At 47.0% G+C, this 104345-nt stretch overlaps 3 protein-coding genes across 10 annotated transcripts; 1 reads left to right on the top strand and 2 right to left on the bottom strand.

Annotated features, from left to right (window-relative positions):
- Positions 1-354: 354 nt before the first annotated feature.
- VPS37B (VPS37B subunit of ESCRT-I) lies at positions 355-26975 on the top strand. The gene is made up of 4 exons (XM_055323376.1): positions 355-509; positions 22485-22656; positions 24090-24172; positions 25003-26975. Exons 1-4 carry the CDS (start codon positions 399-401, stop codon positions 25498-25500), a joined length of 864 nt encoding a protein of 287 aa, XP_055179351.1. The 5' UTR covers positions 355-398; the 3' UTR covers positions 25501-26975.
- Positions 26976-28642: 1667 nt separating this feature from the next.
- On the bottom strand, positions 28643-56845 carry HIP1R (huntingtin interacting protein 1 related). Its single transcript, XM_055323375.1, has 32 exons — positions 56648-56845; positions 42449-42512; positions 41858-42000; positions 41548-41604; positions 40093-40173; positions 39656-39732; positions 39302-39363; positions 37497-37637; positions 36633-36690; positions 36462-36537; positions 36157-36297; positions 35989-36050; positions 35843-35915; positions 35572-35755; positions 35392-35480; positions 35169-35285; positions 34974-35075; positions 34483-34677; positions 33551-33698; positions 33313-33399; positions 32827-32934; positions 32560-32696; positions 32198-32308; positions 31865-31923; positions 31609-31639; positions 31463-31525; positions 31001-31101; positions 30786-30891; positions 30553-30676; positions 30412-30473; positions 30114-30320; positions 28643-29861 (listed from the first exon to the last, which is right to left on the bottom strand). Exons 1-32 carry the CDS (start codon positions 56738-56740, stop codon positions 29814-29816), a joined length of 3207 nt encoding a protein of 1068 aa, XP_055179350.1. The 5' UTR covers positions 56741-56845; the 3' UTR covers positions 28643-29813.
- A 1648-nt stretch (positions 56846-58493) lies between these two features.
- Positions 58494-99905, bottom strand: CCDC62 (coiled-coil domain containing 62). Of its 8 annotated transcripts, none has more exons than XM_055323048.1 (14): positions 99734-99905; positions 97168-97360; positions 94434-94600; positions 92032-92133; positions 91354-91525; positions 88045-88146; positions 82139-82227; positions 81690-81805; positions 79173-79901; positions 77032-77188; positions 73350-73475; positions 61353-61440; positions 60292-60326; positions 58494-58874 (listed from the first exon to the last, which is right to left on the bottom strand). In XM_055323048.1, the coding sequence occupies exons 1-14, from the start codon at positions 99767-99769 to the stop codon at positions 58824-58826; spliced, it is 2163 nt and encodes a 720-aa protein (XP_055179023.1). In that variant the 5' UTR covers positions 99770-99905; the 3' UTR covers positions 58494-58823. The 8 variants fall into 8 exon arrangements, with proteins under 8 accessions (XP_055179023.1, XP_055179022.1, XP_055179026.1 ...); XM_055323047.1 differs by lacking the exon at positions 58494-58874 and adding an exon at positions 60105-60188; XM_055323051.1 differs by lacking the exons at positions 58494-58874; positions 99734-99905 and adding exons at positions 60105-60188; positions 98936-99720.
- Between the last annotated feature and the right edge of the window lie 4440 nt (positions 99906-104345).

The following is a 104345-nucleotide window of genomic DNA, read 5'->3' as shown; positions in this document are numbered from 1 at the left end:
CTGCGGTAACTTCTTTCCCATTGCCTGCTTTCTTAGGATCTAGACCTATCTTTTCCTTGACGATAAACGCTTTCGTGTCATCACAACGTCTTCTGTGCCGCAGTGACGTCACTACTGCCTCTCGCGGCGTCACAAATCCATCCGCAGCAACTTTGCTTCCCCAAGAAGCCCCCGACCTTCCCGCGGCCAACCCCACTTCGCGACTCGCCCCACGCCCAGCCTGCTGCGTTACGCCCGCCCGCCCGCCCGCCCGCGCGGTGATGACGTCATGCCCCAGAGCTGGCGTCACGTCCCCCCCCGCCGGGGGCGGGCCGTGAGGGCGGTGCTTCCGGTTGGCGGAGCCTGGCGGCCGGGGCGGCGGCGGCGGCGGCGGCTGCGGCTGCGGCGGGGACGCGGGGATGGCGGGCGCCGGGAGCGAAGCCCGGTTTGCCGGGCTGTCGCTGATGCAGCTGAACGAGCTGCTGGAGGACGAGGGGCAGCTGACGGAGATGGTGCAGAAGATGGAGGAGGTGAGCCGGGCGGCGGCGGCGGCGGCGGCGGCGGGGGGGCCTCGCGGAGCGGCGTGCGGGCCGGGGCCGGGGCCGGCGGCGGCGGGCTGGAGGTGGCCCGAGGTGGGGCGGCCGCCGTGCCTCGAGTTGGGCTGAGGGCTCGAGCCGAGGGGACGGGGCTCGGGGGCTGAGCGCGTTCGAAGCGAGGCTTTGAGGCTCCGGGGCCGGGGATGAAGCCGGGCACGGGTACTTGGGGACCCAGGGGGCTGTGGCTGAGTCTGGTGGGACGAGGAGGGAATTAGGGGGACGGGACTGGCTTGGAGGAGGACAGGGAGTGACCAGAAGGAGGGGGCCGAGGGCTGGGTCTGGACAGAGGATGGGGGCTTGAGAAGAGGGTTGAGAGGCACAGGCGTACCGAGGCGGTCATGGGGTCTGCGAGTAGCTTTTCAGGGGCCAAGGGGACTAGCTGGATAGGAGTCTTAGGATTGCCCTTTCCAGGACGGGCTTGTGGGCCCGAGGCTCTGAAGCCGCGTGGGGCCGATAGTTCTGAGCTGGATTTAGGATTGGGCAGGGTCTCGGGTTGGGAGGCACGAGGCCGCAGATTCGAGGGGTCTGTGTATCTGAACGTTCCAGGGAGACTTGGAGGGGCCCCATGGAGCCATTTGGACGTGGCTCTGGAAGAGCCATCCTAGGGGGGTTTTCTCCTTGGTTTCGTGGGTGGGAGCAGGAATCCTTTTCTCCATAAAGTTGCCCCCTTCTGTGAAAGAAGGGAATGTGGGAATCTAGTGTGGTGGCTTTGCCCCACAATGTCCTACCCCGTTGGGGCCAGAGGAAGTTCCTGGAGCTGGGTTTTTTTTTTTTTTTTTTTTTTTTTTTTGAGAAGATAAAAGGGGTTAGGGACCTGACAGCACACCCCCCCACCCCCCACCCCACCCCCGGTAGTCAAGGTCCTGCCCAGCCTCTGGAAGGCATATGGCCACCCTGTTTCTGGTTATCTAACTGCATCTCTTGTGGCATGATTTGCTCTCCTGGGTAACCGACTTCACGCTTGGATTTGCACTGTTTACGTCTCTCCTTTTCCCAGGCTTTTTGGACTCTTTCCCTGAATGTCCCATCCTACAGGTCTGCGTCTCCTCCAGGCAGGTGGACCCAAGCTGATCCCAGCTCTCCCTAGCCCATTTACCACTCCTACTTCTTTGTCTCCAAGTCTGAGCCTTCCCACGCCTACAGGGCTGAGCCTCTCACCCTGAAGCCAGAGTGGGGGCTTTTGGCTTTCTTTCCGAAGAGGGATTGTTCAGCACTGAGCCAGCTTCCTTAAAAGGGGGCTTGTATGGAGGTTGCACATTCAAAATCACTGGAAAACCCTCAACAGATTATTGTCCTGAGCTACAGAGAGGCCACTGTAGTAAGATGGTATCAGTCTCTCCATTAATACACCCCTTGTATTCACGAGCTTTGTAACTTGGCACATAGAAAGAACGTTGCTCCGAGATGCAGTTTCCCTCATTTATGGTCTCCGTGTGGCACTTGCCATTTTAGAGAATAATAAGTGACAAAATCTGTCTTTCTTGACTGAAGGAGTTTCACGTCTCTAAAGAAATAAAATCTTTGCTTCGTTTCTCTGCTTTTCAGTTGCAGGGAGACCTTTTGTTGTATGTCAGCAGGCATCTTTCTAGTTTAATAATAAAATGACAGGTATATTTTTCTAGTGTGTAATACCAGGTTATTTTGCTCTGTGACTATTCTGTTTCACTAAGAACAGAATACTATATTGGTGTAGTTATATTGATTGTGTTCTACCTTAATAGAGATAAGCCGCCTTTTAGTGGAGTGGAAAGAGTCAAGTAATTCTCCCGATTCCAAGGCTGTTGGGGACAGCATCACTTGTTTCCTCTGCCCAAGAAAGGGAAGATTATTACATAAAGGGAAATGCAGTTAACCTAGCAGAACTTTTTTGATTGCCTTTTTTAGTAAAGGTGACCTTCCTGGGGATCCCTGGGTGGCTCAGTGGTTTAGCGCCTGCCTTTGGCCCAGGGCGCGATCCTGGAGTCCCGGGATCAAGTCCCTCATCGGGCTCCCGGTATGGAGCCTGCTTCTCCCTCTGCCTGTGTCTCTGCCTCTCTCTCTCTCTCTCTCTCTCTCTCTCTCTGTCCATCATGAATAAATAAATACAATATTAAAAAAAAAATGACCTTCCTACCAGAATATCCTATATATAGACTGAGGACTGACCCACTGCATTTGATTTGACCACGTAATTCAAGTTAACTTAGTCAACAGCAGTTTGTTCTTCAGGGTGTAGCACTTTTAAAACAAGGAAACGATCAAGAAAACCAAAATACTTTAGCCAAGTAGCTCATCTAGCTACAGTCACTTAGCAAATCCTGTTCCCCTTTTCACATGTGGCATGTTTCTGTAGGAACAAGAATAACATGAATAACTAAAATTTTGGCCATGGTACTTTGAGCTCTTAACATTATGCATTGGTTTATTTCCTGGTGGTTATGAGACACAGGAAAAAAAAATACTCTGTGAACTTTCCTCTCTTGAAAAAAGGGAACTTAGAGACTTTGGAATCATCTATTCCAGGTTGGACTTGGCTATTTCCCATGCCAGTTAATCCACTTCTCTGAGCATCTGTTGGAGAAGGCTAATATAATATTTCATGGATTATGTGAGATAGTGCATCTTAGCACTGCATGTAGTTAGTGCTCAATAAAGAGTAAATGCAGGGTTTTTTTTTAAGATTTTATTTATTTATTCATGAGATACACAGATAAAGGGGGGAAGGGGCAGAGACACAGGCAGAGGGAGAAGCAGGCTCCACACAGGGAGCCCAATGTGGGACTCGATCCCGGGACCCCAGGACCATGCCCTGGGCCAAAGGCAGGCGCCAAACCGCTGAGCCACCCAGGGATCGTCAGTAATTGCAGTTATTAATAATCATCTGGTTCGTTCTTTTTTAGAAGGGTTATTGACAGCCACTAATAGCACATCGTCCCAACAAGTTAATGGGGTCTTATTTCAAGAATGTTAGGTAAATTTTTATTTGCCATTAGCTTAAGAAACATTTTACTTTTCTATGGTCAAAATGATTATGTATCTCGGAAGGTCTAAGATGATACCATAAATGAAACAGGCCTTTTCGGGCATTGAATCTCTTAAACTGAACCAAAGGCTTTTTTTTTTTTTTCCCCTTTAATTGGCAGAAGGAAGTGTTTTAAATTGTAGAGTAAGACTTCTTTAAGCCTGAGGGGATATTTTGTGGCGACTGGAAAGCGTGGCTAGGTTTTGAAGGATTCACTGTTAGGTTTGAATATAGCTGTGCACTATACTTCACTTACATTGTTTTAATTGCGGTGTGTGAGCCTTAGTGCAGCTCAAGATTTTCGTGTAGGGGCTATAGATGGTCCCATTTTCAGTGCCTATGTGTTTATTTTTTCCTGTTCCTCCTGTCCATTATGCAGTTCCCTAAATGTACCATCCCTAGTGATCTTTGCTCTTTCCTTTCCTGTGGGCTGATGTTTGATATGCACACATTGTATTTTTATTTAAAGTTATTTTTACATGGCAATGGAATGTGCCCTTCTCTCTGTCCACATTAACCCCATTGGATTTATGGGACACTCCCTTAAAAGGAACTGTCGCTTAGGGGATAAGGCAGCTAAACCCCACCTCTTGGGTCATGTCTCCCAATGTGCTTTCTGAGGGGATGTGGTTTGGTTAGTGTTAACTAATAATTCCACCTAACTGAGGATTCAGATTCAGGGTCTGTGTTTCTTTGGCAAATGAAATCGCCCACATGCAAAAACGCTGAGGGTCTGAAAAAAGATTGTTTTGTGCAGAGTCTGGTCTGGAAGAAGCTGTTTCCCTAAGGCGTGTTCTGGTGTGATTTGTGTGGGGCTGCAAAGCTACTGCATGAATCATAATGGCTCATTGAAATGTACTGACCTTGCTTTAAACCCAGGGACTGTTTCCTCAACACGGCGCTGAGCACTGGTGGGACTGGTTTTTGGAAGTTAAGATTTAAACTCTTGGAGTGTCTGCTACTGGAGTTTGTTTCTGTTCACGTTGTGCAGTCATTGTGTATACAAAGGCTTCAACTTTTATGTTTGAATCTTCTCTTCTATGGACTTATTATAATAACTCAAGTAAAAAATTACTGTGACAGAATATTTTCTGAAATTAATTTTTTTTAAAGGAGGCGTTAAGGTTTGTGGAGGGGCGCCTGCGTGGCTCAGTTGGTTAATTATCTGCCTTCTGCTCAGATCAATGATCCCGGGGTCCTGGGATCAAGCCAGAGTCAGGCTCCCTGCTCCGAGGGAAGTCTGCTTCCCCTCTGAACCGCCCTCCCCCCAGCCTTGTGTGTGCGCGTACGCTCTCTCTCAAATAAAATCTTAAGAAAAAAGAAAAAGATTTTGTGGAAAGGGGTGCCTGGCTGGCTCAGTTGGCAGAGCATGCAACTCTTGATCTCCGGGTCGTGAGTTCAAACCACATGTTGGGTGTAAAGCTTAAAAAAAAAACAAAGATTTTGTGGAAAGAGCATAGCTAAGAGTTGTGGGACCTTATTTCAGCTAAACTCTCTGTGTTTCGGTTCCTCCACTGTAAAGTGAGGGTAGTAACCATGCAGGTTTTATGAGGCCCAATGTAATAGCAGGTGAAGGCAGTACTTGGCACAGAGGGGGCTTCCCCCTTGCGAGATTTTCAGAATTGTTTGGCTGGCTCTGGTGAAATCTGGTCACTTATGTAATTGCTCTCTACTTTTGCATAGATTAGAAGTGCAGTGGGTGTGGTATAGCATAGAACTGACTTTTGATACTGCCATGCGACCTTTGGCAAGTATTGTCTTTCCAAGTGGAGCTTCCTCATTGAAAATGAAGGGGATGACAACAGTAACCTACTTCATTGGGTTGGTTGGGTAGATTAAATGTGTCTGTCATGAATACATAAATAAAATCTTTTTTTAAAAAAAAGGATGGAAACATGAATAGGGCATAATCCCCATGTTATAATTTGGGGAAGAAGCCAAATATGCAGGCACTTAACAGTGCAAGGGAGAATAAGAGGTAGGGAGCTTTAGTTTGGGAAGATGAACGTTGAGGATGGAGGATGGTGGCTACCCAACAGTGGGGATATACTTAAAAGTGGCCTTTGAAAGTGGTTAAAATGATATATTTTATGGTATATTTTACCACAGTTTTTTAAAAAGAGAGACTAAGAAGAAGGGCCACAAGTGAATTGTAAATGACCTTGAAGGTCAAATGAAGAGGGGCACTCTGTCTAGAGTAGTTAGATTCCTAGTGCAAGAGATGGACTTGACAGGTGGGTAAGGTTTAAGAAAATGATCAAATATGATAATACTCCTGAGAGGGTATGGGATAATGTAAGGAACATCTGTGCACCTGCCACCCAGCTTAGGAAGTAAACACGGTCAATCCAGTGAAAAGCCCTCTTTGTGCTCCATCCTGAGACTGACACCCCACTCCACCCCCAGCCACTGTCCTGAATCAGATATTGATTTCTCTAAGTAGGGTTTTGGGAGAGAAACATGGGGAATCAGGAAGAAGTGACAGCAAGAGCAGAGGCCCAGAGCAGGAAAGCAAGCACAGGACAGACTTTGGTGAGTTACCATCTATCTACTTTAATCAGATCAGATCTGCCTGGGAGTAGGGAAATGATGGGGACGGAGGCCAGTGAGGGTGGAGTACCAGTGTGTGAGTGGAAGGCAGTTCATTTGGTTGCAGTGAGTTTCCACGACTGTTTGGAGCAGAAGGAGCGATATGATCAGAAGTACACTTTAGGAAGGTTAACGTGGCAGCAGAGTTCTGAACCTGCAGGAAGGTTCAGGAAAGGCCAAGGTGGAAGTGGAAGTTCAGGTAAGAAGAAACCAGTGTTGGAGGAAACCAGTGTTGAGGGGATTCCAACCTCACCAGCTTTGCCTGCCATGTGCTCCCTACCTCCTCAGTCACAGACACACAGTCCCTTAGCTTCTTTGTGTATGCCTTGTGTGGCACTTGGCACACATTTTGTAAGTCACATTTATTTCCATGTATCCCCTGGCTAGTCTGGGGGCTCCATTTTGTCATGTTCATCTTTGTGTCCCTGGCATGTGGGCGTTGCTGAGTGAGTGGAGCCAACTGGATGCAAGTGGAAATGAGTGAGAGTGGCAGGAGGGGAGAGTGGGCTCCCTGAGACTCTGCCAGCCTGAGAGTGAGGGGACAGGGAGGATAGATAGTTACATGGCACCTCCGGCAGCAGTTGGAAATACGGTTCTGAAGCTCAGAGGAACAGTCAGCTGAGATACAGATTTGGGGGTCAGCTTCCTTCAGGAAGAATATAAAAGTTTGAAAGGCTACCAGAAGTAATTAGTGGGCTGGGAGAAACACAGCGAGAAACGAGCCTGGTGTTTTACAGACCAGCTGACATCCTGTCATAGTGCTTGTACTGCCTCAGACCAGTCGAAAGAGGAACCTAGAAGTAGACTGAACTGTTTGGGCCTCATCTGTCAAGCAGAATTGATGTGCTCTTGAGCTAAGCCAATTTTGTTGTTTGTAGATGACCCTGACTCATGATGGTTCAATTTCACAACTGTTTGACTTGACAATGATGTGAAAGTGATATACCTTCAGTAGGAAGCATAGTTGGAATTTCTTTTTTTCGTACTTGGAATTTTTTTTAAATTTTTATTTATTATAGTCAGAGAGAGAGAGAGAGAGAGAGGCAGAGACACAGGCAGAGGGAGAAGCAGGCTCCATGCACCGGGAGCCCGATGTGGGATTCGATCCTGGGTCTCCAGGATCGCGCCCTGGGCCAAAGGCAGGCACCAAACCGCTGCGCCACCCAGGGATCCCCGTACTTGGAATTTTTAATTTGTTTTGTCCCGGGCTTGTGATCTGTGATCCCATTCTCTCCCATGATGCTGGGCAGCGGCCACAGTGCCCCGTCAGCCATGTGATCACCAGGGTCACAGATTGTACCTGCACCCACACGGCTGTTCTGTTTGTCACTGGCCGTGCATCCTCAGTAAATTACATGAGATAGTCAACACTTCATTATAAAATAGGCTTTGTGTTGGGGCAGCTCTTGTTCTCAGGGTCGTGAGTTCAAGCCCCATGTTGGGCATAGAGCATATTCACAATTAAATAAAATCTGTGGTAGATGATTTTGCCTAACTGGAGGCTCGTGCCTGTGCTCTGAGCCTGACTAAGGTGGGCCAGGCTAAGCTGTGGTGTTCACTAGATTAGGTGTATTAAATGCATTTTTGACTTAACGGTATTTTTTATGATGAATTTATCGGGATGAAACCCCATTGTAAGTTAAGGAAGATCTATGTTTGGCTTTTATCACACTATTTGTAGCAGAATGTTGCTGTGGCGAATATGCCAAGTACGCATTGCAGGGTTTTCTACAGTGACCTGTGTGTCAGCCACTGTTCACGGATGTAATCACTGACTCTCAGAACATGCTGAGGCAAGAGTTGGTTTATTTCCTCCCTCTGTTCTGTGAGTTTTTCAGATTCTATCATTATTAGGGAAAACTGTCTTACCTAGTGGGAAAAAGGCAGAGGAAAGTTCTTTGTAAAATTTTTCATAGAGAAGAATGAAAGTAGAGGTAGATGTAGCTTTGTTGTCATAGGTTATGTTGCAGTATGTCAAGAGAAAACTTTTAAGCATTTCTCTTGGAATTATGAGGAATATTATTCATTATTCTGCCAAAGAGTTGATGTGAAAAGCAGTTATTTGCATAGCTTGTTACATTACAACAGTGTCATAGTTGATGTTTCTTTCGAGTCATCTTTCATTCTCACCAAAGGTGGTGCCACCATGAGTGGCACCTCGAGGTTCTATTCCTATCCATTGCCCAGTGCCTGGGTTGGCAGAAGGACAGAGTAAGTGCTAATTAATGCTTGACATCAGACAGCAGCTTTCCTTAGTGTGAACACAGCTGAAGCCGAACAAGTTTATTCATTACTCAACCTTTATGAAGCACCCTGGAGATGAGAAGCCACTAAGCCACTTCATTTTCCTCTTTTAGGATTGAGCAGGTGTACAAAAGTCAGTTTTCACAAACATCGGATGTATGAAACAGTAGTGATGGGGACACTAGCGGGGGGTGGGGGGACGGGGAGGGGGACACCCAGCAGGCTTTTACAGGGGTGGGGGAGATCTGCAGAGAATGTTTCCTGAAGGAGATGACTCATGAGCTGTGCTTCAAAGGAAAAGTTGACCAGGTAATGAGGGAGAAGGGCTTCTAGGCATGGGGGTGGATAGCAGGAACAGACACAGAGGAAGAGCCTAAAGGGGTGTTCACAACAGTAATATTCCAGCCTTGCTGGAGGGACTGGGACAGGGCGAGGCAGAGGAAGAGGCCAGAGAAGCAGGAGAGACCAGATGGCTTGATCCTCTAGGGCAGAGGGAGCCACAGGAGTACTGCGGTCACATTTGGGACTTAAATGTTCAGATAACCCAGGGGGGTGGGAGGGTTGATTTGAGGGGATAAGACCAGAAAGCACGGAGATGAGCTAGAAGGCTGAAAGATGGTTGATAACAAAGGCCTTTGGAGGCAGCCAAAGTCACTGAGTTACACGCCAGGTCCTTGGAGTCTTGTTTTGTACCCAATTCAAATAGGAACACCCTTGATCATATGGTTTGTCTGTCAGTGGCAGATGTTTGAAGGGTATCGGGAAAAACTAACAGAGCCTGTAACACCATCAGGAAATAAAAGAGGAGGCAAAAGTTATAAAAAGCCTCAGAAAAAATGTAAGGTCAGTTCTTAAGCATGGTGGTTAAAGATGGGATTTGGGTCGCTAGGAAACCCTGGGCACCGTTACCCTTCCTGTCAGTTCCCTCATCTTTACAATGAGAGCGTTGGGCAGCCCGGGTGGCTCAGCGGTTTAGCGCCGCCTTCAGCCCAGGGTGTGATCCTGGAGACCCAGAATCGAGTCCCACGTCGGGCTCCCTGCATGGAGCCTGCTTCTCCCTTGGCCTGTGTCTCTGCCTCTCTCTCCCTCTCTGTCTCATGAATAAAATAAATACAATCTTAAAAAAAAAAAAAGTAAATGAGCGCATTATAACAGCAGCCTTACTAGTCGAGTTGTTATAGGAACGTGATGATGTTTGTAAGGTGATGAGCATGGTGCCGTGCCAGTATGAAGTGCCCAGTAGACGTGGCAGTTTTAATAAGGTACTGGGGCTGTTTGGTTCAGGGTAGTGTTTCCGTTAGCTGTGCTTGGGGTCCTAATTCTGTGGATGTCAGTGGTGGTTATATTAAAAGGAGTTCCATGGTAAAGAAATTCGGGAAATCAGTGCTAAAAAGGTTTTTGTTTTGCTTTGCTTTGTTTGGTTCTTAACTGTTAGGGTGTGTGATGCAGCTTCAGAGGGACAGACATTGCAGCATTTCCCAAACTTACTTGATCATGGAGCTCTTGGGACTGCTTCCCTGGAGCATGCTTTGGCAACTGCTTATTTAGGGGATAAATGTGCCATCTGCTTCCACTCCCCGTGGGTACTTCTGTTTCACACATGGTACCGTAGTTACTTGATGTTCAGTGGTGCCAGCTCTGTGTCCTCAATGGCTGGCCTGCTTTCACATACTCTGTTAAAGAACACAGGGAGTATATGGTATTTTATTTTATTTGTTTTGAGTAGTATTTCAAATTTCTGATTCTAACTGATCAAATCTTTAAAAATATTTGTTTTTATTATAGAAATAAAAAAATTTAAAAATACAGAACATTTTGAAGAAGAAACACATAGTCACATGTAATACTACCACCCAGAGAGAAATACTGTTGTTGTGGATTTTTTTTCCTGTTCCCCCCCCCCCACTCAGGATCATTTTGTATAGTTTTTTGCTGTGTGTATGTGTGTGCTCATGCACTCATGTGTTTTAACTTAAACCCTGGGCATTTTCTCTCTTTTTTTTTTTTCTTTTTTCTCTGTTAAGTACCCAGTGTGGGGCTTAAGATTTTTAAAAATGTATTTATTCATGAGACAGAGAGTCAGAGACGGGGGGGGGGGGGGGGGGGGGGGGGAGGGCGGGGGGGGGGGGTAGGTAACGGGGACAGGGTGGAGAGAGAGTCAGTCAGAGACACAGGCAGAGGAAGAAGCAGGCTCCAGGCAGTCAGGCAGTGAACCTGACATAGGATAGGATCACGCTCTGGGCTGAAGGCGGTGCCAAACCACTGAGCCACTGGGGCTGCCCTACTTGTTTGTTTTTTTAAGATTTTTATTAAAAAAACAACACAAAAAAGGATTTTTATTTATTTGAGAGAGAGAGTGATCCCAGGACCCTGGCATCATGACCTGAGCTGAAGTCAAGATGCTTAACCTACCGAGCCACCAAGGTGCCCCTATGACAGTGTTTTTAATAGCTGCCTGATCCTTTATCATGTGAATATGTCCTAATTTATGTGACCATTTCCTTATTATTGGATATTTAGATGCTTTTTTTCTGCTATCTTATATTGTTTGGTTTTTTTTTTTTTTGCTATCTTATATTGTGATTAATATCTTTGACCATAAATCTGTTAAAATATCAATTTTTAAAAAATGAGTCTTAAGTAGGTAGGTGTTTTTAGTTAGAACATCAAATTCCCTACATCAGGTAAAATTGCAGGTATTTTTTAATGAAATTTAAGTATAATAATTTTGAGGTAACTGATTCTTCTTTGACTAATCTCTTTATCTTGTACTAAAAAAAATCCCACTATTAGAATAGCATTTTCTCATACTGAATAAAAGATGATAATTTTAGTCATGTGAGAGTAAGTTTTATCCACTAAACTTAATTCTTGAGTCAGGTGTTTGGAAAGTTTGTGTCATGATATATTTTAAACGTAAAAGCAAAATTGTCAAAAGCTGTAATCTTAATACAGGTAACCCAAGATTCATCTGGTTAGGCATTTTCTTATTTGCACCTGTGTAAAGACTAGCCCAGAAGATTCTCATACATGCATTTCTTGTAAATTGAGGTTAAAAGGAAATAGAGAAGAGGAAAAAAACCCTTCAGGTCTTACTAAACAAATTATTACTTTGGTGGTCTGTCCTGGCTAGAAACTGCTAATAAGAAAAGCAGAATTTAGAGATTCTGTCTTCCATAGGCTCTTTCTTTTGGGGAAGGAAGGAGTATTCTGGATTTAAATTTATGGTAGAAGTTATTAATTGACCTCCTTCCACTTAACTAGAGTGTTAAAGTAATTGGTGTTTCCCACCATCATATATAGTGATTGATCGATGCCCCCCATGATCATGATCAGGTATCTGGATGTTTCTGCTCCCACTCTGCAGTTGGATACTTATTGAGAGTTGAGGACCTGTTTGTTCTGGTTTTCTTACACTAATTAACTTATTTCATTAAATACTGTGGCAACTGATGAGCCATGAATGAAATGACAAGGTGAGAAAAGGAGCTGAGTGCTTTGGAAAGAGTTAATAAATAGAGGGCTGTGCACTAGAAACAAACTTGCTAGCAAATTAGGTGTGGACCAGGCTGCAAGAAAATGGAAGAATTTCAGGATTCTGCACTCATCTTGCTTGTCCAGTCTTTAAACCCTCCACATCCACAGATGTGGTCTGAATGATGAACTTCTGGAACTCAAGCTAATGTACCCTTTCTCTAGGGAAAGACCTTTGCCTTACATGAAGAAATGGACAGATGTATGTTTTTAAAATTTTGTGTGTTTATTGATTTATGGCTTTAACCAAACTGCTCAGCTAACCAGCAGCTAATTGGTTCTGATAACATGGAGTGAAGGCCTCTCAATGGCTTCCCTGGCTCACCTGCCAAGATTGATTCGGTAGGACCAAGGGTGACAAGCCCCTTGCCCTTAGGAGACTAGGGGCAAAGGCAGTTAATATTTTCATCAGTTTGGATGTTCTTGTCCTGCCTTCTGTTCTTCCCTCCCTCTGCCCAGAATACTCAGGAATTAAAAGGTTGTGATACTAGGAAAGGAACATTTTGTAGCATGTGACAAGTTATCAGAACTGGTCACACCTATTATTATATTTCTTTATTATTGACATCATTATCTACATAAGTCCAGGAAGTAGGGAGATCATCCCCCCACCCCTGTGAATGTTAGGAAGTAAATCTTTGAGGGAAACAAAAGCACCCTGGTATGTTGAACCTGCCAGAACTAGAAAGTTATCTTTTTTTTTTTTTTTTTTTCTAGAAAGCTATCTAATTGTGTTTCCCTGAGACCATTTAATTCTTCTCTGGGACTAGTCCATTTATTTTCAAACCTAGCTTTTTGCATTTCTATGGTTAGTTGCATGGAGTAACATTAATTTTAAGATGGAAGTCAGTTTCGTTTGGAAGGGATCATTCTAGTCTGCGTCCCATTGCCTATTAGTTTTTCTTCCTTTCCTTTTCCTTTTCCTTCTTCTTAAAGATTTTATTCATTTATTCATGAAAGACACTCAGAGAGAGGCAGAGGGAGAAGCAGGCTCCTCGCAGGGAGCCCAATGCTGGACTGGATCCCCATACCCAGAATCATGCCCTGAACTGAAGGCAGACACTCAACCACTGAGCCACCCAGATGTCCCTGCCTATTAGTTTCTGAAGATAGTAAGTTTAATCTCAACAAGGATTTTGACATCTTCAATCAAAAATAACAGTCTTTATTAATCTGATATGCTGTCTCTGTTGAGTGGATTGTTTTGGTGGAATGTTAGATAAGCAGCTGGTAAATTTTCTCTCCTGAGTAGGCTGTAGCCTTGGAGATGGTTTCACACAACCCACGAGGTGGTTGTATTTTAGGACAGTTTCATAATGTTCTACAGTTCTTTCACTGTAGTTTTGAGTTTTCAGATCTTTAATTTTGTTAACATGTTAACCAGTCCAACTCTGCAACCGTTAATTTTTTTTTTAAGATTTTATTTATTCATGAGAGACACACACAGAGAGGCAGAGATAAAGGCAGAGTGGGAAGCAGGCTCCAAGCAGGGAGCCCAATGTGGGATTTGATCCCGGGACTCCAGAATCACACCCTGGGCCGAAGGCAGGCGCTTAACCGCTGAGCCACCCAGGGATCTCCTGCAACCGTTAAGTTATTTCATTTTTGTATTGAATGAAGCCACGTTTGCAGCACACCTCGGGGATATTGTGGCCTTGGATTACAGGCTCCACTGAAAGCCTGAGTTTACTTGGAAGACTGGAGAGAGAGGAGCTTGTCACTGGCAAGGTCTTCACTGAATGGAAGATGAATAGGCTTTTTAATAACCTAACCTTTAACAGTAAAGCCTACACTCAAATTGCATATGACCTTGGTGATATTTACCCTGAGATTAATCTGTGAGCTAGATCAAGTGTAGTACAATAAAAGGAGAGATTAACCTGACTGCATGTATGCCAACCTTTTGGTCACCTGATCCATAAGCTTGCTGTATTTAGAGTCTTAATGCAACCTAATGTTTTCTAGTGGTAGGAAAGTACAAAAGCTAAGATTTATTTTATTCCTCATCTTTGTATTATGGATAGTTCTCAATTTAATTTTATTTGGAGAGGAAAAATATAAAAATTAAAACGAATTTTCCACCAAAAGGAGCGAGTATTTTTCTTTTTTTTTTTTTTTAAGATTTTATTTATTTATTCATAGAGACAGAGAGAGAGAGAGAGGCAGAGAGAGAAGCAAGTTCCATGCAGAGAGCCCGATGCGGGACTCGATCCAGGGTCTCCAGGATCATGCCCTGGGCTGCAGGCGGCGCTAAACCGCTGTGCCACCAGGGCTGCCCAGGAGCGAGTATTTCTTCAAGAAGGGCTGGTCCAGATCGGGGCAGCAAATGTACTACACGTGGGTCTGGGACACCTTGCCCTCCTAGAGAACAGGGAAGCTGTCCAGCCCTGGGGATGTCAGCTTGAAGTGTCTCCAACTGGCCATGGGTAGTTTGAGCATCAGGAAGATGACTAACTGCAATTGATTGAAAAAAAAAAAAAAGCCAGATCCATTACTTAATAATGATGCCACCCCCGCCAAAGCTTATTATTCATTATCAGAGGTTACTTGATCTTAACTCGGTCTTCTAAAAGTTGGTCTGAGGTGCCAGCACTGGGTGGGTAGTGTTGTAGGAACAGTTATCCTGTTTTTCCTATGTAAAGGATTTCAGATGGTCAACCAAATGAGGCAGAAGCTCATTACAGGAGGAACTGAAGCCAACACATGCAGAAGTTGAAATTAGAGAGGTATTGTTAATTTTAATAAGTGTGACCATGGCATTATAGTTGTAAAGCTCTTCCCCATTAAAGATACATACTAAAGTTGAAGGCGAAATGATAGGATGCCTGAAATTTGCTTTAAAATACTTGAAGAGGGACTCCTGGGTGGCTCAGCAGTTGAACCTTTGGCTCAGGTCGTGATCCCAAAGTCCCAAGATCGAGTCCTGCATCGGGCTCCCCACATAGAGCCTGCTTCTCCCACTGCCTGTGTCTGTGCTCCTCCCTCTGTGTCTCTCATGAATAAATAAATAAAATCTTAAAAAAAACACTTGAAAAAGTATCCGGGAGTATCTCAATGAAGCAGAATGGGCAAATGTCACTAATTGTCAAACCCTGGACAAGGTCCATAAACTCGTTATACGTCTCTCCCAACTTTTCTCTTTGTGTTTGAAAATATCCTCAATAGGGATCCCTGGGTGGCGCAGTGGTTTGACACCTGCCTTTGGCCCAGGGCGCGATCCTGGAGACCCGGGATCGAATCCCACATCGGGCTCCCGGTGCGTGGAGCCTGCTTCTCCCTCTGCCTGTGTCTCTGCCTCTCTCTCTCTCTCTCTCTCTCTCTCTCTCTCTCTCTGTGACTATCATAAATTAAAAAAATATATATATATATCCTCAATAAAAATGTAAGTAAAAGATATAAATGGAAATTTAGATGAGTCCTGGAACCTGAAAATAGAGAAATGAGAGTAGATCGGTTCTACGCAGTGGATGGCAGATGCTGTGGCGTCATGCAGGGCATAATCCGCATGGCAGATGTATGGTTTGGAAATGCACTTTGGAGACAGAATATCCTGACACTTAACCTCACGGCTCTGCAGTTACTTACTGGCATTTGAGACTCTGCTGATCTCTTAAACCTCCCTGAGATTGTATTTCTTTCTGGGTAAAATGGGGGTGAAATCTGTCTCCCCTTCACCGAGAGGATGAAGTGCATGAAGAGAAAGTGACACAATGCCAGGCATGCAGTAAGTGCTCAATAAATTTTAGCAAATACTGTTGAAACATGTAGGGTGCTGACAGAAGTGAAATTTTCACATCACCAGTAACTTAAGTCTTTAAGTTCATATCTATTTGGATTTCTGTCGTTGTTGATCTTTTTCTCTCTTGAGCCATTTATTTGAAGAGCAAATGCAGTCTGTGTTCAGGACTGCAATGTGAAGGGCCTGAGGCCCCCTGGAGTTGGGCAGCATGATGCTCACAGGGCCTGCCTACATTCAGGGTTGTGAGGACACTCTTTTGGTTATTGTCTCCCCAGAATTTAGCAACAAAAGTGCTTTATTAGTATTTCTTGAATGAATGAATGAATGAATGAATGAATGAACGAATGAACCAACCAACCAAACGCTGTGTTGGAGCATCTCGTGGCTGTTAGGCACTATACTCGAGGTACTGAAGTTTGTGAGTGTTTTTTTTTTTTAAAGATTTTATTTATTTATTCACGAGAAACAGCGAGAGAGAGAGAGAGAGAGAGAGAGAGAGAGAGAGACAGAGACAGAGACAGAGACACAGGCCAAGGGAGAAGCAGGCTCCATGTAGGGAGCCTGACGTGGGACTCCATCCCAGGTCTCCAGGATCAGGCCCCAGGCTGAAGGCGGTGCTAAACCGCTGAGCCACCTGGGCTGCCCTTGTGAGTGTTTTTTAAAACAGATGTGTAGATTGTAGTGGCTTCAAGGCTGTCTGATCGTACCATTCTGACCTGCCTTCCCAGTGGAGAAGGCTGAATGTCAGCCGCGGGGGAAGGTGTTATGTGAAGCCCGCCTCATGTATAATGTGTCTCCGTGTGTGTTCTGTGTCATCTGTCTCTCTGCGGTGACAGAGCGTCTTACTTCAGAGCAATTACTGTCGTAATCTTAAGATTCTCTTCTCACATTCACTTCCAGACCACTGTACACTGTAGAAGTGTCTGGTTTGGAAAATCTCCACTACAAGCTCAAACCTCTGACCCTGCACTGGCTGGCAGAGTACAGGCAGTCTCCCATCCCTGTGCCTCTCGTTTGTGACCATTGCATGTGTCAACCAGAGGGGAGTTTATTTTTTTAATTTTTAAAAATTTTATTTATTTATTCATGAGAGACCCAGAGCAGAGAGAGAGAGGCAGAGACATAGACAGAGGGAGAAATAGGCTCCTTGCAAGGAGCCCAATGTGAGACTCCATCCCCGGACTGAGATCACGCCCTGGGCCAGAGGCAGACGCTTATCAGCTGAGCCACCCAGGCATCCCCAGAGGGGAGTTTATATCTACCATACTTCCTGGCCCAAATTAAGAAATCCTGGCATGCATTTGAGGTAGCATGTGCATGCTATGAGAACTTCGTGTATTAATGTAAGCATCGTAAGAGATAAGGGGTCTTCACATTTCTGCCTGGACAAGCATGTAAAAAATACTTTTTCTTCTCCGTGTGTGTTTGTGGTCAATGGTCCTTTATATTTTTTATTAAAACATAGTTGACCAGTAGTGTCATATTAGTTTCAGGTGAACTGCGTAGTGATTTGACAATTGTGTAGATGATTTAGTGGCTACCATGATAAGTGTAGTCCATCTGTCACCTTCCCACGTTGTTACAATATTATTGACATATATGACATATATGTTCGCTATGCTGTGCTCTTCATCTCCATGACTTACTTTATAACTGGAAGTTTGTACCTCCTAATCCCCTTCACCCATGTCACCCTTTTTTGAAACGGCTTGTTTTTCTAGAGCCTCTGCTTTTCTGGTTCTAATACTAACAGGTTGTATTAAATTAAAAAATAATACTCTTTCTGTAAACTTATACATGCTTGTAGTGGATCAAGCACTACAGGTGTACAAGAAGAAAGAAGATATATTATTCAGAGGTAAGCAGAACTGTAGAAATGGGGTCCTGCTCTATGTGCTACAGTCCTGCGTCTCATTTTTTTTTTTTTTATGAGCAGAAAAAGAAACTGAAGTGGAGTGCATATTTAAAAATGTTTCCTTACCACAGCAAGGCTATTTCCTAAAAGGATTTCTTTCTTTTTTTTCTTTCTAAAGATTTATTTATTTATTTATTCCTGAGAGACACACAGAGAGAGGGCAGAGACATAGGCAGGGTGAGAAGCAGGCTCCCTGCAGGGAGCCCAGTGCAGGACTTGATCCTAGGACCCTGGGATCACGACCTCAGGCAAAGGCAGATGCTCAGCTACTGAACCACCCAGGTGTCCCTTGAGAGGATTTCTCTGTGGCTGAGCAAAAGGATAATGAGAACCATTAAGAAGTTGGCAACAGGGTTTTCAATTTCATGTATCTGTTGGCCCTTGACTGGCTTCTAAACCATGGTGGCCCCTGCAGGCATTTTCAGAGTCATGGCATGGATTCAGTCATAGACACCAAGGCGGGAGTTGGTCTTAAGGGAGGTGGAGAGCCGGGCACATGTCACCCAGAGTGGCTTCCACTTGGACCTTGCCCAGTGCGCCATCCCCACGCAGAGGGCCCCAAGGCCTGTTCTGGCCAGCTCTCCTTTGCTTTGCAAATCATAGAACAAGACTGACTCTTTCCTCCCCATTTCTAATTGGAGCAATGGAAAGGAATATTATGGAGGAAAGAGTCTTTTTCTGCACTTAATGCAGCATCCCAGGTAAGTTCTGAGGCTCATGGGAGTGTTGGGATCGCTTTATCAGAAGCCTGAGGAGCTGCTCCCTACCTCTGTACACTGTCCTGGCTGTGGTCCCCCAGAGAGTGCTGCGGGTGTGCTCTGGGTGACTACTTAGAACTTACCAGTATTCACTTACGGAAAAACATCTGAATACCCAAAGGATATAAAAAATTGCAGACTGCTTTTGATGGCGGTCTGTTGTAGTTGTATTTGGCTCTTTTGCTGGCTGGCGGCTTAAGCCAGCCTTTATGCATCCTGTGCAAACAGACCACCCTTCTAGCCTGTGATGCTTTGTGCTGCTCTCTTCTAGGAGTTTCTGTGACCTGATTTAGACCCTACAAGAATAAGATTTCTTTTGTAGATGTGTTTTATGCTGCGACTGGAGTGGTGGTGCCTGGGTCCCCTCCTGGAGAATCTGGCTGTCCCAGGGTTGGTCCGAGTAGTGGGTTCAAACCAGCACCCCTTCCCCTTCAGGTGATTCTCAGATCTGGCCGCAGTGGAGCCGCACAGCTGAAGGACAGGCCGTCCTCTAGCAGCACACTGCAGTTATGCACTTCAGGATGCCAGCACCTTTCGAGGGGTCCCTATGGAGATCTTGCTTTTGGAATTAGTCTTAGATCCAATGTGAGACCCGCTTCCCCCTCTCTGCCACCAGGAGTCTTGGTCTCAAAGGACTTTTTTCAAGGGAGCCTGTTTACGTAAGAGATTCGGGGCATTTATTGCTTGACGTACACAGCTATCCCCCTCCCCCTACACACATTATGTGATCCATCTTATTTGCTGGACTTGGCCTCAAGTGACTGGCTTTTGGCGGGTGGGGAAGGATCTCTGGTTCAGTCAGCAGATCCTTACCAAGTGGCTGACAGGCGCTAGGTACTTGCACACCAAGATCCTGCCTGTGTTTGTATTCCGGTTGGGGGGGACCATGAGCAGGGAAGACACAGATGCTGGGGCTCCACCGCAGGAAGGAACCTGTGGGAAGAACAGACCTGAGCTCCAGAGGCAGTGGAGGGAAGGACTAGGGGTGCTTTCAGACATTCCCTGGTGGGCAGGTGGGGACCAGGTCACCTGATGCCCCAGCGATCAGGATATGCTAAGGTCTGTTCCATTTATGACAACTGAGCTTATGTGCCCATAGGAGTGCTCCTCTTCCTCTTAGTGCTCTGGGCCTAACTCAGGGCCTGGCAAATAATAGTTGCCCAGTAAATGTTTATTGAACAAAGACTTAAGCTTGAACCAGAAGGCTGGGGTGCAGGGAGGTGGGGCCTGACTGGCCTTGAGCACCTTCCCCTTCTCAGCCTGCAGATGAGACTGGTGGGGGGTGGAGGGTATAAAGAAACTCATCAGCAGTTTGTTGACTTATAATTAAACTTTAAATCTTGAAGTTGTAGATTCGCAGTGGCTGTAAGAAATAACAGAGATCCTGTGTGTCCCTCACCCACTCCCCACCCCATGGGAACCCCTTGGGAACCCTCCCAGCCAGGACAGTGACCCAGGTCAGAATAGGGGAGAGCGGAGCACCCCGTCCCAGTGTCCCTTCCCCAACCGCTCACCTGTCTCCGTTTCCGGGGCTCTGTCATTTCAGTAGTGTTGTATACCCTGAATCCTCGAGTGTGACCCTTTGGCCTGGCTTTTTTCACTGCATAATTCCCTGGAGTCTCACTCAAGTTGCCATGAATGTCAGACTTTGTTCTTTTTTTAAGACTGAGAGGTGTTCCCTGGCGTGGATGCGGTGCACTTGGTTCAGCTCTCCACCACTGAGCTGCGTGGCTTCAGGTTTTTGGCTGTTACAAATAAAGCCACATTGAACGTTCATGGACAGGGTTTTGCGTTTCCCCAGGGTGAATGCCCAGTGTTGTGCCCAAGATTGTGAATCCGAGAAACCACCAAGGAGCCGACACCGATGCAAGCGCACGAGGGTTTATTTGCAAGCTCGAGCTTGGGTCCAAGTGTACCCGACACAGCGGAGCAGGGACTTGGACCCCGAAGTGGGTTACAGCTGGGTTTTTATGGGCTGGTCTAGGGGATTTTCAGAAGGGGCGGAGGAATTTCTCAAGTTCTGTTTACGTTTTGATATGGGGCTTTCAAGGGCATTGAGCTCTGTTCTTATTCTAATAGGGGCTTCCTGCCCTTGGCTTGGGCTCTGTTCTTATTCTAATATGGGACTTTGTACCGTGGGCATGGGCTCTGTTGTCTTTCTGATATGGGATTACCTGCCAGGGACATTGAGGACATTCTGCAGTTTTTCCCATAAAGTTCAGCTCTTATTCACAGGGGCCTAAGATAGCTGTACTTGCGCTAACGCTAAACTTGAGGAGGAATGGCCTTGATTTTTCTCGGCCTCTACACCCAGGAGGACATTTCTGGATCGCATGGTAGTTGCATGTTTATTTTTATATTTTTTAAAGATTTTATTTATTTCTTCATGATAGACCCAGAGAAGCAGAGACACAGGGAGAGGGAGAAGCAGGCTCCCTGCATGGTGCCTGATGTGGGACTCGATCCGGATCCTGGGATCACACCCTGAGCCAAAGGCAGATGCTCAACCACTGAGCCACCCAGGCGTCCCTGCATGTTTAGTTTTAAAAGAAATTGCTGAGCTGTGTTCCCAAGTGGCCAAAGTTTTATGTTTGTTTGTTAAGCCATTTGAAAGAACAAACAATGGAAGGAAAGACTCTTGTGCAGGAGCTCAGGATACAATGCACAGGGCGGGGGAGCTGCTGTGGTGGGGGAAAAGAGGGGTGAGGGAGGCCCTTCTGGAACTCTGCACTGCCAGGAACCCTGCTTGAATGAGGGCCCTAGATTCTCCCTGCCAGCTAAAAGCAGCAAGAGAGAGTATTTCTGCTGCACTAATTTTGTAGTGTTGAGCTAGAGGCTCATTTTTCTATCTTCATTTAAATCCTTAATTTAAATTCCATTTTAAGGAATTGAATCTTTGGGGTCCTGTGCTGAGCTCCTAGATGCCAAAGACACAGACCATGTGTCTGCTGTAGGGAGCCCCCAGCCTGGGGGCCAGGGCTGCTGCTTTGTTCTCTGACTTCACGAAGGCGTGCATGTGAGTGGTGCACGTATGCAGTGGGTGCACAGGTACATGGGTGCAGTGGGTGTGTGCATGGAGTGGATGCAAGCTGTGCTGGGAGTTGGGCTGGCGTCCTGGGTGGGTGTGGCCAGAGCAGAGGCAGTGCAGTGGGAAATCTGCACCCAGACTCTCGAGAGGAGGAAGGAAGTCGTGGCAAAAATAGCCTAGGTGGGGTGGCAGCAAATATCAAGGGAAAGACTAACAGGACAGGACTGTGCGCTGTGGAAACTTCAGGTCCAGACAGTGAGGTTGCTGTGGGCAGGCTGTGATAGTGGGGGACTGTCACTAGCCAGTAGGGATGGTGTCTCATCTATTTGGGTTTTGGGATTTTGTTTAAACATAGCTTTGCTGAGTTTCATTAGGAATTCCTTACCTTGTCTTCAGACCTTCCATTTCCCCCCTCATCCTTGTGGTCTGGGCCCCAGGGCTTCTCTCCCAAACAACCCCTGGGGGGCAGATAAGCCCCTGGGCCCCAGTTTGGGTCTGGAGCTTGGAGTCCCGCCTTCCCCCTCAGCCACAGAGGAGCCGGAGGTGGGCGTGAGAGAGCGAGCAAGGTCACTGTAAACGGAATTCATTCCCAGGGGGTGTCAGGCTTTTGTGTTTGATCTCTAAGCCTTATGATTGAGCCAGAATTGACACCCTGCCAACTGGTCCTCTGCTGTTAAAAGTGATTCTTTAACTTCCTGTGGAGCAGCAGAAACTGGTTTTGAACAAATCTAGCCCTAAATCTTTACAGCTGTTGATTCCTGCCAGCACAATGGCAGCAGTAAGGGATACCAGCCACAGCGCAGCTATCGAAGCAGAGACTTGACAGGTCACAAGACAAAGCCTGTCTGCAGATTGTTAGAAAGGAAGTGGCTTTGCTTTTTAAGAACAGGGAGCTGTGTCCAACCTAGAAACCCAGAGGGGCTGGAGACTGGCTGAGAGTGGCCCGCAGGTGGTCCTAGCTTGGGACCAGCCCAAACAGAAGCAGATGTGGCCAGCACATGTGGCGATGGGGCAGCTCCCAGGGCAGGGCACAGGGACCTGGGGGGGGGGGGGGTCTGCAATCTAACACTTGTTGGTTCTCATCATCCTTGCTCCTTGCAGACGCAGAACGTTCAGCTTAACAAGGAAATGACACTCGCCAGCAACCGGAGCCTGGCAGAAGGAAACCTTCTGTACCAGCCCCAACTGGATGCCCTGAAAGCACGTTTGACCCAAAAATACCAGGAACTCCAGGTTCTCTTTGAAGCCTATCAGATAAAGAAGACCAAGTTAGGTAACTTTTTCTGGGTGATCCTTCAATAATAGAGTTGAGGGAAGGCACATTTTCAAGCTGTTAGGCTATCAGGAAAGAAGCATTGTGATGGAAAAATTGCAGATTGAGACACGGAGTAATGCCACAAAGAAAAATTTTATATACAGGATCATTTTAGCTATTTAGCAAAGAAACTTGGCCACTTTTTAAACAAAATTTCCTCTTCTCTAAACAGCCTAGGAAAAGGTAATTTTCTGAATCATGATATTTAAATCTTCTCCTATGTAGTTAAGGCCTTGGGGTTAGTCCTGAGAAATATTCCTCACGGGGACATTTCATCTTAACATCACACTTAGTCATTACGAAGAGCTGGAGGAAATGAGCATGGAGTCCTGAGTGCTCTGGGTGGCTTTCAAGGGAGCTGTGGTGAAGAAAAGGTTAAAAGCTCTGTCCCTCAGTGAGGCTGGGGAGAGTCCCTGTTGGGGAGGTCTGATACCCGGTGGGGGTGGGGGGGTCTCCCTCTCTGCCTCTGCATCACTGCAGTAAGAGCTCTCAGCCAGGCAGCCCAGCCAGAGTTATTCCCTTGGAGGGAGGGTGGAAATTGTAATGTAAAGTGGTAAAAATCACCTTGGGAAAGGTTGTTGAGCAAAACCTACCTGAACGACACTTGTGCTCACTCTGTGATTCAGCTGGTCCACTCTGGGCGTGCTTGCGTCTGCCCACGGACAGGCCCCAGAATGTTCACAGTAGCTTTGTTTGTAACAGCTGGATTTGGAAACCATCGAAATGTCTGTGTACATAAAGATGGGTTAGTAAGTTCTGGTCTCTATACAATGGACATTGAAAAGAAACGAGGGCATCTCAGAGACACAGTGTGGAGTGAAAGGAGCCAGCAAAGAGCACACCCTCTGTGATGTGCTCATGTGACGTCCTGAACCAGGCAGGACTGGGTATCGGGGGAGTCTCTGGGAGCCGGCCTAGGGAGCCTCTGCACATGTTCTGTATCCTGATATGGGGAGGGGGTTGGGGTTTATACATTTGTAAAGATTTAGGTCATTGGCTTAAGTTACATCTATTTATGTAAATTATCACTCAGAAATATGAAGAAAAAAAAAGAAATATGAAGGAAATCTACGTGGGCTGGTTTGTGTTGGGTGACAGCCCTCTGTAGAGCCCATGGCAACATGGGGTGTGGGACACATAGTGCCACCCTGAGTTTGTCCTGTGTATGCCTTCCTCTCTTGGATTTTAAGGCCTTGACTTTCAGCTTCCTGGAAAGCCAGCTCTCAGGTGTGACTCTCCCATTACCTTTCCAGTTAAAGCGCCTTTTCTTTGAAAGGAGGGTGACTAGGAGTCTGGGGGAGCGTGTCGCTCTGAGGGGCTGGAGCTCTCAGTGGTTTCTGAGTGTGTGTCCAGATGCCCCCTTCTCTTATCACGCCTATGGCTTCTTGCAGATAAGCAGTCTAGCAGCGCTTCCTTGGAGACCCTGCTGGCACTTCTTCAGGCAGAAGGGGCCAAGATTGAGGAAGACACTGAGGTAAAGACAGCGACATGGGCGCAGTGCCCCAGAGCACAGTTATCAGGGTAGGGGCCACTTTGGGCAGCCAGAAGGCCAGTTTTCCAGAGCCCGAGGGCCACACCTCCCAGGCCAGGTGGCTCTGGTGGGTCTGGTCCTCAAGCAAGGGGTGTGCACTGGACTGAGAGTCTGCACGGCCCCAAGGCAGCCAACTTAGGGTCTGCTCTGAAGCCACGGGCTGGGCAGAGCCTGTAAGAGGTGGCCTGCTGAGCACTCAAGGTTTGAGCCTCACAAAGCAGGTAAGGCCATGAGTCAAGGTCTGAAGTTGTGCAGACGTAGCAAATTGAGGTGGGTGGCGTGTTGCCACTCTATACCAGTGGTTGAATTCATCCCGGGCTTGGGTAGGGGCATGAGCACGGCTCTCCTGCTGACCCGGTCTCAGGGCCTGTCAGGGTGCAGCCAGTGGAAGGAAGGAAACGGACTCCAGCTGGCTTGGTGAGAGGGTGGCAAGTGGCTACAGTGGTTTCCTCTGGGCCTCAAAGCCCGGCCGCTCAGGGCTACCGAGAGACTCCCTTCCGCTCAGGCAGGCCCCCTTAAGGCCTGCTGCCTTGTCAAGCTTATGGGGTGCAGCGAGTGGTCATGACCATCTGTCCCTTTCTCTGCCAGGGGTTGGTGGGGGTGGGGAGCTCCTCCGAGGTCAGCCAGGGTCTACAGTGTTGCACGTGGGATAAGTGGGGCATGGGTGGGTGATAGAAGGAAACTGGGTGTGGCCGCTCTCTGGGTGGTGAAGGGAGCTTCCTTCCCTAAGAGCTGACCTGTCCCTGTCATCAGCTTTGTCCTGCTTCTTTCAGAACATGGCTGAGAAGTTTCTCGATGGAGAGCTTCCTCTGGATTCCTTCATCGATGTCTATCAAAGCCAGCGGAAACTGGCCCACACACGAAGAGTGAAAATCGAGAAGCTCCAGGAGCTGGTGCTGAAGGGGCAGAGACTCCCGCAGGCCTCGGCGCCAGCCCCGCTGCTGCCCAGGGTGCCCGAGCCAGCCCCTGCAGCCCCCCTGCCCTACCCTACCTCAGAGGCCAGTGGGCCCCCCTCCGTGCTACCTCGGCGCATCCCCCCGCCACCGCCCCCGGTGCCTGCAGGACGTTTGGCCACGCCATTTACCACCGCCATGGCCTCAGGACCCACCCTTCCCTACCCAGGATCACAGTGCCCTCCTCTGCCCCCCCGCACGGGCCTGCCCCCCCAGCAAGGATTCTCTGCACAGTTCATGTCTCCATACCCACCTGCTCTTCCCCAGAGACCCCCGCCCCGGCTGCCTCCACACCAGCCAGGCTTCATCCTCCAGTGAGCCGCCTCCATCCTCCTGGGAGGCTGTGCTGCACCTGCTGGCCAGGGCTCTGCACGCACAGGCTGCGAGGACCAGGGCGCCGGTGCCTTGGGGCAGCACATCCATTTGATTTTAGAACTGTAGGTCAGCGGTAAGTAGACCTAGAACCCAGGTTTGGCCCCAGGGGCTTGTGTGTGCGAGGCTTCAGCCTGGCATCTCCACGGTCGCACTGGTGTATGTGTTCAGTATGATCCCTAAGTCTTGTAGTGTTGATGGACTCCTAAGTTTGGGGGAAGAGTGTGTCCTTCCCCCCCACCCCCAGTCTCATTTAGAAGTGTGGTCCTTCCTTTGCAGCTTTGTTTAACGAGCATGCTCCATCGTTTCCACTTTGTTAGCAAAAGACAGTGCTGTGTGGCCTAGCCCACCACTATCTCTGGTCAAGGTTGGTCAGGGGACCAGCCTGGAAGGTGCTTCCTGAATCTGTGGACAGGGGGTGCCCATCACCCCTCCCCCCACATCTGGATGCTTCGAAGCCCCTGTGGAGTTTGCACTGGGCCCACCGCCAGGTCCAGAGGCTGGGCAAGTTGCAGCCAGGGGGGCAGAGATGGGTCTGAGCTGGACTTTGCACAGCAGAGGGTGTCCCAGCTCCTTCCCCCACTCTCTCTTGCCTGGACCAGCCCCCGAGCCTTTCTACAAAGAACTACTCCAATATTTTTACTACGTCTGTAATGTTCCTATTTTATATTGGCAAAGAACTTTTTGGACACAGGATCATTCAGGGAAACTTTATAAAAATGCACATAGTATTTGGAGCAGATTGAAGTACAGAAGTGAATGCAATTTCCTTTTTTACAAGCAGTGTGTGGTCACACCTGTGGGGGCCTGTGCTGTGCCTTAGTTTCCCCTGGTGCCAGTGAGGGTGCAGCCCCGGCTCTCCTGCAGGCCCCCAGGCTGGGAGGGGTAGCTCTCGTGAGCAGCTTTACGTTCCCAGGGCGGGGCTTGTCTGTGTTCATGAAGTTGCCAAGCGGAAGCAGCCTGGCGTCCCCGCGTCTTCGTAGCCAATTCTCTCTTCCCCTGACGGGGCCTCGGGGCAGAAGTGGGACAGCAGGACTCCAGCAGCATCTCAGCTTGGAGGCGGCCAGCAGCAGGATCAGCAGAGGGTGCCAACACCGCTCTTCCTGGCCCTCTGGGGTCTCACCTGCCCAGGTGCCAGAATTCAGGCAGAGCTCCACCAGGGTCGGCCCCAGCAGGCCGGGAGCGAGGCCGCCTCCCGGCCCGGGCTCCTTTGCAGGGGGCCAGCTGCTGCTCTGCCCAGCAGGTGCGCCCGCTCCTCCCTGATCCCTCTGCTGCCTGCCCTCCTGGTGGGTGCTGCCCCGGGGCGCAGCCAGACCATGTGGGGAAGGGGCTGCCGGGCTGGCTGCGTGGCTCTGCAGGGCCAGGCCTGAGCCGGGGTTGTAAAGCTGTAGGACCCTTTTTAATAAATAGAGAAACAACAATGGTCCTGTCATTTATTTACCTGGGGATGGTCATGGTGTGTCTGGTTTTAGATTCTCAGTGGTCAGAGGTTCCTGAGGGAAGCTGTGTGTCCGTTAAAAAGCCACCCAAGTTGGCCGAAGTGTCTGCCTTCACCTGGCACTAGTAGCTTAAAAGGCTGTTTACCAGGTTCTCCTGGACATGACTGAAGGGCAGAAGGGCATACGCTACCGCCCTGTGTGAGGCGGCGGCCACAGGGCGGCCGGTGCCCTCTGGGCTCAGCGTCTCCCTAGCCCAGCCCACGGCCTAGTCCATGGACTGCGCCGCTCCTGGAAAGTCAGAAGTGAATGGGTGACATTTTGTTCCGGAGCGGGGACCCCCCAGAGGCAGTAGTCCCAGGGGGAGTTTGTGCTGCTTCCCTCTCGAAGCTGGGGAAGGACCTGCCACCCCCCGACCCCCCCACCCCCGGCTGAGGGCAGGGGCCTTGCTCACTGCGCAGTGGGAACAGCCCTGTGGACGCTCTGGTGCACGCTGGCCCGGGAGGAAGGCAAACGCTTTTCTTAGAATCTGAGATAGTTTCTCTTTCTCCAGCAGCTGCTGAGGAAGTTTCCAAATTTGTAGCCTGCCGTGGGGACACGCGCTAGACTGGGCTGCGCTAGCCTTGTCTGGTCCTCGCCTCTGGGAGGGTCCGGAGGCACTGGGGGGCGGGGGTGTGGAGATCAGACCAGGGGCTTCTCGGTTGGGGCTTCCAGTTAAAGGTTTGCTCACTGAGGACTTATGTCAAACAGGCTAACGTTTCTTTGGATCAAGTGAGTGTAGTCAACTCCTGCCAATTTTCACTGGTTTGTATTGGGTGGAGCCAATGATCTGCTTTAACGGCTTCTCTGAAGCTGTTTGCCCTTACAAAGGAGAACCAGACACCAGCTCCTCCATTCCCCCCTTTACGGAGTTGACAAAGCACCGACAACCCCGCACTCTGACAACCCCACGCACGCCCCCCAACCAGCCTGGAGGGCGGCGGGGCCCCATCCCCTCCTTCGGGAAAGCCAGGCCCAGGGAGTGGGACTCCGGCTACCCACCCTCTCCTGCCCTGACCAGCACCGTCTTTGTTCCACAGATGGTGGTGGCCCGCGGGGGCAGGGGCGTGCTGAGAGCGGTGCGCAAGGCCTAGCCGCCTGGTGCACGCCCGGGAAGTGCGCGCCTGCACAGCTGGCTGTGCTCCCGGGAACCCAGAGGCCTGCTAGGCGCCCCCGTGGGAGGCTGGGTGTAGCCATGCCGGCCAAGTCCGGACCAGCTAGGAGTCCGGGTCGGCAGCACCCAGCCTGGACTTGGGCCCTTCTTAACTGCAAGGACTCCATGGTCCCTCCTCCCTTCCCAAAGCAGTGTGGTTTCTGAGCAGCCTGGGGGAGCAGGGACAAGAACCCCCGGGGGAGGGGGGCTCAGCTGTGAGTGGAGGCCAGGGCGGAAAGCCCCAAGCCACGGCTCCCCACACGGGCATCCGGGCATCCGTCCCAAACCCCCCAGGAGCCGGGCCAGGGCGCTTCCTGGCAGAACCAGCAGCAGCTCTAGCAAGCTCTTCCGTGGCTCCAAGGGCTCTGACACCTGCAGAAACTAAGTGATCCCCCACCCCGTGGGGCAGGTCCTGGCCCCTGAGAAAGGAACAGCCCGGCGGGGCCCCTCACCGGAGGGCAGCAGTCCAAGTGAGTTTTATTGCCAATCGGACTCCTCCAACAAGGAAATACTAAAGGCAAAGCAAAAGAGCCGGCTCCCTGCTGCTCTCCAGACCTTGGCAGGGACCAGACTGCCTCACCTCGGGGCAGGGGCAGAGTTCCCAGAGCCTATGCTGCTGGTCCCTCCCTTCCTCCCCACAACCACTCCCTGGAGTTGGGGTGGGGGCTCAAGGAACACCCAGTCTCACAAATCCTCCAAGTGGGGTCCAGGAGGCCAAGGGTGGGGTGAGGTTAGGGCTCAACTGCCAGGTGGCCCCCTTCCTGTGGGGCGCAAGATGCCCTCAGCCTGGAGGGTGGCAGGCAGACATCCTAGTTCCCCGGGAGGCCTTCAGGAGGGAGGAGAGGGTGGAGGTGGGGGTGCGGGGAGGGTGACCAGAACACGCAGAACGGGGGCGTCCAGGGCAGGAGCAGTGAGCAGGGGCACGAACACCAGGAAACAGGAGGGTCAGCACAGATGTCAGCAGGAGTGGTGGCGGCACAGCACCAGTGCCCATGGGGTGGGGGTCTCGGCCACCACATCTGCCCTGCCTGGCAGCAGTGCTGGGCCTGCCTCTCTCCACACTAAGGTCACACCCTCTGCTCCCATCACTCAGGCCTTAGAGGGAGGCCCAAGGAGAACGGGCAGTAGCCCTAGGCTGCTCTGGAGCAGTCGTCTTTGCCTGAGTCCACCCGAGGCCCGTCTCCGTGGAATTGGTGCCCCTGAGGAGGCTACAAATAGGTGACATCTTGCCTACATCCCTGGCAGCCAGCGTGGACCCGCTCTCCATTATTAACCTCAGACCTTGAGTTCAAAAGGCAGGGGAGGCCCTGCTTCCCAGGGTGACTACAATACAGACTCATGAAGGAAAGCTCTAACTCAGATTATGACAAATGTTCCATAGATTTCCTGAAGATCTGTGGCTCAGGCCTGCTCGGTCCTGGCTGCTCTGGGTGCCTGTTGCAGATAGACTCACGTCCGGGAGAACCATCCCTATCTCTGATCCTTTGGGTTCAGCAAGGGCTGGGGCCGGGGACGCTGGGCCTGGCTGTGGGGCAGGGGACCACAGCCCTTGGAGGCTTCTCAGCCAAGTTGGGGCAGCCACACGAGGCCCAGGCCTGCCCACTAGCCTCCCCACTGGACCCCTCGGGAGCCTAGTAGTTCACGAGTTGAGCTGGGTAGACGCCATCCTTCTTGTCGAGCTGCAAGAGTCAAAGGAAGGGGCTCAGCGGACATGGCCAGGCCCCAGACACCCTAGCCACCCTCGGTCCCCTGCATCTCTCCCTTGGGCAAGCCTCCCACCCCACCCCATGCTCCTGGGGCAGCATTTCTGCTCCTGTCAGAGTTTTCTAACTTTCCCCACTTTCCCAAGGCCCTGTGCCCTGCAGACCAGGGAGCAGCGACAGAGACGTTACCCCCAGGGCCCCTCCCTGCCCAGTGCTGACGCCTGGCACCTGGTGGTCCTGCCGGGGAGCCACACTGGGCTTCTGGGCCAGGGGTGGCTTCTTGGAGGCCCCGCTGCGGGCGGCAGCACTGGGTCGGCCCGGATCCTCCTCACTGGGTGTCCCCACGGCACCAGCCAGCACATAGTGCTGCTTCCGAAGCTCTCCCAGCCGCACACGCTCTGCCTCCAGCGTCTTCTCCAGTTCCAGGACACGGACCTGCAGCCCCGCATGCCCACTCAGGGTAGCCTCACGGCCTGTCCTCCCCACCCGCCCGGAGCTCAGTCCCCGAAGAGGAATAGGCACGCACCTGGGTCTCCATCTCCTGCTTCTTTAGCTTGATGAGGGACAGGCCAGAGAAGTCCATGGTGTCTGCGGCCAGAGCAGGCAGGGGGTGAGTGTCTGTGCCCACGCCCACCCCCACCCAGCTGTTACCAGGACCCACACTCACCTCTTTCTTCAATCTGCTCCTGGCCTGACTTGGTAGAGGCCACCACATTGGCAGCCATCTCGTTGACGGTGCGGGAACACTCCTGGAGGCGGCTCAGGTGGGGGCTGCGCTTGTCCGCCTTCACCTGGGGGCATGTGGGGGCAGGTCAGGCTCACCCCCCCTCATCACGCGCACTTCCTGGCACAGCCCAGAGTCGAGGCCGAGGCTAGAGGCCACCACGCACAGAGCTTCACCTTGGAGGCGGCCACAAGCTGGGCTGTGCTGGCTGCGATCTCGTGGGAGCAGACGATGAGCTCTTCGTACTTGCCCATGTGGAGCACCACCCTGTCCGCTGACTCCCTGCAGACAGAGCCGGGCAGGGCCTGGGTCTCCAAGCCACCGCCACACTCCCTCCCCGAGACCCCGAGCACCACACACCCTGCTGCCCCCCCCACCTGGGGCGACATACACCAGCTGTGAGGCTCCCCAGCCAACAGCCTTGGAGGCAGAGATGAGGCCTTCAGTCCACCGAGAGTTCTTGGCATAAAACTCCTGCTGCGTGGCTGCCCCCTAGTGGCGACAGGAAGGCAGGGAAAGGTGGGCCAGTCAGTGACGTCACGGGGCAATGGATCCCCACAGGGGCCCCTCTGTCACCTCAGCCACGAGGGGACATCCGTGGGCCATGGGGGAGATGCAGGTGTGACTCCTGGGCACATTGTGTGCATTCTGGGGAGGGGGGTCCTCATCACTTCACACTCCAGGAAGCCCATACCCAAAGGAGCCAGGAGGTCAGCTGAAGCCACTGGGGATGGGGGATCCTGGATCGTGGTCTGGGATGAGGAGGGCTCTGAGGTCACGCCCATTTCAGGAATCTGGCCCTCGCTGGCCCAGCCTCATGGCCTGACAGGAAGGCCCCCCCCCCCCCACTCACCCTGCCACTCTCCACAATTTCCTTCTGCAGGCTGGTGGATGTTGTCACCAAGAGCCGGATGGCCTGCCAAGACCAAGGCACAGGTCATTCTCGGGGCGGCTTTCCCAGGCACATCATCTATCCTGGGATCCCAGCCAACCACTCACCTTCATCAGGTCTGTGCAGGAATTGAGGATCCTGACGGGGAGAAGCAGCAGGTGAAGAGAGAGAAAAGATTCTACAGGGTGACCCCAGGGAGTGTGACCTCTGAACAACTACCAGGCCTGACACAGGTGCTCAGCAGGGTGGGCCCATGGGGCAGGGTGTGCTCTGATTGTTTCCAGTCCCCTCTGGAGAGCTGAGCAAGCAGGACAGAACACCCTGGATTCTGGGGGGACGGGGGTGGAGGGGCATGAGGCTCACCTTTCATTCACCTCCAGCTTCACCCCGGAGCTGGCATGGCGAGCCTGGTTCATCATGTCCTACACCCAGTGACAGAGCTGTGAGCAGGCTGGGAGGGGGGCAGTGTGGGAGGAAGGGGGATGCGGTGCCGGACCAGCCCCACACCCCCCAAACAACCACCCAGCTGGGGAGGGAGAGGAGGAAGAGGCTGGAGGGAGACAGGGCAGGGGGTGCAGGGGGCGGCCCTAGGCAGAAAAGCCAGCTGCAACCTGCAGAGGCCACCTGCCCAAGCACAGAGGGGGTGCAGAGGTGGCCACAGCCTACACTTGGCCCAGCCCAGCCCCCAGTCGTCACCTCAATCCTCCTCACAGCATCTTCAATGGCAGCGGATGTGGCCGCCATCTCCTTGTCCACCATGGCCCCAAGCTCCTCCTGACGCACATCCAGGCTCTTGGGCTTCAGCTCCTGGGGAAGAGGGCATGTAGGAGTCAGACGGGTGGACTCCTGAAGGAGTCTGGGAGAGGCTAGAGCAGCAGCATGCTGGGGGGCGGTGCTCTGTCCCTGCCCAGTGTCCTCCAGCTGCCAGCTCTGCACAAGAGCACCTGTTCAGCCCAAACTAAAAGGAGGTGCAGAGAAATTGGGGACCCAAGCCTCACCCCAGGATCATCACCCCTCCAGACACCAGCCCATGGCTGTGCCATGGCTGCACACCTCACCTGGGCCAGCTGAAGGATGCTTTGTAGGGGGTTCCCCACCAGGCTGGGCTGGGCCAGGGGCAGAGTCTGCTGCTCCTTCAGGAGACCCAGGAGCTCCAGAGCCCGGGCCCCACACTCCCGGCACGTGTCCATCAGGCCTGGGGAAAGAGCACTGTCAGGGGGCCAGGCACCTGGGAGCCCTGGAAGAAGGCCCCGCACTAGGTCTGACACAAGGACCCTGGGTCCCCTGTGGGCACCGTGTGTGAGTAAAGCCTGGCGTGCACTTACGGTCAGCATGGTCGGTGGGGGCCAGGTGGGAGGTGGCGCTGCCATTAATAATGGTGTCTGCAGCCAGGTAGGAGAACTGGGTCAGGGCTGCCACCAGCACAGAGGTATCTGTGTGGAAAGGAGAGACAAACCCTATGCCACTGCCATGGAGCAAGGCCCAGACTGGGGCCTACAGCAGGCTGCTTGTGTCCTCTGCCCAGCAAGCCCAATGGGTGCCACAGCTCCAGTTTATGGAGAAGAGGCAGGCTTGGAGGGGCCACAGTCAAGTGGCTAGACTGCAGCCAAGTAGGGAACAAAGCTATGTCTGAGTGACCCCAGGTTCACAGAGCGGGCAGGACTGGGCTCCCAGTGGGTGTGGATGGGGGCACGGCTCTGAGAAACTCCACAGTGGCAGGAGGCAGCCATGGCCAGCAGACTGGGCACCCCCAGCCGGGGCCTCTGCCCTGCCTGCCTGGGTCCCTCCAGTCTCCCCACCGCCCCACTTACCTGACCTGGAGTTCAGGTACTGAGCATGGCCCTTCTCCAGGGCACTCACAGCATCCAGGGCTGCCTGTGCCCTGCTCACCAGGTAGTCTGCAAGCACGGGGAGAAGTGGTGAGGGGTGGAGCCTGCCAGGGGCCCCAGAGCCCTAATGCCACTTCTCTTAGGGTGGGCTGCGCACCCATCCAGGCAACGAAGGAAAGGCAAGGCCCCAATGGCCTGAGTGCCCGCCCTGCAGCCTCACCTGGGGAGCTGGTGCAGCGCAGGTGCAGGGGGTCGTCGAGCTTGGCCACAGCGTCCTGCAGGATGCGCTCGGCCTCAGTGGCAGTGCCCTGCAGCACTGCAAACTGCTCGTCCAGGAGCCTCTGCTGCAGCTCCTCCTCCTGACACTCCTGGTGGGAGAGGAGAGGCAGCTTAGAGACCCGCAGTGGCCGGCTGGGACCCTCATTGTGTGTGTGTGGGGGGGGGGTTGAGGGGAGCCGCCACTTGACCCCAGAGCTTGGGCTGCTCCTTGGGAGCAGAGGAGACAGCTCAGCAATAAAAAGACACACCCTAGTTAAAAAGTAGGCAAAGGATCTGAACAAACCTTTCTCCCCAAGATACACAAAAGACAACAAACACACAAAAGATATTCAACATCCTTAACCCTTAGGGAAATGCAAGGCAAAATCACAATAAGCTACCACCTCACACCCGCGACGGTGGCTAAAAGGAAAACCACTGACAACATGTGCTGTCAAGGATGTAGGGAGGTAGGAAACCGCATCCACTCCTGGCGGGAATGAAAACGGCACAGCACTTGGTCCTGGCGGCATCAACAGCCAAAAGGTGGAAAGAAGCCAAACGCTCCTTAACAATGAACAGATAAACAGAATTCGGCCTGTCCACGTGATGGAATATTACTGGGCCGTGGCACACGGAGGAACCTTGTAAACACTGCTCAGTGGGAGACGCCAGTCCTATCGTGCAGGCCTATCTATGAGCAATGTCTGGCATAGGTCAATCCAGAGAGAGCAGGTGAGAGCATGCCAGGGGCCGGGACTGTTGGCAGCAGGTGGGGATTAGCTGCTTAGCAGGTAGTTTCCTCTCAGAGTGGTAAAATGTTCCAGAAATACAGTGTGGACACGCTGGGACCCGCGCCCTCACCCGCTGAGTGGGCTCAGGGGATGCTGTTACCTTGTCTGCCAGCTGCCCCTGTAGCTCAGCCCTCTCCTGGGAGCTGCGCTGCTGCTCGCGGCTCAGCGCCTCCTCCTTCTCCTGCACCAGGCCCTGGGCCACCAGGAGGTCCGCCTCCCGCTGCTGCACAGCACTGCTCAGCGCAGCCTTCTCTGCACTCAGCGCATCCAGCCTCGAGCTCAGCTCCAATCCGCTCTGTGAACGCCAGGGACGTGAGTAGGGCTTTCGGAGACCTCACCCGCCCCTCGCCCCCACCCGAATGTACAGACAATTCCTGAGAGCCATGTTGTCATCATTCTCCCCTTAGACTGAGAACTTGCTGATAGTCTGGGCCCGTTTCCTGTGTCCCCCTTGTGCTGAGTCAGAGCTGCACCCCAGGACTGCTCTGATTCAACCTAGGGACATCTGGGCATGGCCATGTTCACAGGAAGGAGGACCCTAACTCCTGTCCTGCTGGCTCCTGGGAGGCCACCCCACCATGGCAGCCATACCTGCTCAGTGCGAGTCAGGGCCTCCTGTGTGCGCACCAGCTCTCCCGCCTTGGCCTCCAGCTCCTTCTTGAGCTTCTCTAGCAGGTCACTCTGCTCCTCCAGCTGGGACAGGACAGGGTGTCACGGCGGGGAGGGGCGGGGAGCAGTGGGGCAGGGTGAGGGTCAGGGGAAGGGACGCCACAGCTGTGGCCACACCTTCATCTCCGACTCCCGTTTCACTTGCTCCATCTGGAAGGCCAGCTGCTGCTTCACCCGTGCCACCTCCTCCTGGCTCTGCTGTGTCACTGTCAGCTGCTTGGCTGTGTCTGCGTTCTGCACAGGTAGGGTACAGAGTCTTGCTCCACCACCGCCACTGGGGCCTGCGGTCCTCTAGCCAACCGTGCTCAGCACTGGCTGCCACGGCTGTGCCCCCACCTACCTTCCTGAGCAGCTCGGCGTGTGTGCTGATGAGCTCACTGTGTTTCTCCTTGAGCTTCTGGTAGCGCGCCTCTGTGGCACTGGCCTTCTCTGCAGAGGACATGTGAGGCGGTGGACCCAGGCACCCACCCACTGGCTGCCCCGCATCCCTGCACCCCTGCACTCTGTGTTGCTCACGCACTCTCGGCCTCCTCGCGCAGGCCCTGGTTCCGCTCGCCCTCCTGCTGGGCGGCCTGCAGCTGGGCCAGCTCATGCCGAAGCTGCTCATTGTCCACCAGTGCCTTCTGCTTCTGCTTCCGCTGCTCCTCCAGCTCAGCCTCTAGCGTGTTCACCTGGCCCTTTAGCTGGGAGACGTAGCGCTGGGCCTGCTCAGCAGAGGGACAGCATCATGGAGGTCCTGCCCACCAGTGGGGGAGCGGGGGGTACCACACAGCCTGGCCCCACGTCTTCACCTCCAATCTGATCTTCTCCAGCTCTGCCCGGAGTGCCTCCACCTCTCTCTTCAGGGTCTCGATCTGCACATCCCTGGAGACAAATGGCCTTCAAGCTGGGTCCTGACAACAGAGCACCCACCGCAGGCAGCACCCGGGGCCCTCACCTATCATCCTTCAAGGAGCCATTGGGGGGTCCAAATGTCTGCTCGAAGAGGTCAGCCACCACCTGCCACACAAGCATGGTGACCCACTGCCATTACCCCCAGGCCAAGGGAGGGGGCACAGAGGGAGGCCCAGGTTCCCAACACCTAATGGGAAGAGGGGGGCCTCACCACTGGCTCCCCAGCCGGGGGCCCCGTGCTGATCTCAATGAGATTTTCCGGCTCCTCATCCTCGGGGGCCTCCTCGGGGATCACCACCACAGGCTTGATGTGCTCAGCTAGAGCTGAGGCTCGCAGGAAGTTGGGAGGTCCCTGGGGGGTGGGGGGTGCAATGTGTGGGAACTGCCTGTGGCACCTGGAAGAAGCCCCCCTCAGCCATCCCCAGAGCCCATGTGGGGACCCCCCAGGGTTTTCTGAATGCCCAGAGAGGGAACAAGGATGCAGCCCAGGGCCAGTCTCAGGAGGATGGCAGGTACCTCGGGCAGCCGGGGAATCTGGATGAGCCGCTTGAAGTACAGCATGTCAGAGGCTCTGCGGAAGAAGTTTCTGAGGCTGTGGGGGAAGATGCGAGGTCACGGACGAGCCAGGCCCAGCCAGGCAGCCCCAGCTCACCAGGCCCCAGCGCCTCCTCTCTGCCCGGGCTGTACCTGTGGAACTGCTCGTGGAACCGGTCCCTGTGGCCTTGCAGGGTGTCTGCTGGGAGACCTGAGGGCAGTGACGTGCGACAGGACTTCCTCTCTGCCCCCTGCTCTGCAGTTTGCAAAGACTCAACATCCTTCCTTCCCCCTCCCACCCTGCTCCATCACGTTCTAGAAACCATCAGAGAGGAGAGAGCACCTACTGCCTGTCCAGGCCCACAAACCAACTGGGAGAGTGATGTAAGGCCTCTGTGGGGGTTCAGCTCTCAACTTTGAGTGAGAAGGGGAACAGGTTCATGCAAGTCAGCATCCTGACCACAGCAAACCGAAGCCGAGCTTGCCCGTGGGCGCACTGCAAAGCTGCGTCTGGACTCCAGCCTGGGCCGACAGCATTCAAACAGCTTACACACCCCAGACCAGTGGTTCTCAGAGCGGGATGTGGTGACTGAGACCTCCTCAGGGGGGCCGCCAGGGCCAAACCCCTCATGAACACGAAGGAGGGGACATGGGCCATGTTGGACTTGTTGTGCCAGTCCGCAGGACGTGAGATGCCGTGGCAGCTGAACGCAGACACCCGCTGCCTCCCCGGAGGCCAGGCCTTTCAGAGAAGTGCCAACATGGAAAGCTCTGCCCCTCTTCTTGATAAATCTTTGTGTTGGAAAACAGTGATTTTCTGTAACAACTATGCTGTTACATTAATGGGTAATGAATTTATTTTTGCTACATTTAATTAATAAGTATTTAAGAAAGGTCTCTATTTTCATCTCTGCTGCAGTAAATGTCTATCAACGTAAGCTGCTTAAACACAGCCCTTTGTGCTCCAGCTGAACCTCTGGGGGCCTGCGGCAGGGTGCTGGGGGCTGGGGGACTTACAGGCGTGCAGCTTGAACATGAGCTTGACTGTGTAGTGGTAGAGGTGGCTGCAGTCCTGGATGACCTGGATGAGGGGAGCCAGGCGGCACTGGCCCGAGGACATCTGGGACACGGCAATGGCCGTGTTGAGCTGCCGGAAAACTGCAAACAGAGGTGGAGGGAGGAGCGTGAGCACAGGGGAGCCATGCAGCCTCAGTGACAGCCACCGTGAGAACAGCGGTGGCTTGCGGGCCCCACACCATCTCAGGGCATTGTCCGAACAACCCCTGGAGGTGATGGCCCGGGTACCTGCCTTGCCAGTCCCAGCCAGGCAGGATAACTCTGCCCCATGCCCTTAGACACAAACATGCTCTGAACAGCTAGGAGAGGAGAGCCCCCTGTGCTGTGGCTGCCCCAGACTGAGCCCCAGGGTCCCCACAAACGAGGGCAACGGCAAGTCCGGGCAATTAGAATACAGCTCTGTGAGGCCAGGGCTTCCTGACAGCCTCTACGCAGTGCGCCCAAGCCAAGGGGGTGGAGAGACAGGAGCCTCGGATGGTCCTGTACCCATGGGCCTCAAGCTCCCCCTATGTGTCAGGGAAACAAGGAGGTTCAAGGCTGTGTAGCCAAGTGCCTCATCTTATAACTATGGGGAGAGAAGTCAACTATACGGCAGCCAGCTCAGGACTCAGTTCTGCAAACCCCAAGTGACCCCAAAACCTCACTTGCACCCGAGGTCAGTCTCCTCTGTCCCTGACAATCAAACCTTTCATCAGATCAGCCAACTAGGAGGGAAAGAGACAAACATGAGGGTGCCCCCACTGTGATCAGCCTCTTCTCCAGGGCAGAGAGAGAAATGACAATGGGCAGACCACATGCCAGCATGGCCGACACACACCACAGATGCCAGGACACTGTTCCAGATGTCGGGCCGCAGGCCCTGGGGTTCTATGCTCACATGGCCCAGGGTGGGACCATTTAAACCTCCACAGTGACACAAGAATGCCCAGGAGGAAAGGGATGAGGAGGACGCAGCAGCTAAGGATGGTCCTTCACCTTTCTAAACCTTAACATGTCACATCAAGTGCATTTTCCTGTAAAAACTGAAACACACGTAAAATACCATTTTGGGTTTTATACAAGGCAAAACCATTTCTCCACTGAGGGATTTTCTCTACCTTCCCTCTTGGGGGAGGCATGGCTCATCTCTGCCAGTCATAGGCTGACAGCCTCACTCCCTGGTGGGACCTGGGCTCCTCTGGGCACAGCTCTAAGTCCAGATGCAGGAATGCCAGGAGGCTGCCCAGACCCACCTCTAAGTCTAGATCTTCCATTAAAAAGGCATTTGCCACTCGTTCTCCTCTAAAGAGCACTGAGTTACCCAACAAGATGTCCTGAAGTTGCCGCCCAGAACAATCCCCTCTGCAGCCCTAGGAAGGTAAACCCTCTGAGATTTCCTGTCCAGCAGCAGCCAGGTTCCTGGGCTGGGAAGTCCGACATGACTCACAGGCCTTTTATAGCAGGACACAGGCAAGATGACCAAAACGAACTCTCTCTGGGGTGGGCTCTGTAGATACTCAAGGCTGGGCAGGGGTAGCCGGGGTCAGGAACCTGACAGCACCATGCCCGGGACACACCCCTGGGGACTGCCACTCTGCAGGGGCAGTGAACAGGTCTCCCCATGTCCTGGGGGCACCTGGAGTCCCCTGTTACTCACTCCTGCCAGGAGCACAGTAAGTTGGTTAGGCTAACTTTGCATCTGGCAGTGAGCACCGAGAATCACTGGATTCTAGCAGGCCAGGCCTCCTCCTCCTCGGTTGGCTTACCTGATTCAGAAAGCCTCAGCTCACAGTCCATGTAATCAAACATCTCCACGGTGAGCTGGAAGCTATGGAGGGGAAGGCGGGGGGCTGAGTGGAGGGGCAGGGGACTCATCCCAGAGACCACCCGGATGGGAAGAGGGAGCAGAGTTTATCCACATGCCTCTGCAGAGGGCAGCCAAACATTCCCGATTCCAAATAAACCCCAGCTCCCTGAGAAGCAGAACCCCTAGCCTCAGCCAGCCACGACGAGCACCCACCCACGTGGGACCCGGAGTGTGAAATGCTGCAGGAACCATCGGGGAAACTGAGCGAGAAAGGAAGTAGCACCAGGTGGCTGCACTGTCCGGAGGAACTCACATGTTGTTGACATCGGTCCCAGCAGTCTTCTCTAGCACCTCGTCTGTCACCTCCAGGCCCGCAGGAAACTGGGGGTGCTACAGAGACAATACCCCGACTCAGGTGAGGCCCTTGCTGGCCCCAGCCCAGAACTGGTTCTGGCTTCTGAGGACAGGAGACGAGGCCGGGGATGCCCTCAGTTGCCCTGGGCACTGGCTGAGGGGGGCTGTGGGTAACAGGAGAGCCCAGGGACCAGGGCCAGGGGCTGCCCAGAGCCAAGGGCAAGGTTGAGACCACCTCGAGCATCAGCGGGAAATGCCTCAAGGTACTCAGACTCTTAAGGTCCCCTCAGGTCAATATCAGGACACAGGAGATCCCACCTGGAGGCTTTCCAGGACGTCTCAGAGATGAAAGCCCAAGGTCCCTCCCTCCATCCCCGCGTGTCCCAAGGAAACTACCTTGAGGTGGAAGGAGATTTTGGTCAGCAAGAGTTTGGTGTAAACATTCACCAGCTGTCCGTAGCGGTCATGCAAATGTCCCTGTGGAGACAAGAACCCAGGGTGAGGGTCTGCTACCCCAGGAACGTGCCCACAAATTCTACAGGACTAGGACACACCTTGGGGCAAGCAAGAAAGTGGAGGTGGGAAGGGGCAGCATGCCAGTGGGATGTCCTTCCTTCACCTGCCACACGGACAGAGAGGTTCGTGTGCAAATTCTGCTCAGCCCGCCAGAGGTGGCCAACGCATCCGTCCTAAGGACCTCCGCCAACCCTACTCTTTGTTCACAGCTCTTTAACTTTTTTTTTTTTTAATTTAATCTTACTCCTAGTCCTTCTTGCCAAAGAAACTCTTGTTGAGAAGAGGGCTCTTTGTCCGGGGCAGCAGGCCAACTCTGAGCTGGGACACTTCATTAAAATGCTGGTGGCAGCCAGGGAGGCACATTCTGCCCGGGGCATGTACATATCCTCCCAGCTGCCTCCCCTGTCACCTCCAAACACCGTGTCCCCTGTGGTCACACCAGCTGGGCACCATGGACACTGTTTTTTTCACTTCAAGGGACATCCATGAAACAGGAGTCCATGCCCTGTCCTGCCTTCCCTCTGCTCAGTTCCCAACAGTCCTCCCAGAAGACAAATGAGGCCAGAAGCCCTCCTCACAGCCCCCACATTCCCTGAGGGTCTTGAAGAGGACCTAGAATACAAGCTCTTGGGGTTCTCAAACTTTACTGTAGAGAAAAATCTTCTGCCTCTGAGGCTAATAATATACTATATGTTCATTGAGTTTAAATTAAAAAATCAATTATAAAAATCTTCTGGGGAGTTTTTTTGACCCCAGTTTCTAATCTGGAAATCCTAAAGCAGCCAGTCTTCAGGTCGGAGGCGCAGCAAGGAGTCTGTACCCCTCACACTGGCTGTACCTGTCAGTCAGACACCCAGACTTGGGTGTTGCCACAATTTCCCAACTCACAGCGATTGAAAGGCTGCTCCAGGTCTGGAGCTGGGGGGGGGGGGGGGGCATTGGTTAATGAAATTTCCTATAGGAGGCCTTAAAAGCAAGGCCAACATCTCCAGATAACATCCTAACTTCTGCTCTGGGGGAAGTGAAATGGGTTAGGATTTGGTATCAAGCACATTTGACTCACATGCTAATGGAACTTCTGAAGTACCTTTACAAAACTCTAAGCTACAGTTTGCAAACCCTCGAGCCACTGTGGCAGGGAACCCTGGGGTGGGTCAAGAAGCCAGGATTCGGGAAGTAGAATGTGGTAGAGGGAAGAGACGCCCACCATCAGGGAGCGCCCATTCGCTTGGCCCCACAGGGGGATGGAATGCCGAGCAGGACCGTGGCTGGACTTTCCAGACCCGGTGGACTGTGCAAGGCACTAAGGCCACTGTGCTTGTTCCCCGCACCTACCCACAGGTCTCCGATCTCCCGAATGTTGCTCCGATGGCGCTGGCAGTCATGCAGGACCTGTAGCACGAGACAGGACAGGGGACAAGGATGAAGCAGCAGACCTGCATGGGCAGGGTCCCAACGGAGGCCCTCCCTGTGCTCGCCAGCGTGCTGAGCGTGGGGAGGGACGGGCAGCAGGCAGATGTGGGGACAACCTCTCATTTCTGAGGCATGCTGCTCTGCCTCCCTGGGGGGGCAGCCTGCTCGGGCAGCAGCAGACGGAGGCCCGGGAGACCTGCCCGCTCGGGACCAGCGGACAGCGGCTACTCACATTCGGGTGCCCGTCTCGGAGGACCTTGTGGAGAACGTGGCAGAACTTCCAGCTGAGGATGGAGCTACTGGGAAGTGGCAGACCGATGGCGTAGGACCAGAAGGTGAAGGCGCCCTTCTCGTGGTGAGTGCCCAGAATGATGCCTAGCAGGGTCAAGGCCAAGTGCAGGAAGCAGGCTCAAGTGGGAAGAAGGCTGGGGTACCCAGCGAATACAGCTACGTGATGCAGGGGGAGGCTCATGGCGCCCAGCACCTTCTCCCAACATCCCTCTCCCTCCACATCTGCCACAGTTCACGGGATCCTGTGGTTTTCAGCCAAAGTCAAGCAAACAAGCAAGGTCAAGCCTCGCAAATTTAACCAGGCTCAACAGCCTAAGGTGATAAATGGTGGTCCCCAGCTGGGCCGCAGAATCTGAAAGGAAAGGGGCAAGGCAGGAGGCCGGCGGGCCCAAGGCCACAGGAGCCAGGAGCCAGGAGCCAGCACCCGCCTCCTCAGGCCTCAGTCCCAGCGAGGGCAGATGCGGCCACCTGCAGCGCCCCCTGCCCTCCTCACACTGCCCCCTCCTCCCCGCGGCACCCAGAGGGAGGATACGCCGGGCATGCTTCTCCTTCACAGGGGCCTCCTGGGTGTTGATGGCTTTGCTGATGCTGATGGCCTGGAAGGGAACAGAAGAGGCACAGTTCAGAGACCCACCAGGCCGACTTCCCCAGAAGGCACACAGGACAGATTCTTCCCGCCAGCAGGAGGCAGGTGTAAAGATGCAGAGGAAAAGGCTATTCTCTCAATCTAAGCGAACCAGAGCTCTGAAGACGCTTTCCTTTGCGGGATATGTGCAGCTCAAACGGAGCCAATGCTCAATGCCAAAAAGCCACTAGGAGTCTTCAGGCGGCTGCGAAGTAAGGACAGAGGCTGGATGGTGGCTGCTGGTGGCTGCAGGAGACACGTCTAGGACACCTGCACATGGTTAGCTCACTCTAGAAGGTGAGGCCGGCCCTGGGCCCCAGGGTAGCAGCCAGTGGCAACAACATGGCATCTTCTATCCTGTCCCTCCTGAGCCCTCAGGACACCCCATGAAGATACGTGTCACCCCCTACACATACACATTACTATAGGGCAAGGCCACACAGCCACTCCACTGAGAACCAGGACAAACCCAGGTCCTGTGGCCCATCTGTCACACAGGCCACCTCCCTCCTGGGAGGGGATGAGTCCTGACTCAGTGTCCACCCTCACTGAAGCAGATGGTGACCATGGCCCTACTAGAGCCACGGGAAGTGGGGGGATCCACCTAGGATACCTACTGCTGCCACCTGGGCCCTGAGCAAGCAGCCAATGCATTCTGGGCAGAGGTCCTCTCCCATCTCTACCTGTTGGGGTCCTGTCTCCTCCCCCTAGCTCAGTGCCTGCACAGCCCAAGGCTTCTCGAATGGAGCTACTCCCTCACCAAAGGTCCCTGGCACTTACTGTTGCTACTGGCTCTACTCACCCAGTAACTATAGTCGACCCCGGGTTTACTTGTGGATGGGTTTTACTTCTCCACCTGCGGGCAGACTGTACAAGCCTATGTCTACCTGCTCAGCACTGAGCTGAGGACATCCGTGTTTGTGGATGGAGAAGACCTGCCATGCCACTGCAGGGAAGGATGGTCCTTTACTGGGGCCCACACTGGCTGGCCACCCCCCCAGGCCATGCTAGAGCCTGCAATGGGCTGAGCATGGGGTGGGGGTGCCATATGTGCTTACCCTGCAGCCCAGGACCTGAGCCTGCAGGTCAATGCCTTGTCAACAGGACACACTGGTATGGTGGTCTGACTCGGGCAGGAGTGGGAAGGGGACAGGGCAAAGGGAGCCCCAAGGGGCAGCCATGATGCTTGCTTTCTTCTTAGCTTGGAGGCCACTGCGCTAGCCATCTCTGGCTTCTATACAATGTAACTGCCCAGCCGTGTTCATACACGTCTGCTATGAATGGACTTTTGGGCTACTTGGCAAGACTGGGAGACTTCCTCTGTCAGTAAGAAAGCAACCCCATGGGAGCAAAGGCAGTCCTCTCTGATCAGAGATGCAGCTTCTGAACCCAGCCCAGCCCCCTGCTCCCGCAGAGCCCAGGGTGGCCCCATCTGCCAGGTTGTAGGAGTGCTGGGGCTGCTGCATACCCCACAGTGGGCTGCTCAGGGGGCCACTCTCCTGGCATCCCATCCCAGGGTCCTGGGAGAAATCCAGAGAGGCTCTGGCTTCTCTTACTCCCAAAGCCTCAGGGAGCCAGACCTGGGAGGTTCCCTTGGCCATCTGTTTGCCGACCCTCTGCCAGCGCAGCCTCCCTAAGGCTCCAGTGCCAGCCTTTGTTCAAGAAGCATCACTGAGCAGCCACTGGGAGAGCAGCCGAGCCCAGGACTCACTTCTCTCTGCCCCATGTGACAACCACACCCCACCCAGACCAAACTCCATCCACAACAGTGGTGGTGACAATGATGATCGCCAGTTGTCACTTCCTCGGTGGTTACCACGTGCCAGGCACAGGCCACACGCTTCCAGCAACAGCCCTAGGAAATGGCTACTAGCCCACTTTCCTGATGAGAAAAATTGAGGTATAGAGAGGTTAGGTGTCCTGTCTGTGCAGCTCCTAAGGGCCAAACCAGGTCTAGCTGACTGTTGTGTCCTTAGTGAGTTTGCTATACGGCACCCCAGGCACCTCTCTCCCATACAGGCACAGAGCTGGGAGGGCCAGGCAGAGGTGGCAGTGCACAGGATAAGGAGGTGGGGGCCATGCCTCCCCCAGCAGCAAGCAGCTGCCAGCTCATAAGCCAGGAGTGTCCGGTCTCCGGGGTGTGTAACTCCATCCCCCAGCTGCTCTGACACCTGAGCTGGCTCTTCTGATGACTGCCATCTGGTCCAGCCTGATCGGGAAGATTCCGGGCAAGAGCAGAGCCCAAGCTGCACAGCTACACATGCAGAAGAGGCGCAGGAGGCAGCTGTGGATGCAGAGATGGGGCCCGAAGTCCGAGTGGGCCTTCTCTCCTGCCCAAGTCCTGGGGCAGACGCCAGGAAGGGGCTTCCATAGTAACTGGTCTCCCTCCTGGAGTCTACAGCTGGAGAGCAGAAGCAGAGACACTTCCTAAATGGGCTGACCAGGGCCCAGCAAGGGAGGGGTGTGGCTGAGAAGGCGCCTTTTCCTGAACAGAGAGGGGTAGGGAGGAGGCCCCATACAGCCAGAGCAGCAGGAGCCAGGAGTGCATTGCTGAGCTGAAGGTGGGGTGCCTGAGTGGGGCAGTGTCCTCTCCCAGCCTTCCCTACAGGCCACTAAGACAGCCTTTACTTCATCCTGGGTCCAAACGTAGACTGAGCACCCGCTCACTGCTGGGAACTGGACCCCTCACCACCACCCCTTATGGGTCTCTGCTCACCAGTCCCCTTCCTGCTGCCACCCTATTCCAGTCTCCCCTGATTAACACCTCTCGTGTACTCAGCTACTTGGTGGCCCCTGACCATGATGTTTTCCTTGTCTGTTATCCATCCTATCCTGAATGTCAACACCAAGAGGGAAGTGGTTCTGCCTCTCTGGCTGCTGCTGTACCCCCAGCCCCTAAATGGTTCCTGGTACATGGAAGACTTCCAAAAGCAGTGTGGGGGCTCCGGGCCCCGGAAGATGTGGGGACTTAGGCACGCGGCAGAGTCTGGGCACTAGGCTCCTCCTCTCCCTCCCTCCCCCCACTCCACCCTCCCAGTGCTGTCTGCTCCCTGTGGCTGGCTGTAGAAACAGGGTCCCTCCCGGGGAGGGAACACGGCCCCGTTGTGTGCAGGGCAGCAGATGTGTGGGTCAGGAAGCCTCACAAGGAGGCACAGTGCTCACACAGAGGGAGTCTGTGCACACTTCACAGGGCCTTGCTTCTCCTACCAGGCACAGCAGCCAAGCCTCGTCCCATGAGGGGATGTCAGGCCCCAGGGACACACTAGCCTGTCCTAAGTGGGCTGCAGGGGTGGGGAGAGCTTCAGGGCTCTTCTTCTTACTGCTAGAATCTATGCTGAGCAACAGTGACATAGCTCAGCACCTAGTGTTTACAGTCTCAAGACAGCTCCGATGGTCAGCAATACCTATTCTGTCCACACAGCAGGTTACCCTCACAACAGGCCAACAGGTGGCTGGGGGAAAACTGAAGGAGGAGGGGGAGTCACAGGGGAGCCCAGCACCATCATGTGGGTGCTCTACAGCCTGCCAGACTGCAAAAAGGTTTCTTTCTGCCCTGGGACAGCCACCTAGGGAAGAACTATCCCAGCAGCTCTGACAACAGCAAATGTAATCCCTCATGGCTGGCAAGATCAATTGCCATGGAGAGAAACACCTTTAAGTCGAATGGATTGATTAGGGGCCTCGGTGTCTGGCTGGAAAACCCAGAGCAGGAGAGAAGGCCTGGGTGGGAGGAAGCAGAGGAGGCAACCAGTTTGGGACTTGTCTGCTTATTGGACTCCTGGGGAAGAGGGGGAAGTGATTCCTATGGACCTTCCAGTGGTCGGGATGGGGGGCCAGGAAGCAGCTCTCCCCACTGAAGGGAAGCAGGACAAGAATGATAATGGTGCATTCCAGGGCAGCTGTGAGACCCCAGGAATGCCCAGGGGTCTCCGGTAGGAGCTGAAAGGTCTGCAGAGACAGGTTTCTTAGACCAGCAAGCATGAGACAGTAAATGGTTTCATGGGCATTCAGGCCACTGCTGCCCCTTCTGTGGTGGAAAAAGCCAACAAGTCCACACCCCAGGCCTTGGGCAGCCACCCTGCCTGCCTCCAAGAGTCTGCAGTTTGTTCCACCTGGTGCCTGGATGGTGAGCAACCTGACCTTCTGAAGGGCAGAGGTGCGTACTATGCTGGGGGTGGCCAGAGGCCAAGGGATGGGAAGGCTTCAGCAGACTCTGGAGACACCATCAGAATCACCAGCACCGGGAAACTTGTAAAAGTGACATTTCATGCCACAATAGCAGCCAACTAGGCTCAATAATCTTATAGTAGAAAGATTTTTTTATCACGTTCAGCATGTGTGCTGAGCACTTCACTAGTATTAGCTCATTTAATCTCCAAAGTCACCCTAGGAGGAAGTAGATGAGGAAACCAAGCTCATGGAAGGTAATCACTTGCTCAAGGTCCTAATGATGAAATGTTGACCAAGAGCTTGTGCCCTGCCAGGCACTGTTCTAAGTGTTTTGCATATTGACCTGCACCCTCCCCGGCCTACAAGGACAGGGAGGCTGCTGGATGGGGCCGGAGCCCAGGCTGCCTGGCTCTGGACGCTGTCCTCTTAGCCACCACTGGGTCCCGGAGGTGGGAGGCTGGGCCAAGGGAGCAGTGAGTCAACAGACAGCCTTCTCTGTCCCGCCACAGGAACCCAGCGTCCTCAGGACCACTACCGCTCAGGGAGCAACTGGCCCGATTCCAAGTCAGGAAGCACATTCTGGATCAGGGATTTGTTCAAAACCTCGGGTAATTACAGCATCGGGATGGCACGGAGAAGCTCATGGGCCTCCAGGGTTCCCCATTCCTGTGAGCAAGGGCATCTGACGCAGGGCTCTGACCTTCATCTCAACTTACTCTGGCTCCTCCCCAGGGCAGCTTTCGTCCTGCAGCCAGGACAAGTGAAGCCAGAGGAGACCGTCCAAGGACCAGGCTGGAAAAAGCCACCAATGGCACCCATCCCCAGAGGAGCAACTGGCAGGGACACACCCCAGGAGGCATTCCAGCAGGTGCTGATTCAGGAAAGAGGAGCCCTATGAGGCAGCCAGGGCAGGGCAGGAGCTACAGCAGGTGGTACAGAGAGGCTAGGTGCCCGGTGCAGACTCCAGACAGAAGCCGGGCCTCAGAGCACAGACATGGTCAGCGAAGCCTGATGATCAAGCCTGGAAGTTCTAATCAGCAGCTGCTCACAGCAACTCAGCCCCCGCGCCAATCAGCTGTGGGCCTTCCCAAAGGAGCCCTAGGAAGAGCCATAGTCAGGGAGGGCAGTGGGGGAGGAGACAGTCACTGAGGATACAGCAAGACTGTGAGCATCTCACAGAGCCATTGCTTTTTGGCCCAATGCTCATCAGTACCAATTACACTGTTCTGGAAACCCACAACCCTTGGCAAGGAGCTAAGTGGCTGTAGAGGATGCAACCCTGGCTGTCTTCATTTTGAGGACTCCTCTGCCAGGAGCCCCTGCATCTGAGGATAAAGACAGGTCTTCTCAGCCATCCCACTGGAGATGCTACAGCACCTCGGCCTTCAGGATCTGCCACAGATCATCCCAAATCACTAGGGAGCCTTTGCTTCAGAAACTTCCCCTTTTCCTGATGGAGGCTTCCCTATCTGGGAAGCAGGAATGAAAAAGCCCTGGGTCCTCTAGAATGCAAACATGTACGAAGCATGTCCAAAACACCTCTCTTGGTTCTTTTTTTTTTAAATATTTACTTATTTATTTATTATTTATGATAGACAGAGAGAGAGAGAGAGGCAGAGACACAGAAGGAGGGAGAAGCAGGCTCTATGCCAGGAACCCGACACGGGACTCGATCCCAGGACTCCAGGATCGCGCCCTGGGCCAAAGGCAGGCGCCAAACCACTAAGCCACCCAGGGATCCCACCTCTCTTGGTTCTAACCACACATTCCTCCCTTTACTTCCTTAGAGGGGAAGTCAGGTCCCACCTCTAGGCCTGGCACATCCCCCATCACCCAGCTCTGGACCCAGATGCTCCTTCCTGGAGGGTCTTCTCCAACCACCCTCTTCAGAAAGCATCTTCTGTTTACTTCCCCCAGTATGTTTATGATCTGAAACCATCTTGTTTACCACTTCTTCTCGGCTTCTACCTCTGACCCCCAAACAGATGTCCATGGTACAAGGGACCCTGTGAGTCTTTTGCTCTTCCTGCTATATCTCCAGTCCCCAGACCCGTGCCTGGTGGTCAATAAATCTTTATTGGATGCATGAGAGTGAACACTTGAATGAACAAAAGCTCTTTCACATATGCGTTCTGGTTAAATTCAAGGCAGTGAGTGTCTTTTTCCAGCTAATAATTTAACTACTGGTTAAATAGTAAAAGCAACTATAAAACATTTACTATCCTGAAAAATCAATCCCAAAATGAATCAGACTTAAGCTTCCTCCTTGTGCCGTTATCACAACACTTAACAGAGACCAAAAACATCCTTCAAAGAGCCAAGGCACAGGGACTGGCACAGAGGCGGGTTACTCTGCTTTAGTGTTTCCAAAGAGATGTTTGAAGGACAGAGAGACCTCATTCAAAAGCATTTGCCATCTCAAAAGCCGCTGCTGAAAGCAAACACAGGATTTCTGTAGCTAAGGAGGCACTGGGATATGGTCACATGCAAAGTGGGGAGGCACCCAGCAGTTTGGTAATTCAGCAGATGGGAAGCCAGGGGAGCAACACTGGTCCTACCCTGATTCCTTCAAATGCCATCTCTCTCCATTCATACGCCCCAGTCCCCACTCAGTCTGGGTCCCATGATCATCCTGTTTATGAAACTGGAGGGCCTTGTCGATGATGCCTACCCGTCCAGAGGACAGGCGGAAGCCAGAGAAGGATCCTCCCTCTCACCAGTGGCAGCCTGACCCAATGCCACTTCTTCCCAGGGCTCTGCAGGTGACACAAAGGGAGGATGACACAGCCCCTAGGCCCACCTCCACAGGCTGCTTCTGAATGGATGGGGAGCCAGCCTGGGTGGTTTCGTTCCTCGTGGTCCTGGTGACATCACTCCACAGACCTGTCTGACCCACAAGCCAGGGGGCTGAGTCACCCCTGGCAGGCAAGCCTATTGCAGTTTGATGATTGTGTTTATTTCAACAAGAGAAAAAAAAAGAAACAATCCTGCCTGGATTAAACTTTTCTCCATTGCCTCAGTCTTCTGCAGTGGGTGCTGGGGGTCACTTAGGCCCTACCAAGTAGCAATGTCAAAGAAGGGAGACCCACTGGTCCCATGGCATCTATTCATTCAGCATACACAATGAGTGTGTCCCCCAAATCATGTGCTCCTAGGTGCTAGGACATAAGAGAAGCCAAGGAGATCCTGCCTGAGGCTCCTGGGGTTCAGTGGGTAGGACTTAGGGGCTCAGAGGGGGAAGCAACACAATCCCTACTCCTATGGATCTAAACACAATGCATAAGCTTAGCTGCCCACTTCTGCTGGCTGAACTGCCACGTACTGTACGGGGAGACAGGGAAATGGTGTGAATGTCATGAGAACTAGGGAAGCAGAGCAAGGCTTGGGCAGGGGGTAAGTGGTTGATGGTTTCACAAATGAGCTGATACCTGAGTCCACCTTGAAATTAAGTGAAGGGGAAGGGCATCGCCAACAGTGCAGCCCGGCTGGCAAAGGCATCTCTACCCTTTGGGCCAAGTGTCTCAGGTTAGCAGACTGGGTTTCCCTGAGCCTCAGCCAAACGGGCCTAGACTCCAGAGTTTCCACTGAGAGCTGTGGGAATGAGCAAATAAGCGCCCAGTTGGGTTTCATTCACATACGGGCCCAGCCTGGGGCTGGCCGGGATGCTGGGCTGAGGGCAAGGAAGTTAAGATGCTGGCTGGCTTCCCCAACGTCCCTGAGGCTTCCCTGGAAGCAGGGGCCTGCAGTCCTGGAGGAGGAGGAGTGTTTCTAGAGCATGAGCACCTGCAGGCTCCTTCTCCCAGGAAGGTGCTGTTCCCTACCTTCCTGCCTCCCCCCACCCCTGCTGCAGATCTGCCTGCTCTTCCAAACAGCCTTGGCTCCCCCTTTACAGATAGCTAAACTAGGGGCACAGGGAAATAATCCAGTAGGGGCATGGTTCTATTTCTTTCAGCCTAACCTGCTTTTCCATACTCAACAAAACAGCTAACACACAGCACTGACTCTGCACCAGGCAGCCCCACACTATGAAGTCTTCCAAATCCTCACAGCTCCTCCGTGATGGCTGCACGATTATGTCCATTCTGCAGATGAGTCTTGCCCTGACCTGCTCTGCCATAGCACTCCTGTCCACCTCACCCCTCTGCCATCTCCTTCATGGAGACCAAAACTCCTGGAGAAGACGAGAGTGGTCTTTACCTTCCTGTGGCACACCCCAAAGCACCAGACAAGCCATGTAATAAATGGTCCTCACGAACGTGTCATGGAGGCAAGTGTACACCAATGATGGCAACGGGGAAGGATGGACTAGCAGCCTCATCCCGCCTCAGTCTGGACCAACACATCCTCTGACACCCAGAGAGCAGAGGATTCTGGGATTCTGGCAGCCTGGGGAGTCAGGAAGTCAGCTGCCTGCCTGGGCGTCACCAAGTAGAGGGCATCTGGCATCTTGGTGTGAAACAGCAGTGCACACAGTGGAAAGGGTACGGCTCACCACCCAAGACCCACCCCAGCTGACTTGGACTCTGCAAGGCAGCAGCTCACAGGCAGCTTGGTGGGGTGGGGGTGGGGACGCAGCACAGTAGTGTGGTTGTGAGCCTGGTTCTTTCCCTCCTTTGCTGAAAGCCTTGGCTCACCTCTGTTCTCCAGCCATTCAACCAGTCTGCACTGGGTGCTGGGAACCATGCCTACCCATGGTGACCTCATGCCCACGCTCCCCCACCCCCCACCACCCCGACATTGCTGGGACCCAGCTTGGGGAGTTCTGGCTCTCTACCACATGATTTAGGTATCTTCCCAAACTTGAGGCCAGAGGAAAATTTTTTTTTGGTAAACATTTTTTTTTTTAAGATTTTATTTATTCATGAGAGACACACAGAGAGGCAGAGACACAGAAGGAGAAGCAGGCCCCATGCAGGGAGCCCGATGCAGGACTCGATCCTGGGACTCCAGGATCATGCCCTGGGCCCAAGGCAGATCCTCAACCGCTGAGCCACCCAAGCGTCCCTTGGTAAACATTTAATGAGGCCCAGAAAGGGGTTAGTGACTTAGAGTGTTAGAATACCACAGCATTTAAAAGGAATAATGAAGACACAAAGGTGAGCGTGTGTTAAATTTGGCCAGAGGAGACTCCATGGAGGGGGTGATGGGCACATGGGCAGGAAGTCAGGGCAGAAGGACCAACATGTCAAATATGCAAGTGGGAAAGAATACTGCATTATCTGGGACTGAATCTCAGACCCAAATTCAAGTTCCCAAACACATGTTTGTGTCCTGTGGGCTGTCTTCAAGGAGACTCTCAAGAATTCCTGGCTAGGGAACTTAAAAAAACAAAAACAAACAAAACCAATGCCTGGGGCTTATCCAGACCAAATGACTCCTACTAATCTCTAGCACCTTTACACAGATATTTTAAAGACATTCCCCAGGGGATTCTAACACCCTGCTTCTAGAACAGGTAGTAGCTGCCCAAGTGTGGCACCTGAAGTGTGCGAGCCCAAACAGATGTGCTCTCAAACACACAGACAGGTTTTGAAGACTTAGTAGGAAAAGAATGTAAAATACCCCATTCATAATTTTTAGTGATTACATATTGAAATGGCTGTATTTTGGATACATTGGGTTAAATACAATAGACGATTAAGATGAATTACCTTGTAGTGTGGCTACAAGGAAACCTAAAATTACGCTGAGATGTGTATTCTGTTTCTACTGGACAGTGCTGGCAAGTCCTGAATGTCAAAAAACATTACTCTTTACAAGATTTCAATTCCCCGGAGGGTGCTGTGGGGATGGGTCATTGACCTGGAAAACTGGACCTATGAACAGCTTTCTACCTGATGTGTCCTCCCTACTGGAAAAGCCCCAATGCCTTGGTGGTCTTGCCTATCCATTTTTTTTTAAAGATTTTATTTATTTATTCATGAGACACACACACATGGAGAGAGACAGGCAGAGGGAGAAGCAGGCTCCATGCAGGGAGCCCGATGTGGCGCTCGATCCCAGGACTCCAGGATCACGCCCTGAGCCGAAGGCAGACACAACCACTGAGCCACTCAGGTGTGCTGTGCCTATCCATTTAACGCCCACCCACTGGGCTTGGCTTGGGGAGCACGCCAAGTGGCCCCTCTCTGTCCCAACCTGAAAGGAAGCTTTTGCGTTCTATTTCTATTTTGCAAAGGAAACAGAACCAGAGAAGCACAAGCACCCATAGATAAACAAAAAGCTTAGCATTTCCATGACTCCTATCTGCTGAGTCCTCATCCATTATATGCCTCAAAGATGGGTCTCTACTCTAGTGGAAGTTCTGAAATAGTTCTCAAGTGTTAAAGCTTTTCTGGGAGGTGGGGAAGGAAGGGAGAAGGGGGAAGGAAGGGGGAAGGAAAGCTCTCTATTTGCAGAGCGCTGAACCATGTGTTTTGCATTCTGTGTTTATTAGCAGCCTATTACTGCTATAACAAATTGCCACAAACTTAGTGCCTAAAAACAATACAAGTTTTTATCATCTTACAGTTTCAGAGGTCAGACAGGTCTTCTTGAACTAAAATCGAGGTGCCAGCAATGCTGCATTTCTTTCCAGAGGCTCTACAGACAACTCCACTCCTTGCCTTCTCCAGGACGCCCATATTCCTTGGCGAGGGGCCCCTGCTTCCACCTCAAAGCCAGTCACAGCCAGCAGTCCCCCAGCAGACCATCCCTCTGATCTCCTCCCTTGCCCCCCTCCTCCTACATTGCAAAGGCCCTGGGAATACACTGGGCCCACCTGGCAAAGCCAGGATAATCAGCCTATTTTAAGGTCAGCTGGTTAGTATTTTCTTACCAAGTGTGATAAAGTACTCACAGGTTCCAGGAATTAGGATGTGGACATCTTTGAGGGGTAGCCTACCACAGCGTTTCTATATACCTTAAAACAGCTATAGGGGGCGGGTGGAATGAATCTCTATTTTTACAGATGAGGAAATAGATTCAGGAGTTAAGCAACTTGCCCAGGGGCAAAGGCTAATAGCACTCAGGTCCACCTGCCTATAAGTGCGTCACATGATATTCCATCATTTTTCTCTCTCTTTAAGATTTTATTTATAGGACACTTGGGTGGCTCAGTGGTTGAGGCTCAGGGCATGATCCTGGAGTCCATAGATCGAGTCCCGCATCAGTCTCCCCACAGGGAGCCTGCTTCTCTCTCTGCCTCTGTGTGTCTCTCATGAATAAATAAAATCTAAAAAAAAAAAAAAAAGATTTTATTTACTTATTTGACAAAGAGAGTAAGCTCGAGAGCACATGCTCACAAGCAGTGGGAGTGGCAGAGGTAGGGGGAGTGGCAGAGGGAGGAGAAGCAGACTCCCCATCACGGAACTGGAAGTGGGGTTCGAGCCCAGGACCCTGAGATCGTGACCTGAGTTGAAGGTAGATGCTTAACTGACTGAGCCACCTAGGTGCCCTTATATCTTTTTTTTTTTACAGGCTAGTTTCAGGTTCAAAATGCAGATATACTGGATTCTCTAACATTCTGTATTCAGAATGTTACAACAACGAAAAGCCAATACTATTGTGTCATCTCCATTTTGAAAAGGGGTTTTATCACCAAAAGGGCTAAAGTTGTGGTAAAGAATAGACTGACTTTCTGGACACTCTCTCTGGAATTATACACACACACCATGTAACAATCACAAGTACCAGCTACACAAAGGAAGCATGCCTGCTCTTCCTTAACACTCCTGACTGGGGTGGGGAAAGCACCTTTGCAAAATGGGGTATGGTCTGTCAAGAAAACTAATATGGAAGCATTTTTCCTGCTTCTGATCCAGGGGCCCAAGAAGAAAGGCAAGACTGATGACAAATTCTAAGCAAGTCAAAATGCTTCCCTGCAACACAGGGCACTGTGGGCAACATGAAGACAGAAGCAGTATATTCCAAAGGGAAGGTGAATCTATGAACTGGATGTGCTTTTCTGTCCACAAGGAGACTTGTAAGTAGCAACCTCAGCTCTCTGGCTCCTTTCCACCAACAGGGCCTTGCTGGCAGCTCACTAGATATTTCTGGGAGCGAGCTAATTAAATATTAACCATGCACAAAATCTTTATCCTCCATCCCTCAATAAGTCACTCTGAAGACAAGCAAACCTAGATGCTAAACCCAAACTGCCATCTATCCAGGAAAAAAAGGGGGGTCAGCAAAGGGTAAATCCTATGAGATTCACCCATTACACAGTTATTCATTATTAAGTAACCCTCTCAGTCTCTAAGAAAAACCCTAGAAACTAGAAAAACAAACAAACCCATAAAACAAAAAACACCTGCTTGTTTACCAAACCAACCACTAAAATGCGTGGATCTATATCAGAGATTTTTTCTCTTTGACGTTAAAGGAGATTGTCCTTGATTTATAATAACTTAAAGAGTAAGCTCAGTGAAGCTGGCCTTTTAATACCATCTATGTAACAATCAGACCTCTTTATACCTCCTCAAAAGCACGGGGGGGGGGAATAAAAAATCAGTGAATAAACATCCAGATTCTCTCTGCCAATTAAATTTTCTTCTCCATTCTTGCATAAATTCCTGCCACAATTATTTATGTATTACTGACTTTAAGTTAAATACCACATTTGTTTTTTTTTTTTTTTTTGATGGGTTATCCGGGCTGAAAATAGGCCAGATGATGAGGATTCCCCAGGATAAATTAATAATTTTCAGGTAGGCTGGTTCCAGCACTTGGTTTCCATAAAGCCTTGGTGTCCCCAAATCTCATCATCCCTTTCAGTGCTGATCATAAGCACAATGGTCAGAGGGTCCCTCTGAGTTTTCCTTAATCCAAAACGAAAGCTTTTGTAGTAGACTGCACGTAGGTAACTTGATTTGAAAGCAGCCGCGGAAGTCACTGCTGTAGGCAGGGCCAGGTGGGAAGAACTCGGCCCAGCACCCAGAGGTCACCACACCGCTTACCACACCTCCAGACGGGGCAGGAGGGGGCCCTTCCACTTCCTTTATTTCTAAAGTAAAGTCTTTCTGCTCTTTCAGTCTTGGTTGACTTATTTTGGCCAATAAACAAATGCGCTCTCCCCCCCCCCCCCCCCAGGCAGAAGAACACCTCAGTATGTGTAAGATAAAAGGGAACAGAAAACCAGCAGCACAGCGGCGGCGGCGCTGGGCGCTCTCAGCGGGAACACGCGCACCCATGCACCCCCATCGCGGCTGAATTTTGAAAATGACCTTCCCAGGATGGGCGCGCGGGAAGCGCAGGAAGGGAGCCCTCGCAAGTGTCCGTCCGTCCGTCTGTCTGTCAGGCGCCCGCACTTAACGAGGGGGCGTGAACCTACCCTACGTGGGCCGGCGCTCAGGCAAACAAGTCTGGCTACAGACGTGAAACTTCTCGCTCGGCGGGCAAGATACCGCGCGGCCCCGGGAAGCAGCTCGGCGGAGAGGAAACTGGGAGCTGCCTTCAAGGAAATGCTCTGCTCCCCCGAGGAGGGAGCATCTCACACGGCCTGCGAGGAGGAGGCGGGGGCCGTCCGCTGGAGCCGGGGCGGGGGGGGGGGGGCGCAGCTCCGCCAGCTCCGAGAGATCCAGGCGGGCCCCGCCGGAGGCGCGCCTAGGCCCGGGCGCACCTGCCCCCACCTGGTCACCGACGCGCCCCGCCTGCCCCGCGCCTGGGTCTCCCGGCCGCCTCGCCCCCTCCACCCGGGCCGCCCGGCCACCTCGCTCCCCCTCAGCCCCGCACCCCGGCCACCTCGGTCCCCAGCGGCCTCTCTCCGCCCCATCCCCGGCGCGCTTCCGGTTCACCTGCGCGCGGGCGGCCGCGGGGGGGGGCGGCGGGGGGGGCCGGGGCGCAAGGTGGCCCGGGGCGTCCCGAGCCCGGGAGCTGCGGGGGCGCGTGCGAGGGGACCGGGGAGAGGGCGCCCCCCGCCCGCCCGCCCGCCCGCCCGCCCGCGGCCCTGCCGCTCGCCTGGGTCTTGTCGAACTGTTCGCGCTCGGCCTCCAGGCTGTGGCCCGGCCTGCGGCTCAGCACCCGCGCCGGGACGCTCTTGATGCTATTCATCCTGCTGCTGCTGCCGCCGCCGCCACCGCCCGCGGTCCCGGCCCGGCTCCGGCTCCGGCTCCGAGCGTCTGAGCGCGTCACCGCAGCCCGCCCCAGCCTAGGCACCGCGAGGCCGCCTCAGGGCGCCCAGCCGTCCCGCCCTGCCCCGCCCCCGCCCCTGCTCCTGCCCGCGGGGAGCCCGGGCCTCCCCTCGCCCGCCCCGGCCCCGCCCCGGCCCCGCCCCCGCGGGGCGGAGCCCCGGCCGAGGCCCCCAGCCCCTCCACACCTCTGCCCACGTTCTCCTCCCCGGATTCACTAGGTCCTGTCTCCACCAGAGAAGGACCTGGCTAACTGCAGAAAACTTGGCCTTAATGAATCTGACCAATGGAAGCACAACTAGACATTTTTTCCCCTTCTTAATCTTATATTAATGTATGTGTGAAAAGGCATACAAGTAAGCCGTCCCCTTTGTGCATCTCTAACGTTAACAGCAGGGGCCTATCATCGTCGTGGGCTGTGGGATGAATCCTCAGAGGCTGCAGGCCTGGGACAACCTGCAGACAGATCTGAACACAACACGGTGCTGGACCATCAAAGTGCATCGAAAAGATGCCACAGGAGGAGGTCGTGTGAGACTTTACAAAACACTGTTCTTGATTTGCTTTTTAAATTATCCAAGACTGGGGATCCCTGGGTGGCGCAGCGATTTAGCGCCTGCCTTTGGCCCAGGGCGCGATCCTGGAGACCCGGGATCGAGTCCCACGTCGGGCTCCCGGTGCATGGAGCCTGCTTCTCCCTCTGCCTGTGTCTCTGCCTCTCTCTCTGTGTGTGTGTGTGTGACTATCATAAATAAAAAAATAAAAAATAAAAATAAATTATCCAAGACTGAAATAAAAAAAAAGTGTATCTATATACCTCACAGTTCTCCCAAGTGTATGCTATCAAACGGTTAGTTACTACTATCCCGTTTTCCTCTCAGAATGTAGGTATGAGATCACCCAGTACAGGTACTAAGGACTCCCCTTGAAGAGTGAGTGATGCCTACGTAACCCTGAAGGTGGTCTCCCTCTCCAAAACTTCATAGATTAATCTCTGCTTGCCCCAAAACTGACACTGGATGGATACTTGAAAACTGTATTTGACAAGGCTCTCTTCTGACTCCACCAAAAATAAACTAACCATGCTTTATCTAATTCTAATCCCTGAAAAGTGTCTTTACCAGAATAACAATGGCTAATATTTATTGATGGCTTATTATTTGCCAGGAACTGAGCTAAATCCTTCACATGTACTGTTTCATCTTTAATCCCCAGCACCCTGGTCAACAGCTGTGTCCAAATAAAGACCACAGTAAAGGGGCTTGCTGGCTCCAGACCAGCTGTTTCTCAGACTCCTTTTTCCACATGAACAAAAGCAAGTTATCCTGTGACCTTTATATGTAACACAGCATCTTCTTTCAAAACAGGCAACAACTCCTCTAGGTCTAGAACATCTGCCACAGTGACTTCATATCAGCAATCAACTACCTCTCTTTTTAATAACAGTTTATTACTGGGACCCAAGAGTACTTTACTAAAATATCTCTAATGAATTATAATTTATCTGCTTGTATGTAAGCTTTTGAGCTCCTGCAGGGCAAGGAGCACCCCATCTTACTCCATTTTATAATCTCAGTGTCTAGCAGGATGTCTGGTACATTAGCAATGTTCAATAAATGTGTGTGAAATGCAGGGTTGAAAGAGTAAAGAACCCCCCATAGCAGGGATACTTGGGTGGCTTAGTGGTTGAGTGTCTGCCTTCGGCTCAGGGCGTGATTCCAGGGTCCTGGGATGGAGTCCCGGATCAGACTCCCTGCAGGGAGCCTGCTTCTCCCTCTGCCTATATCTCTGCCTCTGTCTCTCATGAATTAAAAAAATAATAATAACCCCCCATAATTTGGTTCACTTCAACATATGGCTTAGTTTTTTAAGATAAGCAGCCTAGGACACAATGTTTCCCCCTCTGAATTTGCTGGGGTTCATCTCTGGTAATGCTGTTAGGCAAGAGACCTGGTTCTAGTACTGGTTCCATCACTGGTTGGCTGAGATTCTCCATGTCATCAAAATCAGGGCGCCATTTTGGTGTACTTCCAGAACGGTTTCATGCTTCCCACAGGCTATTAGAAAGGCAAAGAATTTGGGTTATGAATGCCTCATTTTAAGGAAAACCCAAGAAAGATGAATAGCAGCGTTTATATCATTAGGCTTACTGAAATGATGGGGCTGCAGTCCCCACACTGCCTCACTGGTACATGTGTGTATGGTCTGGTCCCAACCTCCCTGTCCAGCTTCATCTTGTGCCATCCTAGTCCATCAGGTCTGAAAATGCATCATGCTCCTTTCCACCTCAGGGCCTTTGCGCCTGCTGTTACCATTGTCAGGAATGCTCTTCCTCTTCCTGTTTCCTGGGTTAGCATCTATTTATTTTTCAGCTTCCCTGAAGCCTCCGCCCTTGACCTATGCCCTTGATGTATGTTGTCACAGTAGCTCCAAGCTTTATTTCAGAGCACTTACCAGTTTTTCATGATCTATTTGTGATTATTTAATTAAGGTCTGTCTCCACTGTAAACAAGGATTCAGTCTGCTTTGCTTACTGTTGTGTCTCCGATGGCCAGCAAGCAGTACTTACTGTGTGTTCAAATTATTTTGAGGTTTTTTTTGTGGTTAGATGTCCTAAGTGTGTATTTGGCTGAGAACCCAGAAATCATCTTTGATAGGACTGATTAATGTGCCCTCCTCATTTGATAAACTCCTCTCAAAGATCACTACCTACCTTGTCTGCTGTGGTCCCGATTAATTCATCTGGTTTCCTAGTTTGAACCAACCTTACCCCACTGAGCCTCTCAATACCATGCTTTCCTACTACAGCTTTTTAGGTAAAACTGTTTGTTGTTAATGTTTACATATTATCTTGACTTAGAATTTCTTTCTTTGGGGGTATTTCTCTTTAGAAAACCTGTTCACAAATTCTAAAAGTACCCTTACAACACCAGTCTCTTTTGATGGCTGAGATCATTTCTGGCAGGCGAATTACAGCACCATTTAGCTGCCTCCTAAGATGGAAGAGTATGGAAGAGTATTGATAACAAAATATAAATGCTTAGTTTTTATCTCGCAACTCTTTTAAACAGACCGAGGCTGACTCTCCCTACCAGAAACTGCTCACATATTTAATAACTTAGGCTGAGAGAGATAAATTGGTATTAATATAAAGATTTCCCATTTTTTAGTTGTATGTGCTACAATTCACAACATGATAGAGTAAGATAGATACTGCAGATACTATAATCCTATGAGCTCAAATATATTTAGCCACAAAATAACTTTTGACTTTCTTCATCCTTTAGTTCCCTGAAATTTTCCTACTTATTAGCATCTCATCAGTGTTCTCCTTCTCTCTTCACTGGGCAAGCTGACAGGTAGCCACGAACCTAGCATAAAGAGAAGGGAGAAATTTTCATATTTTGTTTCTCAGCTGGAAATCAGCCTCTCCAGGGATATTTTAGGCTTCCAACAGTTCAGAATCAACTGTACCTTTTTCAGACTTCCTCTGCACAAACCAGCCATGCCTGAGGGAGAAAGCAAGCATTTATAAAGAACACAGCCAAACCTCACCCAATTTCTCTTTTCAGCACCCTAATTAAAAAGGCTAAATGGGGTGGCTCCTCCACTCTCATGAAAATCATCTCTGAAGTAGCACTGAAACCTTTCAACAAAGGGGCATTTATACAGCACAATAGAACCTTGATATCTGCAATGCTTAAAAAAAATACATTCCCATTCCCAAGGAAATTAACTTGCCAGGTTCAGTTTCAAGCAACTAACCTTCCTTTTTTTTTTACTCCTTTATGATAAAAAGAAATCCAAGAAAATTATTTTTCTTTATTATTAAAAATATTTTTTATTGACTGAAGCTGATCAATTTTCTTAGAAGGGACAGAAATGCACATAGTATATTCTTTTAAAAAATTAAATTACAAGTTAAAAGGGAAGTGTTTTAGTCTTTAATGATAAAAAAAAATGCATACAAAACTTGCAAGTTTTTGTTTGTGTAAGTAGATGGGACCTATTACAGACCCAGACGAGATGGGGCTCTGTTCAGCTTTGGGACAGAAGGACCTCAACTGTCAGTAACAGAGGAGATACTTTCCAGTTAAAAATATTTTGTATCCTATCATTTTATGTCTTTTTTACATAGCAAAGTCCAGAGCTAAAGCCACAAAAGAAGAGAATACCACTTCTCATATATTTGCAGGTGACTCTAATAGGCTGTTAGTTATAATTTAAAGCACAGGTTTTTTTAAAAAATCATAGTTAAAATAGCATTTTGTATACAGGGGTTCTCTATTTGATGTCCACATTTTTAAAGAGCTCTCTAGTACTTAACTGTAGTCTACATCTTTACAGAGAAGTCCTTTTCTCTCTAAGCATAATTCCAAGTTTGTATATAGATAAATACACAGTAAGGTCTAATTTCTTACACATAAAAAATATATCTTCAACATGAAAATGGTCAACTTGAAAACAAACAAAATATAGATGCTGAAAAATTAACTTTCAGTTTCTGCTTCCCTTGGGTATTAAATGTTGCTTACAAAGGATTACAATCCCCTTCTTGTTTTCAAGGTTAGGTATTAGGTATTGATGTCCGCTTCCTGCCTTCCGAAGATGAGAAATTGGCTTCTGCAAGAAGGAAAGAAACACAGAGTTAATAAAAATCGAGTGGAGAGCATTGGGTACTGTACTCTAAGTTCCAGTCTCTAAAAAATTAACTATACGTCTTGATTTTTATCTTCCTAAGGTCACGCAAAATACCATAAATCTGAAAATTTCTCAGCAGAGAAAGAACAAGGGAGAGGAAGAGGGCTACCTACACTCACTGCTTTCACAGAGTTCTTGACGTGCTCTCTTTTACCATGAAAGCATCTGAAATGAGTATACTTTTTAACTTACCAAACTGGATTCTGAAGAAACTTTGTATTTGAAATGCAGGTTTGATAGAAGGAAACACAAATCAAGAAAATACTTACTACATCAATGAATCTTTTTTTTTTAAGATTTTATTTTTAAGTAATGTCCACACCCCACATACGGCTCGAACTTACAACCCTGAGATCAAGAGTCACATGTTCCGTGAACTGAACCAGCCAGGCACCCCACTCAATGAACCTTTTTATAAAACCTGAAACCCCAGAAAAGACTTCTTTCCAAAAAGACATCCAAATGAAATGCTGATTTTTTTTTTCTTTAAGAAAGAGGCAGCAGGGAAGGGCAGAGGGAGAGGAACAGAGAATCTTAAGCAGGCTCCATGCCTAGCATGGAGCCTGATGCCAGGCTCAATCTCATGACCCTGAGATCATGACCTAAGCCAAAATCAAGAGTTGGATGCTTAACCAACTGACCTACCCAGGTGCTCCTAAAATGTTAATGTTAATTTAGATTCTGACTTTGAAAACTGTCTGTATTCATTTCCTTGTGTTTAAAATTCTAGGTATTGAGAACAAAACTATTTGATCTTCATTTCTCATACAAACAATTGACTTTTACTGATTAAATTTAGAAGGTATGTATAAATAGGTCAAACAAGAGAAAGGATTATAGGTCAAACAAATGCATGGCCTTGACTCTATTATCAATGTTCCCAAGTTACTTATTAAATATCAAATGAGCTTTAAGAGGAGATAAACAAAGGTGACTTACCTATGACCACAATGAATAGTGAAGTTGACTTTTGTTTTCTTCAATTACTAATAAAAGTATTTTTTTGAGCGGACTCTTCTGAGACTTCTAAATTCTACAAAACAACTTCAAAATTAGTACCCAGGAGAGAAAAACTGGACAATACTTAAGACAATACACAAATATAGGGGCGCCTGGGTGGCTCAGTTGGTTAAGTATCTGCTTTCGGTTCAGGTCATGATCCCAGAGTCCTGGGATTGAGCTCCCTGCTAAGTGGGGAGTCTGCTTGTCCCTCTCCCCCTGCCCCTCCACTCCCTACTCGTTCTAATAAATAAAATCTAAAAAAAAAAAAAAAAAAACCAAAAAACAAACACACACAAATACAGCAGAAATGCCCTTAAAATACCTTACAGAATTAATGAAATATAATGAAGTAATTTCATACAACTAACATCCTTCCAGCAAAGAGGTACTGATTTCCTATTCATGTGTGCAGCCCTTTTCCTGTCTCTAACTGCCTAGTAGGAAGGCTTTGTTTGCTTTACAATGTGTGTTATTCCTTAAACAATGGCAATCAACTAATGCCCAAATAGAACTGGCTCTTTATCACAGCCTTAACATGGACTGTGTTGAGCCCTTAATGAGACAGTGGTCCTCAATAAGAGTGAACAACTCTTAAGTGCCACTGTTAAATTATAAGTAGTTACTGAGGACTTGGTTAGCATTGTCAGGTGTTTGGGGAGATATTTTTAAAAAGAAGAAGAAAAAAAAAAGGACAGAGGAGTATGATACCTGGAAAGACACTGGTAGACTCAGGTGGTAAACTCTAGCTTGCAGGATAAGCCACCTCCTCAGCATCTTCCTCCTCCCTTTGGGACCTACATTTGAGCTAGTGAGGGTTATTCTCTGGGCTTTCATTCATGCTGCTTCCTCTCTGCTCAAGCAGCCTTCTCATGAATTTTATAATCTGATGTATTTTATTAATTTAAAAACATGATTCTAATGGGAGAAGATAGTTGTGAAAGACCTAGAGGATAAAGGGCTAGTATCCAGAATCTATAAAGAACTCATCAAAACTGACACCCCAAAAATAATCCACTTAAGATATGGGCAGAACACATGAACAGACATTTCTCCGAAGATGATATCCAGATGGCTAACAGACACATGTAAAAATGCTCAGCATCACTCATCAGCAGGGAAATACAAACCAAAACCACAATGAGATACCACCTCACCCCCTGCTAAAATGGTTAAAATTAACTCAGGAAACAACAGGTGTTGGTGAGGATGTAGAGAAAGGAGAACACTTTTGTACTGTTGGTGGGAATGCAAACTGGTGTAGCCACTCTGGAAAACAGTATGGAGGTTCCTCAAAAAGTGAAAAATAGAGCTACCCTATGACCCACCAATTGTACTACTAGGTATTTATGCAAAGGATACAAAAATGCTGATTCAGGGCAGCCCAGGTGGCTCAGCGGTTTAGCACTGCCTTCAGCCCAGGGTGTGGTCCTGGAGATCGAGTTCCACGTTGGGCTCCCTGCCTGGAGTCTGCTTCTCCCTCTGCCTGTGTCTCTGCCTCTCTCTCTCTCTCTGCGTCTCTCATGAATAAATAAATAAAATCTTAAAAAAAATGCTGATTCAAAGGGGTACATCTACCCCGATGTTTATAGCAACAATATCCATAATAGCTAAACTATGGAAAAAGCCTGGGTGTCCATCCACAGATGTATAAAGATGTGGTATATATACACAATGGAATATTACTCAGCCATCAAAAAGAATGAAATCTTGCCATTTGCAACAACGTGGATGGAGCTAGAGGGCATTATGCTAAGTGAAATAAGTTAGAGAAAGACAAATACCATATGATTTCACTCCTATGTGGAATTTAAGAAACAAAACTGATGAACATAGAGGAAGGGGAGGAAAAATAAAATAAGATAAAAACAGAGAGGAAGGCAAACCATAAGAGGTTGTTTTTTTTTTTTAATTTTTATTTACTTATGATAGTCACAGAGAGAGAGATAGAGGCAGAGACACAGGCAGAGGGAGAAGCAGGCTCCATGCACCGGGAGCCCGACGTGGGATTCGATCCCGGGTCTCCAGGATCGCGCCCTAGGCCAAAGGCAGGCGCCAAACCGCTGCGCCACCCAGGGATCCCAAGAGGTTGTTAACTATAGAGCACAAACTGAGGGTTGCTGGAGGGGAGGAGGGTGGGATTAGGATGTGCTAAATGGGTGACGGGTATTAAGGAGGGCACCTGTTGGGATGAGCACTGGGTGTTGCATGTAAGTGAAGAATCACTCAATTCCACTCCTGAAACCAATACTATACATACATTAACTTGAACTTAAAAAAAAAATAAAGAATACATATCAAAACGAAGATTATTCAAAGAGGATCTGTAGGCTTTACCAGCCTGCCACAAAAAAAGGTTAAGAATCCTGGTGGACAACACTAACAGTCTCAAACTAGCGATGAGGATGTACAGTCCCATGTACTTGTCAAACAGTCCAAATTCAGATTCCAGGTGAATCCCTCCCCATTCCCACCCCTCAAGTAAGTAGAAAGCCTGCTGCAGGGTAAGGTGATATGGTCAGCTGTGCTGCATTTTACTCTTTCCTTTTTTCTCTCTTTTTTAAATTATTGGGGCTATTTTTTTAATAGTTAAAACACTGACATTAAATAGTATATATTCTTATTCCCACCCCCTTTTTGTATATGTGATCAATACCATAGGAACCTTTCAGCATCTTGCTTCTATTCACTTAATAACATATCCCAGAAGTATTTCCACTCTAAGACTTTCCTCATTATGTTTTATGGCTAAGTAATATTCCACCCGGTGGACATACCATTGCTACTCCCTCAGTTTCTTCTTGCTGGACACTTGGATTGTTTCCAAATTTTTGCTATTTTGAAGCAGCGCTGCAACAAAAAACTTGTACATGTTCCACTTTATACACATGTGGATGTACTCATAGGAGAGATTCCCAGAGCAACACTACTGTATCAAAGGATCAGTTCTGCAATTTTTAGGAAACAGTGCCAAGTTCCCTGCCAGAAAGTTTGAATCACTCTGTGCTCCCCCAACGAAGTCTAAGTGTGCATTTCAGAAAAAGGCTTTGAAATAAGACCCTTGTTCTCAGCACCAGATGGCAAAAATGGTGAAACAGGCCACGCAGAACTTTATCCCGCTTACTTGTTTTTTTCTCTAACTAGCTATACCCCATTCACAGGACCAGAGGGAGGGAGTCATTAAGTATGTTGCCAAGTAGATTTCTGTTGTTGTTTTTTTAAAGATTTTTTTTTTTTTATTAGAGAGAGAGCCAGAGCACACAAGCAGGGGGAGACGCCGAAGGAGAGGGAGAAGCAGACTCGCCACTGAGCAGGGAGCCTGACGCCCAGGATCCCAAGACCCCAGGATCATGATCTGAGCTGAAGGCAGACAGATGCTTAATGGACGGAGCCAGCCAGGTGCCCCTAGATTTCTGTTAATTGAATTGTTTTTGCAACATTTCCAGAATTAATTAATAATCTTCTGGAAAATTTATTACATCCGAAGCCAGTATTATTTTCCAAATAATTCCAAATGATTATCTAGTTCCAGCTGTGGCACATTAAGTACGAGATTTAATCACTTTTCCTTACCCATGAGATGTAAGGTTGAGATTACGTACCTATTCTGGGTCTTTCTAGCTCAAAAATTCTCTGAAACCAAGTTTTTGCCAACTTCAAGAGCTTTAGCATTTTTTCAGTCTATACCTGAGGTTACTGTTTTGTCTTTATCCTGTTTTTTTTTTTCCTATCAGGTCTATTCCAGGTATTTACTGAATCTCTGTAGCAGGTACTGCATGTGCTACAACCAGGAATGCCAAGATGAGTAAGGGGGGGTTACTGAAGATGCCCATGGAGGACAGGAAGAAACGCACGCAGTCTGCTATCATGCATGTAGTCTGCTTACATGCTCACAGACACACATAGCTGTGCCATGAGGACAGAAGTGAAGGAGCTATTGATTCTATCTTAGATAGGAACTTAACATACAATCCTACAGAAGAGATTAAGAGCCTGAGGCCATGAGAATGAGTAGGGGTCTATCAGGTAGATCATACTCAAAGATAGTTTTGCTATTTTTTTTAAAGATTTTATTTATTTATTCATGAGTGACACACAGAGAGAGTCAGAGACACAGGCAGAGGGAGAAGAAGGCTCCATGCAGGGAGCCCAATGTGGGACTCGATCCGGGGTCTCCAGGATCACACCCCAGGCTGCAGGCAGCACTAAACCGCTGCGCCACCAGGGCTCCCCGATAGTTCTGCTATTAACACTTGTTTTGAGAATGTGAATTTGTTCGGACACAGCAGACATATTAGGGAGCAATTTGGGCATAATGTGGTTTGTGTTTACTTATGTACAACTTTGTCCATGAGAAACACTAGCTAAGCTGTACCAGCTGGACTGAGCCATGGCATGTAGGAATACATACGCATGTGCCCCTCAAACATCTGCTGGCCCCTGCAGCTTCCCAGGTGTGTTATAAGCCACACCTAACCACATCTTCTGCTATGCTTTCCCATCCGATTACCTTCCTGCTACTTCCTAGTGGATCACAAACTGTCACCTACCTCCCTGACACCCAATTCTACATGCAAACTTCAAGTCTTTTTCAAGATGAAGTGCTATATTTATTGCAGTAGTTAGGTATTTCTTAACCACTTAACAGGTATAAAAACTCTGACCATTTTGATTACATTCCTACCCTTAAAAAAAGAAAAATGTATCACAGACAAAGTGTTTGAATGTTATGTTCCTAATCTCATTTTTCCTGTAAGCTGTGTATTTCTATTGTCTGGACATTTTGCACTGTGCAGCCATTTTTAGGAATCCATAAGTTGTATTACAGATGAAGTAATATGGTTATCAAAATATTAAACAGGTTATGATATAATAATATACATTGTTTTTAAGTTTTATTCAAATAATCTCTATACCCCACGAGGGGTTCAAACTCACTGCCCCATGATCAAGGCTGCAAACTCCACTGACTAATCCAACCAGGTGCCCCTTACACTTTTTTTTTTAAACACTTTTTTAAATTTTATTTATTTATTTGAGAGAGAGCAAGAATATGAAGGGGGGAGGGGGCAGAGGGAGAGGAAGAAGCAGACTCCCCACTGAGCAGGGAGGGCAAAGCAAAACGGGACTCAATCCCAGGACCCTAGGATTATGACCTGAGCTGAGGGCAGTCAGATGCTTAACCAATGAGCCACCCAGGTGCCTTTGTACTCTTCATTATTAAAGCATTAAATAATAAGACCTAGCAGCAAGTCTACTATTTTGTAATTTTGAGGTAGTGCTAAGTTATAAAGGATATTTCAAGATATGTGCAATAACTATAATGTGATATGAAACCATCTGTAATCTCTATTAGGAACAAAGTCATGGGTGTTACATACTATTATGGCTTGTTTCCTATATTCATAATTAAAGGAAGTGGTAAATTTCAATTAGAGATTAGATTGAAATAAGCTTATGTGTGATTTCTATTACTATCAAAATTTATGGATCCCTTGAATTCTATTCAGCAAAGTCTGATTAAAAATCTCTGCCCAAGAATGCCCGGGTGGCTCAGGGGTTGAGCGTCTGCCTTTGGCACAGGTCATGATCCCAGGGTCCTGGGACTTGAGTACCACATCAGGTTCCCCACAGGGAGCCTGCTTCTCTCTCTGCCTATGTCTCTGCCTCTCTCTGTGTGTCTTTCATGAATAAATAAAATCTTAAAAAAAAAAAATCTCTGCCCAACAAATCCACAGAGAAAAAACAGTAGATTAATAGTCACCGGGAGCTAGGGAGAGGGAATGGCAAGTGACTGCTAATAGGTACAGAGGTTTCTTTTGGAATGATGAAAATGTTCTAAAATTGGATTGTTGTGATGGTTGCACAACTCTGTAAATATACTAAAACCACTGGATTGTGCATTTCACATGGAAGAACATTCACATGGTGTGTATATTATATCTCAATAAAGCTGTTTACAAAAAAACATTATGAACACTTAAAAACACTTTCTGCTCCAAAGTAAATAAATTACTTCACTAATGCTTCAAAGAGTTTGTTGAGGGGAAAAAAAAAAAAAACTTCCCAGAAAACACCACACAGTGCATCAGGGTTTCCACTTTGAAAAGCTTATATGGCATACATGGTATATAAACTATTAAAAATCACTATTTCTGGAGCCCATTATTCTTGAAGGTAATCTTTGAAACCACCTATTGAAGCTCATGGCATTGAGCGTGCTGATTCTAAAATGGTTAATGTTCTTGGGACACCTGGCTGCTTCAGTCAGTAGAGTGTGTGACTCTTGATCTCTGGAGTTGTGAGTTTGAGCCCCAAGTTGAGTGCAGAGATTACTTAAAAATAAAATCTTTTATTTTTTTTTAAGATTTTATTTATTAATCACACACACACACACACACACACACACACACACACACACACAGGCAGAGACACAGCAGAGGGAGAAGCAGGCTCCATGCAGGGAGCCTGACGTGGGACTTGATCCCGGGTCTCCAGGATCACACCCTGGGCTGAAGGTGGCACTAAACCGCTGAGCCACCCGGGCTGCCCAAAAATAAAATCCTTTAAAAAGGGGCACCTGGGTGGCTCAGGCTCATCTGGGTAAATGTCTGCCTTTGGCTCAGGTCACAATCTGGGGTCCTGGGATCAAGCCCCACATTGGACTTCCTGCTCAATGGGGAGTCTGCTTCTCCCTCTCCCTCTGCCTGATGCTCCCCTTGTTTGCTCTCTTTTGCTCTGTCAAATAATAAATTAAAAAAAATTTTAAATCTTTTTAAAAATAATAGTAAAATAAGTGGTTAATGTTCTGGTTTCAAATCATCTGTGTCTGATGGAAACAGCTTCATGGAACTCTGAATCTAATAAAATACCAATATGATGGAGAGCTAAGCAAGCAATGCCACCAGAAAGCATTTCATTGAATAAGGCAAGGATGTTCACTCTCACTTTGCTATTCAGCATTGACATGGAGGTCTTAGCTAGAGCAATTAGGTAAGAACTTTTTCTTATAACTTAACATAACCTAAAGATTAGAAAGATTAGTTTCCTATAATATAACCTAAAGATTAGAAAATCTTTATTCACAAATAACATGATTGTCTATGTAGAAAATCCTCAGAATCTACAGAAAACCTACCAGAATAGGTGAATTTAGTTAAGAACAATTTACAAAAGTCAACTCTAGTTCTTTATACCATCAGCAGATAATTAGTGATAAATAATAAGTACCATGTATAATAGCATCAATAAACAAAGTAACAGGAATACATTTAACAAAAGATGTGCAAGACCCCTATAAAAACTACAAAATATAGTTAAGAGAAATGAAAGAAGACCTAAATAAATGGAGATATACTCTTTTCAAAACGTCAATTTTCCCCAAAGTGATCTATAAATTCAATGAAATCACATTATCAGAATGTATTTTTGTAAAAAAAAAAAAAAATGACAAGTTGACTCTAAAACTGCCATGGACCTGCAAAAAATCTAGGATAGAAAAAGCAATTTTGCAAAAAAAAAAAAAGAAGAAGAAGAAAAAAAAAGTAGAGCATGTATACTACTTGATTTCAAGACTTTCTATAGTCACATAATCAATAGTGTGGTATAAGAACAACCAGATCAATAGAACTGATCGGAGTCCAAAAATAGACCCTTGAATACACAGTAAACTGATTTTCAACAAAGTTGCCAAAAGTAATTTAACGAGAAAGGACAGTCTTTTCACAAATGGTGCTGGAACTAGATATCTATGTGAGGAAAAATGAACCTGATCCTTATTTCATACCATCTGCAAATATTAAATTGAAATAAACCATAGACCTAAAGAGGACTTTAAAACTTTCAGGAGGAGAAAATATTCACACCCTTGGGGTAAATTTCACAGGATACAAAAAGCATGATTTGAAAAAAATTGATAAACTAGACTTCATCACAATTTTACATTTCTGCTCTTCAAAAGACACTTTAGAAAATAACAAGGCAAACCACAAACTGGGAGAAAATAGTCGCAATATATCTGACAAAAGACAAAAGCTGTGTGTGCAGACTATATTAAGAACTCTTACAATTCAGTAACAGAGGGAACAATTCAAATTTAAAATAGGCAGAAGTCTTGAACAGACACTTCACTAGAGAAGATATGTGAAGAGCCAATAAGCACATGAAAAGATGCCAATCATTATGTTATCAGGAAAATACAAGTTAAGCAGCAACCAGAAGCCACTTCACATTTACTAGGATGACTCTTATCAAGCTGACTGACAAAACCAAGTGCTGGTGAAGACACATAGCACCTGCAACTACCATACACTGCTGGCAGGGATACAAAGGGTGTGAACCACCTTTAAACACTGTATGGTGGTTTATTAAAAAGTTAAATATATAAAAACATATGTTAATTAAAAAAGGCTTATATAAAAATGTTCATAGCAGCTTTATTCATAAGCCCAAACTGGAAACAACCCAAATGCTCTATCAACAGGTAAAAAGATAAACTGTGGTCTACTCATACGACGGAATACTAATCAGCAATGAAAAGAAGTGAAGTACCAACACATACATTGTCATGGATGAATCTCAATTCTATTGAAAGAAGCTAGACAAAGTGTACATACTATATGACTGCATTTATATTAAGTTCTAGAATAGGCAAAACTATTCTCTCATGATAAAAATCAGATCGGTAGTTCCCTGGGGTGGGTATAAGATGGGGCGGGGGTTCACTCCAAAGAACATGAAGGAATTTTCTGAGGTGATGGAAATATTCTGTATCTTGACTGGGGTATTGGTTACACGAGTGTATATACATTTATTTAAACTTACTGAACTAGTGATCTGTACTAGTTTTCTTCTTTTTTAAGATTTTATTTATTTACTCATGAGAGACACAGAGAGAGGCAGAGACACAGGCAGAGGGAGAAGGAGACTCCATGCAGGGAGCCTGATGTGGGATCCGACCCCAGGTCTCCAGGATCAGGCCCTGGGCCACCCAGGCATCCCTGTACTAGTTTTCATTAAAGAATAAGTACATAGGCATTAAAGTCTACAGACAAAGTTGATTTTAAAAGAAGTATTTCAGAGTTCTTATAGATCTTTTTTAATTTAGTTCTTTAGTCAGGGATACAAAAGAGTTTAGTTTGATGGCTTTCAAATATCTTTATGCACATAGCATGCCCAAGCAATGCACCTGAACTCTTAAATATAAAGCATCAGCTCTAAGCTCTTACTCTGCAGATTGGGAAAATGGAGCCCAAGTATCCTGATTTCAAGTTCAATATTGTTTTCACTATTTATGTTAAGGCTCTAAAATCCACAAAGCAACTTATGTTAGTGCTATTGAAATGTTACTGTGCTCAGAAAAAGCAATTAAAATTAACAATGAGAACACTCCCTGAAGAAATGATAGATTTAAAACAATTATTCTGCAATTCCTAATGAAATATCAGATCTAAGTAATAATAATCAAAGAATATTAAAATCATTAAGTGAAAAAAAAAATAAAATCATTAAGTGAACTTTACAATATAAGAACTCAGGCTGACAAACTCTTGAATTTCTGATCAAGCTTTACTTCCACAAATGGCACAACCAGATATTTGGGTCCTCCTAATATGATGGAATAGGCAGCAGAAAGCATCACCAGTGAAGTAGTGATGCCAAAGCAAACAAAACCCCCAAATGATCCCAAGTCTCATCAAGTCACTAGATCTAAATACCAGTTCCTAGGAATCATGGATGGTAGAGGAATGTGTTAAATTAACAGTGAAGACATGTAGGAAGATCCAGAATATGGGAAATTCTATAGGACACATGACCCAATGTTTCGTCCACAAATAAATGACATTAAAAATGAAGAAGAAGAAAGAGGAGGAAGTAAGAAGGAAGATGGGGAAGGACAGGTCAGTAATAAACTTTATTTTTTTTTTCAAGTTTATATTTTTTTTACTAATCTCTATACCCAACATGGGGATCAAACTCATAACCCTAAGATCAAGAGTTACATGTTCTTCCAACTGAGCCAGCCGGGTATCCCTTAAGAGAGAATTTATTTTTTTTTAATTTTAAGATTTTATTTACGTATTTGAGAGAGAGAGAGAGAGAGAGAGCACGTGCACACATGCACATGAGTGGGGGATGGGGAGAGAGGGAGAGGAACAAGCAGATTCCCTGCTGAGGAGGGAGCCTGACACAAGGCTTGATCCCAGGACCCTGAAATCATGACCTGATCCGAAGGTAGATGCTTAATCCAATGAGCCACCTAGGTGCCCCATTAAAGGATACATCTCTGGACGCCTGGGTGCTCAGTGGTTGAGCATCTGCCTTCAGCTCAGGGAGTGATCCTGGGCCCTGGGATTGAGTCCCACATCAGGCTCCCTGCGAGGAGCCTGCTTTTACCTCTGTGTATGTCTCTGCTTCTCTCCCTGTGTCTCTCATGAAAAAATAAAATCTTTAAAAAAATTTTTTTAAATAAAATGCTAATAAGAAAAGTATGGATAGGGGCAAGATAAAAACAGCAGAAAGCTGAAGGTCAGTAATTGTAATATTCTACTTCTGTATTTAAAATTTTCTATAGTAAAATGTATATTTTTTATATCCCCAAGAATTTATATTCATATGCCCAGGCAATTAGAAAGAGGAAGTCTGGGTACAGTGACATTTGAGTGTGATTTTCCCCTCATCTTTAAAAACCAGTGTGCTACCTCTCTGCCTCAGAGACATAAAGGATCTTTCCTTCTAATAGAAAGGGATGGTCAACCAGTGATACTTGGAAATGAGTACTCAGTGGAATATTCAGATACACAGATAGGGTCAAAAGAAAAGTAACCACATACATTTCTGGCACTGCTCCTGAGACTCTCAGAACTGATGGGGAGCAGAGTACTCAGCTCCAGGTCTGTCACCATCTGGCGAGACTCTGCCAGCAAACGCTGAAGCTTGCTTGTGGGCGAAAAGTCATCCTGGGAAGACAGCACAATGTAAGCAAGAGATCAGGAAGCATTTTTAAATGTTTATAGTTACAAGTACAATGTTATAAACACAAATATTAACAACCCATTAATATTTCTCTGACTTTAGGTATTTACATATCAAAATAGGACATTAAAAACTAGAATAACCAAATTCCATTTATTTCTTAGACCCTATTTAGCAAGGGGCACCTGGGTGGCTCAATTGGTTGAGCATCCAACTCTTGTTTTTGTTTTAAGATTTTATTTACTTATTCATGAGAGAGAGAGAGAGAGAGAGAGAGAGAGAGGGAGGCAGGGACATAGGCAGAATGAGAAGCAGGCTTCATGCAGGGAGCCCGGGATTTGATCCCGGCACTCCAGGATCACGCCCCAGATCAGGCTCTGCACTCAACATGGAGCCTGCTTCAGATACTTTCTCCTTTTTTTCTGCCCCTTCCACTTGTGCTCTAATAAATAAATCTTTAAAAAAAAAAAAAAAAAAGGACCTACTTGGCTAAATAATTTGACTTTAACAGAACTTACAACTAATTAACATTCATGTGATAAAAATCACATGATAGGTAAGCTAGGGTGCCTGGCTGCCTCAGTAGGTAGAGCATGTGACTCTTGATCTTGGGGTTGTGAATTCGAGCCCCATACTGGATTTGGAGATTAAAGATAAAATCTTAAAAAAAAAAAAAAAAAAAAGGTCGCCTGGGTGTCTGCCTTCTGCTCAGGTCATGATCCCAGCATCCTGGGATCGAGTCTTGCATCGGGCTCCTTGTTCAGTAGGGAGACTGCTTCTCCCTCTCCCTCTTCCACTCCCCCTTGCGGTCTCTGTCAAATAAATAAATAAAATCTTTAAAAAGTATCTAGACTAATTTTTTCATTAAGGAAAATTAATTCTAGGGGCACCTGGATGGCTCAGGCAGTTAAACATCTGACTTTTGATCTCCACTCAGGTTTTGATCTCAGGGTTGTGAGTTCAAGCTCTGCATTGGACTCCACACTGGTAGTGGAGCCTGCTTAAAAAAAATAATAATAATTCTAATTTTCCAGGAACAAAGATGATCCCTACTGACCTAGAAGATATCTGTGTGCACATGCACAGACACACACTAAATATATATGTATATATGACAATGTAAGCATGCAATGTCATATTTTGCCTCTGAAAAATAGGTACAAACATTGAAAAAGGGTAACTAATATCTGAAATGATACTCACAATGAATAGGGATCCTATTCATCAAACCTATGCTCCTTTGGAATTCCTGCCCACGAGTTTCTCCTCCCATTCCCAGGCAATACTCATCTGTTTTGTCACTAGAGGCTAGTTTGCATTTTCTAGAGTTTTATATAAACACGTTCAAAATTTTGTCTATCTGCCATCTTTCATTCAGCATCGTTATCTTGAGATTTACCCATGTTAGGTATTCATAAGTGATTTACTCCTTTTTTATTCCTGAGGAGTACTCCATTGCATGGATACACCACAGTTTGTCTACCAATTGATGTGTATTTGGATTGTTTCCAGTTTTCCAGCTAATACAAATAAAGCTGTTTAAATATTCACGTGCAAGTTTCTGTATGACATGTCTCCATTTCTCTAGGAGAATAGTTGGAATACGGTAGGTGTATATATCACTCTTTAAGAAACTACCAAAGTGTTTTCCCAAGTGAATTTTTCCACCACCAGAGAATGAAAAGTCCCTGTTGCTCCAGATTCGAGTCAGCACTTGGTACAGTCAATTTTTAACAAAGAGAACACTCATCAGGTACCCATTAGAGGCCAGGCCCAGCAGTATCACATTTAGACCAAGCAACTGTAATGTTATTATTGTATATTTGCACATAAGAAATCAAGGCTCAAAGAAAGTAAATGACTTTACTCAGGTCATTGAGCAAAGACAAAGCAAGACAAGGATTTGAACTCGGAACTGTTTCAAACCCCATTGTCTTCCCCCAAAGAACACCCAAAGTAAGTTCATCTGAACTTATTTCCTCTGTGAAAGAGCTGCAATAAAGATCCTGTTTATGGTGAACACACTGACTGGCTCATTCATGATAGTAACAATGTACTAACAACCCCACTGACCGTAGGAGGGGTGTGAGCAAACTGGTTTATTCAATCAATGGACTACACATCAACAATCAAAATGAAGGGACTAAGTCTTCAAGTATCAAATATCACAAAATATTCAGAGTTGGGAAAAAATCACATTGTAAAAGGACAGAGATAGTAATTTGACCACCTATGTATATTTTATTTAAGATTTATTTATTTGAGAGCATGCATTTCTGTGTGTGAGAGCAGGGCAAAGGGCAGAAGGAAAGAATCTCAAGCAGTCTCCCCACTGAGTGCAGAGCTCCATCCCATGACCCTGAGGTCACCCTGCGCTGAAATCAAGAGTGGGATGCTTAACCAATTGAGCCGCCCAGGCGCCCCCATTTATGTACATTTTAGGCACAAAACAACACTATGTAGTGCTTAAATATATGCTTTTTATATAGTAAAAGTACAAGAACAAGCATGAATGCAACATCAGAATAATTATTAGTTGGAGACGGTGGGGAGAACAGTGCTTGGGACTACCACTTTCTCTGTAACATTTCTTAAACAAGAAAAATAAAGCAAATATGGCAAAATATAAACATGTTAGATTTGAATGTAGGTGAACATTGCTTATTATAGCCTTCATTTTTTATGTTTAAAATATGTGTTAAATAAAATAAAAATAAAAATAAAATAAAATAAAATAAAATAAAATAAAATAAAATAAAATAAATATATTTACAAATCACCTAGAAGACTGAGGGACATTTTGCCTAGAGTCAATCCATAGGATAATATTTTAAGGAAACAGGACGGCAGCCCAGTGCCTCAGCAGTTTAGCACCGCCTTCAGCCCAAGGCGTGATCCTGGAGACCCGGGATGGAGACCCGGGATCGAGTCCCACGTCGGGCTCCCTGCATGGAGCCTGCTTCTCCCTCTGCCTGTGTCTCTGCCTCTCTCTCTCTCTCTCTGTCTCTCATGAATAAATAAATAAAATCTTAAAAATAAAAAAGAAACAGAAGGAAACTCTGACTTTGGTTAAATGGTATCAAAATACCGTAATTAAAAAAAACAAAAACAAAAAACCAACTGAAGAATGACCAAAATTAAGCACACTAAAAGCAGTTACAGAAGAATTAAAAGTATGTTGGGGAAAAGTCTTGCTTGAATAAGCTGGGTATTTCTCCCATCCAAGTACTAACCAGGCGCAACCCTGCTTAGCTTCCAAGATCAGACGAGATCGGGCACGTTCAGGGTGGTTATGGCTGTAGACAAGCTGGGTATTTCTTTCTTTTTTTTTTCTTTTTAAAGATGTATTTATTCATGAGAGACAGACAGAGAGAGAGAGAGAGAGAGAGAGAGAGGCAGAGACACAGGCAGAGGGAGAGTCAGGCTCCCCCGCAGGGATCCCGATTTGGATTCCAGAACCACACCCTAAGCCGAAGGCAGATGCTCAACCCCTGAGCCACCCAGTGTCCCAAGCTGGGTATTTATAAGCAAAATACAAACCTTCTCACTGGACAATGGTGTCTCTTTGTTGAATAACAAAATCTTAGATGAGTTCTTTGCATCAGAAGAGGGCTCTGTCTCTATTAATTTCTCATCCTCTCTTGTGACAGATTTTGAAGACCCCAAACAGTGGGAATGCTGGATGGCAATTAGCTCACTATAAATAATAAAAGAAACAGAAACAGACATCTTAAAAGGGTATCAAGCATATATCACCAACATTCTTATACTTAAAAGTATCTCAACAGGACAAAAAAAAAAAGCTGTTTTTCTTTTTAACGAAGAAGCTCCAGTTTGAGTAGAACATTATAGATTTGAGTAGAATATTATAAATTGATGCATACCCTTTGCAGTATTAAATCAGAATTATCAGTTAAAGGGTTAACAACAGAATAGAGAATTTCCCTCCCCCTTCCAAAAACAAGAAAACAAAAAAGAAGGTTCAAGAGACAGGATCATCCAAAAGGGAGGACACAGGATAAACTTGTGAAAATTTTTGAGTTTTTGTTTTGTGAAGCTGGTTTTTGCTAATGGTTTTTGAAAGTCCTTTTGTGAAAGTAGAACAGCACTGTGTGGCTGTTAATTCTTCTATAGATCCTCAGAACAGACACATATAGCCAAGCTTCTGGGTAAATTATTAAAGTGTGGGCTCAAAGTGGAGGGAATCACAAAAGCTGTTCTGGAACAGACCAGAGGCACTGGAGCCTCTTCCTCCCATGTTCCCTATATTTGAAAGCTGCCATGGCTTCTCCCTCTACAGCTAAACCCTTATTTATCAAATGGAAGGGTGGTACAAGTGTGAGCATTTTAGTTTGATAATAGAACAGGTACACATTCAGTTCTTATTATCTAAGGAAATATAGGAAAACATAATTATCTTTTCTATTTAATCACGTATTTGTCATGTGATGTCTCGGCATGTGCCTCTGCTGGCAGGCACTGGTCGTTTCGATTATTTCAAGCTGCTGAGGTCAAAAGGGTCTTGAAGCAAAACTCCAAATTTAATTTGAATTTTTTCATATGATTTTTAAATGACTCAGGCTTCTCAAAGGGCCAAAGAAAAATCCAAATAATGAAAATACCAAAAAGAAATTTTATTTTTTTTTTAAAGATTTTATTCATTCATTCATGAAAGACACAGAGAGGCAGAAACACAGGCAGAGGGAGGAGGAGCAGGCTCCATGCTAAGAGGGAGGAGGAGCAGGCTCCATGCTAGGAGCCTGATGTGGGACTTGATCCTGGGAATCTGGGATCATGCCCTGAGCCAAAGACAGACACTCAACCATGGAGCCACCCAGGCGTCCCCAGAAAGAAATTTTAATCACAAAGTCCTATGAAAGTCAGTGTGATGATTAAAACAAGGTTCTCAATATAGCAACTTTGTCCTTTCTGTAATTTACAATTGAAGAGCTTGGTTTTATTTAAAAATAGCAGACATTATTATAGCACCCCTCAACCACGAGATTCGGCAATTCTAACAAGATGAGCCTGACTAATGCAGTATATGCTAATAAGTAATCCATTTTCTTCTCTTAAAAAAACTATTAACTTCCACCAGCTTGTTACATACAAATAGTCTTTTTCTTGCATGATTAAAAAAAAAAAGTCTGGGAATTATACAGTTAACACAAAGGCAGAAGCAGTTGGATATGTAAATATGCCAATGGGGTAGGGGATACGATGGGGAGGTGGCTGGCAAAATTCTTATCTGGGGTCTAGGGAATGTGATCTCTGCACAGACAGCTTATCAATTCACATTGGATCCAGAGTTGAGGAATGCCCCAGAGCAACATTCTACTCTGTAAAGTGACCCCACTGTTAGTTTTAAAAAAAAGAAAAACATATTTGCCCAACTCATGACAACTAGCCTTGTTTTCAAACAAAATCTTTGCCTCAGAAGCTGTCTGAGGTACAAACTTTTCACTGGACTCTAATACAGTCTCTACACAATCAAAAACTCAACAGTCTACATGCCGATGAAGCTGATAAAGAGAGTAACCAGTCTGTCTCAAACACGACTTCTGTTTACAAACAGTGCTTTCCGTTGAGCAGTGCCTACACAGTAGCTACTGGAGCCCTTTCTACTTCCCATCATAGCGTGTGGACTCTCTGGGTTTTGACCAATGCGAATCATTACTAACCTCGTGGAGGAGTTGTATTTCCTTCCACCGGCACTTTCTGAACAAGTACACACAGATTTGTGGCGAACAATTCTTTGTACTTTAGAAGGCTTGAAAATGCTCATCCACTCCATGTCAGACATGTGGCCCGGAGCTTCAATGATGAAGTTACTTGGGTGGCAGCACTTGGATTCATACATGTCACTCTCTCCCAGACAGGTTTCATTTTTATGGCAACAGGAGACTCCAGATCTTTCTATGTCATCTTGACATTCAACATCCAGCCTTTCCGGTTGTTTTGAACCAGAACAGTTGGCCAGGCCCAGGTACACATTGACATCATGCCACTGTTTCTCATCAGATAATGATGTTGATGTTTCGGAGAGTTGTTTCTCTTCATTCTGAATCCCGATCCCATTACCTTTTGGTGACTTTGCATGGATCTTGCACAATGTTCTTTTGTTTTCAGGTTCGACTGGCATTTTTCCTCCCAGAGACCAAGACTTTTGCTTCTCCAGTAAGTCTTTTGTAAATACAGATGAGATAGCAATTACATTTTTTTCCCCAAATGAGGTATTACCCTGTTGTTTCTTCTCTTTGCACACCTCACAAGAGCCCCTGTCTGGCTGATTTTGCTGAGCCAACATGGTCTCAAATTTTGGATGTTTCATCAATGACTTCTGATTTTTCTCCCTCTTAATATCGACTTTTGGGCGGTGATTCTCAAGGTCTGACAAACACATGTCTCTGCTATGGTGGCAGCACAAAAAACCAGAAGTTATAAGATACACTGACTGTATCTTACCTCATTTGTTGAGCTAAATCCTACCTATCAATATCCATTTGTCTGAAATGAAAACGTAAGGGAGAATATGTATTCTTTTTTTCAGAGCCAGATTTCAGCCTGACTTCAGGGAAGTCTCTCTGACCAGCAAGCCCACACACACTCACTTTCCCCTTCCCCTCAACTCCCTCCGTGCTTATTGCCTATACTGCACTCCTTGTTTTACTATGTGCATTATCTACTTAATCACACAGCAAACTTCCATTATAACTATACTGTTCACTAACTTTCATGCACATATCCTGTATTTTCAATAGACTCATTAAGTTTCTTAATAGGTAGAGGCATTTTTAATTCTCCCAGAACCATAGGATAGCCTTTCACAGACATTAAGTATTCTGTAAATACTTGTGGATTGTTGTTATTTCCCTCTCTAATTCCACCTTACTGTTACTGTTTCATAGTAAACAGAGGTAAACCCAGCACTTAAAGGGGACAGAGATTCAAGGGTCAGAGATAAAGTGCCAATGCATCTACCATACTGCATTCATGACCACCCCAGATATCTGCTGGATTTATTTATATGGCAATATCCTCAAGATGATCTAAAGTAAGGATGACAGGTGTGCATAAAATGAAAATTAATAATATACACAAACGTGATAAACCTTTTAATCAACTGTCTTCATGTCACATATATTCAGGTATTCTCCTCTGGAGAGTTCTGACCCCTCAGAGAACTCACCCCTTACCTTCTGGAAGGGCACAAGTCATTTTAGACTCTTTAAAGAGTGAGTTCACTCATCCAGCCCAGCGCCTCCCAGGGGCAAGAAGTACAAAGCAGGGAAAAGCCAGTATGATAGGGCTTTTGCCTGTAAGAGCACTCTGGACCGGTGTGGTGTATACCAGCAGGGATTGCAGCCGGGACATAAAGCATGAGTGTGATGCCCCCCCAGCAGAAGGCTTCGAGAGAAGAGTAAAGCAAGCACAGCAGTCACACTGTCTGTAGCAACAGATGCTCCTTCCAGCGGCTCCTGCAACTACTAACAACCAGGTAAAGGAACTACGGGCAGCCAACCTTTGTGGTTTCATGGTCACACCTAGTGGCTTGGGAACTTCCCTAATTCCTGTCACACTTCTGTCTGGAGAAGAAGACTAAATTTAACTGTAGGATAGTTATATGCCTGTTAAATTAAACCACACCTCATATATTTATATTTTAACTTTACAGAAACCAATTTAATTCACACACTGTTTTTTATAGGTAAGAAAATGTGTCTCCTATTAACAAGGAAAATCAAGGTAAAAGCAGAGATCACCCTCAGCTAGCTGAACTCCCAACTACAGTTATTTATACCCTTGTTGGTGTTATTTCTCTTGGGCAAGTACCACGTCCTATGTATCTTTATTCTCCCCATTCCTAGCCCAGTGAGTGCTAAACACTAAACTCCTGAGTGCGCATGAAAATGACTCACCTCTGTGATTTCTACTTGAGCTCAAACCCTTGTACACACACAACAGATACAAAAATAAGACTAATGAATTTCTTCTATCAAGTGGCTAAATCAGGATCATGCCTAAAATTCTAAGATCAGGTCTCCCGGGATTATAATGACAATTACTAGCTCATATATATTGATTCCCTACCATATAGGGAATAATAGAAGATTCTGGCCCATAGTAAGTACTGAATAAATAGACTGGATGATAAAATAAAACATAAGATCATACTAATAGCATCTTGCTAAGATTACCTGGACTCCAGAACCTTTGATTCCTCCATCTTTGAGTCATAGATCTGTATTAATTCCTGAGAATTTTCCACATTAAAATTAAGAAACTGCAGATCACTCTGTTGTTTTACATAAATCTGCCGTAGATATTGATAAATCAATAAGATGTGACAACAAAACTATATAGAGCCAACATTGAAATGCTAAAACAGATCAGTGATAAATATGCTAAATATGTTTGCTTTTATTTTTCCTATGTGAGCACTCAGATTTCTTAGTATAACTAATTTCTAAGCCTTTCATTACCATAAGCAAGACCCTATCGGCAATGCTAAATATGATATACCTTTAATGTAGTTAGGATTCCAAAAGCACCATAAACAAAAATTGAAAGACACACACTTTTCCTAATTTGATGTTTGCTTATAAGTGCTTCCCAAATAGTAAGAGCAGTATAACTAGGGACATACCTGTCTGAGATTATGCAGTTCTGCATTTGTACGTTCTTGCTTTGACTTTGCAATATCAAGTAACTCATCTTTCCTTTTTTCTCTCTCTGCTATTTAAGAGCAAATATTAAAATATTTTCATCAGCCATATCAACACAAAATTCTTCATTTCCAAAAATTTAATGTTTCAGTACCATGTTTTCCCCTTGTTCCTGAACTCAAAATTTGCACAATGCACAGCTGGGAAGACTTTAAATCTGTAATTCTGACTAGATCTTTCACCAAACTTGAAAATATTTGTGATATAATTAATGCTGAGTCAAAAAAGGATTCAGAGTTGTATCAACTGTATGTTTGTATACACAAGTAGAAAAAGTCTGAGAGCAAATACATCTAAGTATTAAAGAAGCTTTTTTGGATGGGAGGATTAATGACAATTATTTTCCTCTTTTTTAATGAGGGTGTAATAAAGTACATATTAATTTTTAATTTTTTCACATTACATTACATTCACATACATGAATTTTTCACAGTTCATGTGACTTATGAACACATTTTCATTATAAAAATCCAAACAACATATTACCTCTATCAACAGAAAAAAAATGAACATTATAAGGGACAATAAAAAAAATCGTGATTTTTACTAATATGAAGTCAATCTGATACAATCTCACAATCAGGCCCTTCCTATATATTGTCACGGACCAAAGACCAAAGATATTTGAGTCTGTTAAGTGCCTCCATAGTAGAAAAACTCGCCCAGCACTCTTTTATTTCTTGAAAACTTTTTATCTTATAGGTAATTAAGATTCCGAGTTCTCTTGAATACACATAGTTATACACTCAATTTTTCTTAGTGAAAAAAGAGAGCAAAGAAATAATTTTTTTAAAAATTTCATTCAATGGGATCCCTGGGTGGCACAGTGGTTTGGCGCCTGCCTTTGGCCCAGGTCGCGATCCTGGAGACCCGGGATCGAATCCCACATCGGGCTCCCGGTGCATGCAGCCTGCTTCTCCCTCTGCCTGTGTCTCTGCCCCTCTCTCTCTCTCTCTGTGACTATCATAAATAAATAAATTTAAAAAAAATTTCATTCAAAAACAAATCTTCGTTCTTTTACAAAGACCATCAACACTTTGCTGAAACATGGACACTCCACTAACTAGAGTTAGGGTATGACAAAGTCATGTTTTAGAAAGTTTTAGGACTTGGTAAATGAGAACACACAGGAAGGAAAAAATCTACAGTGCTGTACCAGGGCTAATACCAGAAAAAAACATTAACATTATGCTTAAGGTGAAATAAAGTGATTCACACAAAAGTAAGAAATCAACAATAAATGCTTCACTTAAAAAAATCAGTATCTGTGTAAGAATTCAAACTAGGGGCAGCCCAGGTGGCTCAGAGGTTTAGCGCCGCCTTTAGCCCAGGTTGTGATCCTGGAGACCTAGGATCGAGTCCCACGTCAGGCTCCCTGCCTGAAGCCTGCTTCTCCCTCTGTCTGTGTCTCTGCCTCTCTCTCTCTCTCTCATGAATAAATAAAATCTTAAAAAAAAAAAAAGTTCAAACTAAATGTATAAAATGACCCTCTACATGAATCAATTTTAAGTAAATCTGATGCAATCTTAAATAAAAATTTACAATATATACATGGTTCTTTCATAAAACACTCTTTTTACATGGCATTTTTTCACATGGATGAAAAATAAGTTTTATTATCACTTTACATCTGGACATCGCATAAAGCAATTAAGGACAAAGGCATGTGCTTTGCAATAGACTGCAACTCTACTAGACCGCCATTCTGCAGTGTCTGCCAGCAGTCAGGGGACCAGAGGGAAGAGTGACAGGGGTCTGGGCACAGGACCCCCCCAATATGATTCATGCTCAGCCCTCCCAATGGGGTGGGGCTCTGTAGCATCATCTCACTTTCAAAGGTAATCCTTGTGTACCAAATTGAAAATATGAATAGAAGCACAGTGAAAGCCACGTTGCCAGGTTTAAACTACTACATCTTTTCTATTCAATTCTGAATTTATTTCTTTGCATTACATGAGTCAATACCATAATGAGAAAATATATATATGTAATGGATTTGCATTATTTATGCAGAGCTGCATTTAGTTTACATAAATTCAATTATAAGCACAAACTAAAAAATAAAGGAATCACAGCTACTTTGACATTAGAAGTAATGCCCACAGGGCATCTGTGACTCTCCTAGTCTCAGTCTTACCTATCTATTAAACAGCACTGTGACATGCTGGGTCTAATTCCTAGTGTTCAGGGATACTTGTTTTGGATACAGTATGGCCCCAAAACAAAAGCCAACTACTTTATTTGGAGTTCAAGGGCAAATTTATTTTATTTTTAAAAGATTTTATTTTTGGGACGCCTGAGTGGCTCAGCAGTTGAGCATCTGCCTTTGGCTCAGAGCGTGATCCCAGAGTCCCAGGATCGAGTCCCACATCGGGCTCCCTTCATGGTGTCTGCTTCTCCCTCTGCCTATGTCTCTGCCTCTCTCTGTGTCTCTTATGAATAAATAAATAAATAAAATCTTTTAAAAAAAGATTTTCTTTTTAAGTAATCTCTACATCCAATGTGGGGCTCAAACTCATGATCCCAAGATCAAGAGTCATATGCTCCACTGAGCTAGCCAGGCACCCCCTCAAGTTTTGCTTTAATCTCTGACTTCAGAATAATCTACTATTGCAGAAGAAGCAACTCCACTCTAAATATAAATGTTTCGGGACACCTGGGTGGCTCAGTGGTTGAGCATCTGCCTTTGGCTCAGGGCATGATCCCAGAGTCCCAGGATCGAGTCCCACATCGGGCTCCCTGGGTATAGCCTACTTCTCCCCCTGCCTATGTCTCTGCCTCTCTTTCTCTGTGACTCTCATGAATAAATAAATATAACCTTTTAAAAATAAATAAACACAAATGTTTCCCTGGATCAGATACTTTGCTACATGGCTAGGTTTAGCTGAGAGAGCAAAGTGAGTGGGTCCACCCATTTTCACAAAGTGGTCACAAAAAAGAAGAGGTAGGGCAGCCCTGGTGGCTCAGTGGTTTAGCGCCACCTTTGGCCCAGGTTGTGATCCTGGAGACCCGGGATCGAGTCCCACATCGGGCTCCCTGCATGGAGCCTGCTTCTCCCTCTGCCTGTGTCTCTCATGAATAAATAAAATCTTAAAAAAAGAAAAAGAAAAAGAAAAGAAGAGGTATTAGACTCTACTGATAGCTTCCTGAGCAAGTAGTCTAAACAAGACTGACAGGGAGAAGGGGCCTGGAAGTCTGCAGCCGCCACATTCGGGTCAAGGCATTATCTTTTCCAGCCTGGGAGAACTGAGGCAATCACTCCGTCCCATGGGGCCTCATTCACAGGACTGTCAGGACCTCAGAAATGTGAACTGGTATCCTCGCTTTATTTGCTAACTTCTTATAAGCAGGTATGTACAAACAAATGAAGCATGTCTCTAAGCCCATGTGAAGAAGTTCATCTTTTTTTTTTTTTAGATTTTATTTATTTATTCATGAGACAGAGAGACATAGACAGAAGGAGAAACAGGCTTCATGCAGGAAGCCCGATGCGGGACTCGATCTCAGGACTCCAGGATCACCCCCTGGGCCAAAGGCAGGCACCAAACTGCTGAGCCACCCAGGGATCCCCAAAAAAGTGTATTTTTAAGACATCTTCCAGTTTCAAATAAAATGTGTACATTTTTAGCCAGAGCACCTGACAGCATATTATGTTAAGCCTTTTATTTTTGTTTTTTGTTTTTTTTTGTTAAGCCTTTTTAAATCATTTTTAGGGACGCCTGGTGTCTCAGCAGTTAAGCGTCTGCCTTCGGCTCAGGGCATGATCCTGAAGTCCTGGAATTGAGTCCCACATCAGGCTTCCTGCATAGAGCCTGCTTCTCCCTCTGCCTATGTCTCTGCCTCTCTCTCTCTCTCTCTCTCTCTGTGTCTCTCATGAATAAAAATCTTTAAAAAAATCATTTTAGGCTTAATTCACTTTTTATAACATACAAAAATTACTTTGACACAGTGGTATGAAGAGAAAAGTTGTTTAAGAAATCAGCTTAGGGGGTGCCTGGGTGGCTCAGGTGGTTAAGGGTCCAACTCTTGGTTTCGGCTTGTGTTGTGATCTCAGGGTTGTGGAACTGAGCCCCGCATGGGACTTCAAGCTCAACAGGAGTCTATTTAAAGATTCTCTTCCTTTGTCCCTCCCCAGCTCGTGCAAACTCCTCTCTCAAATAAATCAAAAAATCTTTTTTTTAAAGATTTTATTTATTTATTTATTTATTTATTTATTTATTTATTTATTTATTTGAGACACAGAGAGAGAGGCAGAGACACAGGCAGAGGGAGAAGCAGGCTCCCTGCAGGGAGCCTAACATGGGACTTAATCCTAGGTCTCCAGGATCAGGCCCTGGGCTGCAGGCGGCGCTAAACCACTGAGCCACCCGGGCTGCCCACAAAAAAGTCTTTTTTAAAAAAATCAGTTTAGGGGACGCCTGGGTGGCTAAGCAGTTGAGTGTCTGCCTTTGGCTCAGGCCGTGATCCCGGAGCCCTGGGATAGAGTCCCACACTGGGCTCCCCACAGGGAATCTGCTTCTCCCTCTGCCTGTGTCTCTGCCTCTCTCTGTCTCCTCATGAATAAATATTTAAAAAAAAAGACTGTTGGTAAATCAACTGTAAAGCTACAAATATACATATATATCTTTGAATATATTTACATATGTATTTTTATTAATAGATATTAATAAAAATATCTTTGAGACAGCAATCCCAGAAATAACAGAAATAGTGACCTCTAATGGTAGAAAACTGCATTTTCCCCCATCCTTATCACATGACATGAAAATTAAAAATTCCATTTTATGTGAAAAAATGTTAATGCATTTTGCCCTTTATAGAAATGTATTCTCCTAGAAGGAAGGGCATTGAAGGTATGTGTAGATCCCCAAAATGTCAATTTAATTAATTGTTTGGAACGTCACCTCCAAGTCTATGATTTTCCTCATACAAATTACAAGGCCTAATAAAATTTGGCTGGCAGGGACAGAGAGATAAGATCTATACATCAGTGATTCTCAACCAGGAGATGAGAGGGAGACGTCTGTAGTAGTAGAAACTAGCGGGGTGTGTAGGGGACAGTGTGGGAGAATGTGGCTAGGGGGATGGAATGCAATTTTTATGTTTATCTGCAGGGGGCCTTAAGGCAAACTACTGACGAATTTGCTATTTTAAAATCATGAAAAATTCATCCTTAACATGATTACTTCAGGGTCATGCCAATATAACAAGACTCGTGATTTTTCCAAATGTATTAATTTTTTTAAAGGTTTTATTTATTTTAGAGAAAGAGAGCGATAACACAAGCAGGGGAAGGGAGAGAAGCAGGCTCCTTGCTGAGCAGGGATCCCAACGTGGGGCTCGATTCCAGGACCCTGGAATCATGACGTGAGCGGAAGGCAGATGCTTAACCTACTGAGCCACCAAGGCACCCCACAAGTGTAATAATTATAGGTGATGAATTTGCAAAACCTGGAAAATTGTTGCTTTTCTAATTTTTACCTACTATTTGCAAAAGTATAAACATTCTTCCTTCTTCAATTCATAAGATCCTTTCTTAATGGATTAAGCACATGTGTTATGTTTTTAGTGAGAAGTACAGTCATGCACTCAAGCTAGAAGAGAGGGAAGGAAGCTCCCCATTTCATAGAAGAGGAAACAGGATTACCTGGGAGGCATGATAACAACTTTAATATTCCCCACCTGGGGAATCCTCGTCCCTCAAAGGGTATTTAAAAAGCTACTATATTGAGAGAGTTATAATTCCTTTAATCTGTCATAGTTGTACCACAGAAAGTTTAGGCTGTAAACACAGAACTATTCAATCACTTAAATTAATTATTTTTACCAGTAAAAACCAACTCATCATGCAGGCAACTTTTCTCTTGCTTGAGGCGAATGATCTCTTCTCGTTGTTCATTATTTTCTGTTGTCTTTTCATTTAGATCCTCTTCACAAACAGAAGAAAACAAAAGTCCTTGAATAAATACTACTTCCTAGAAGAATATACACTGTGAGTACATCTCATGCCCTCAGCACCCTCTCCAATTAATGTGAGTCCTGTTGGAGCTGCAGCCAATAGAGAGGTCTCCTATCTACACCTCACCGCATCCCTGGCAATAACCTTGTCAGGCTTTCCTTTCCCTGACTGGTCTCTGCTCAAACCATGCCACTCCTGTTATAACCTATTGCCCACAGAGCAATAGGGAAAAAAAAAATTTTTTTTTAAGTAATCTCTACACTCAATGTGGGGCTCAAATTCACAACCCCAAGATCAAAAGTCACATGCTAGCTAGGCACTCCAAGGCAACCTTTTAAAAGTATAAAATCTGGGATCCCTGGGTGGCGCAGCGGTTTGGTGCCTGCCTTTGGCCCAGGGCGCGATCCTGGAGGCCCAGGATCGAATCCCACATCGGGCTCCCGGTGCATGGAGCCTGCTTCTCCCTCTGCCTGTGTCTCTGCCTCTCTCTCTCTCTCTGTGACTATCGTAAATAAATAAAAAACCTTTAAAAAAAAATAAAATAAAAGTATAAAATCTGCTCATGTCTCATGTCACTTCTCTCCTAAAAGCCCTCCTACCACGCTTAGGATGAAATCCAAATCACTACCCTAAGCCCTGCATAGCCAGGCTTGGCCTATCACTCTCCCCCTTCTTTTGTTATATTCCTTGAACATATCCCAACCTCACAACCCACCATAGTTTGCATTTGCTGTTCCCTCTGCCTGGAAGGTTTGGGGCCCAGATCTCCACATGGTTAGTTCTTCCCACCATCGAAACTTCTGCTCAAATGTTCTCCTCAAAGTCACCTTCCCAGGCCACCCAAACTGAATTGATTCTCCTCATTCTCTAGTCCACTGTCCAATATCTTGTTGTCCTTAAGAGATGACAGAGTCTGTCCCTGCTGTCAAGGGATAAATAGTGTGATTATGTTTTAGCTGAAGCTACAAATGTAGACAAAGCATAAGATTTGCCACAAGTCAGGGCATCATAAGAACAAGATTTTAGAAGGCTGAGTCTTTTAAATTGACCACAATAAACTTTCACAATTTCAACAGCAACTCAATGGCTGAGGGTGTTAGGAGTCCTGAAAATACCAACTCCATCTTGTTCAAGTCTGTGCAATGACCTCCCTTGGAAGCCGGTATGTTCCAGGCCCCTTGCAGGTTAATGTGTGCCCTGAATGGGATTCAGGGAGGCTTACTCTGATCTTCCTTCTAGTGCACAGATGGCCCCACTTTAGATAACCACAATGCCCTTGACCTTACCACAACACCCCTTGCTCTATAAGAGCTGTGGATTAAGGTCCAGACTTTGTGGAGAGTAGCTATAGCTATGTAGCACCAGGATCATGGTTGTCAGTAAGTTACCCTGAATAAAACTCTGTGTAAATGGCATGGAGTGGCCCCCTTCACTCGTCAGTCCCAAAGTGCCTTCTCGGTATGAAGGGTACTTTACTATCCTTTCTCTACCTTCTAACAATGAGGCACCCCGCTACAGACAGAGGTAACAGTAACTTCCACCAAAACACAGCTTTGTCATTCTAAGGTTGCTTGTTCCACAGTGGGAGTCTTTGTGTCTAACACCATGACCATTTGCTCTGCCCCAGGGTGGAGGAAAGGCCAGAGGACATGCCCCCTGTAAAAGTAAGCTTTTACTCCATTACTTACATCCACATCTATGTGGATGTAAGTAATGGAGTAAATAGGTTAGTCCTATTTGGTATACCTAGCCTCCCTTTCATTACAAAACTTCAAATAACATTACTTAGAAGGAAATGAATCATGGAGTTACTCTGAGAACGAAAATAGAAAAGGAGAACGCAAAAGGAATTTTCAAAAATAAAACATGCGCCAAAAAGCCACCCTGGCAGATTGTGTCTTTGGTTGCAATCCTTCATCCTTCCTTGCATTCCTCTCACAGAGGGACAGAATTTCTTCCCTGCTTGACTTTGGGTTCAGCCACATGATGCTTTAGTAAATGGAGGGTGTGTCAGGTCCTTGTGTATTTTCTGCTTCTTCTCTTCTATTTATTTTAAGTAAGCTCCACACACAACATTAGAGGATCTCACAGCCCTGAGATCAAGAGTTGCATGCTCTCCTGACTGAACCAGTCAGGTGCCCCTGCTTCTTCTGTTAAGTTTCTGCCTTGAGGGGCACCTGGGTGGCTCAGTCGGCAAGTGTCTGCCTTGGGCTCAGGTCATGATCCCAGGGTCCTGAGATGGAGCCCCATGTCAGGCTCCCCTGCTCAGAGGGGAGTCTGCTTCTCCTTCCCCCTCTGCCCCTCCCCCAGCACATGCTCCCCACCCCCCAAAAAAAAATAAAATAAATAAAATCTTTAAAAAAAAAATAAAGGGGCAGCCCGGGTGGCTCAGCGGTTTAGTGCCTGCCTTCGGCCCAGGGCGTGATCCTGGAGTCCTTGGACTGAGTCCCACATCGGGCTCCCTGCATGGAGCTTCTGCTTCTCTCTCTGTATCTCTCATGAATAAATAAATAAAATCTTTTAAAACAATAAAAAATAAAGATAAAAAGTTTCTGCTTTCACCAAAATGCCCAGGCTTGCCTACTGGCAAGAAGTGAGACACGGGGGATCCCTGGGTGGCTCGGTGGTTTGGTGCCTGCCTTTGGCTCAGGGCACCTTCCTGGAGTCCCAGGATCAAGTCCTGCGTCGGGCTCCCGGCATGGAGCCTGTTTCTCCCTCTGCCTGTGTCTCTGCCTCTCTCTCTTTCTATCATGAATAAATAAATAAAATCTTAAAAAAAAAAAAAAGAATTGAGACACGGGAAGTGGAGTTACCCCCACAGGAGCAGCTCAGCCGGGCCCAAATGAGATAAGGCAGTCCTCGTTGGGCTGATACCTGAGCTTATCAGATGCTTATGGTTGCATGCCACCAAGATGTTGTTGGTTGTTATAAAGCATAAATTAACAATAGCTAACTGGTACAGCAAAGGCAGGTTATATTAAAAATATAATGCATTTTGCAGTTTCTGCTAACTCTGTTATTTACCTTGTAACATGAAAACCACAGCACAATTCTATACAAAATGAACATTTCATGTTAGGAGCTAAGGGCAGCAACAGATCTCTCAATCACATAATGAAGTAAACTCAAATGAAGAAGTATGTGCCCACGATGAAATGCATGATGTCTCTTCCTTACCTTTCAATTTATTAACTTCAATTTTAAGTGTCTTCAATTTCTGCTTATAATCTTGCTTTTCTTTCACAATACAAGTCTCCACCATCTTTGCGTCATGCAAGGCATGCTCTAATAATTTAAATTTTCCTGAGCAGTCTGCAATGTGATTGACGGCCTCGATAATATCTTTGTCCTCAAAAACAAATTTAAAGACTATTCTGTAAATTTTTAAGTTTCAATTAATCAGTATAACTTTAAGATTTTTTTATTTTTAAGTAATCTTTACACTCAACGTGGGGCTCAAACCCACAACCCCAAGATCAAGAGTCCCATGCTCCACTAAGCCAGCCTGAAGTCCCTAAAATGAGAATTTTATTTTATTTATTTATTTTTTTAATTCATAGAGACAGAGACAGAGAGAGAGAGGCAGAGGCACAGGCAGAGGGAGAAGCAGGCACCATACAGAGAGCCTGACATGGGACTCGATCTGGGGTCTCCAGGATCACGTCCTGGGCTGCAGGCGGCGCTAAACCGCTGTGCCACCGGGGCTGCCCTAAAATGAGAATTTTAAAAGACAGCAACATTGGTAGCTCTACCGTCTGATTTGCAATGGGACTTTTAAGTAAGATAATGTATATGACTGTACTTTATAAAGTACACAGTGCCCTGACAAATGAAGGTATTATTATTTTGAATTACCTTTAGCTTTATCATCGTAGTGAGAGCCTGTTCTCGAGCTTGTAATTGTCCTACCTGAGCAGAAAGTTCCACTAATGTGTTGCTGAGATTTTCATTTCTAGCCTACAAGGGAACAACACATAAAATACTAATTGAGTAGTTTAAAAGGTTTCATTACTATTATTAGCCACAATTTGTGTTCATTCTTCTGTTTTGTCTTCTCTTTAACTTTTATTTAGTAGCAAACTGGGCCAAGGAAGCAGTCATCAAAAAGAATACAAATCTTTCTCTCTCTGCATTACCTCCAGCATTACTTAATTCATATGCCTGCCCTACTGAATCATAATGATTATGCTTACAAATGTCTATTTCCTAATCTCTTCTATGTATAATTCTAGGTTAGCAAAAAAGAAAATAAATGAAAACTGGATTAGTAGATTTCCTTTGCTGAAATAAAGTAGCATTAGTGAACTTCTATGCAAATATATGTATTTTTAAAATTTTTTTTTCCTTGGGACGCCTGGGTGGCTCAATGGTTGAGCATCTGCCTTTGGCTCAGGGCATGGTCCCAGAGTTCCAGGATCAGAGTCCAGCATCGTGACCCATCCCACCCCCCTTCAGGGAGCCTGCTTCTCCCTCTCTGCCTGTGTCTCTGCCTCTCTGTGTCTCTATGAGTAAATAAAATCCTTAAAAAAAAAAAAAAAAGTCAGTGGTTTTCAGAGGTTCAGAGAGACAGGAATGGAGCACAGGATTTTTAGGGCAATGAAATTATTCTGTGTAATATCACAACGGTGGATATATGACATTACACATTTGTCAAAACCCACGGAATATATAACACCGGGAGTGAACCCTAATGTAAACTATGGACTTTGGGTAGCAATGATGTGTCAATTAGATTCATTGATTATAACAAATGTACTATTGTGGTGCAGACTGTCCACAGCTGGGGAAGACTGTGTTTGGTGGTGGAGGCAGGGGATATAGGAGAGATTTCTGTACATTCCACTCTATTTTGATGTGAACATAAAATTGCTCTAAAAAAATAAAATTTAACAAAAACAAAAAATCTTCCTGCTCTGAATTGCATCCCCCCCAAACGCATATGTTGAAGCCCTAACCTCCCTCCAATATGGTGTTAACAGGAGATGCTCCTTTGAGAGATAATTAGATGTAAAAGAGGTCATAAGTGGGGCCCTCATGATGGAATTAGTATCATTATAAGACAAGACACCAGAGATCTTGTTCATTCTCTCTCCTACATTTCCTTTTTATTTTTTTAATTTTTTTTTCCTTTTTAAAGTAAGCTGTATGCTCAATGTGGGGATTGAACTCATGACCTTGAGATCAAGAGTCACATGCTCTATTGACTGAGCCAAACACCCCCTACATTTCCATTTTTAAATTCAACATATCAATATAGTTTTTACTTATTTTATAGATATAAACTATCTAGAATAATCTGAAAAAATTAAAAAGGCATTATCATTATGAAACAAACATAATATAAAGGATATAACAACAAAAATATGGCTCTATGTGCCTCTCATAAAATATGAGTTCAAAAAATATCTGATGGGGACGCCTGGGTGGCTCAGCAGTTGAACGTCTGCCTTTCACTCAGGGCGTGATCCTGGAGTCCTGGGATCAAGTGCCACATCAGGCTCCCTGCATGGAGCTTGGCTTTTCCCTCTTCCTGTGTCTCTGCCTCTCTCTCTCTCACTATGTCTATCATAAATCAATCAATCAATCAATCAATCTTAAAAAAAAAATCTGATGACCAGTTAGAACTGAAAGCTGAAAATCAATCTTACAGATTTTATTCCCAATATGCCACTAACTTGATGTAGATACTGTGTACATCTATTTGATCAACATCAGATAAGGCACATTAGAAAGTATAATGTAAAGCTACCAAATTTTTTTTTTTAAAGATTTTATTTATTTATTCATAGAGACACAGAGAGAGAGAGGCAGAGACACAGACAGAGGGAGAAGCAGGCTCCATGCAGGGAGCCCAACGTGGGACTCGATCCCGGGTCTCCAGATCACACCCGGGGCTGCAGGCGGCACTAAATCGCTGCACCACTGGGGCTGCCCAAAGGTACCAAAACTTGATGCTACTCATCCCAGACTGTGAGAAAGGCTTTCTAAAATGCCCTGTTGTTCATAAAGTGACAGATGCTCCTAGACCAAATGGCTGACAGTCAGAAAAGGTGGTAATGAAATTTATCTCCCAGACAGCACAGCACTGTGCAGCCAACCAAAGCCATACACTGAACACAAAACTATGGTGGTAGATGGACGGACGGACTTTCATACACATACATGCATTTTAACGGGTACATTTAAATCTAATTCTTCAATACGTGAAACACAAACAGAATTTGGGCTAGTAAAGCTTATCATAGAATAAAACCAACCTCAAGGTCTTCAGAGAGGAGAGAGGAATGGGTTGCTTTTTGAGCCATTTCCTGAAGCTGTAGCTGAGTCTTCTGAAGAGCCGCTTGGCATTCAATTTGATTAGATTCAAGGGTTTTTACCTTCTTTGTGAGTGACTTGATTATTTCAGTTCTTTTATGTAGTTCACCTGAGAAAATTTCATCAATAATTACCTTTTGATCAGATCTGAAGCTCAAAATGCATTATTTTTAAACATGATTAAAAGGCAAGTGTGCAAAATAATTTTTAAAGCATAATTAAGAATGTATTATGGAATCCACAATACTATACTCTAGTCAAGAAACAGACGTCAGCAACCTAGAAGCCCAATGGCTGTTACTTTCTAAGCACAATCTAATTCCCACCTTCCCAACCACCATCCTGATCTTAATCATTTGCCTGCTTAATTATAGTGTTACCAACTAAGACCACATCCCTAAAAACAATTTGATTTGAACCATATATAACTAGGATTATACTCTATGAGTTCTTCTGTCCCCGTCCCCCCCCCCCCCCCCCCGCCTAAAATGATGATCCTGAGATTTATCCACATTGTTGTGACTGGCATTTGTGCACTATTGTTGCTACATAATATCCCATTATATGATCATGCCAAAGTGTATTTATTACCATTGGTGGCCACTAGGCTTGTTTCCACTTTGCAGCTATTATAAACAATGTTGCTCTGAATATTTTTATATATGTATCTTGGCACATTTTTGTAAGTTTCTGTAGCGCCTTGCTACTCAAATGGAGTCCTTAAGCCAGCAGCATTGACATCACCTGGGAATTTGTTAGAAATGCAGACTCAGGCCCCAGACCAACTGTATCAGATCTACATATTAATAAGATCTCTAGGTCATTCATGTGTACTTTGAACTGTGGGTATATTCCCAGAATTGGAAATGCTGGGTCACGAGATATATATATCTTTAACTAGATACTGTCAAATGATTTTCCAAACTAGTTGTACCAACTGAATTCAGTGCTACCCACTAGCATTGAATGAGTCTTCCCTTGGCTCCATAATACCTGACACCTTTATATTTACCTGATAGTATCTTTACCAATACCTGATCATTTTTGTTGGTCTGCTAAGTGTAAATGGTATCACATTATGGTTTTTTTTTCATTATGGTTTTACTTTGCATTTCCCTAGTTACTAATATGAATGAAAATTTTTTTAAGATTGTGTGGAGCCCAACATGGGGCTTGAACTCATGACCCTGAGATCAAGACCTGAGCTGAGATTGAGTCAGATGCTTAACCAACTGAGCCACCCCTCAAGTTTCTTATTTTAAAATCAGATACTGTGGTCTATATGTAATGTCATCTTCATTATTTAACATATCTGTATATTACATCTAATGTGCAATCAAATCAAACACGTGTATATATGTATGGCTGGGTACGGTCAGAGTAAAATCAAATGATCATCAAAGAAATGGGAAATTATGCATATTTAGATTGTCATGTTTACAGAGTCCTTTGTGTCACAGAAAATAAAGGAGATGCTATGTATTTATCTTTCTATTAAACAAATCTGGGGATCCCTGGGTGGCTCAGCGGTTTGGCACCTGCCTTCGGCCCGAGGCATGATCCTGGAGACCAGGGATCGGGTCCCACATCAGGCTCCCTGCATGGAGCCTGCCTCTCTCTGTCTCTCGTGAATGAATAAATAAAATCTTTAAAAAAACACACACACAAATCTAGTGTTTTCTAATACAGTCTGCTATTGACATAGTATCATTAAAACATTCAGACTTTAGGACAGGACTAAAGGGATGACAATTAAAAAACAGTACAAAGGGGATCCCTGGGTGGCACAGCGGTTTAGCGCCTGCCTTTGGCCCAGGGCGCGATCCTGGAGGCCCAGGATCGAATCCCACGTCAGGCTCCCGGTGCATGGAGCCTGCTTCTCCCTCTGCCTGTGTCTCTGCCTCTCTCTCTCTCTGTGTGACTATCATAAAAAAATAAAAATTAAAAAAAAAAAAACAGTACAAAGAAAATTTCTGCAAGCCATTTTTGACACTGCTATAGTTTTAAAAGATAGCAGTTTTAGATACTTAATATCAAGTTCAATACCAAAAACTTAAAATCTTTTGAGTCAGTTCAACAGAAATGGCTAGTCCTATGGCATCTTTATCCATATTCTAGCTCAAAACTAATTTCAGATTCACTCTTGACACTCCAGGTTAATTGGAGCTATATCAAGCATCCTTTTTAGATTTAAGTTGTCTGCCCAACTTTAATTCACATTATTTTTGTTCGATTGTAAGTGTTCACAAAACCCTCCCATCTTCAATTAAACTAAACTCCAGGGCAGCAGGGATTGTGTTGAGATATTCTTTCTCTTATCTTTCCCGTGAGCCCTTTTTTTCCCCCCTAACGCATTTAAGTACATTTGTGTCTTGGGTGCCTGGGTGGCTAAGTCAGTTGAGCACCTGACTCTTTTGTCTCAGGTCATCACCTTGCGAGTCCTGGGACTGAGCCTCGCACTGGGCTCTGTACTCAGCAGGGAGTCTGCTTGAGGATTCTCTCCCTCTCCTTCTGCCCCACTCCTTGCTTGAGAGCACATTCTCCCTCTCTCTCAAATAAAAGTAGATAAGTCTTTAAAATAATAAATAAGTAAAAACATTTATGTCTAGCCCATGAGCCCTTTGAATATGCTGGCATACAGAAGTGTATAGCAGATACTGCTAATGTATTTCCGACCCTCTAATTTGCTGCAACGTTCTTCCAAAGTCAACACTTTCTGCCGATCCTCTTCCCATGAAAGAAGTTGTCTCTGATGTACTGCGACCATATCATTGAGCTCTTTATCACGATCTTTTAATTCTCCAATGAGCAGCTGCAGCTCTTTCCGTTGTTTCTCGATAGTAGAACACTCAACTTCTGACCCGATGTTCTAAGCGAAGAAAGTGGTTTTACATCAAAATAAAACTAATCAATAACATAAATCAGCCAAAGCATATTTTCCAAACAATTGTATCTTCTTTTGCTGCCAATTCAAGATAGTTAAATTATCTTTTATTCACTGGTAATAACATGGCATCAAAAGTACATATATTTAAAATGAGTTCATGCATACTGTGTACACTGCCTCTATAATTTTGTCATACCACACATGCCACTCTTAAAAAGTGGGACTGTTGGGACTCCTGGGTAGCTCAGCAGTTGAGCGTCTGCTTTTGGCCCAGGGCGTGATTCCGGCATCCGAGATTGAGTCCCACATCGGGCTCCTTACAGGGAACCTGCTTCCCCCTCTGCCTGTGTCTCTGCCTCTCTCTGCCTCTCTCTCTCTCATGAGTAAATAAATAAAATCTTAAAAAAAATTTAAAAAGTGGGACTATTTATAAAAAGCTTCATTAGCTAAACACGAACTCATTTTTGGCTTTTTTTTTTTCCTTTGCTGTCAACCCATTCCTTGAATCAATCAACAGTATCATCCCATACTCTGCCCCAGCAATTCTGGATCACTCAAGTAAAGGAAAACATGAAATAATTACTGTTGGAATGTAAATAATTCTCATAACATCTAGCACACACATTCAATCTACCAAGAACAACATAATATTGTGATTGGGCCAAACTCAACACAGGTACTTATAAAAGAAAAATTTCAAACATACACAGAAGAGAAGGGAACTGTACAATAAACTCTCATGCTCAGTACCTAGGTCCTATCAAGATTCTGCCCCATTTGTTTCAATTTTCCTTTCTTTTTATTGATTAAAAAATTATACTTCACTTATATATTTGAGATGCATATCAAAAAGGAACATTTTTATATCATCATGATGCCATTTCATACATAATAAAATCATCTACAGTAATTCCCTTTAGGCATATGTCATTTTAAAGTCTAGCGCAGGGCAGCCCAGATGGCTCGGCGTTTAGCGCCACCTTCAGCCCAGGGCCTGATCCTGGAGCCCCAGGATGGAGCCTGCTTCTCCCTCTGCCTGTGTCTCTGCCTCTCTCTCTGTATGTCATTAATTAATTAATTAATTAATTAATTAACTAAAGAAAGTCTAGTGCACCGGACGCCTGGGTGGCTCAGCGGTTGGCTCAGGTCATGATCCTGGGATCTGGGATCAAGTCCTACATCGGGCTCCCAGCAAGGAGCCTGCCTCTCCCTCTGCCTATGTCTCTGCCTCTCTCATGAAAAAATAAATAAAAATCTTTAAAAAAAAAAAAAAAAAAGAATTCTATCTTAAAAACGGTTAAGGGCAGCCCAGGTGGCTCAGCGGTTTAGCACTGCCTTCAGCCAGGTGCCTGATCCTGGAGGCCCGGAATCGGGTCCCACGCTGGGTTCCCTGAATGGAGCTTGCTTCCCCCTCTGCCTGTGTCTCTCATGAATAAATAAATAAAATCTTAAAAAAAAAAAAAAGTTAAAAGTTCGTCAGAGGCCCATGTATATATATCATTACTGATTTCTGAAAAGAATTATAAAAAAATAATAATGAATGAATGAGTTACTTACTAGTAACTAAACCCAGAAAACAGAATTTGCATCAAGTGATCCCAAATCACAAGATTTAAATTCTAGTCTTTGAGGACGCCTGGGTGGCTCAGTGGCTGAGTGTCTGCCTTTGGCTCAGGTAGTGATCCCAGGGTCCTGGGATCCAGTTCCGCATCGGGCTCTCCGCAAGGAGCCTGCTTCTCCCCCTGCCTATGTCTTTGCCTTTCTTTCATAAATAAATAAAATCTTTAAAAAAAAAAAAAAAAAGAAAAGATTTCTAGTCTTGGTAAACCATTCGTTCATTTATTGATTCACTGAACAAATAACTGCTGAGCGCCAAGTGGCTGGTGATGCGCTCATGAGCGTGCTGGCAAGGCGCACAAATTCTGGTACAGAAAAACAGGCCATAAACCTAGAGCATGCAAAGAGAAAAGCTCATCTGACCGTACTGGTGAGTGCAAAGCTCGCTTTCAACACTTTTCGGTAGAACTCAAGAGTGCTCCTCCACCCTCGGGTTACTGTGAAGGCAGCGAGGTGGCGCACGGAAAAGCAGCTCTCCAAACGCCCAGGTGTCGTTAAGTGAGCACCTAGTTACTCGCCACTCGTCTGGGCCGAATGTCGTTCTTACTAAGGGAACACAGGCGACCCTCCGCTTCTCCTCTTCGTGCCGTGTGTCGTTTTACATTTTAGGCAGAAACCGTTCCTTAAAGGCCACCCGCCAGAGTGGGGCCAGAGTGCCCCCGGGCCGGGAGGCTCGCCGTCCGCTCGCACTCACTCGGACGCACCGACGGGGACGCCAAGCCCGCGGCGGCCGCTCACCTGGCGCACGGCGAGGAAGGTCGCCGAAGGGTTCATGGGTGCTTCCTCCGCCCCCGGAGAAAGCCGGTGAGCGCAGCGTCACCTTACAAAGGCCATAGGCGCGCCTGCCCGGAGCGGGGGCGAGCCCCGAACCCCGGAGCCCCGCGCCCCCCGCGCGTCCCAGCGAGCACCCAAACCGCCCGCCCAGAGCAACGCGCCCGCCCGCCCCGCCTACGGCGTCGCCTCGGTGGGGGGGGGGGGGGGGGGCAGCCCGGCTCTCGCGAGACGTCGGAGGCCGCCCTCCCGCCTCTCGCGAGAGTGCGGGGCCGGGGCTGCAGTTTCTGAGGTTTACCGGCGGACGTGAGGTCCGCTGGCCACGACCCGTAAAGAGCCGGTTCTTTACCATTGTCCGGAAAACGAGGCAGCGGATTAAAGCCTGTTTCTGCCTCTCCCCCATCACCCCAGTTTGTGACCTTTGAGCTGTTCGCTTCTTTCCAGGTCTTGTTAGCTGCTGTGTACACCGGGTGCTGAGAACCGTACCTGGCCGTTCGCACGGTCCCTACCTGGATGGATGGACGCAAACGCCAGCCCCGGTAATGAGCAGCTGTTGACCATCCTAGCAGACAGCTCGCAACTAAGGATCACAGATTGAGAGGGGGGAATGGTGTTTTCTTTCTTGAAGCTCTTGGAAGAGCAGTGAGAACTTTGGCACTTGGTCATGACAACATCTACCACATTCTGGGGTGAACCTGAGCTTATTATTCTCGTGTTATCTCATAGTCATCCTTCTTCCCTTCACTTGTTATACAGGAACCGGACTATGAAAAAAGAAAAAGATAATACATTTACCCAGGTCCCCGATCCCCTACTGTTTAAACCATACAAATTACCAAATATAGTATGATAGTATTTCAACTTTACTTTTTTTTTTTAGATTTTATTTATTCATTAATGAGAGACACAGAGAGACAGAACATAGAGAAGCAGGCTCCATGCAGGAAGCCTGATGCGGGACTCCATCCCGGGACTCCAGGATCATGCCCTGAGCCCAAGACAGACGCGCTTAACCGCTGAGCCACCCAGGTGTCCCATCAACTTTACTTTTTGATTGACTATGAATAAGCAAAGCATGTCCTTGTGTTCATAAAAGACAATCTGAAAATGGAAAAAAAACATTTCTTGCTTTGAGGCATTACTGATTTGGGTGGCATTTGCCTCCTTAGGATAAGGTTGTTTGAGAACCAATAAGATGATGTCCAAGATTTAAAATCAGGAAAGTAAATTCTGACTAGTTAAAAGGATCCTATCAGTAGATGACTGTACAGTTAAGTCTCCGTGGAATGAGAAAGATAAAAAGGAAAGTGGCTGAATGTTAACTTTCCAGTTAAGGAGCATTTCAATTCAGGTTTCCCAAATTTCACCATTGTTAAAATGGGGTATTTATCGACCAGGCAACCACAGGCCTAACACTCATTGTGAAAATTTGTGTACAAGGGCAACTGGCTGACCGAGTCAGTGGAGCTGCTACTCTTGATCTCAGGATCCTGAGTTCAAGCCCCACATCAGGTGTAAAGATTACTTACAAATACAATCTTAAGGGTGCCAGGGTGGCTCATTCAGTTAAGCATCGGACTTTGGCTAAGATCATGATCTCAGGGTCCTGGGATGGAGCCCCACATTAGGCTTCCTGCTCAATGGGGAGTCTGTTTATCCCTCTGCTCCTAATCCATTCCCCCTCATGCATTCTCAAAACCTTTAAAACACTTAGGCTTGTTTTATGGATTAGTTGAGTGTGGTGAGAGGAATATGGCGATTAGTTGCATATCAAAAACTCAGTATTTTAAGTTCACTCCCGCAGGTTTACTTTAAAATAGAAAAGAGGCACCTAGGTGGCTCAGTCAGTTGAGCATCCAACTCTTGGTTTTGGCTCAGGTCATTATCTCAAGATCATAAAAGATTGAGCACCACCTTAGGCTCAGCCCTGGACCTGGAGCCTGCTTAGGATTCTCTCTCTTCTGCTCCTCCCTTTCTCAAAAAAATCAAAAACAAAACCAGAAAAGACCTTTAAAGATTATCTTTTAAAAATGACATAAAACGTTTTATGAAAGCTCCAAGCATTACACTTTATCTGATTTTATACTTCCTCTGATAAACTCATTCCTGTCTCCCTACCTTATTTCCTTAGAAAATAAAAACAGGATCTAAATGGTAGACTGTGGGGCACCTGGGTGGCTTGGTTGAATGTCTACCTTCAGCTCAGGTCATGATCCCACAAGCCCTGTATCAGGGTCCCTGCTCAGCAGGGAGTCTGCTTCTCCCTCTCCCTCTGCCCTTCCCCCTGCTTATGCCCTTTTTCTCTTGCATTCTCAAATAAAATATTTTTAAAAAACCAAATACATAAAAGGTAGACTTCTTTAAAATTGTGATTTATCAGGAAAAAAATTTAATTTTTATTTTTTTTCTTTCTTAAAGATTTTATTTATTCATGAGAGACACAGAGAGAGGCAGAGACATAGGCAGAGGGAGAATCAGGCTCCATGCAGGGAGCCCAATGCGGGACTCAATCCCGGGTCTCCAGGATCACACTAAAGACTTTATTTTAGGATCCCTGGGTGGCTCAGCGGTTTAGTGCCTGCCTTTGACCCAGGGTGTGATCCTGGAGTCCCGGGATCGAGTCCCACATCAGGCTCCCTGCGTGGAGCCTGCTTCTCCCTCTGCCTATGTCTCTGCCTCTCTCTCTTTCATGAATAAAATCTTTAAAAAAAAAAAAAGATTTTATTTATTCAGAGACACAGAGAGAGAGGCAGTCATAAGCAGAGGGAGAAGCAGGCTCCCTGAGGGGAGCCCAATGCAGGACTCAATCCCAGGACCCTGGGATCACAACCTGAGCCAAAGGCAGACACTCAACCACTGAGCCACCCAGGTGCTCTGCAATTTATCAAATTTTTAAGAGTGAGAAAGCTACCATGTATTTTATAAGATTTATTTATGGGGCTCCTGGGTGGCACAGTCTGTTAAGCATCCAACTCTTGGTTTTGGTTCCGGTTGTGATCTCAAGGGCCTGAAATGGAGCCCCGCCAACAGAATATGTGCTCAGCACAGGTCTGCTTGGGACTCTCTCCCCTCCTTCCCTCCCTCCCTCTCTCTCAAATAAATAGATTTAGAGAGAGAGCACAAGTGGGAAAGGCAGAGAGCAGGGAAAGGGGGAGAGAATCTCAAGCAGACTCTGCTCTGAGCATGGAGCCTAATTGGGGGGGGGGGTTCTTAGGTCTGAGATCACCTGGATCACAACCTGAGCCCAAACCAAGCGTCCCACGCCTGTTTAAACAGACTGCACCATCCAGGTGCCCTTACCATGTACTTTTTCTTAAGCAACAGCTGATTTACTGAGGCTCCTATGTAGTAACTAAAACGGAATGTAAAATCACTTGTCAGTATCTATTTTTTTTAAGAGAATAAAATACTACATATCAAAGTTGGGTTTGCATTTAAGTTGCCAGCTTAATTGTGGCAAATCGTTTACAATTATGACATAAGGCTGTTAAAGGTTAAGTACTCTTTTTGTTAAAAATACTAGACCATGAAAACATTTACAGAATACATACATAGAGTATATGAATTAAAGTCAATCCTTGGACTTAGCACATTTTAATCAGAGATTAATGCAGCATTTTAAATTTTAGGTCGAAGAAAAAAATTCACACATGTTATACACAAGGACAATTTTAATCCTCCATTATCCTGCAGTAACATCCACTGCTGGCTTTTATATGGATTAAAACTGCATTTGCCAAGAACTGTGAACATTGAGAATCTTTACATGGAGTCACAAGGTTGATACAGGCACAGAGACATCTTCCAGCACCAACAGAATACATACACAACACATACCAAATGGTCTTGATGGATAAATTTGCTTCATCAGACACTCATATTTAGTAAAATTCACAGTTAATGCAGAATTTCATTTTCTTAATTTGCATCCTTACTACACATTTTTTCTAAGATTTTAAATATTGAAAAAAACCACTCTCATTCATTCAAGGTTGTAATTTGCATGGCAATAAACAATGGGTTCTAAATTTCTTAAAGGTGTCTATAGCAATTTAAAATACCGGAGTCTTCTTTTTCAATTTGCAGCACCTAAAATACCTTTATAAAAACAAAGTTTAAATTCATTTACTGCATTCATTAAAATTCACTGTCAGTTTCTCTTGTGAGACAGACTCATTTCAACTGCTATTTCTCAGACTATATATATATATATATATATATATATATATATAGCATTGGTGTATATTCTTTCCAATTTGCTAGCAGAACTTAACTCCCAGAATTTATAGCCAGAACAAGAACTTGGTAGCATCTCTGAATGGCCTTCCACTCAAAACAATGGTGGTAATTTTGGAGGTCTGCTCCCCACTTAACATCACCAAACATGTTTCCAAAGTATTTTGGAAAAATATTTTTAAAAATATGCATAATATTCTACCATATGGTGCACTATCATTCCTCAACCATTTCTCAATTGTTCATTTGTTTCAGTTGCAATTTTTTTTATCTTTATGAGTAACATTGTGATGAACACCCTCACCCAGTTTTAAGCAAGAATGATTCTATCTTTAAGATAATG

The sequence above is a fragment of the Nyctereutes procyonoides genome, unplaced genomic scaffold, assembly GCF_905146905.1.
Source record: "Nyctereutes procyonoides isolate TBG_1078 unplaced genomic scaffold, NYPRO_anot_genome, whole genome shotgun sequence".
Taxonomy (NCBI): domain Eukaryota; kingdom Metazoa; phylum Chordata; class Mammalia; order Carnivora; family Canidae; genus Nyctereutes; species Nyctereutes procyonoides.
The sequence above is the reverse complement of the archived record's forward strand: the minus strand, read 5'-3'. Positions and strand labels throughout refer to the sequence as shown.

Excerpts from the sequence above, each read along its gene's own strand:
- HIP1R (XM_055323375.1), bottom strand. The coding sequence starts at position 56,740 with ATGAATAGCATCAAGAGCGTCCCGGCGCGGGTGCTGAGCCGCAGGCCG. Across the intron at positions 36,298-36,461 it reads AGATTCCCCGGCTGCCCGAG|GGACCTCCCAACTTCCTGCG; the intron begins GTACCTGCCATC and ends CCCACCCCCCAG. Across the intron at positions 35,481-35,571 it reads CCTGCGCGAGGAGGCCGAGA|AGAAGGCCAGTGCCACAGAG; the intron begins GTGCGTGAGCAA and ends TGTCCTCTGCAG.
- CCDC62 (XM_055323048.1), bottom strand. The coding sequence starts at position 99,769 with ATGAACCCTTCGGCGACCTTCCTCGCCGTGCGCCAG. Across the intron at positions 81,806-82,138 it reads AACTGCATAATCTCAGACAG|ATTTATGTAAAACAACAGAG; the intron begins GTATGTCCCTAG and ends TATCTACGGCAG. Across the intron at positions 60,327-61,352 it reads GAAGGGGATTGTAATCCTTT|GCATGGCTGGTTTGTGCAGA; the intron begins GTAAGCAACATT and ends TTTCTCCCTCAG.
- VPS37B (XM_055323376.1), top strand. The coding sequence starts at position 399 with ATGGCGGGCGCCGGGAGCGAAGCCCGGTTTGCCGGGCTGTCGCTGATG. Across the intron at positions 510-22,484 it reads TGGTGCAGAAGATGGAGGAG|ACGCAGAACGTTCAGCTTAA; the intron begins GTGAGCCGGGCG and ends TGCTCCTTGCAG. Across the intron at positions 24,173-25,002 it reads AGATTGAGGAAGACACTGAG|AACATGGCTGAGAAGTTTCT; the intron begins GTAAAGACAGCG and ends TGCTTCTTTCAG.